This window comes from Aptenodytes patagonicus, chromosome 1 (genome assembly GCF_965638725.1).
Source record: "Aptenodytes patagonicus chromosome 1, bAptPat1.pri.cur, whole genome shotgun sequence".
Lineage (NCBI taxonomy): Eukaryota > Metazoa > Chordata > Aves > Sphenisciformes > Spheniscidae > Aptenodytes > Aptenodytes patagonicus.
Genome location: NC_134949.1, coordinates 99,650,731 through 99,794,909, shown reverse-complemented (window position 1 = coordinate 99,794,909; position 144,179 = coordinate 99,650,731). Strand labels below are relative to the sequence as shown.

Genomic DNA, 144,179 nt, shown 5'->3' with positions numbered 1-144,179 from the left:
CTGATTTTATGATTCTCAGAAGGCCTTACCACATGTATGTGTATATGTTCATACATACACAATACCTTTGATGTATACTGTTTGTGAAAAATGCAGTTGGTATAATGGGTCCTGAACATGCCTCTAAATACTACTGTAATGCAAGCAGCAACAGCGAGCTTGCTAAAAACCCTACTCTCAACCCTTTGCGAAGACCTGAGCAAAGCCTATTTACACCTAACAACACAATTCAGAGACATGGCTCTCGCCGGCATTTTCATGTCAGTGTCCCCTGTCCATTTATATCTGAGAAACAGGATTTTCCTGATGACAGCCTACAAATTCACCGGTCCATTAGAATCACCAGGAATTGAACTTTGTTCTTTTCAGTTTTCCCTACCCCTCTCCTTGTCAGAAATCTCATTTGCCAGCTGCGCAGCCTTGCTGCGCTGGCTCGCCCCACCACTATCTCGCCTATCTTTTCCTCAGTACAGCTCCTCACAAAAGTGCAATTTGCAGGTGGCGAAAAATAATTCTCATCTCAGAAAACTACCTTAGAGTTCTGGCAAAAATTCATGCAAAAGGTGTGATGTATAATAAGAACTTAGAAGAGCCGATGCTGTTCATAATTTCTGATGGTAAAACCAGTGCAACCCTTTGTCTAGTGGGGTGAGGAAAAATGTTGTGTGCGGCCCAATTAAGTTCTCTCATGTCAGATATTGTAACGCCCTGTTCTAATATCTTCACAGTAGTGGCTTATTTTAATTTTTCCTTCATTTTCATTTTCTTTTGTCTCATTGACTCTCTGACTCTCCTGCCCTTATCTGTTTTACTCCTACAAAGAAAGGTATCACTGAATTCTTGCAAAACAACTCACATTGACTCTACAGTGCCGGATGGCACATGACTGAGTCTTTGCTTTTGTACTGGAGACTCTCTGCTGTTTTCTGTCACCTGAGGAGACAGAAATTTGGTCCTAGTTTCCAAGTAAACTGCAGATGAAAGAGACTGCCTGCTTTGTTGTGCTATAACCTTAGGCTAGAGCTTTAAAATATATATGATTTTAGTCATTAAAAAAACTGTGGCTTTTTTTCTGTCATTTATGTTCCCTATACTTTGTGCCTCATTAGAAACATGAGAGGAATACAGGCACTCCAACATCGTGGAAATGCCAGTCAGCAGCCAGTACATTTTGAGTGTTAAAATGCACACAGTAAAATGGTAACTGAATGTAAAGAACAGTTTTTCTCTTAGCTTCTATTATTTTCTGCATTTAAAGTATAGTAGTCAGAACAAAATCAGACTTTTAAATAGATGAAAGGAAGCTGAATGGTAAAGCTGGCCATGAATTTCATAAATTACTGCCACTTAATAGCTGTAGCCCACTGTAGTTCTTCACAAGAAAATACACATCAGCCATGTCACTACCCAGGGAACAATCATTCTCCAAGACTCATCTTGTTGCTGCTTCTTATTGGCAGAGGATAACTGGTTAAGCTGCCCTGTTTCTACTGGGAAAAGCTAAATCCCCTACTCTCCAAAGGCAGGCAGGCAGCCCCTGGTCTGTGCGGCCACACGGGGAGTGAGGGGGCATTTCCAGCTCTGAACTAAGTGCTGTTCACTCGGGAAACAGTTGCTGCCCTTCTCAGGGCACAGCAGAGGGGGGACATACCTTTGATCATCGGATACAAAGGTAACATTGACTGGTTTTCCTCTCTCTCAACTCCGATATGTTACTTTCCTCATTTTAAGCATCTGAAAGCAAGAGAAGATAGATGATTTTTTTCCCCAGAAGAGAAGTCTGTAAGCACTTGTGCGTGTGTGAACTGCTTCTCTTACCTCTTTTCATGAAAGGAGATGGCCAGCAATTAGAAGGCAGGCAGCACTTTGGGAATAATTTTGCGATTCTCTCTGTTTTGGCATTTCAGAAGATTCTGCTCAGTTAAATTCCCACAAACAGCAGATGAATGTCCTTTCAAGTATACCTCTGGATCAGACTCGGCATCAATCATGCCTGTGAATAAGTGGTGCTTTCTACTTTGCAGGTAGAAAGTAACCTACTATGCAGACTTTCAAGGTTAACAGAGCTCTTCTGGGACCCTGAGATTTTACCACAGAAGGCTAAGCTCCTCTGCTACATAGCGTGTTACAGGCTGAGAAGGAGGATAACCTTCCCTGGTGTTTCTGGGGTGGTCATTTTTCAACCCCTACTCAAGATGTTGGTGGGGCGAGCTGGCACACCAACCCCATAAGAGCTCCATCGTTTTCACAACTCCGTATCATTGCCAATACAGAGAAAACTCCAGCCACCTTCTCCTTTTAAATCTCTCTTGCTCCTTGCCAGCCCCATCTCCTGCAGCATGAACACCTTTCTATCCTGTGAGCCAAGTGATTTTACAGCTGGCAGGAGCAATGCTCCAGGTGGGAATGGTGCTGCACTGAACAGGCTGCACTGCTTAGCCATGGTGCGTGCATGCATGTTTGCAAAAAGCTTGACTTCAGTGTCTAACTTGTATCACCACTTTGCACCTACTAGACCTGTACTTCAAAGTGTTCTCACAGGCTACTCATTTGTATCCTACATTTAACTACATATAGCTCCTAAGCAATAACCAACATATGGGGGTTTTTGGGGTGCAATTTTCTTTTTTTAAGTAGACATTACCCCAGCTGTTCCCAATAGTTAAACCTGTCTGATTAAAATGTCATGCTCTGGTATGTGATGTTCATGTTCACCCCCTGGGATCCATCCACAAAGCCAATCAATACACCGTGCAGAACACAGATTACAAGAGGTGCCACCCAGCCACCTTTGTGCATGCAGTTGCTCTCTCTCTCGCTCGCTGGCAGCTTTCCCAGGAGCGCTGCAGGCAGCAGACACAGCACAATGGAGAGCAAAAGTAGCTTATTGGCAGAGATGCACACTGTCACACAAATTGCAGACAGCTGCCCTAACACATCCTGACAAGGAAGCTCTGATTGGGCTTGACATCTACATGATATACAACTCTCCAACTTGCATACAGGTCCTAGGGGAGTCCATCGGAGACCTGTTCCCCAGGAGAGACATGAGTTAACATGCCAGCACTGCTGCTCCCTTGTTAATGTAAACAGCAGCAACTTGCCTTAAAGAGGAAAGCACAAAGTGACCTTCACCGCCTGGCAGTCAGCGGTCTTAAATCCAGCAATAAGCACAACACAATACCTTACAAGTCTCAGAATGGTTTTTAAAAAGAGCTGGAATGTAATAGCTGCCTCCCCCACGATATCTCAATTCAGCCTGCGACTTCGGCTGTTACATGTCTCCTCGCTAAACCTTCTGCGAGAATTGCTCCAGCTGCTTGATGCCTGAGGGCCGTGTCAGCTGCACAGGCTGCACAGGAGGGCCCCAGAGGCACACGCACGGTATGAAATAACACCGCACGATAGGGCACACAGCAGCGCGCCTTGAACATCCGTGTGTCCGCTACCCAGCTGAGTGCATTCGCTTCCCTGAGGTTGCCAAGTGCTACTTAGCCAAGCGGCTCAGCAAACCGTTACTCCTGTTAGAGACCAGCCAAGTTCAACACAAGGGAGCTAACCCTGAAGATCAAGCAGAAAGATGCTGGTGGCTTCAGCGAGGCAAGGATTGTCACAGAGCAGGTGGCACTTGTAGGAGTAAATGCCTGGCTGATACAGCCTGCCAGCGTGTCGAGCTGCTCACCAGGCATGTTCGCAAAGGAGTGAAGCAATCCTGGAAGAATACACTCCCAGCAAACTTTCAGACAGTGATTCACTTTTCTGAAATCAAAAGGCTTTATTAAAGGAAGTGCTTGAATTTCAGTTATCTGCTTATTAAAAGCACTTTGAGCAGGGGTGAGTGGTTTCAGGAGGTTTCAGGTGGTTGCAGCACCCAAACGTGTTCTGGACCTTGGCATTGCTTCCCTCCCCTCTTCTGAGAACAAGCATTTCCTCTGTAAAGGTTGCCTCTAACCTATCAGCTGGTTTTGATCTTTGTCTCCTAGCACTCATGATGTAAGAAAACATATTTGCAGGTTGTGACATTTCTTCTCCAAACAGCCAACTGCTGACCCATCCCTGCTCCTCCACAATTTTGTTGGATGAGACTGGGTTTCTCAGAATGACACAGATCAGCTTTATCCACTGATATCAGCCTTCTCCTCAAGCAACAGATTAAGAATTTTTTATAAGCTGTAAATCAACAGTGCACAACATGTGACAGTGCCAGATATTGTAATATTTCTCCAAACTGCTCTCCCATCTCGGAGACTGTTTCTGAGTTGGCTGGTGATGAGTGTCACATTAGGGACCTCGACCACTGCAGCGGGCTGCAAAGCTCTGCTCTGGCCACATCTCCTCAGAGGAGCCTGGCCTCTGTCCACCACAGAAAAATACAGCATCCCCACCCTGTGACCAAGCTGACAGAACAGCTTCCTGCGGTGAACTACCTTAATCATGCTTCTCAAGTTCAGCTTGACAGCTGGTAACGCATGCAGGCACATTTCACATTCACCTTCCACTTAGCACCATGAAAAAACTTGTCCTCGTTTCAGTTGAGATAGAGTTAATTTTCTTCCTAGTAGCTGGTGCAGTGCTGTGTGTTGGATTTAGGATGAGAACAATGTTGATAACGCACCGATGTTTTAGTTGTTGCTAAGCAGCGCTCACACTAGTCAAGGACTTTTCAGCTTCCCATGCTCTACCGACTGAGAAGGCTGGAGGTGCACAAGAAGCTGGGAGGGGGCACAGCCAGGACAGCTGACCCAAACTGGCCACAGGGACATTCCATACCATGTGACATCTATTTTTCTATTATTCTATTTAAATTAATAAACTGGGGAAAGCTGGCCAGGGGGGCTGCTGCTCAGGGACTGGCTGGGCATCGGTCTGTGGGTGGTGAGCAATTGCATTGTGCATCACTTGCTTTGTATATTCTTCTTCTTCTTAGGATTTTATTCTATTTAAATTATTAAACTGTTTTTATCTCAACCCACGAGTTTTCTCACTTTTACTCTTCCACTTCTCTCCCCCATCCCACCGGGGGGGGGAGGGGGGTAGGAGTGAGTGAGCGGCTGTGTGGTGCTCAGTTGCCGACTGAGGTTAAACCACAACAAACCTGAAGTTTGATACAGACTACAGGTACCATCAGCACAAGCCATCAGCTGGACAGCATTTTTATTCCAAGTTACCCAACACACAGCACCCTAGAAAAAGTCTCTGGTTTAGGTCTAATAACTTATACAGAAAAGCATTTCAGCCAAGTACCTGATTGGGTTTTTGCTTAGTTTAATTTTGGTTTTTGGATGAATGGAGGGAAAAGGGGATAGACAGGCACGTGTAAAAGGAGCATTAGGAAGCTGTCAGCTTCTCTTCACTACCATTCATGTGAGACACAAGGTAAAATCTTATGCTGAAGTGTAATATAGCAAACCAAGATCACAGATCAAGCTGTATAAAGTAATCTATTTTTGCTCTTCTGCTGCTTCTCAAGTGACAGTCACCGAATAAAGAAAATCTCTGGGAGCTCTGTGAGCAAGTGCACTAAACATACAATTATGTTTCATTTTATTTCCAGTCCCATCGCATCCATGCCGTTGTTTTCAAGGCTTCTCATCACAATGGGACCAAGCGTCTTCAGGTATGTGCTAATATGTTATCATTGGCTCCCTGCTAAATAAATCATGCATAGGAAGGCAGCTTTTGAGTCAGATGCAGTGTTAACAGTCATTCAACTTCAGAACAGGAAATTTCATTAGCTAAAACATATGTCAAGGTAAAGCTCAGGTTGAAAAAAATATGTTATTTTCATGGTCACTTGGCCAGGTCTGCAGTACATTTTTAAGTAAAAGGCAGGGGACCTCTCAATCTTCACAATCTTGTTGTTTATCAATCACCAGAAAGAATAAATATGTGATCCAAAAAGCACTTATTCAGCCTTAACCCTGTAGTTTGCCATAATTAAACTTTTGTAAAGCATCCTGAAGAACCACCCAGGGAATTTGAGATACATACTTTGAAAGAAGGAACTCCCTGTAGCCTTATTAGATGTTTCAAAACCCCATTTTCAATTGAGTACACTTAAGTGGGATTTTATCCAGCTGAAAGAGTAAATTTAAATTGGCTACTGAAGACTTACTTCCTTAGACTGGTTTCATGACTCCTTTATACCATCTACAGTATACATTTGCAAGTTGCGGTAATGGAGGTTTCAGAAGAGCATCTAAAATGCTGCGTGAGATTGAATTTTTTGTCAGGCAGGTTAGACTTTTGAAGTTCTCCGCTATACTATGAACCACCCAGATAAACCGTGGTGGAGAACCAGATCATTCTTTCCCCCCCCCCGCCTCCAAAATGTGCAAACGCAAACACCAAACATCCCCTTGCTCCCTAACAAAAGACAAACTGGAAGAAAAACCCCGACTGCCTTTACCCCTGTGGAAATGGAGAAGAGCCCAGTTATGTTCCGCCTGGGGAGCTGCCTCTCGACTGCGTGGCTGGGAAGCTGTGCATCTCCGTTGCACACCTGGCTCTGCCCCTGACCTTCTGGGTGGCCTGGGACACACACCTCTCACTCAAGTTTTCAAAACAGTGTAGGACTCGAAGTTCCTTACTAGAGAAGCCACTTTTGATCAGTTGTCAAAGAGTCCCTGTTTCGGCATGTGTAAAACAAGAGTTCACATTGCTGCTGGGCTGATAAGCCCTGTCAGGCTAAACTCTTTAAAGAGCCTGAGGTACTTGCTGCAATAAAGGCTGCTATATAACACAAGACAGAAAAAGCCCCACTCCACCATGAACTGCCTTTTCAGGGCCAACATGCTGCACTTGAGAAGCCCAGCTGCCACCTACCACTGCTGGCACGCAGTGCTAAGCCTGTACTTTCACCTGTGCCTGGACTTGCCTTTTGCTAGGCAATACAGGGAAAGTTGCAATATCAGGCTGACGCTGAAAGGTTACGGAGTTGTCATTGCTCCAAATCAACTCTTGCCCCATCTGCTTCCCTAGCATCTGTTCCCGTAGCAGTTCCTGACTCCCCCCCAGTGAAGGAAATTGATCTGCTGCATGCTGTCAGTACTGAAAGGATAGGAAAGAAGGAAGCAAAATTGGCGCTGTACCAAGCTCGTAAGTATTGTGCAGGCCATGTTGAACAAATCTGTTCTGCACAGGGCGCAAATCACTGGCAATGATGAAATTTTTGCCTGCCTCCGAGATCCCTGTGGAAGTGCCAAGCATGATTCTCACTTCTCTGGTTCCTGGACAGTGTAGCAATGATACGTGACTAAGTTGGGAGGAATAGTCATCTACTCTCATTTGAGAATAGAGTTATACGTGACTTACTAAAGAGCTTGAGGCATTCTGATAAGGTCTAATACCCTAACTACCTTAGCAGATGCCATAAGTATGTCTGTAGGGAAAAAGAGCAGAAATGTCGGGATGTACATGAACAGCAATGAAGGGCAGGGTGGGAAATGTAGGAAGAAACAACTAATTTTTTTAGGAATGGAAATGAAGGAAATAGGGAAGAATTTGAAATATAAAATTAAAAAACTTGATTGTAGTCAGGAGCCAGATCATGTTTTTCAAAGGTAGGTGAACTTACAAACACAGACATGGATTAATAGTGTCAAGATTGCATGATGAGAATGACAAGAAAGCACAGAACACAAGGTCCCACGCCTCCCCATTTTGCTCACCAAAGCAAATATAATGGCCTGACACTCGCTAAGAAACTCTAGTGAGTGGGATCCTAGCAATGCCCTTGTAAAATGAGGGGAACAACTGAGATATTCAGAGAAGTAGGCAGCAGCAGCAGACAGAGTTCAAACGTCTGAACAAAGCCCTCTTTCTTACAAGTCTGCTGAAGATCTGGACCTGTAATTCCCCAAATTGTCATTAAATAATTTAGTCTTTCCTTTCAATCCTGAACCAGGAGTCCAGGCACAGCACTTAGTTAGTGTCTCAATTATCATTTAAATGTTTGCTCATCAAGTTCAATAAAGATCAGGCAGCTGTGTCATCAATGATCTCCCAAGGGGTGACTTATTTGAAGGTTAGCAATTCAAGCAGAGGGTTCTAAAAAAGCAGTTAATCAGTATAAATACTTTTGGCTGCAGACGCTGCCCCTGCGAGCAAGTGGCCAATTCATTTGATATTAATGGAGTAGGATGTATTTCGCACATCACTACAACAGACTGGTCCTAAGCTGCAGTCACCAGCTTCAGAGAGCTCATATCCCTCTAAAAATATTTTCTATCAAGCAAGTCACAATTGTACTGTAGAAAATCAGCAAGTGCTTCACTAAAATAACCTAACTACATCAGCTGCTGAAATAAAGTGGTAGAAAGGTGTGCAGTTGCAATTTCAAATAAGTGTTCTAGTGGCTAGAAATCTGCTTTTCAAAAGAAACAGTCTTAGATTTGCCTGATCTCCTTTCAACCAGTCATCAGCCTATTTCATGAAACATTTGTTTCTGATCACTGGAAGGGAAGGAGACAAGACAGAAATGAAAAATCCCCAAACTTATCACACCTTTTTAAACAAAGCTGCATCACCTTTGCTTCTATCTCTAGGCTGCCTACAAAGCCTGCTGCTTGCAGAAATGTAAGAATTTTCCTTCAGCTTAGGCATTTGCAGGGGCTTTGGAGATGAAGAGAGCAGAGTTCAGATCTTGGATGTCACAAGCAAGATACGTAAGGAATTCTTCCCACAAAGCAGACACATTATTTGTAAACCAAGAAAGTGCTGGAAGAACAATGCCAAGGTATTCTAAAAAGTTGCCTAGAACTGAAATCTGTAACCCTTATCTGCTCTCTACATCCCCCAACAGACACCTGTACAATAGTGAGACTTTGACAAGCAAACATAGGTAAGCTTTCCAGGACATTTTTCCGTGTGAGGAGGGGAAAAGAGGACCAAAATAGTCAATCAGTCCCTAAGACTGAATTGTTGGAGGTCGGAGGCAAAGGCAGGACACAGCACAGGGCCAACAATGACAGAAAGCTGTGTAGACCGAATACACCCACCTGATCCCAATGCAGGATACATACCACGCTGCAGAAGAAATCAATAACCCCAAAGCTCACTGTCAGGACATCCTAGCAGGAAATGCCTTGATAGCCCCAGTCTCTCAGTGTGATGCAGAGTCTCTGAGCAGACATACAACTGCAGAACTGAAGGGAAGGGATGCTCTGCTGTTTGAAGCCACTATTTTTCTCTACAGCATCCCATCTCCAGCCACCGCCAATGTATAGTGTTTCAGAGGAAGATCTACATTGGGGAATTAGCTCCTGAAGGTAAGCATTTGAAATCCTGAGCCTGGGAGACCTGATCCTTACCTTAACAGAGTGATTCAATAGGTGAAAGCATACCAAAGGGCAATAGATAAAAGCCTGCTTCACCTGGAGCCATGAAGTAAAGGAACCTTCAGCCACTGGATTTTGTTGCACTCTGACATCAGACCTCTCACCTTCTTCCAATGATGGCGCTGAATGACTTGTCAAGTCTCACTGGGAAGATTTTCATGCCACCCTAAATTATCTGGAGCTCTGTTGGGCTATCCCGTACAACTGAAACACTGAACCACAGGCTGGATAGATAGCTGGCCAAAAAGTCTTCAGGTGTTTTAGAAGGTGGAATCATGTTCCTTGGTGTTTCTCTTTTTCTAAGTCCTGCTAACCTCTAGTTGCCACAGGCATTCCCTGAGAGCTCCAGCTAGGGCAGGACTCCCCAAGCTCCTTCTGTCTTCTTCTAGCCTACTGCTTTTCAAGGTGGAGTATCAGTTGTTAAGCAGACCCTTGCTCTCAGTTTTCACATGCACATATCACCTTGCTTTTGGCTAAATCAAGAGGCACATCACCAAAACACAGTCGTACAAGTAGACAATCTTGATTAGTGCCTCAGTAACCTCATTTTTAATGTTTGCTTCTCAGTCTATCATTTGCAAGTTATATATTGCCTCAGATTTCAAATCATTGGCAAAATGTCAGAAATATTCAGCAATGCTGAATCAGGAAAATATCCATTGCTACAAACTCACAAATGTCCTCCCATTGACAAGTACATTGAGGTATGCCAGTAAGAAGACCAGTTCTGAATTTATCTATTTTCTGGTAACACCTTATATGATCTAAGTAGGTTATTTTTGTTTTGGAGTTTTTGTTCAAAGACAAAAATCAGATGTTATATGGCATTTATGGCCAAATGTCTCGGAGAAACCCAAGTGTTGTGGGTTAACCCCAGTTGGCAACTAAGCACCACGCAGCTGCTCGCTCACCCTCTCCCCCCAGCGGGATGAGGGAGAGAATCAGAAGAGCAGAAGTAAAAAAACTCAGGGGTTGAGATAATAACAGTTTAATAATTGAAATTAATAATAATAATGGAAAGTAAAACAATGGGGGGGGGGGGGAGAGAGAGTAACCCAGCGAAAGAAAAAAAAAAAAAGGGTGATGCAACTGCTCACCACCTGCTGACCGATGCCCAGCCAGTCCCTGAGCAGTGATCACTGGCCCCCCAGCCAACTCCGCCCAGTTTCTGTACTGAGCATGACGTCACAGGGTATGGAATGCCCCTGTGGCCAGTTTGGGTCAGCTGTCCCGGCTGTGCCCCCTCCCAGCTTCTTGTGCACCTCCTTGCCGGCAGAGTATGGGAAGCTGAAAAGTCCTTGACTTAGTATAAACACTGCTCAGCAACAACTAAAACATCGGTGTGTTATCAACATTATTCTCATGCTAAATCCAAAACACAGCACTATGCCAGCTACTAGGAAGAAAATTAACTCTATCCCAGCTGAAACCAGGCCACCAAGTGAACCATATCAGTTCAATTTCTCTTGTTCATCAGATATGCAATCCTACAAAGCAACAATATTAATTCCACCAAGGCCATCAATGCGTGCAGATTTGCTATGATAGTTTTAGTCCAAGCATTTGTGGACAGAGTTCTAAATTAACTGTTTCATTAAACTGTTCAGCTGCCAAACTAGCCAATCTACAGTTCCCACTCACCATTTTAAATTCATTTACTATCACAAGCTTTACCTGCTACAGGCAGAGATTTGTTTAGCTGTCTGCAACCAGCTAAATTTATTGCAAGCTTCTGTTGTAGGTTTTTTCATCAGACTTTTGCCAATTACAAAAGAGGCTTAAAAATCAGCAGTTGAACTCAGGACTAACATGGCAACGATTACACTCTGTGCTAATGAAATTGAGCTAAAACAGCTTGGCACCAACTGTAGCAATGATATGAAATAGGGCTACACAAATAATTGATTTTTCAGCTTGGCTGCTAACTTAAGAAAAAATATTTTTTTTTGCCCTAATTAGAATGATTATTGTTTTGTCTTTTTAAAAAAAAAAATGAAGACAAACAGGTTAGTCTTGTTTGCACTGTAATTAACTGCTCTGTTTCCATGTAGATGATTTTAAGCCATACAATGCAATTAAAGTGCCATGAGCATTATTCACCCAAGAAAGGAAAGGGAAGAGACTGATGTCTGATGCCCTTTCTCCCCTCTCCAGTCAGGTTTTAGAGGACTCAGTGGAAAACATGGGAGCCCTTTTGCTGCATGCTGAAAAGGATATGAATTGAGGTGTCTCCTTGACAAGGGAGGCATAGCTAGAGCTGTCACTCAGTCCCCGCAGATCATTACAGCACCCTGATTCATCAGCACTACCTCCTCCTTCCCCAAGGCTCTGAGCTGGGAAGGGACCATTTTGCTACCCCAGCGCTTTGTTGCATCATCTGCTCTAATTTCTAGGACACTCGGTTAGGGATCAATAACCTCTGAACTGGATGAAGGACTGTGAGGTGACAGGCTATGGCACATCTCCAGCTCAGGCAATTATTACCAGCTGGCATAGGTGTGTACGGGGGAGGAGAGGAAGCTTTTCCAAGGTGAAAAGCAGCACACCAAGGCTTTCAACAACTTCTCACAGAACAGCCTGGATCTCTAACTCTTTTTCTGTGTGTGTTTGTCCAGTGATTTAAGAGTCATGAATCCACAAGTCAGTTCCCAAACATTTCAGGTCAAGGTTATCATTGAATCATAGCCGTTGCGAAATGCCTTGTCTCACTTTTCATGCAGCATTTTTCTTTCCTACTGTTGTTTGTATTGTTGCCTGAACATTGCAAGCAAGCCTTACAATACAGGAACAGTTTAACTTTCCCACCTTTCAGTGCATAGAAATAATTCTGCCTCCCCTCATCCCCATGCTTAGTGCATTAACATACAGCTCGTTCAAGACTGACAGCTTCCCATTTTTAGGCAGGGAGTACTGCAGAGGTGGTGGAAATGTACAGTGCTGTACTTAGGAGGGAAGGAATACAGGCAGTACAAGCTAACCCCTGCTAGACAAATATTCTGGCATCACAATCCTTAACGTTGTCTTAGATGGCATTTGAAAATGAAATAAAATAATTGTGGGAAGAAAACAGGGTGGAATGTTCTTCCCATCTTCCCTGTGTTACCTCTTACACTTCCAACCTACCCCTTGAAAAGTGTCCTTACCTAAGCAGAAATGTCACAAAGAAACTTCCAGAAGCCAAAATCAATCTGCAGGTTATGGCAGAGCCAAAAGAGTGCCCTGTTTGGGTGCAGCCTGGCTTTTGTGCCTTATCAAAGGGTCCATTCACAGGGTCCTCTCATCCGCTTTTGTTTTGCATCTGGGTGATTAGGCCTGTTACCCCCACATAATGATGCAGGAGTAGGTATGTAAACTATCCGCCACCTCTTTAGCAACAGAACAGGCTTATCTCTGCTGTATTTGCTCTAAGGGCAACAGTTTCAGCGGTAGCCATGAGCTATTTCCATCTCATCCTGGCATCAACTGGCATTTTTATCATCACAGTTCAGGGTTCAAGCCTTTAAAGTATTTTTAAGAAGGAAGATAAGAAATAGCGCAACATCCACATCTGCAATTCTATAATTCAACTGCTCTATGAATATGTGTGTTTAGGCGTTGAACCCAGCATCAGGGAGACTTAATTCCTATGAAGACCTTTAACACACGGTACTGACATTTTGTGATAACAGACACTAAACTCCCAAAGGAGAAGGCAAAGTGCAGACATGCCAACCCACCTGTTAATTCAAAACTGCTTTTGAACAGAAGCCTGACTGCCACAAAAATCTAACCCTAAATCAAGAAGAAAATATTTATCTTGATTAGACACTTACATGTATTAAGGGTGAATACTAGTCTCTGGTTTAATGCATCCTCCCTGTCATTATTGTTCTGTACTACTGAAATTACTTTGGTCCTTTATCTTTTACATGTGTATACCTTACCAGTGAATAGCTCTGCCATCAGCACATTTCCTTCAGTAAAGCTCAAAATATTTGATTAAACTAGATTGGTTTCAACGTTCTCATTTTATGTGTAAGGAAACAGAGGCAGAAGGAAGCGATTACCTCAAGATCTCTCAGCAAATCAGCAAACTTGAAAGAGGGCTCTGGGTCACTCAGCTCTACCCCAGCACTAACCAGGAGGCCAACCCAGCGCTGCCTCAGACCCAGGGCTGGATGGAGACAGCTCTTGCCTGACTGCCCGCCCTGGGGCATCTGCTGGGCAGGGGCCACCCCACAGGTGACAGTGGAGTCCTTTTCCCAGGCTACCACCAGCCTCATCTAACAGCAACAGCCCACAGCTGAAAAAGCCAAATATTAGTCTTTGGAAGCAATATCTTTTAAAGGGTAGAGAGAACAGATGTCCATGTGTTACAGTTCTAACATAAATATCAAGCCCATTGCTTCTGTTGCCAGGCGTTCGGATTGTGACTTTAGTTTTCCCACAAAGGGAGTGCATAAGCAAAGCACAGATGGGAAAGTATTAGTTAAACCACAAAGAAGAGTTATTGCTTTTTTCCTGCAAAAAGAAACAGAATTTCTAGAAAACACAAATGTAGTTACAAGCTAACTGAAGAGTATTTTTAATTCAAATGGAGTGGTGGATCAAATTTTAATTATGATTTTAAAGGATGCGAAGTCAAGGCAGCAATCCTTCTGGCTTCTGCAAGGATAATTACTTTTTTCTTTTTTAAATCAATATATACTTTTACATTCATTAAATATGAGGTAATTCCTTGAATAAGGGCTGAACCTGTTCCCACTTTTCTAGAAATATTTAGTACATTGCAGAATCACTCTAGTGAAATCTAAAATCTAAGTTTGGTTTGGTTTTTTTTTTAGAATCATAGAATCATAGAATCATTGAGGTTGGAAAAGACCTCTAAGATCATCGAGTCCAACCATCGACCCAACACCACCATGTCCACTAAACCATGTCCCTAAGCGCCTCATCTACATGTCTTTTAAATACCTCCAGGGATGGGGACTCCACCACTTCCCTGGGCAGCCTGTTCCAATGTTTCACCACTCTTTTAGTAAAGAAATTTTTCCTTACATCCAATCTAAACCTCCCCTGGCGCAACTTGAGGCCATTTCCTCTCGTCCTATCACTAGTTACTTCGGAGAAAAGACCAACACCCACCTCGCTACAACCTCCTTCCGGGTAGTTGTAGAGAGCGATGAGGTCTCCCCTCAGCCTCCTTTTCTCCAGGCTGAACAACCCCAGTTCCCTCAGCTGCTCCTCATAAGACTTGTTCTCCAGACCCCTCACCAGCCTCGTTGCCCTTCTCTGGACACGCTCCAGCACCTCAACGTCCTTCTTGTAGTGAGGGGCCCAAAACTGAACACAGTATTCGAGGTGCGGCCTCACCAGGGCCGAGTACAGGGGCACGATCACTTCCCTGCTCCTGCTGGCCACACGATTTCTGATCCAGGCCAGGATGCCATTGGCCTTCTTGGCCGCCTGGGCACACTGCCGGCTCATGTTCAGCCGGCTGTCGACCAACACCCCCAGGTCCTTCTCTGCTGGGCAGCTTTCCAGCCACTCTTCCCCAAGCCTGTAGCGCTGCATGGGGTTGTTGTGGCCGAAGTGCAGGACCCGGCACTTGGCCTTGTTGAACCTCATACAGTTGGCCTGGGCCCATCCATCCAGCCTGTCCAGGTCCCTCTGCAGAGCCTTCCTACCCTCGAGCAGATCAACGCTCCCACCCGGCTTGGTGTCGTCTGCAAACTTACTGAGGGTGCACTCAATCCCCTCATCCAGATCATCAATAAAGATATTAAACAAGACCGGCCCCAAAACTGAGCCCTGGGGAACACCGCTCGTGACCGGCTGCCAACTGGATGTAACTCCATTCACCACAACTCTCTGGGCCCGGCCATCCAGCCAGTTTTTGACCCAGCGCAGAGTCCACCTGTCTAAGCCGTGAGCCGCCAGCTTCTCTAGGAGAATGCTGTGGGAGACAGTGTCAAAGGCCTTGCTGAAGTCCAGGTAGACCACATCCACAGCCTTTCCCTCATCCACTAGGCGGGTCACCTGGTCATAGAAGGAGATCAGGCTGGTCAAGCAGGACCTGCCTTTCATGAATCCGTGCTGGCTAGGCCGGATCCCCTGGTTGTCCCGCTCATGCCTTGTGAGCGCCCTCAAGATGAACCGCTCCATAATCTTCCCCGGCACCGAGGTCAGGCTGACAGGCCTGTAGTTCCCCGGATCCTCTTTCCGGCCCTTCTTGTGGATGGGCGTCACATTGGCAAGCCTCCAGTCTTCCGGGACCTCCCCCGTTAACCAGGACTGCTGATAAATGATGGAGAGCGGCTTGGCGAGCACCTCCGCCAGCTCCCTCAGCACTCTCGGGTGGATCCCATCCGGCCCCATAGACTTGTGAGTGTCCAGGTGGCATAGCAGGTCATTGACTGCTTCCTCCTGGATTACGGGGGGTTCATCCTGCTCGCCGTCCCCGTCTTCCAGCTCGGGGGGCCGAGTACCCTGAGGATAACTGGTCTGCCTGTTAAAGACTGAGGCAAAGAAGGCATTGAGTACCTCAGCCTTTTCCTCATCCTCAGTGACAATGTTCCCCCTTGCATCCAATAAAGGATGGAGATTCTCCTTGGCTCTCTTCTTGTCATTAATATATTTGTAAAAACTTTTTTTGTTGTCTTTAACGACAGCGGCCAGATTGCGTTCTAGCTGGGCTTTTGCCTTTCTCATTTCTTCTCTGCATGACCTAACAAGATCCCTGTACTCTTCTTGAGTTGCCTGCCCCTTCTTCCACAAGCGGTAAACTCTCCTTTTTTTCCTGAGTCCCAGCAAGAGCTCCCCGTTCAGCCAGGCCGGTCGTCTTCCCCGCCCATTCTTCTTACAGCGTACAGGGACAGCCTGCTCCTGCGCCTTTAAGACTTCCTTCTTGAAGATCGTCCAGCCTTCCTGGACCCCTTTGCCCTTCAGGACCGTCTCCCACGGGACTCTCTCAACCAGCGTCCTGAACAGGCCAAAGTCCGCCCTCCGGAAGTCCATGGTTGTGGTTTTGCTGCCCCCCCTCCTTACTTCACCAAGAAGCGAGAATTCTATCATTTCATGGTCGCTAAGCCCAAGACGGCCTCCGACCACCACATCTCCCACCAGTCCTTCTCTGTTTGTAAACAGCAGGTCGAGCGAGGCACCTCCCCTAGTAGGCTCACTTACCAGCTGTGTCAGGAAGTTGTCTTCCACACACTCCAGGAACCTCCTAGATTCCAAGAGAGAACAACTATTTTCCAAAAGCTCTCAAGAGCGAAAGTAGGATTTTTCCAGGTACTTTTTTAAAGTGATTTTTTTTTTTTTTTTTTTTACCTGAGAGTAAGTTCCCTGGAATGCTTAGTCTTCTAGGTGATCTATGCACTGTTAGAAGTCTTCTCAAAATATATATGGTCACATATAGAAAAATTAAAGTTGCACCCCACAGTGCTAGCGAGAATAAAGATCTCCTCTAGTCTGAAGAAAAAAATAGATGGTCATATGCAAAGGTCAAACTATAGGGAACACAAAGGGTTAAACACTAAAGGGGAAAAAAAGTAAAAACATGGGGCAAGCAGCAATACAGCAAAAAAGAAACAGCTTTAATTAATTTAACCAAGACACCTATTTCCTACATGCTACCAACTCATTTGCCGCCCCCAGGCCTTCAAGTTCTGCTTCTCGTATAAGGATAAAGTGTAGTTTACAGTTTGTTACCCTATGGACTTTACCTCAACAGGGCAAGAAATTCCCAGCAAAACAAAGGAAATTTGTAGCTGCAAGACTGCAGCCTCAAAGAACAAGTGGAATCAGCAAGCCCAGCAACCAAATAAAAGGTTAGAAGTGCAACTAGCAAAAAAAAAAAAAGTCTCTTTTAAAACAAATAGGACCTAAAACCCCAAAAAATAGCCTCAGCAGTTACATCAGAACGTGTAAGAAGTTTGTCAAGATTTGTCACCAAAAGGCAACGAGTACAAATGGAAATATAGGAGATTGCACGTGAACAGAAGAAATAAAATTGCTTTACTGTGAGGGTGGTCAAACACTGGAGCATGTTGCCCAGAGAAGCTGTGGAGTCTCCATCCTTGGAGTCACAGTCCTGGACAACCTGCTCTAGCTGACCCTGCTTGAGCAGGGAAGTGGACTAAATGGTCTCCAGAGGACCCTTCCAACCTCAACCTTTCTCTGTGTGATTTTGTGTAATGGGCAAAATCATATCCACGTGGCAGCACTGTTGCAGGCTGCCTGCCTTAGTCCAGTGACTGGTCCAAACAGTGGAAATCTACAGCTTTCAAAGCTCATTTGAACTGCAGTGACTCCCTCTTCATCCCTTGAAAAAGCAGCAAAAGAAAGTAACCTTTTACTCTCAGATTGTTTAGTAAGGTCCTACACTGACAGCCAAAACCCTCAATTTCTTCTCAGAGAGGGAATCAAGCAGATTTGTAGCACTACCCCTTCCCAAGTCTGGGGCAATAAGCTGACAAGTCATCAATGTGACGGTTTACTTCACTAGTCACTCAAAATTCTTTGTCTACTCTGTGAGATTGCTCAGGAGCAGGTTTACTATCACAAAACATGACAACGTTAAAGACTTTTCACATCACTCCTTAAAAACTTAGCTAGGGTTAAAACAGATCACAGGAGTCTAAGTAGTAATTACTGTCTTTTTCTGCTGATTTGAGCTAGTTTTGGACCACTAACCGACTTGTCATGTTTTCCTTCCATAAGAACTAAACAAAATAAAATAGAGTGAAAGGAATCACTCTAAACGTGAAGATAGATCCTGTAAACTATGTTTATCTGAATGTCAAAGATCAGCCACTAGCAGCACATTTTATATCTAGATTTCCTTCAAAAACTGCCCTCTATCTAAACATGTCCCTGATTACCTAGAGAAATCAACTGATAAGATTGACTGTCTCAGTGGGGAAAAAAAATAATGAAAAGAAAACAAAGTGTACCTCTTCTAATGATAAAATATCAAAGCCTACAAATACACACAAGGTGCCTCTTGTCAGATGTCCAAGAGAGAAATTTTTGTTCCATTAAAACCTTGCTTCTTTATCTGAATAACGGTTTGATGAGTGCAATTTCAAAATATATATTAATGTTCTTATTGCAAGTTTATTTCTAAACATATGAATCGCCAGCAGAAAGGCAGCCCAAGAGGTTTTAAGGATAGGAGCTGAAGCAACTGTAGCAATGGCAGCCCATTGTGTACTTGCGAATGGGAGCAGTAAAAAAATCAAAGCCTTTGTTTTCTGCTTCGTGGCTTGATTGACTTGGCAATTACAGAGGCCATTGCTTTGATCTGCTGCAAACTTTCTCCCATAGCATAAAGTCTTATTCTTTAAGGAGTTATGTTCCTGATCAGATTTTTGTTTCAATAAGTACCCCTTTTCATCAAGGGATGCTTGACATGTAGTAGAGTGGGGTAGAAGCAAAGAAAGAGAAATTACATAGAAGCAAATTACACGTGTCCAAGAGCAAATTGGCAGTATTTGTTCAGGTGGAAGAAAATCATACTAAACACTTACTGTGTTCCAGAACATCAAGGAATGATACATTATCATGTTTTATCAAGGTATTGCATCCTTTTTGAATCAAAACCATTGACATTCCACTGTTCACAAACTCAACAGCCAAATGAAGGCTTTAGTGGCCAGCTTGGATTGAAAAGCCTGTGACTCATTTCCACTAACTTCCTCTGTACGCAGTCCAGTCTCGCCATTCCCTTGAACCACTATAGCTCCTTTTAAGATACAACTTCCGTATAAATCTTGGAGGTCATATATTCAAATGACTGTGCTGCAAGTAAAAAAAGATATACAGAGGCTTTAGCAGCCCAGGCATTGAGAAGGAGTGTAGAAATATATTTTTATTCCACTCGTATCAGTAAGAAAAAAAGAATTTGCTACAAAAATACTCCAACATTCTGCAACTGTCTACAAAGGAACACACATTTATTAACCAATCCTACTCCTTCACAGCCAAAATGAGTGCCAAAGGCTGATTATCTTGTCGACAAATGAAACAATGGCAGCACCAGGCATAGATAACTTTCATCTTGCCTTGTGGTCCAAGTTGAAGCAATTAGACACCAATGCTTTCTAATAGTACCTCCAACCTCTATATACTGCTCTTGCATGCTCTGACAGCTTGGGATAGGCAGAGTTGAATTTTTGCCTCATTGAGTGAATAAGGAAGGTTTTAATTTCTATGAATGGGATGCAAACTCTTGTTTTAAAGAACAGAATTTAAATTCTGCTCCCGGGAAGAAGAAAAATTAGATGATTCCTGACAATACTTCTCCCATTCCACCGAAGAGGGAGGAAAGCCGCTTCTCACTTCCAAGAGACAGAAATTACCTTGAGCAGTTCACCGGCCAGACCGGGGACCGCTGCGTCCAGATTAACCGCTGGCTTTATCCGTTCGGACATACTCTTCAGGGGCCGGGGCCGGGGCGCCGGGGCTGCGGGGCGCTGCCGGCGCTGTCCGAGGTGCTGCGCGCCCGTCCCGGCCGCCGGCAGCCGCAGCACCCCTGGGGCTGCGTCAGGGGCAAGAGCATATCCACGTGGCAGCAGAACACTAATCTTGCTGCAAAAGCCAGTGAAATAAGTGTACGTAGTGGACCCTTATGCTCCTCCGCTCTGTATTCAGTCTGCTTCGTTAACCATCACACAAGGTAAGCAAGAAGGCCAGGAGGGGAAAACGATCTTGATCCTTGCGTAGAACAAAACCACAACACGCAAGTGTCCCAAGCCAGTACCTGCTGACTCAAAGGCCATGACAGGCAATCCATGCCCGAGAAGGCTGAAGACTGGTGGAGACGCAAGTACGAGTAAGGAACTCCTGAGAGCTCAATGGCCCAGTGACTCGCTGACCTGCAGCTCCAGTCTCTATTGCTCAGTTACATTCACGTCCAGCTGCAACGCAGGCAGCCCTGCTGCAGCAGCAGTTGTCTGGCACAGTAGCATCTGTCTTTGGAACACACACTCTCCCTGTACTTTTTTTATTCATAACCACGTCCTGGAGTTGGCTTCTCGAAATCATTTGCAATTTAGACAGCATCAGGGAAAAAGCAGAGGAAGAGCTAGCCTCAGAAAAAAGAAAGACAACATACTAGGTAGCTATGGGTCACATTTACCACTAGAAGGCTTATCCTCTTTTAACTCTTCCTAACATAAGGTAGGGTCAATCCTGTCAGGTCCCAGAGGCACTGACAAGCATTAATTTCTGTGACCTGCCTTTCCTCCCTACCCCGGCTCCGCTCCTTCCCCCAGCACCCCACTCTTTTCAGGCCCAGGGACACAATTCTGGCTTGGCCAGGACCCCAGACCTGCCCCAAGCAGTGCCATGTGGATGCCCGTGCCTGGCCCTGGGCCCTGCTGCCCTGACCAGGCTCCCTGGGCATCACCTTGGGGCCACTGAAGGACCCCACCACTGCCCGCAGCTCAGGGCCCCCTCACACTGGGGCAGCCCTGCTCCTGCTGCACCCTCAGAGCAAGGCCACTGCTGCTTTCTGTGCCTTCCACCAGGTCACTGCATCAGGAGCAGACCATCAGTGGAGATGGAGACAGCTACTGTTAGACTTCAGGAAGCCCGTTTCACTGTCTGGAGCATCACACCTTAATGGAGATAACTTACCCATCTAGCTGAAATGGACCTATGCCTAGCTATGGAAAAATAATTTTTCCTCTGCCGTCACATGAGCCACAATTGATATCACTGTCAGCACATGGCTTTGTTCTGCTTCCAAAATATTCCCAACCACCTGTCATTTCACACTCTTCTGCCTTCATCTTCCTCATCCTCCCTATTATTTCTTTTGCATCTGACACCTTGTCTTCTTCCTCTATAAAGAAGTACAGCCAAATTGCATAAGCCTACTGCATAAATCCCAACTGCAAACACCCCAAGATGCCTGTCATGACGTCTTGTTTCTGGTATTCCTCTTCCTCACCACCCCCCATCTGCCCCCAACCCTCTGATGTTCTCTAGATTTCTAAGTCTTCAGACAAGAGCTATCTTACTATCATTTTTACCCTGCTGTAATGCCAAAGGACAACTACCTTGCCGGGTTATTAATGGCAATTATTACAATAACAAATTCAAGAAGAAATATTTCATAACTAAATTAAACATCTAAAGAGCAAGTACAAGTGATGAATGCCTAAGAGCTGTCAAATCTCTGCAATTAGTACTCTATTCAGAGCTAAAGGAAGAGCCTCTGAAGCAGCACTGAATTCTAGACTTTTTTTTTTTTTATTATAATTTTTCATTGTGGAATTGGAGAGAGGAAATATCACACAAGAGTGACTGACTCCAAGGCTTCTGTGTGCATCCATTACCCAAAATCTGAAACTTAAAAAAACTTCTTGCAAGATTTACTGACCACAGTAGAAAACAACAGTGAGTTTTCATTTCCATTTTGGTCAATTTGTGGGTAAAATCAAAGCAATAAAAACACACAAATCTGCTGCAATCAAACCTACTTTATTTTTCCCATCTTCTGTTCCCTTTGCCATGTTTGAAGCAAGAACAAAAGGCTTTCAACCAAGGCTTCGGCATGCATGCCCAACCATGAAAGACAAATACTTCTTTCATCAGCAACATATTGATGAGTAGACAAAACTATTATTATATTTCCCCTCCTGAGATGGACTTAAAGCAGCATATTCATCAGAACTACATACAACCTCTAAACTGGCCAGGAAGTGGGATCAAAACAAGAAGCAGACATGACTCTCCATCTTATGACAAGACATTTTGTTCAAAGCCACATTTTTTTCTTCCTCCTTAGAGGACTTTGTAAAAACATGTTTCAGAGGTTAGTCTTTGTTGAAGGTGCAGCAAGACAAGTAAACTGAGTAACAAGAAAGCTCCATGGGCAAAGTCGTTCCTACTCAGCAACCTTTACTCCCCTGCTTCACGGTTAAGGCTGTGGAGCTGCACCAGATGGGATGGAAATTTCCCCCCCGAGATTAGAGACATTTGTTCATTGGATGTTTGTGCCAGCACAGAGGAAGCTGTGCCAAGGGAAGACACCATAAGTATTTGATTCTAGCTGCAGTGTTTGTCTTGAGTACGGACTGCATTTCTTTACCCTCCTGTAAGTGCTGTTTTGGCAGCACTGTGAGGGTTTGCAAATTAGACAAATACTTCCTGTTAAAGATTGTCTTAATTTTCACTCCCATCTTTCTGAGCTGGAATCTCAAGCAGTGAAAGAGGAGGAGCTGGGAGCCCAGCTTTTAAATGTCATCCTTGTTACTGACCTTTCTATATAGAAGATAGAATTATAGAATATCTCAAGCTGGAAGGGACCCATAAGGATCACCGAGTCCAACTACATTCAGTATCTCCATTTGATAGATTCAAATCAATCAGCTGATACTTGCACTGGTATACATAGAGTTAAGCACATAGTAAAATAAACTATCTAAATGATTTTCAGTCTGCAGGGAACTCCTCTGGCTAGCCAGTGTTGGCTGGAGTTGGGAAATCCACATGCCAGGAAGAAACTAAACAAGTGTATTTAATTAAGAACAATCCTAAAAGCATAGCTTTTATAATTAAGGTATTATAAAGGAAACCCAAATCCTTCAGAGATATCAGAAATACTTAAAACTCCAGTGTTGTTTGTCTGCCAGTCAACTCTCAATAGAAATTTTTCCTGTCGGACAGGTTTAAAGGCTCGGGCTCCAGACAAATTGATTGCTCATAAAAAGAATATCAGTTACATCAGGACTTTTTGCTGTACGCTGAGCTTTGACAGGCTGGAGAATGATGTGCCCCCCACAGAGCCAAACCACGCGTAAGCACAAAGCCCATATGGCTGAGTTGCACTGTTCTTTCTCACACGCTACAAGCAAAACCTCCTTTCTCTCATCTCTCTCAACGGATAATTTCTGAGCTCAAATTTGCTAAGATATTTAAACTATAATCCATCCCTAAACAGAAAGAAACCCTGTAAAACCTGCCATCTCCAGCCTTACTAGAAGTTCCTTCCACTCAAACAGCAAATTGATACCTGGACTCAAAAGACATCTTTCAGGTCACATCTTTTTAAGGAAAACATGGCCTTCTGCAAAAATTGTTATATTCCGTCTCACTCTTTTCACCTGGTTATTATCCAGGCTGTAGGCTTGTTAGCATGAGGACTTCCTACAGACTTTTCTAGCCTGCTAAAACTCCCAGTATGCATTATGGCCTTCACATATTAGAGCTGCATAATACTATTACTAACAGAACATGGAAGGGTAATTTACTGACAAATGACTGTAATTGAACACACACAATCTACTAACAATGTTCTAACAGAAAAATACATTATATATAACACAGAAATATCATATCAAAGTTTAAGAAGGGTAAGCAAGGCAGAGTTAACAACACCTATTAATTATAGCTATTCCAGACAGACTCCTTCCTTGCTCATTTTTTAACTTTCATTAAGGTAGACTCCACAGCTGTGCCACTGCGTGCCACTTTTGCTGAGGCTTTCCTGTCTTTATCATTAGCAAGCTTTACTCAAGTCCACCCTGAATCTCCTGTGTTGCAATATATGCTGCCACTTATCCACCAAGGACATGAAGAAAAAAATATATATATACCTTTATATGGCAATATCCTTTTACATATTTAAAGACTACTATTACATTCCCTGTCAGTCTATTCTTCGAGGTGCTTGTGGGTGACCACAAGTTTTCCAGACCTTGTCCTCTCATTTCCTCCTCAAGGCTCCCTCCGACTGATCCTTCTCTTTCTGAAAGTGTGATGCTCAAATCTGGATATGGTATTCTTGTTGCAGAGTAAGCGGAGAGATGAGCTAACATCAAACATCTTTATAGATAATACTTCTGGCTACACTATTAAGTATTGCACCTTTGCTGTAATTAGTGCAAGTGAAGACACAACAGATCTGCGTAACCTGAAATCAGATCTCACACTATAAAGAGGTAGATCAAAAAGCTCTTATCCTCACACTTTAAAAGGACTCAGTATTTCAACAAGCTGATTCATTAATGCTATCTCTGTGTTGGAGAGAGATGACTTCCAACAGCGAAGACTTCCCAAATTTTGTTCCCACTGGTTGTCACACTGTTGGGATGGAGTTATAAGATGTACATCCGATTTTTTAATACTGTGTTCAGCAACTATTTTGAAAGGAAATCCATGTCTTCAAGCATATCTCCAATTTAACACATCCCCAGAGGTCTCCGAGAATCATGACTTTTGCTTATTTGGCATCTTTATCTTCAGAAAATGAAGTGGGAAACAGGAGCAGCCACAGAGCTGCTAAGCAAAGCAGATTCCATTACAACAACACAACAGTAATTGCTGGAGGAGCAGCAATTGAACTGCGGATAACCAAGCTACCCATGTATCACAGACCAGAAGGAATTAAACACAAAAAACAAAGAGCAGAACAGATACCTCACGCGAGGTCTTTTGCTGAGAAGCTGGATCGCATGAGGTATGATGGTACCCTCTCAGCAAAAGACCAGGAGGTTTAAAAATATCAAAGCTACTTCTATAAAGAACAATGAAGGCATTTCTTTTAATTTATTCACCCCCCACCCCCCTTAGTTACAGCTTCCTCTGTCTTCTTGCAGGGTTTGCTACTGAACTCAAACAGATGACACAGCTTCACAGTGATTACACTAGCACAGCGTGCCAGTTTCCCTCTGTCCCCTCACTGATGTGCCTGGTAACTGTCATCTGCTGGAATTTAAAGCCAAGAGTCATCCAACATAGTGGAATGCACTTCATTTCATGTCTTCCAAAACATCATTAGAACATAATCAGTCATAATTTCCAAATAAATTGCTGATACCTCCAAGGCTGAAGACTTAATGCTATACTTTATGCCTAACCACCTCCCTCTAAAATAGACTCTCTCCAAGAAACTGTCTGCGGAAGGAATATATACCTATGTTAGACCAGCCTCCAAGTATTACCAAGTTCGTTTATTCCTGTTACATTTTCCTTTGTATTTTTCATAGGTGTTTCTCCATCTCGTTAAACCCCTTCCCCTTGCTCAAATTCACTAGACAGATTATCATGACCCAAAGCTTTAAGATATAAAGCTCAAAATCATTATGAGAATACGGACTGACTTTTCACTATGGAGCAGAGGCATGTTTTTTGTTTCTTGGTTTTTACGTTTGTTTCAATCATTTATCTCGTCTAGGTACAGAAGAATTGTTCACTGTCTACCTATAAATTCTAACAAATCTGTGAATAATTCATGCAGTGGAGGAGACCAAATTACCACCTACCTGCACCTGTGGATCCCAAGGGATTAATAATCATTTATAAGGTCCCTTTTCTCTTAAACTGCATTCCTGTAGCACCAAATAACGCACTCGATCAGCACGGCTGTCAACTTCGGAAAGCAAAACAGATGCATCACTGGAAGGCAAAAGTTCTTTTCTAGATTAAAGAAAATTCATGAGGTGGCCACTCTGTAGATCACCTCACCCCAGACTTTGGGGTCGGCACTTCATTTCACTTACCTCACAGCTTCAACATGAGAGTCTATCTCTGCATTAGGGGAAAAAAAAAAAATACTCAAACCCAAAAAAAATACAACCTCCCATGTCATGGAGCTCAGTATAAGGTAAAAGCAAATCAGTATTTTCTGTGTTGTTTCCAGCTGGTGAAGTGGGTCTGTCTGACCCTGTTCCACACGTGCTGAACAAAGATTTTTGCTGTGCAGTACAAGGAAGTGCTGGCTCCTGCTGCTAGATCAGATCAATTCCCTCGTGCTTCAGGTAAACAACTGCTTTGTAGGCAAAGAGGAAAATTTTATATCCTAGCAGCCCTCCTGCTCCAAGAACAGAGCCTGAAGTGTTGTTTCCATTGTGTCTGTGGAGCTCAGGTCACTCTGGCATGCAGGGTGCTGGGGGCTGCATGATGCAGAACTCTATCACAACACAAGGGTCTTGGGGGCTGCATGATGCAGAGCTCTAGCACAGCACAAGGGTCTTTGCCGGGTTTTTGTACTAATTACAGTTATTCAGTTATTATTAACACTGGCACAGGTTGCCCAGAGAGGTGGTGGATGCCCCATCCCTGGAAACATTCAAGGTCAGGTTGGACGGGACTCTGAGCAACCTGATCTAGTTGAAGAAGTCCCTGCCCACGGCAGGGGGGGTGGACTAGATGACCTTGAGAGGTCCCTTCCAACCCAAACTATTCTATGATTCCCATATGCCCCAGCAACGCAAATGTTGTATTTGATCCTGAGTTGCTCCCTTTTGCAGGCTCAGCGTTCAGAAGCACACCAGGATGCCCCCACCCCTCCTGGGGGGACACTGACATCCACCATCCTGGGGGAAGTGACGCTCCTGTGGTCTCCCTGCCCTGCCCGAAGCTCGGGGGCTGCCACTGCAGCCAGGAGGGGCTCTTGGCCCTGCTCCCACCGGCTCCCCAGAGAGACAGACCCAGCTCAGTACTTGGAGTTGCTGCACCAGTCCCTCCGCCCACATCTCATCCTTCCTCTGTGCTAAGGGTTCCTGGCTCAAGATGATACCATGGGGAAGGCCCAGGGACACTACCTGCAGCACAGTGGCATGGGATTTATCTCACCTCAGCCTGCCACACGTCCCTGAAACCAAGCTGCTGCCCATCGCAGGACAGCTGAACGCTGCCCTCCAAGTCACTCCCAGCTGCACACGTTGCTTGTCCAAGAGTAGCAGTCGGGTCTTTTACATCCTGCCCGATGTGCTGCTCAAGAAGAGACCACCGATGTCCTGAGCACAAGCCTCTGAGGCCAGCACCAAGGTGAGGTCTGAAGCAATGCTCATGAAGAACATGATCTAAACTTGTTCCCTCCACACTGGCATGCTGTGGAAGAGCCACAGGAGTTTTCTGTACTACTTCCAACCTCATTTCTCTTCTTTTTTGGCAACTAGGTCAGAGCTTGCTGTTATGCCTCTAGTTTTGCTAACCTTTACTGCAAGCTTGAAGCTGTGAACACTACTGCACTGCTGTGTGGTTCCTATCGCTGGTAACATGGACAATATTTTCCCGGGGTGAACACAGAAAATGCAGACTGGGCAAATAAAATAATTTTTTTTCCCCCTTAAATTTGTTTCAAAAGAAACTGAAATTATTATACACACAGAAAAGCTTTTTTCCTTCATGTTTCCATGAGGAAGGGAAAAAAAAAAAATCTTAATTTTAGTTTAACACTTTTTAAAACTGCTAAGATTTTGAGAGACAATATGAAATTTAACTTAACTACAAGCAGCAAGAAAGTGTCCATGTGTTTATGTAAGTTACAGTCCCAAATTTACCTTTTTCACTTACCAGCAAATACATTCTCATTAGTCCCCAGGTTATTTATGTTTAATTGTTTACTTTTGCCCCGTTCAAGGGGTTTTTTTGTTGTTGTTGGGTTTTTTTAGGTTTATATTCTATGGATGAAACAGTCCTCAAATTCAAGATCATATATTGAGAATATAAGGAATAATTAGTTTCCAAATGTTTGCAAGGTAAACAAGCAACCTTTCACCTCCTTTGGCCTTAAGTAACAATCATCAGTTTCCATTAAGTATCTCAGAGAAAGCCAGTAAAGCTATATAGCATAAAACTAGCTTCTCTGAGAAGCCTAAGGCATTATATTACATTCAAGTAACACAACAGGCTTTGATTGCTGCTTAGGAATTGTCACAATACATAGCTATAAATTGTTTGACATAATTGTTTACTCAGTAATTTCAGGTGTCAGCACCAGATAAAGACAGATGTGTATGACCTAAATCGTCCTAAAATATCACAGCTACTGGAAGCTGTTTACAACAGTGCTTTCATGAGAAAGATGCATGGTCTGGAGTTGGAGTACTTCTCAAGGAGGTAAGAAACAACACGGACTGTGCTGGATTGAGTCTCCTTCACATCTCCTTACTGTCTTATTACAGTGTTGTACCTAATCTGTCAGTTGGCTTTGATTAAATTTGTAGCTGGCTCTAGTTGATGCCAACTTCATGGCAATTTCCCAATTCCATCACATTGTTGTAATTACCCAGCTGGAAAAATCTTACCAAGAATATACTGGGAACATTAAAGAATCAGACCTTTAGTGCTTCCCCTCCCTGCAAATGGTATGAAGCAAATAAACTGTGAACTAAACTAAGAGCAGAAATTGGCATGAATTATGCAAGCTATCTCAACTGAACATTTTTTTCCCCTCATCATATCCCTGCTTTACCTAATGCAGGAAAATTCTTTCAGACAGCTGTTATTTTTTTTGGCTTCTTCTGTACATCACCAGGAACACCTCCCACTGGGTTTCTCAGGAGATTGCTAAAATAACATAGTAATACAGTGCAAGTATTCTATCATTAGTCATCGGGATGAAGATCTTTCTGGCTTTGTCTATTCCTCTCTGTGACTTCTTTCAGTGCATCAGCACAGTCCTTTGTTGTTCTCTGCGAACACGCTCATCATTCTTCAATCCGTGTAGTACCTATGTGACAAGTTATTACACTCAAAGTCTTATTATGGGCAAAAGGAGAAATGCTTCATTTGGGAAGCCAAGAATTTATTGTTAGGCTAATTAAAATCTTAACAGCCTAACTAAAATACAATAAACTTAATACGGTGCAGTTACAATGATACTAACCTTTGGAGTCCAAATTATCTAAACAATACAACGCACAGCTCAGTAATACAGTCAAAGATTGCTATACAAAAGTGTTCTCTGGTGTTGTGCTGTCCCTTACCCCACCCCTATGGCTCTCAAGTGTGACAGTAAGTCATCCTCAAGAATCAGCTGGGGGGGAGGACAGGGGACCGAGGTTGCAACAAGTTGTTAGCATCCCCAGTCCTTTGCTAGGAGGAGCATCATGTTTACGATGGGGTTTCTTCCTCCCCTTACTGAGGAGAATGTTGTCAACGGTTTCTTTCCTTCTCCCTCCAGGGCCCACATCTGAGTATTTTTATACATTTTCTAACACAATTTTACACTTTAATCTTTCTTCACTGATATGCAATTTGATATTACAACCAGATTTGCTATGGGTAAGAAACTCTCTCTCTACATAAGTCTGATACCTGTTCCTTTTCTCTGCTACCACTAAAACTGGTCTTGTCCAGCTCTGCAGCTCTTTAACTGAGCATGGTTGTCAATAGCCCTAAGGCCTCCAGTATCATCCTTTGCCCCTTCCATTATCACCCCATGCCTCTACTCCTCTATACCACATCCTGTGACCTCTTTGGTGGCCTCTACTGTCATACCACGCCTACATTACCCACACTACGTTACACTATAGCCATAAATGTTTCATTCTAATAACTACTTGTTACAATTACCTATATAAAATTATGGTAATTTCACATGCTTATACAAAACGAAGCAAGAGCAAAAGAAATTAGGCACTAGCTTCCTCATCATTAAACTAAATTGTTATTGCAGCTAAACAAACAAAACCAAAGCTCTAGGCTAGCTAAGACAAATTCAGGCAAAGTCTAATAAGAATCAGTCCCAAGGCCTTACAAAGTGGTTAAGCTTACAAAGTAAGTGGGTTACAGGGTAATAATGACCAAGAGTCCTCACTCTTCCCAAAGCATCAAAACTCAGGTCTCAGTGTCCTCAAGTTTTGTGCACAGTTGCAGCCATTGAAAAGCAGCACGCACCTCTCTGTGTTCCTTCCAGCCCCATAAGGCCAATTACATCCCTTCACAGGCAAAGCAGATGCTTGGGAGGTAATTAAAAGATGATTTAGGAAAAAAATCCAACCACCCCAGATCCAGCTAAACACGGATGCGAATGCACCAGGTTCCTTAATTAGCAGCATTTGCTCCAGAGAATCATTGAGTTTTTGTTTCTACAAACGTAGATCAGATTTTGAAAGTGATGGTGATCGTGAGTTTAGCAGCTGGAAATGGGGAAATTGTACAACTCCTCAAAAGTAGGTCTTCTAGAAACACCAAGTACAAGTCAGTCAGATGTATGCCATTCCTGGCTGTGCACCTATTACACTTGTTAGTCGGCCAATTACGTTGTTGGGGGTTTTTTTCTGCTGATGACTGGGTTCAAGATCTTGAAAGTTTATCTATGCATTTATCATTTGCGTTCATTATGACAAGGTTTCATCACCTCATTGCAGCCTCACTTTACACAACTCTGCAGCCACATTTCAGTCAAAATTGTCAACAGTTCTGTTGAAATACACCATGAAAAACTAAACTGCAGTTTTAGTAGAGCACAAAACAAGCCTATGCCTCTTTTCAAGCATCACCTCAATGTCTATCTCCAAGTATGAGTAGGAGGGGAAACTGCTGGTCCACTTTCCTCTCCCAAATACAATGCTTTATCAGATATCTGGAAAGTACTTGCAGATTCTTCTCTTTTGTCTAGACTAACTGGCTTTCACAGAGACTAAATATAGTGGATTTTAATCTACTAGGCTGTGAAAAAGTAAGTCAAATCCTGACAGCATAAAGCAAATGAAATAGGGTTGGGTTTTTTCCAAGTATAATGTAGATTAGAGAAGCAGATGTTACCACCTTCTGGCAGAGAAAAAATGCCACATTTTCAGGGAAAACAGCCCCTTAATACATACTGAAGAGCCTGCACAGTGGAATACTTGGTGCAATCCAGAAAAGTCCAATTTGTGAAAGCAAGTAATTGCCTACAGCTATCTTTTGAGACCTCCAAGGAAAGAAGAAAACCATTGAAGAACATGCCCTTCTATGCCCAGCAGGGTCTGCAGTGCTACATCCTCATTATGCCAAGCACCACACAGAGTGCAGCTTGTAGAAGACTGAAGATTGTAAGGAGATCCTCTACTGTTACATACATTCACATAACCAGAACAGTTGCCCTGCTTTGAGCTAAACCTATTCACCTTAATCTAAATTCTACTTGAATGAAGTTATGTTCATTCAAGCTTCTGTGTCTGACACAACCCAGCTCCATTTTCACAGAATTGTTGAGGTGGGAAGGAGTCTCTAGAGATCACCTAGTCCAACCCCTGCTCAAGCAGGGTCAGCTAAAGCAGGTTGCAAAGGACTCTGTCCAGCCAGGCTTTGAATATCTCCAAGAATGGTGACTCCACAACCTCTCTGAGCAGCCTGTGCAAGTGCTCAGCCACCCACACAGTAAAAAAGTGTTTTCTTATGAAATTGGATGGAGTTTTCTGTGTTTCATTTTGTGCCCACTACCTCTTGTCCTGCCACAGGCACCGCTGAGAAATTTGGCTTTGTCTTCTTTACTCCCCTCATCAGATGCAGGAAAGTGTGTCCTCATTTCTGTGACACTTGCAGTGATCCTCTATGTCCAGAATATTTGTAAATGTCCCATCAGGCCAATGGCACACCATGGCTGGATTAGCAAGTATGCTGTGCTACAACTGACATTCATTGATTGTCCTTGAGAAGTTCTGTATAATTTACTTTCCTCCAAAGAGTAGCAGGGAGCAGTTGGAAAACTATTCAAACACAACTAACTGGCTAAGCCTCCCTTACTCCTAACACACTATTCCCATAGTCTTCTGTATAAACTACTGTTTCCAGTGAGCCTGAGCACACCTGGCTGCCTGCATGTTTGGTCTACGTGCAATAATGTAGCCTCTAGATCCAGAAGCCGAGAGCATGTCTTGAAGTTTCCAATGGCAATTGAAAATACCTTGAACCTCGACCTAGGAGCCCCCAAGGGCTTGCATTTCAGCCAATAAATTCCCTGGCTGGTATGGCCTTATGCCTACACTATGCTTATTTCCTGCGCTTCAGGCTCAGATACACCACCAGGCTGACAACATCCATTGCTGACAAAGGACAAAAAGCAGGATTACTCACATTTGAACATGCACTTCCATCACTTCTTCAACCTTAAGAGCCCTTGAGTACTTGCCAAGTTAATTTGCTTTTCATTTTTATACAAGTCTGCTGATTCAGAGGTGGAGGAGGAAAGTAATGAGGGAAACACACATGTTGCATTACTAAAGAAGAGATCTTAGTGTAAACAGCCCAGCTGGAAAAAGCAAACAGAAACCTTATGAAACAGTTTGATCTCAAGTTTCCAGTTGAACTGTGTGGACACTCCCACACACAGACAATACTCACCCTCCAGGACTGCTTGCAACCAAGCTGTATCCACCACATGCTATGAGGTCCTCAGTCCATGCTGCATGACCCATGTGCATGATACTCAATAGCAGACTTTTTTTTCAGTTTATCTGAGAGAAAAAACTGTGCTTTCTCTGCATACTGGTTGTGCTGAGTCAGAGACAAGCAATGTGGAGCATTTTAGAGTGGCTTCCTGCTAATGAGCTAACATTTCCAAAGTGGGGTCAGGCAGATGCAGCCATAAAAGTACTGTAATTCCAATTCATTGGCCCCTAGTGGAAATGAAGCAATGAATAAGACAGCTGCTTAACAGTGATCCAAGAAGAAAATTATGATTAACTTTTGTCTTATTACCTTAACATCTTCCTGTTTTCTTTATACAAGGTGATATGTGTGCTGAATGTAACATTCAAAGAAAGTTTTAGTACTATTTTTTCTTCCTTCTATCTACAAAACTAAACATCATCTACATCAAACAAATATGTTTCTGACTTACTGATGCATGTGGCTATCCAATGAGCATGTTTTCTCTCCCTTCAGAGGAGCTCTGGTGTCAAAATTATCACACTTTCCACCCACAAGTCCTTTGAACCTTTAACTTCATACGACATCCAAAATAATTCCTCCATGGTCTAAAACAATTTCATAAAAGTTGTCATCATGCCTCATCTCCCTCATATAACCCAGTGGTTTGAAAAACATGCTATGAAATAGCTACAATAAACCATCGACCCACTTGGCATGTAACCAGCGGGCTGAGCAAGGAAACCTCGTATTGCTTTAGTGCCTAAGGTCCTGCTTCATCTGCTGTTCACAGTAACATGTAGCATTTTTTCAATACATCAGTCATCATCTATACTGGGGCCACAAGTTCTTCAGAGAACCTGCACTACCTTTCAGGATTGGGAACCTCCAAGCACCAGCCAGCTAGCTGTACTCCACGATATCCTCCAGAGCGCTCACATTCACATAACTGAGTCATGCTCCTGTGCAGCAGTCAGTGCACAGAGACACACTCTTGCCAGAGATAGGCTCACTTCACACTTCTGATTCATCTGGGATCCTGCCCAAATTCTTCAGCTGCTATAGCTGAGGAAAGAAAGGCTTGGAAATACCACTCTCAAGCAGTAGAAATGGAGGCACAAATCCAGGCAAGTCCCATTCTCTAAACAAACCTTAAAGGGATGCAACTCTTCCTTCTAGAGCTAGAAGAGTCATTGTTCTATCAAACACTTATCTTGGAATATTTCCTTAAAGCAGAGGGGCTGCTCTGAGCCAGGCTGCACAAAACCCGGGCCTACACTAGATAACCTGAGCTAACACATGCTCACAGCAAAGTTTTTCCACAGCCATGTATTTCTCTTGCAACTATATAAGCAAAAGTGTGAAGCTACTGTTTGGCAACATTTTTACTTGCCAATAGAGTTTCAAATATAGACTCTGCAAAATATGACAATCTTCCTCTTAAAAGTTTTTAATATTTTCTCTCCTGCACTTCTCATGTACTTTTTAAAGCCCTAGATTTAGTTGGAAACTAACCTTCTGCATTATTTTATTGTCCTTTACAAAGCTGTTGGATATAGACACCCCCTTCAAGAACTTGAAATGGAAGTATTTACATGGCTGCATGCCTTGTGAAATTCACTACATCTGTAGGGCACTCAGGGTATACCTGATTCTTCCCCCTTCCCCCCCCCCCCCCATTATAACACACAACTATCAGCAGAGTAGCTTGTACAAGGAATAAAGCTCTCCTTGAGAGCTCAAGGCATGACTCCAGAACAGAGCTGTAAAACATCTGACATCTTTTGTAGATAAGGAACTAGAGGGGACTCCTAATGCATCAAACCAACCAGATGTAATAAATTGTAGAAGGTGCAAAGGCAGGTGAATCCAATAAAGAATACCTTACAATTTAAGCAGTTGTGATTTTTTAAGTTATTATTTTAAAAAACAGGGTACAAAAAGCCCAGAAAAAAAAAATTCACACCTTGAGGGTTGGTAAATCACCGAACCAACCAGAAGCAGATCTTCTCTTGAAAAGAAATAAGAATTCCTGACAATGAGGTTTCTCTTCACTATTCATTTACCACTTAGAACATTGTCTCTATTGCAATGATGCTGAGGCTTGACAGGCAATAACATCCAAAGGAACTCTGCAATTAACTTTAAGGGCCATTTTTTCACTCTGAGTTTCAAGAAAAAGGTTTCCATATGAAGTCCTTAGCTTTTCTGTAACACATAAAAGAACTGGTACCAAAGGCATCATCTGGATCCACACAACCCTGTCACTTAAAATATCAGTAGATAAAGCAAAGTGAATAGATACAGCACTTTTACATATATTGATTCCCCTAATGTTTGGTCAAGTTGGCAAATAGTGGTTTTGTTAGAGGAAGCTGTGCATTTCCATGTTCCAGCTTCTTGCACCCACAAGTACGCCACTAACACCACTTACACTCCTTCCAGACCCCGCCTCCTCCCCGTATTTACCAGCTGGCCCAGCAGCTCAGCTGCTCCTCCTCTCTTAACCAACTTACATTTGGATTTTGTTGTTTCTTCCAGGCTTCTTGCTTGAATTTTTGCAGCTGGCACTTCTTTCTTCCTCTATAGCTAGATGCTATCAGGTGGTGTGCAACAGATCCATCAGCAGCCTCCATCAGCCGTTGTAGGTCACAGTCAGATAAGACCTCTGTATACCTGGGCCTCGTCCCTCTGCCACTCTAGAGAGCTGCTGTCTAGATGCAGCACCCCTTTTGAACATCTAAACCACGCCAAAGCTAATGAGTCCTCCTACAAACTGCTTATGGCTCTACACCAGATACCGTGATACATGCTCTGAGGTTGAAAAGTCTCAGGGAAGAGCCTTCATGCCCCCTTCTACTAGTGGAAAAAATGAAATAGAAAAGGGGAAGGGGAAGATGATGACTGATTTTTAAGAGTCCAATCTGACCTTCTGCAGCAAAAATAAAACTTCACATGCAATAAATACCCCGGCAGTAGTGTGCATTGCACAGGTAAAAGAAGTTTCCGAGTTATTTGTCAGATCAATCACCGCAAGAGGCAACAACAGGGTTTTACTGACATTTTCATATTGCAAACAATTTTTACTATATTCCCCCATGTATTCCAACAGCTGTGCTAGCAATGCCCTTGGTGATAAACTTCAGATTCTCCAATTTCTTTGTATCTGCTATGTTTAGATTTGTTGTTCAAACCTCTTGATCTGACTATTGGCATGACTCATCAATTGTTGGCAGATTATTATAACTAATCAGCATCTTACAATTAGAGACAATGGCTTCTGAATAAAATTAGTTGACTGGAATCCTTTTTGAGCCAGTCAGCAGTAGCCATTAGAAAAAAGCTTTACCGTTTCTAATTTTGTGTTATTGATCCAAAAATGCTACAGATAAAACACTGCTGGAAAACTTCCTGGAGATTATGTCAATACACACTGAGTATTAATATAATCATTTTTAAGAAGCCAGACACAATGATTCATCCCTTTTAACATGTGCCTGGACTTTGGAAGTACCTGTTATGGTTTCCATATCATTATTTACACTAACTGAAAAGCTTACCTTTCTCCCAAAAAATTAATTCTAAGGTTTAACAGGAAAATTTATCCTGGCCTGAGCAACAGTTCTCCGAGTAGTTTCTTTAAGTGTCCATATCTATTTGACTTTGCAACCACAAAGGCAACTACATGGATAAACTCTGAGATCTGCGTTTTTGGCAAGTTCCCCAGTGCTGTAATTCGTTCTTGATGTAGCTTCACAACAGAGATCAGTCACACAGCCTATGGACTTTGCTGTCTTGGGCGCCTGTGACCAACATAGCCTGTGAGGAGATTGGAGTGACACACTACACCAGTGGAAGCTGTGGCATTTGGGGAGAGGCAGCAGCCTCCAGCTTCGGGCATGCTCTGAACTCAGGTTATCCGGGAGCTCTGCCTTCATTCAAAGGGAACGCACTGCTCATCAGCTGCTGAGGGGCATTTTGCCTCTGAGAGGCAATCTTTCAGTTTCCAGTGTCGTTTACGAGCATGTTTCACCTATAATTTGGCAAAGCAAAATATTATCTGGCACACCAAAAAGGTTGCTAACTCCAGGTAGAAGCTATTTTAAGATGCTTTTATGCCAGTATAATTTTTCCTCATTTCCATTTCTACCAGGGAATAATTTTTAGCTCAATGAAAAGAAAAATACATCACCCTGCTATCTTTCCAGAATAAGATTATTGAAATGGGAATTAAACCAGTATCTATAAAAAAAAAAAATCTTTGTTTGCAAGCCCAGCATACCAAACAGTACGTTCAGAGTGCCAGTGAAGTTTAATTGATGGCATCACCTTTCCCAACAAGGCAGGAAACCTTCAAAAAAACCATAGGAAGTCTGAAATATCTCATCTTTCAACAGTTCACATTTGACAGTGTTGATTATTAATGCCCTCCTTTTAATTCCTATTCACATACCAGAATTTGCTGTTAGCCAGCTTACATGGTATTAACTTCACCTACAAGTGTTCCTGGCACTCTCTGATACCATGACAACCCAGGGCTATCTACAGTCTCCACATCAATGTGGGTTGTCAGTCTGCAGATCGCCCTCCCCAAACCAGTGGCCCTAGACACCGAGTTTTAAATGCCTGCAATGATCAGCCACGCTTAAATGACAGTGCAGAAGCAACAAGAACATGAACATTAAGCCTGTTGCTTCCCAACCCCCCCCCCCCCCCCCCCAAACCACGTCATTTAAGCTCTTTTTTTCACTCTAGTCTTGATGGTACTACAGAACTCAGCAGCAGGGTGATGAAAAAAGGTACAGCCCAATCCTGGACCTACCCTGCTGCAAAACACCCGAGTACAGAGTATGCCACACTACTCATTAGATCATCAGGACATCTTCCTGGGCGTTTCACACTGCGATGCCACTCCTGTGAGAGGCTGAGCATCTTTCCTATTTTGGGAGACTCACTGTCCTCGGGGACTTACCTATACATTAGGGAAAATTTATCCCTCCTTCCCACAAGCTGACTTAGGAAAAGGAAACAGAACGGACATGGTTGACATGCAGGGTAAATATATCGCATTAGTCTTAACAAATGGCAGATTCTGGAACGGGCGCTTGGGCTGTCAAGATAGTGTTTAAATGAAGAAAGAAAAATAAGGCCAGCAAGGCAGTAAGCAGACCTATATCAAGTCATAAACAAGCAGAAAACTAGAAAGCAGGTTCAGACTTTGGACCAAAAATCCTTGTAACAACCTCACAGTAATAAAGCACCAGACAGCAGGATTCACAACAGCAGCATCAATTTTATCCTGAAAAGCTTTCCTGTCACTCGGTTACTACCAGTACCAGCCAAACCCCAAGCCATGATTGCAAGTATGATATCAGGGTGAGTTTTCATGTGTCATGCTTGATGTTTCATAGATATTCTTTTACTGGCATTTCCATGTAACCATCATAACCAGTTTACAAGAATACTGACACACATGAACTTAGCAATGCCTCAGTCTTTTGCAGGATCCAACACTTGTAAAATTGCTATTTCCGTTCTAAGCCTAAGTCCATCCCTCTTCCGCACCATGTTTTCCACTTGCTTTACTTACTGGTTCCAAATCTAAGAGGCCAAAGGTGGTGGGAGGGAGGAAGACCACCTCTTCCGAAACATCCTCTTTCCAAGGAAGAGAAAGCTGCTTGGATATGGACAGTCCAAGCAGTTGCTCAGACTAAACAAAGACAGCTTCCTTGATGAATACATGACAGCACAGGATTTTAAACGAGCAAGTAAGTGCTGGAAGTGAATAAATAATTCAATAGGAGAGATAGCAAGTGTGCCACTCAGCTAAGATTTATTTTATTATTATCAAACAAAAAGGCTCAGTGGAGATTATGGGAAAACTTTTTGGAGGACAGCTATGCTGGCAGCCAATGATTTGTGCAGGGACTGTATTGGTTAACTTGTATTTCAGTGCTGTGACAAAAAGCAGCTGTTTACATGCACAGCTGCATGTTCTAAAATGTTGCACTGTTGCCATGAGCACCACCCATGGGGTCCACCATGTCCTGTACAACAGCAATCACATACTGGGTTCCCTTGAGTTCAGAGGAGATCGTTCTGCTAAGCTTTGGGAGAGATAATAACTGTTACAAACTCAAGCCTAAACAAATCATGTTAATAGATTTGTTTCCTTGGTAGGGAAGGAGATTTTAAATCAAACTCATACAGGTAGCAGGCTTATGTTCAAACCCAACATCTACGCAGCAGAATACATCATATCTGGTGACAGTATTGTCCTCTAAAGAGCTTTTCTGTAATTTTCAGTGAGCTTTTAACAGCTTCTTCATGGAGAATAAATCTCAGCCACCAACACATGCTTAGATTTTCTGCCCCAGCCCACTGTGAGGAAATGAACCAGGACTTCTGAAAGGGTTCAGAACTGCCCACAGAAACTTCCTTCATCTCCCCATTTCGTCATCTTGTTTCCACCTGTCTGTGTATTGTGCAGTCTCTTCTGATGGCACTCAGTACAAGGCCATGCATTTCCTGGCCAGATTCTCCTCTTGGGTATGGCAACACAAATACAAACAAACTATTATATCAATGAAGTTTGTTCACTGTGAGAAGTGGATCCACTGTTAGCCCTCTAAAGAATTCCCAAAGTATGGAGTATTTTCAAATTCTAGCAGAAATAGAGATTAATTCCTGAAAGCCTAGATTAACTCTGTAGACATGTATCCCTCAAGCCCGTACTCCATCTCCTTCTTTCAGTAATCACTGGTCTCCCTAGAAGAAAGATTTTGAGGGCCGGTCATTCCAATGGGGGGTAATTAATCTGTGTCTGGTCTTTGTCAAGAAGCAGCAATGAAGTCTCTGCATTTATCCTATTGAAATGATTCTACTAAGCATATCTTTTGATTTTCAGGTGAATAGAAGGTGTTAAGTTTCAATGGTTAGCGATTTCAGACTGAACATGCCTAATCCAGCCAAACAGGAGGCTACTGCCAAAGGGGTGGTCTGTCTCTCTCACTATACCCACTCCTACCTAAATATTCCCACTGTTTCCCATCGACTGGATTGAGCAGTCAGGTGGCTGCAGTGCAAATCTTTGATCCAGATGAAAAATAACATCCCCCAAAAGTAAACACAATCAGATTGGAGTTGACTCATCTGTCAGTATCTGACAGCGAGATAAGATGAACCATTGCATTCGATGCACAGTGGAAGGAAGCAGCTGGGAGACTGGTACAGCCTCTTTCAAAAATCAGCAGCTATACAGTTAAGTTAAAACTACGGTTTTATATTGTGCTAAGTCACCAAATTGAGAGGAAGGGGGAGAGGTTTACAGCTTGTTGTGGCAAGGGATTGAGGTCTGGCAGTAGGATTAGTAAAACTATAACCTGATGAAGTTTGCTTGGTTTTTTGCTGGGACAGGGAAAGCGGTAGGGAGGATGCAGGTAGGGAGCAGCAGGATGAAAGAATCTATAATGAGCTGGTTACCTACAGGGAGAGATGAGCCTGTTAGGTGTATTCTCCAATGTTTTTACTTCATGTAAACAGCTTAGACCAAAATTATAGCTAAGTCCTGAGTATTCCCATGGAGTTGATAACAATTGCACTTGACATATGAGAAGTTCTATATTAGGAAAACGAGCATTTTTTAAAATGAAAGAATAGCAACTTCTGTATCCCGCAGTCAAATGAGATGAGGGTATCTAGTCATAAATATGCAGAATTTGGAAACAGGATAGGTGTATTAATGGGTGAGCATCAGACCTCAGAAACCACCACTTCATCACAGAGACAAAGACCTCAGTGCTTCAGATTCAAACTTATTCACACACCACCTGAGTATCTTTCTCCTCTCTATTGAAGAAGCTTTTTTGCTTTTCTCACCTCTTTCCGTGGAAAAGTTAACTATACTTGAATTAAAGATGAGACTTGACTATGAAAGTTATGCCAAGAACCAAAATAAATCCTCTGTTAATGGTGGGGTGTGTGGGGGGGTGTGTGTGTGTGAATCTTTACCTTAACATCTTTATGACTCCCATCTGTTCCTGTGAAGAATTTTTTTCTGCTAATACCTACAAGCCCAGGACTCTCTTCAGGTCTTCCTGCCTGCTGGTACAAATCTACTCTGTGCCGAGAACAACAATCTTTGAAGAGCATATACAATGCAAGGCCAGATCTAAAGCATGCTAGAGGACTTTCAGTTCCCATGGAAGATTTTTGTGAGCCTGCTAGCTGCCCGGACTGCTCTGAGACACAGGACAGGAGAGGGAAGGTCTCCAGGAGATCTCTCTGGTGTGCAGCAAGATGGTGATGAACTTGTTTTAACCTCAGGAAGTCACAGTAGTACAAACCTCTCAGTCTTGTTGGGCAAGACAATAGCAGTGACTGCTGCCTACCCTTGTTTCTGTATTACCACGTGGCACTGCATGACTTTTTTTGGGGCGAGGTTGTGTTCAGCATTTCTATTGCTGTTCTCTATAAAGAGCTCACCTAGGGCAGCTAATTCCTAGCTTTGAATTCAACAGAGCTATTCTGGCAGCACAAAGGCTATATCAGCCTCTAGGTACATGTTTTCCAGCGCCACTCTGGTTGGAACTCTGTTTTATTTATTTCATGGTCAACAGAAACACTCGACCCTACCAATTCAGTTTAGCACAGGTGCAACTTCAGTTTCCTCATTTCCTTGTACCTATTCATTCTCATTTCTATGCTAATTTGACTTTTCACTGTTCTTTAACCACAAGCAGCAGCCTCTTGCAGATTTCTTGTGCTGTTATTTACTCATCTGCATTCAAGTGTTGTCTGTGACCAAAATACCCTCAAAGTGTTTCAATGACTCCACTAGTTTTTCAGTTGTTCCCAAGCACCATCCTTCCCGGTGTTGTACCAGGAATGGATACTCTAATATCCGAGCTCATTGCTACAGAAGATAAGGAACAGGAATCCTGTGTAAATGAACTCCCTTTGGCAGGGTTCCCTTCAGCATTGCTTCAACAACTGGGCAAAAAACCCAGAAAACTATGAGAAAGAGGCATCCGCTGTTCTTTTTTTCAATGTCAAAGCAATTTATTAGAAGTAAGATGACCTACAAATAGGAAGGTCTGCTGCTCTGCAAATGCAGCTCTCCTCACATGCCCCCTCCTTAGCTCTACTTCACTACAAATCCACTAGTTTTTCAAGCACTGGCATGATGAACAGTCTTGACAAAGCAGCATTTGCCTCACCAGTTTGAACTGCTGGTTAATTCAGTCTAGTAACTTCACCGCAGCAACAGCCAAGTCTTCCCACTGCAGATACGTGCAGAAGCACAATGCATTTGCCACCTGAAGTCAGTCAGTCTGCGGGCACCCAGTCTTGGGCTCATGACTGCAGCCTAGCAGTGTCCACACATAGCACGACTTGCCCTCCCTATTGAATATACTTCCCAAAATCAATAGTCTAATCAAGGCACCTGCTAGAGATGTTAGTCAGAAGGACATCCTCCTCCCTAAGATCCAAGTTCTGCCCACAGCACCCTTCTCTGTGTGCTCATAGCAAACACCACCCCACAGCACCCAGCTTCCCTTCCTCGTCCACCCTGCTGCACCCCTCCTTGCCCAGCCAGGCAGCCCCCCACTTGCGGAAGGAGGGCAGGATACACAGCCAAGCCCCCTCATTAGTGCACTGCTTTCCTCCTTAGAGCCAGAGAGCTGAGACAGGTCAGCACTGTTTGTAACAGCACACGCAGCTGGAAACCAGACAGATCTCATTAGGCATTTACAAATCCGCCTTTAGAATTGAAAATGAAGCTCAAACACTGAAGCGGCTGCAGAAATGCATCTTTCACCAGTCTGGGTAAATTCTCAATTTACCCAGCACTTGGAAGAGCCTTACAAGCATCCTGCTCAACATGCCATGGCACTGTGAAGGATTTCTTGTGGGCCTTCTTAGTTTAAATTTTCTTTATTTTTCAGTAATGGCTCTGGATGCTTGTTTTCCAGATTCTTTCATGCTGCTGATCCAGGCTCCACTGTAACTACAGATTGACATTTCTTACTGAGGTGCAGGAGTAGAGGTGCAGGGGATATAACCAGGCCTGGACAAGCACGACATGTTCCACTTTAGATTTATATCCAGAAAGGACACATCCCTACTTCCTTCTAAAAAAGCCCAGGTCTTTGCTTCAAAGGCATTTCTGAACATCAAGTAAGAAATGCTCTCTGTCCTTTTCTGCACTGACTGATGAGCTTACATGCTCCGAGAGCTGCACAGAGTACACCGAAAGGGCATCCCAACTCCCTTCTGAAGTACGAGCCATACACTGTTTGCAGCATCCCCCCTTTTCCTCTTCCCTCAGCCACCACTGAGCAAGGCAGGCTGCCTCCCATGCTTAACTGCTTTCTTTAACAACTAAAAATTTCTTTTCAAATTGCACACAACTTGATCTTTTACCTCTTTTTACAGCCTTTTGAGATTTTTCCTGTGCCCTTGATATGGGGCTGATCAGTGTCTTCATGCTAGCATGATTTAAAGTCCTTAGAATTCACACTTTGTATCCAGTTCCCCAAAGAAATTTAACTTTATGCATTTTGTGAACTAGCTATTTTTCAGCACTTCCAGTAAAGTAACACTTCTATTTAAACATGTTACATTCTGCTCCTTAATAATGCACTTCAGCAAGCAGCTTAAGACAGGACGACAGGACTAAGGATTTTCCTAGCCAAGACCACATAGGGTAAACAAGAAAAAAAAAAAGAGGAAAAAGAGTTACATAGAAATCCCATGCCAATCAGCAAGTCCCTTTCATTAGAGTATCATGTTTAGACCAATAATAAAATGGCAAACAACAGAAAAAAAGAAAAAATTACATATATTCAGTTGACCCATTTGTGACCCAAGCACGTGCACGTTTCTGGACCTAAAAGGACCTTTTCTCCACTTTCCTATGCCCACATCTGTACAAAAGGCAGAAACCAGATGTGTCTGTTCACTCATAACTAGCTGAGCATCCACGTCCTTAGTTACGCATCCATCGCTGCCTAAACTTCCATTTGTCATAGTTGATCAGCCAGCACTACATTATACTGAAGGAATTACTGGTTCCCTGAAAATGGCTATTTGAATTTAATGGTAACTGTTCTATATCCGTATTGCAGTCAGATTTCTACAATTAATTAGTTCATTGTCTGCCCTTGATGATTACGTGGCACTTCTCCATGGCAACATTGATTTGTGGAGTTTAGTTTCATAAAGAGAAGAAACCCACAAACCCTCAGATTTCAACATAGCTGGCAACACCAGCAGTGAGAGCGCTCAGGCTGCAAATCCTATGAGACAGTAGCTGTTTGTGTAACTTCTGCGACTGGCAGGTTTAGCATTGACCAGTGCTTAGCTGGCCCTCTGCTATGGGGCTCGCAGCTGATTAGTCATGTGTTGACTCATTATTTCACATGTGCTAGAAAACCAGCCAAAAGTAATGGCACAGGCTTTACAATTTTTCAGGGTCCATCCTCATCTAAACAGATCTGAGCTACTGGGGAGGTGCCATTTATTTCTCAGCATGTTACTGCAGGATTTGTTTTAAGTTTTCCCCATTGCCTGGCTTGATCATGCCTCTAACACCTACTACTTTGTAGTAATAATAAGAAATAGCAGCTAGGCTTTAGACTGTTTTCCATGTTAGAAGATCCTAAGATATTCTGTACATTTGGTGAAGCACATTCAAGACAGCTAATAACTTGCCCAGCAATGAAATACTGACACCTCTGAGTTGCAGAGCAATACATGCTTAGCAGCAGACAAAGCAGCCACAAAGCATTAAATTGACATGGCAAAATCAGGCAGAATTACCATGACTATACCTGGGCTGGAAAGAGTTATTGATGTTAAAAAACTGTAAGCTGCCAGTATTTTCTCATTCTTCAATGAGTTAGGGACCTATTGCTATTTTGTAAGATGACACAAAACCCCAGGAGAGTTAACAAGCAAAATGAGAATACTCACCAGGGAGTCCAAAAAACCAATCCCAAATCCTCACCTTCAAGCAAATTTCGCCTCCATTGTACAGGGGTGCTTCAACATGGGGATTAGAAATGCCTACTCAAGTCTGTTCTAGCCTGTCTCTCAACATCCCCCACTGAAGTTTTTCTCTTTTGAAAAATTAACCAGAGCAGGGACAGAAGCCTTGCTTTCTACCCACCAGATAGCTTAACGAGGGCGGTGAATTCTCTCTCTTGTCTAGCAAACACCTCATTATTCATATAAAACAACACATCTCCACCAGGCGAAACCTTCCCATTTCAGAGTGGTCCTTGGCCTTGTGCCTTCTTTCCCGCCCCTGGCAGGGGAAGCCACAGAAACCCTACAGACCCTTGCAGCGCAGGTTAACCCCTGGCTCTTCACTGGATGTACCTCTACTGTGCAAAATGCCAGTGTGTGTGTGTGAGCTCATTTGGTCCCCCTGTGCACTGGTAGCAGTGGAGCTGTCTAAATGGGTTACAATAAAGCAATAGGGTTTCAGTTTCTGCTGCACGCTGTTGAAGTAAAGTCTCATCCAAAGTTACCACTGCTGTTACAACTACCAGCTTCCCATCCCTCTTGCTGGTGAACACAAAGTATCTGTTTCGGATGCAGAAATCATCAGACTTTAAAAGCAGCACAAATCATTAACTACCCTCCAGCCAGCAGGGCCTTCTGCACAGGCCACAGAAGAACATCGGGTGGGAGCAAACAGGCAATTACATTTTTGGCAATGCCTGACTTATTAAGGTGCTCTGTTCAATAGCAGCTTACCAGCCAGCAACACGAGCAATGCCCAAAGAGTTCACCGTACTAATTGGTAGGATTTCAAGTGCATTAGAAGTCTGCTTTACGGGACTTCCTGGCCACTCTGATGGAATTAATTTCATCCTAATGCCTCAATGTTCATATTGTGTATCCTCCTCCTACAAAAATAGCATTTCAAATAATTAAAGCCAGGTTAATTACTCTGCCAGCCACTGGGAACACTTACAATTCCACCACATGTGGCAAAGGAACCACATGCGGCTAAGGAACCCCATGCTGTTTCCCCCATGTCCGGATGGAAAAAGAAAAACCCTCTTCTACATTTCAATAAATAACACTACTAACTAAAACCTGGATGTTGTGTGTGAGATTCGATGGGGTGTTTGGTATGAGATTTGAAAGCCTAAGTAACAAGCGTTCACAACAAAGCAGGACAGAGGAAGGCTCAGGAACCGTTTGTCTCTCAGGCGGTTGCATCCAGTAGTCTGGCATTACCAACAGAGTGCTCAACTTTTTTAATGCAGCCCAGTGAAGGGCAGGGAAGAAATACAGCTGCTGTGTACAGATGCACTAAGAGGAGATAACAATGACTCCAGAAAGAAAAAATTCAAACTGAGGACAATTCATCTCAAGAGTAAATAGTATGGATTTACCAAATACACCTGTAAGCTGGAAACCAGGAAGTCCCTAGGCAACAGAGCTATCAGGTGTTTAACTAGTCTTTCACAAAACAACAGCTTTACAGATGAAGCGATGCCGGTCTGCAAAAGTGAGCATAAGAGCAACTAGATGTGACAGCAGGGAAGCTTACTTTCACAGCCTGAGATATCCTTGTAGTCTTACATTTAAGTTCTTAAGTGCTCCATATGTCCCAGCAGATTTCACTGGGACATTTTTCACATACCCACCTCCCCCAGTCACCAACAACTCAGAGTTCAAGCGTTTGTCAAAACAGGGAAATGGTTCGCCTTCTACCCGTCGTCTAAAACGGGAAGATGGAAGCATTTCACCTCTCTGGGAAGCATGATCACTACTTACATACATTTTCTACAGATAAAATATCTAGGAGTACACAAAAAATTCAAAGTTGCAGTAAGAACTTTAAGTCTTGAGAGGTACCTAGTGTAAGATCTCTTAAACCTAAAGCAACAAGTAGCCTGTGTTCTCTGATTTCATTTATAGCTTGGGTAATTCAGCTGCCATGCTTTAATTTGCTGCTGTCAATTCAGACAGCATTTTTCCCCGGGCTCATAAACGTTACCTAAGTGAGTTTCCAACAGAAGTCTGCTTGGACATTAGGATGTTTAACTAGCAATATAAAACTAATCCTTGTCCCTCTTTCACCGTTCATCACATCATTTACAAGCTTGTTTGCACTGTCAGTTTCAGACAGCCTTAGTAAAGTCTGGGAACAGCCATCTTCCATTGCTAGCATTACAAATGTGATGAAAGTGTCTACTTTAGACTGAGCCACTAACCCGAAGTAGCAAACAGCACTTTTGAACTTTCTCTTTCCTTGCTGGTCAAGACAGCAGAAGATCAAATCTTGTGTTTTCAGAAACTGCAGAGTGGATCAACAGCTAAGAAAAGAATGAAAAGCACAGTTTAAAATTATACAGTTCTGAAGTGGACCGTGCCTCCCCCTTGACTTAATTATTTCTGAAGCCAAATAATTCACTTTTTGTTACCAAACCCCACCATGCTGCTTTCCGGGGTTGTTTTCAGGGCGTGAGGCACGGGGGTGCGTGTATATAGCACTTGCTTTCGTACATCAATCTTTATCCTGAGAAATAGCAAGCCATGTTCTTTTTCACTCATAACCCTGGACCTTCAACATGACTTCCTTCTCCATAAACCCCAAATCTGGGTGCTCCGGTGACTCCGAGAGCAAAATCCACCTGCGTCTTAACCTAAAACAGATTACATTCAAGTTCTGCCAACAGGGAAGGGTGCTTGCAGGACAGCAGAGAGAGTTCACTGTGCCAGTCTGCTTTGCCTTTCAAATACCTCTCCCTTCCAGATCTGAACACAACAATAATCAAGCAGATTCCAGTATAGCAGTGTGAAAGATCATTTTATCATACAAGGAGTTTTATATGCCTACCAAGTTAGGGACAGCTTCCTGAAAACTGGGAAAAATTGCATAAAATCTTAGTTACAAATTACTTACCCAATAAAAACCTGTGATAAAGGCAAAAGACCAGTTAGATTAATAAATCAATTATCTTTACTAGACATTACCTGTTATGAAGCTACAAGTTACAATAAGCACGCTACGTGATGACTCGCTAAAGTGATTCTGTCCTTAAAACAGAATTTAAGAAACCGGAGCAATAAAGTGTGACTGCATCATTGCTCCTTCTTCTACCCACAAACAGTTACTTGGTTTTTGGGTTTTTGTGTGCTTTTGGTTTTGTTTTTTGTTTTTTTTTTTTTCAAATGTTTGAGCTGGAGCTGGTCTCTGGACATGATTAAGCAGTATTAAAGGCACTATTAAGAGACTGAGCTCATCTTAAGCTGCACCTACTACAAACGTCTGGTTTGCAGATAACCTTTGATTCATTACCATGGCAGCAAAGACTGAACCATGACCCTGCAGTGTGACAAGTAAACCACAAACCCACAGTGTGACCAAACGCACAAAGCAAATTTTCACCTTTTAAAAGTCAACATTTTTATCAAGGTCAAAGTTTAGTGACCACTACCCATTGTAACTATAGGTACAGTACACATGTATTAAAGTATACAGTGGGATGCAGTCCCTGAGTTACAGAAGCTTAACTTGATCCGTATGTTAAAAAACACGGGAACTGAGAAAGCATAGAGCAAGTGTTGGCCTCTGCCAAAAGTATCTGGGGCCCCTGGTGAATAACAACTTGGACATGAATCAGCAGTGTGCCCTTGCAGCAACGAAGGCCAGCTGCCTACTGGGCCATATTAGTAAGAGTGTAGTCAGCAGGTCAAAGGAAATGATTACTTCCCCCTCTCTGGACTTGTGAAGCCCCATGTGGAGTACTCTGTCTAGTCTTGACCCTCCCAATACAAGACAGCAGTTGCCAAGTCTCTTGCAGGGACTAAGGGTGACAAAAAACTTCGGGCTTCCAAAATGAAGCAAGCATACAGTTGAAGCTAAAGTAGGACACTTTTTTCGGAAAACCTTCTTCCCATTGGTAAATTCAGTCCATCAGTTCAGTCTCCAGAGGCTGTTCTGGCACCATATGTAATTCTATTGAGAAGAGCATCCTATCGTTTTTTCCTGTGTTCACCAAGATGATCTTCAGTCTTTTTTAAGCAATTCCTTGAGTATTCAGGAATTTTTAGTCACTTGGGACAGCAGGCAACTGCAAAAGTAGTAGTCCTTTAATTACATTCGCACCCCATATGGTTAGCATCAAAGGCACAGGAGTAGAGTCAGGACTGACAGCCCATCTCAGTGTTTAGCAGGGACTTGTGGGATGAACAGTATGCGTTCAGTACAGCACACACTGGTGACATACTACCCAAAACCACCTGCTATCTTATCAACTTCATACAGAGACACTTATTGAGCCGTCTCACAGCTACTATACCTGTGACAGACTACACCACACAGATGAGCATGTTTCAATGCACAGAGTCTGTTGCAATACCATTTTCAAGCTGCTGAAGGTGTCCCATCCTGATGCAAAAGGCTCGTTTTCTATCCTCGGTTCACCCTTACATCCTAAGATGTGCTCACACAAACAAATGGAGAGAAGCGGCATTATCAGCAAATGTATAACTAAAGAGATCTATTCTCTGGCTAGACCTATTACTTTCATTATCAGCAAAAAATCCACTGAAAAATTCAGAAAAATTTCTGACTTACTAGGAAATATCACAGCTGAATACATTTCTGAGACACAGCTATTAAAGGCAAAAACATGAGTGAGGGAGGATACTGATGAACACAAACTTGAAGCAGTACAGAAATAAAACTGAAACTTATTTCCCTTCCAGGACATTTTTTTGTAATCTTGTAATCTGATATGCAGAATTTGTGCAAGACCCTGAGATGCAACTAGGCTTCACTTCACAATAAAACCATGCCTCTTCAGATTTCACGAAGGCTAAAAGGAAGCCTAAGTTCTCTTGAAAAAGTTTAACATTAGCTCAAATTAGAACTTCCTCTGTGTTTTTTCAAAGGTTTGCAATTTGGCAAGCTAAAGGGTGTTTCAGTTTGGTCTAAGCAACTTCACAGTACATGCAGTGTGTTCCCTCAAATAGGAAAAAGCAGGGGAAAGCTATGCTCAAAGAGGCAAAATTCACTTGAAAGGGTGCAGCAGTATTGCATCATGGTCGTCATATAATTTTATATTCCTCTCTATCTTATAACTGACCGCACAAATGGAAAACTACTCAAGTAGTATGCCGGGCAATCACAGACCTAACGAGGGCAGCACTATTGAGCACATACCTGGCAATAACTGTCAGCTTTCTTTTGTAACTCTCTGTACAGGCCTACAGGGAAAGATACCATAACTTTGTCCTGATATTTATTGTTTTATTTGAAGGTAAATAAAACATATTATAGTTATCACAATTAGCCCCATGTGTTCACTTAACATATTTTGTGAACAAAAAGTATTTCAATAACAGCAAAGCAATTCACAGAGGGAAACACACAAAAAGCTACCTTTGACAATTTTTGTCTAAATAAAAAGACTAAAGTTTGGGGACTAGGTACGCGAAATCCAAACAGCAGGGCAAACAGATCACCTGTATTAATATACCAACTACTCAGAGTTAAATACATTTAACACTTAGGTTGAATTCCATCTTTTATCTCTTGACTAGCTGACTTCAAATGGTGACTTTCTGGAACTCCAGCCTTACAGAAGAGCTGGCCTTGCTGGCCTGTGAGTCTGTATAAATATCCAGAACTTTTCATTCATCTGCCTTTACAAAACAAGCATGTGCTTATGCTGGTATTAGAGTCCAACATGCATGAAAAAAATATCCGAGAGGCCATATTTCCTGTTACTTTATTTATGGGAACATTCAGTATTGAAGACAGTTATTTGACAGCTTTCAAAGGATTCAAGAACATTTCTAATGAAGAGAGCCAGATCATATTTTAATTATTTCCTGATACTAAGCAGGGTGAGATACCAGCTTTTTAGTAGAACTGAAGCTAACCTGAGAGTGAGTGAGTGCTATCCAGACGCACAGGAGTCCTCAAGCACTATTCTCTTCAGCCTCCCTTCTTTAGTGCTCCAGTAAAGCACAGTGGGACTTCAGTGACAGCCTTTAAAATGGGCTTTTGACGCTTGTGTGGAAGCACATACCAGCTTCCTACTTGGTCAGTTTTGGGTTTGTGGTTTTTTTTTTTTCCCTTCTTTTCTTTTCAGTTTGCACCAAATATCGCAGTATCTTCAGAAAATATTAGGTATGCCAGTAAGTCTAAATTGACTGTCATTCCAAACAAATACACTTGTTAAATGCACAGACATATAGAAAATAAAAAGCTCAGTAAAAAGACTTCAGACTCAAAGTCACAAAGGGAAGGGGAGGGGTTATTAAAAAGCCCTAAATAGAGCTTTTGTTTAGGACTTGTTCATTACATCAGTCAAGCATGGACGACAACGTCTGATCTTTGAAAATAAAATTTCCATCTCCAAGGAAAGAAAACAATGCTTAGTTAAACTCAGAGGAGCAGCAAGCCTATCTTTGTAAGAGGAAGTAGTAAATAAGTTTCAGAGAAAATATTAAAAATATTTAGATTTCCTAGAGGATTCCAAAATTCCAGTTATAAAAGCCAGCAAATATTTTGTGTTGGAGTGTGCTATTACTGATACAATTAAACTTGCAAGAAATGCAAAGATGGAGTTTGTGACAGGGAATGGATGATTTCCTGATCTACTTCAACCAACATGCACAAAGAGGCAGATAATCTTGTCATATGCAAATTGTGTGTAGGAAGCTTAGAAGAATTCTTTCACTTATTTCCCTGCATCTTTTGAAAAAGATTTATTACTGTGTGGTATAAATGGATACTATGAACTATTTTTATTTGGATTAGCAGCAACTTGGCCAACTGGAGTTAGGGTGACTTCAAGGTATGTAATTTAAAAAAGTGTCCTCCCACTTTTTGCAAAGTTTGTCATATCTATACCTGGGCACATAATGGCAATTGCCCAGCTTCCCAGACTCTTGTCTAAAATATTCAGAGTAACGCAGTGAGCTTCCACATAAATTGCATTAACTAAGTATAGCACTTAATGCGGTCACTTCAGATTCAAGTTTACTTGCATATCACCTAGGTGGGTTTTCTCCTCTTTATTGAAAGTCTTCTCAGGGATGGGAAGACATGAATTGTGTGTATTCAAATCAAGATGTTGTCTGACTATTAACATTATGCTGTGAACTGTAACAAAACATCAACAGCAGAAAAAAAACCACTAATACCTTTATGACTCCGTGTGGTTTCATAAGGAAGCTCTTCTTCTAATGCAAGTCAGGACTATTTCAGATGGTACTTGTCTAATGGTGCTGGAGTAGGTCCAAAGCAGCTCCAGACACTTTCAGGGCATCCATTAGCCTGCTAGTACATAATCATACTCTGGTCTACCATAGTTTCTTTAAATCAACATCTCAGAAGTGCACCAACATCGGTTCCTTTAACTCTAGAACATTAGCATTTAAAAAAAAAAATGCCCAAAACACTGCTAAAAGTGTTGGTGGAGGGGGATGGGGGGAGGGAAGGGGCAAGGGGACGGGCAGAGAAAAGTCTAAAATCAAATTTGGTACCAACTACAATTGCTGAGCTGAAGAGAACCTGAACTGCAGCAGAAGCCCTTCTGCTGAAGTTACTAGGCAGCCTAGCAGAGGGGGGACAGTTCAGTAAGAGAGCTAAAAGTCAAAGGTGCAGTGAGCATCTAACACATCTATTCATCTCCACCTGTGTCTCTCCACTCCCACGGCTTTGTCTTTAGACACAAAAGGCTGATGACTTTTTCAAACAAAGGCTTGCAAAGTTCTGAATCCTCTTCAGACAAGACCGTTTATATTCTTGCAAGCGAAAGACTTCTCTGAAACCTGAAGCCTCTATCACAAGAGGACCCAATATCACTATTGGCTATGGTTATTCATAGAATCATTGAGGTTGGAAAAGACCTCTAAGATCGAGTCCAACCGCCGACCCAACACCACCATGTCCACTAAACCATGTCCCTAAGCGCCTCATCTACACATCTTTTAAATACCTCCAGGCATGGTGACTCAACCACTTCCCTGGGCAGCCTGTTCCAATGTTTCACCACTCTTTCAGTAAAGAAATTTTTCCTTACATCCAATCTAAACCTCCCCTGGCGCAACTTGAGGCCGTTTCCTCTCGTCCTATTGCCCGTTACTTGGGAGGAGAGACCGACACCCACCTCGCTACAACCTCCTTCCGGGTAGTTGTAGAGAGCGATGAGGTCTCCCCTCAGCCTCCTTTTCTCCAGGCTAAACAACCCCAGCTCCCTCAGCCGCTCCTCATAAGACTTGTTCTCCAGACCCCTCACCAGCCTCGTTGCCCTTCTCTGGACACGCTCCAGCACCTCAACGTCCTTCTTGTAGTGAGGGGCCCAAAACTGAACACAGTATTCGAGGTGCGGCCTCACCAGTGCCGAGTACAGGGGCACCATCACTTTCCTATTTCCCCAACTTCAGTTGCAGTTTAAGTTGTTTTCTACTTTAAGCTGCCACTTTGTGTTCTGGGATCTTGACAGCAGTTTCTTCCCCTGCTCGCCTGCCCTGTCCCCCCCCCCCCCCGGTCTTTTTCAAGAGAACTAATTTTCTTAGTTAATTCAAAATTACTGAGTTATTTCCCAACACAGTAACCCAACTACTTACTGTATAATCAATGCTTTTAGATACAAGTATCCACTAGGCATTTTAATTTCACATAGATATCCATGGGGTCAATTACACTTGCTGTGCAAATCACGCACTCGAGCCTGAACAGTGACCCTAGAAATTCAATTATCTTCGGCTTTCTAGATAAAGCTTTTGATGGACTAGGGGACAGCTATGCAGCTATTTAATCTGTATACAGATCCAATCTTAAACAGATGGTGAAACTTGGATGCGATTTCGTAGTAACACATTTGAAAGTGACAATTCTCAATCTCTCACTTTGTCTCAAAACTGTGGCTTTTGGATACCCTACTATACCCTACAACATTCAGCTAAGTAGCATGAACACCCAAACTAACCAGATTCTTCCTGCTAGTAGGACACGTCAGAAACTGAGGAGCTTTCTAGACAATTGTCACCTTTGGTTTATTTAAAATTGTTTCAGAAAACTGAAAAGTCAGTATTCTCTGCCAAAGCAGTGACTATTTTTTTTGTTGACTGGTAACACTACTTTATTATGCTAGAGGCATAAAGCTCATTTCTACCATCAGGAGGCCAAGATATTTTGTCATGAAATCCCACTACTGAACATGCTACCTGACTAGCTATCCTGCCTCAAGAAAGCAACAGGCAAGTAGTCTAAATGATACCACCTTCTCGTATAAGCAGAAGACTGTTTCCTCCAAGCTATTGCAGTCCATTCCGTATTTGCCTTTTTTCTTGCTTGTCATCTATCACCTGAAAGTAAGGTATTTAACCATTTGCAATGCTGCATCTTGTTCATTTTTCCAGCTATAAAGAGAATAGCTGATGTCGAAGAGTTTCCCATTTTCCACTTTGAAAATTTCTCATAGTTAAATACCTACTTACATACATACATATACATTATATATACACCACATCCCTCATGCTGTTATAGAACATGAAAGAGGAGGAAAAAAAATATGCAACATTGAATCTCAACCATTTCCATATAGAGTTGAAAATTAGTTAACACTGTCCTGAGAAGCCAGGCAGAAGGATAAGAGACAAATATGGTTCAACATAGAACCTGTTCTCCATCTTAGAAATGCATGAGATATTTTCTCCTTAATAAAGCCCTAGCCAGGTATATTAGTGGGAAATATTTAGCCAAGAATATAAAGAGAAAGGAAGTGTTAGGGGAGAGACTATTGCCTCTCCCTGCTGGAAAAAATGAGATATGAGATGACTGGGCAAAGAAGCATGCTACGGATGCAGAAGGAGAAAAGGTGTAGGGAAGGGATTGGAGACAGACAAGCTGCAGAATTAACAGAAACAAAGTAGGGGTTTTTAAGGTGTCCGAGACCTTTTCAATTTGACTTACTTTAATAACCCTGAATGAAGCTGAATGAAACACACTTGAATCTGTAAAGCTCCCTTTTAAAGAACAGAAATGAGGCAGATCCACATTGCAGAGGGCAGGCAGAACTTGCAGGTTCCGGTTTACGTAAAGGCTAGTCAATCCAGTGTACAAATCAGAGGACACCAGGGGCTTTGCTGGCTAATCAAATGAACAATCCGGCAGTAAGATTCTGGGAAGTCATCTTTCTCTCCAGACACAAGCCTTGATAACGGCCACGCCAACTGTGGAAAATCAGAGACCGCTCAACTGTGTTGTATGTAGATACATCTGCGCCACATGGCTTAAGGCATCAAGTCCAGCCAGGAAGAATTCCTGATCTCCAAGGCAGGGGGAAGTGTAAAAGCAGATGTCTTGACATTTTAGTTAAAGGTAGTGGGACTTTCAGGACCCAGATTTTTAGTAGCCAGTTTTAAAAGTGCTTGAAGAGCCAACACAAAACACATCCAAACACATGAGACTTTTTGCCTTACCCGATAATTGTTATCTGTTACTAATCCAGGGCTTCCAGCAATATTCCTGGCCACAGGAAACGGATCCAGCTGACAGTGACACATTAAGTCAAGTCACAAGCATTAGTAACAAAGCGCTGTACCCAGAAACAGCGCAAGTCTTCCTCAGACAACCTTAAGCCTTTTGTCCATTTGCTTAGCCTACCTGGATGAACCAATCTACAAATGATGCTATCCCAGTCAATCTGGATTTTAAAGCTACCTGGATCAATACAAAGGCATTTTATTTGCCATAGCAATTTCTCTCTTTCCTCTCAATTCACGTTAAAGAAGGAAAGAACTTTGTTAGTTGTGGGATTAAACTCAGGCAGCTTCAGTTTTTATGCTTAATAGAAGCAGTCACATCAGTAGCTGAAGTCTGGTCTTGAAAGAGTCAAATTTAGTCACAGAAGACAGAAATCCAACTGCTCTATGTTTTCATCTACTATACTTGACAAGGAGTTCAGCTTTTGTCACAAATAGTACCTAAAAGTAATTATTCCAAAATTACTACAGCAGTTCAGAAAACTTATGTAGATCTGTAGACTCTTTCTTATGAGTACAATATACTATGGTGACGGGAGAGAGCACACTTAATCTTTTAATAGCTGTCAGTCTCTCCCCTGACAAGCCAGCAGGCAACCGGTAGGACTGAAGCACCTTTTGTTGGTACACTGCTGTATTGCACATGACCTAATACTGCATGTAGCCATAAATCAGCAAGAAAAACTTCACTTTCTGAAGTTTGTTATGAGATGAATTGTGTAAAAAAAAAACCACTGGCCCCAAAATATTTTGCTGTCAACTAAGGCGCTGTTCAAGCACAGAATATCTCAAGTCATACAGAGAACTATAAGAAACTTCTTAATAGGACAGGCACGATGAAGTGTCAGGAAGATCGAAACTGCAGACACACCATACCTAGAGACAGGACCTAATGCAGCAAGACCACTAGGAGCAAGATTTCAGGGATCCAAGACAGTAATAAACAAATAAAATTGAACAACAGAAAAAGGACAAGTAAAAAAAAAAAAAAAAAGACAGCTGAATTCTTTATAGTATCTCTTAACACTTTGCTTACAAGCCTTAAGTGATACAGCCAGATTGTTATTCCACATCGATGCAAAAATGAAGTTACTTTCCAGATCGAAGTCATATGGCACTGGACTGGAACCAGAGGCAAAAGTGGCAGACAAGGATTTAGCCAAAGACATCTGAATTATCAAGTTACAGTAAGAGCAGTAAGAGTATCTGATATACTGTCAAAAGCATCATAAAAACTCAGAACCCACTAAAGTAAGATTTTACTAGAACAGGAACAAATTCAGGTGCAGTGCAATGGCAAATACTTAGATTTCTTACTCTGGCAATCAGAATTAAAAAAGTTATTTCCTGTAAATCTGTGTTAGATTAGAATTCTAATTTATCCCAGTGGAATAGTACATTTCAAGTTGGAATACAGTAAATCTGTGGCTAAACTCGGTCAAATTAAAGTGACTTTTTAATATATTTAGCATACTTTATGCATTCTGTGTGTAGCCCTGCACAATAAACTCAAATTCGTCTAAGCTGGTGAGCAAGCTGGAGCCTACTTTGTCTCCAACTTGGTCTCAAAATAGTGAGCTAAATTCCAATTGTACAGTCTTGATTACTAGTCACACAAAGGGTAGAAGAATCACAGCTTGACTTGTAGGCTCCTAAGTAGAGTTTATTTTCTACTGGCAACTGAAGGATCTAGATTTAGATACAGCATAAAATCAACTCACGTAAGATCGCAAAAGACGACTAGGAAAAGCCGTATTGAGGCGTTGTCAGTGCAGATTAAAATGCCTAACACATCTCTACTTGGGTTTCACATTGTTTGAATAATTATTACTAAGATTCACAATCTATTTTTTGTGCATTTTCATTCAGTATCATTCAGCTAAAGGTATTAAGCTGATTACCAAGAACAATGCCATGTTTTTCAATAAATACAGAAACATCAAATCTTTACTTTCTGTCAGAAAGGAACTCTGAGGTTTATTAGAACTTTGAACCAGTACTTTGACAGGTAGGCTCCTTTACAAGTCCAGTTTTTGGCTAAGGATCAAATCATAGGCCTCTACTTTTCAAAGCAGCTGGTGATACTAGAAGCAGAGCGCTGAACAGCAATAACCTAAAAATTGCTTAAACTTCAAGTGCCAAAGTTCTTACAGAAAGCACTTTCCACAATTAGGTCCTTTCACGGACTGGTTTCTTAGCGAAGTCACTCATTCCTGCCCAGCAATTTTTCACTGCTTACAAATATTTTCAAAATAGATTATCTCAGTTACACAGCAAGACAAAAAAAGAGAAAAAAAAAAAGGTGGTAGGTGTTAATGCCACTGAATTTTCTAAGCCATCTACCTCCACAGGGGAATAAACCAAAAATTTTATTATGTGTTATCCTGCTGAGATTCAACCACTCTTCAGCTTTTGCTTTTTACTAGCTGTCACCACCTTAACAGTTTACCATAACTTTTACATATCTTTTTAACACTTCATTAGAACATAACTATCTTTAACCACCTTCATAACAACTGGCCAGGTCATTTACATCTTTCCACACCAAGCAGGTTCTTCTAAGTTTCCCCAGTATTCCAGAGATCTACACCACCAGTTGCATAAAACCAGGTAACATAGCTTTGAAACGCCACTAAAAATGCAGGCTAGCTTGTGTAATTTCAAACAAGATTTTGATGATATTGGTAAGATGGGTTACATGTGTAAGCAGCAGTGAAGCATTAGCTTTGCTATTGGGAAGAAACACGTTTCCAAAAGCCAAACCCGGTCTTCCAATACCCTGGACATGTACCACCAGTGGACAAAAAACCCCAGGCCACCTCCCACTAAGGCAACTGAAAGCAGTTAAGAACTACCAAGGCCATTTTGGTTTTTTTTGCCCGGAGCTTTAGCTCTCCCAGTCAGTAATCTCTGAAGTGACCTAAGTTGTCAAAACAATTTCATCTGCTCTGTTACTACCTGTTGCTACCGCACTCGCATGCAGAGCCTGCAAACACCACAGTGGTTCAGATTGATGCCACAGACCTGAAGTTACTCTAAGAAGTTACCGTGCATATTTTAAGCACTTATCTATACAACAATACAGCATTCTGCACTCAAATTTGTATCGCTCAGAGAAGGAAATAGCAGTAACACTGCCAGAAAGCAGCTAAAGAACTCCGAAGGTGAAAACTTTCGCTCCACTCTTCATGAATTATCACACCTTTTTTTTGGGCTTTCCTTGAGCTGGATACCCAATACGTTAGATCATTTTGTGACCTAACAGCAGTGGTCCTTTAATAATCTCATTAAGTGTTTCCCTTCATTTTAGTTAGTACATTTTCTTAGTTTTCCTTTGTATTACATCTACAAACATTTTGGATGTACGCCAAACATTAAATCTTGTATTTTCTATAATTAGACTAGCTTGTAGAATTTAAAGATACTTGGCCAGAGGACAATTTACATTTATCAAAGCTAGAGATGTGAATTACTACCCTTCCCCCCCATTCCTACCTCCCTCAACAGTGATTCTGGGTGTTCAGTTTACCTAAGAGCTGCATTTCCACAAAGTACTATATGCCCCCTGTTAAATAAAACAAATGTTGAAAGGATATCTCATTTCAGCAGCCAACACCACAGATATTCAAAAGTGGCACTGTTAGGAAAAACCCACATGCTCTGCTTATACAACCAGAGAGGAAGAAACATTATCAACAAGAAAGTGGATGCGTTTTCCATACCTTAAGCAATCTTCAATCTAAACAACACATGAAAAGTTTCTATTTTGAATGTTTTTATTCAAATCAAAATACAAATACAAACATTTGAAAATGTACAAAAATAAAAAAAGACATTTCCTACATGTTAAAAAAGCAGATCAAACTTACTTCTATATGTGCAATCCTTTCTGTGGGAAATCCTAATCAGCAGACATTTTTCTGTTCTCTTCAGAGCATTCTATGTCAAATCCCCGCCCCCAGAATCCAGACACACTTAAGACTGCAAGCAACATTTCAAAAAAACCTAACACACTAAATGTCCCTGAACAGATTACAAAGAAACCATTTCTCACCGGTAATAAACATGATAATATATTTCCCTAATGACTTTAGGGCAAACTACATGCTGACGGGTAGGTTGCAATTCAAGCTCTCTCTAGTTTGTTAATACATAAACTTGGGCAACACAGTTGGACTACATTTTTCTTTTTTAAGCTATTTTTACAAATTCAAAAAAGCGATTATAGCTTTGTTGATAGCATTCTTCCTTCCTCCCTCCTTCCCCTAAAGTTTCAACTCTTCAAACAAAAATGTTTCTGCAAATAAGAATAAAAAGCAGTAGAAGAGGTCTGAACCCAAAATAATTGGTTTTTACATCATCTGCCAACATAATAGGAACCGAAATGATCACCTGCTCAGTATCACATTGTACTAGTGAATGTAATGGAAGCATTATCGCAATAACACTGTTTTGAACCACCCTATAATGTATATCCAAATATTTTTTGTATGAAGTTCTCAGTGATATTGATCAAATTACCTCAAGCAATATAGTTTATCTCAATGTTCTGTCACTTTATTTGCTTTAACATTTGGCCAAGACACTTTTCTTTTCATGTTCTGGCAGTAGATGTTTTTTGGAGCTGCAGTAATGTAAGGATAGGTGAGGCAATGCTTGTGGAAAGAGGTAGCTACTTAAACTGACATTATTGGAAAACGTATTTTTGGGGCACACAAACAAGCCCTTCTTTTAGGTCTCAAATACAGCAGGAGGCTTTAAAGTTTTAAACAATTGCTCAATTTACATGAATGTGCTCGGTCCCTAACAGAAAAGCAAGTTGACAGTGGTTCAAAGAAAGCTCCCGAGAAACAGGTTCTCTCCAACCTTTCTTTGCCATTCCTTCAGCTGCCAACTTCATCCACATTGTGTAACAGAAAGTTGCTCAACAAGAGAACAGTCAATGTCTGCCTGTGCAGTGTCCAGAACATGGGCACCTAAGCCATAATCTTCTAGCTGCTACCTGTAACAAACTAGAAATATTTGCCTATCCCTATTGTGGATAGGGAACTCTAACTTTTACTATGATGGAGATGAACGCAGGTTGAATACAGGTTTTATAACGGCATCCTGCCTGCAGCACACTTAACTATACTAGCTTTCAATTCTATTGCTTCTACAACTATGACTCTTCCCTCTGAAAAATCCAATCATCTGCAGAGACAACACTAATATCACAGAAGTAATGTTTGAGCCTGTATCAAAAGCTAGTTCAGTACAACACAGCCATTCTTCTCAACATTTTGTCTTAAGGTCATCTGACTGAAAAATCATTATTCTGTACTTATGTGTACAGAACGGACACAAGTTGTTTAAGTTTCTCCAGCAAATTTTAGTGTCTTATTTCCTGCTGTCTTGAAATATTTCAAGATTGTCCTGTGAGCTCATTTCAGCACTAATACATTATATATAATTTTTTTTTTTACTTGCTAATTTTTTTTTTTTTACTCCAAAGGAAAACTTATTTTTCTAAAAAGATCCTGAGCACATTTTTCAAACCTTGCCCCACATTCAAATTTTCATGTGGAATCCTATTAGCACTGGTAACATCAGGACATTGTCCAGTTACTTCACACTACTGGTTAAGATTAAAGGACAGTGCTGAAAACTACTTGAAGTCTACTGAAGCTTTCCTTTTCTTGCTAAGACGTAAGAACAACATAGGCAGTTTTCTTGCGAACTGAGAAGAAACCAAAGAACGTGAAATGTATTTATTACCAAGCAACACAAACTCTGCAACACTTAACATGGGAGTCATACTTGGAAAAAATGGCTAAATAGCAATTTGTAGGTAAGATACAGCTACACATAAAGACACTTTCAGGAAGTTTCGTCTGCCTAGTCATCTACTTCCTGCAACTAAGTTTCATATAGACCTACTGTGAAACTACAACCAGCAAGTACAGCAACTGAGAGCCAGGATCAATACAAAACAAAAAGTTTCCGATGTAAGGAAATTGCTTTACTTTTAACGAGGTGGGAAGACACACAACACACATTATGAAACAGCAAGTCAGTATTTGAGAGGTAGTCTAGTTGCTCATTTGACAGAGAGGTAGACCTAGTTGAGAAATCAATAGCTAAGGCCAGTCAAAATGATAATTATCCCAAGTTTTCTAAGATGCAAAAAAATGACTCTCAGCCTGAGACTGCTTATGTCACCAGGGATTCAGTTGTTTCGCTCATACTTACTCACTTCTACATAGGTAAGGTTATTGTAAAATAGCCATTCAGAGAGGGAATGCTCCCAGAAATAACCAGGGAAACAGCTTAAGTACATTTTGGCACATGCCAACCAATTCACCTAATCTATATGTCTTATGACTACGAAGATTAATAAAGCTAAATGGCTCTCCTCTTTTGGCAGGTTGATATAACTACAAAAACAAATACATACCAAAGACTAGAAGCAAGTTAAGGCTCAAATTCCATAGGGTTTACCTATATAAAATTCTCCATGCAATTTCTTCCCACAGGAAAAAAGACTGATTATTTTAGAGGTGAAAGCCAATGAGACATATTGGTCATACAGTCAACAGATATTAAAACCCTCGTATCTTAGAAGTTAAGACACCTGGGTACAGAATCATACATAATGCTCCCTTGGATTGATGTAGACTCTTCCAGGTCCTGAGTTTTGCGGGTATCTGCTGCTCCAATTTTTGTAGTATGTTTGCTGATAAACAGGATACATATGCTGAAGACCTTCTTGTTCCTGTGGCTCTTCAGCCTCGCAAGTAAGTTGCCTTCCATTCACAGCTTTCTAAACGCACACAAGAAGTAATCAGTTTCATAGTTCATGTACAGAACCTGCAATTCCTATTCTTGTTAAAGCTTTAAGCAAAATAAAAGGTGCATGATCTCTAAAACAGTCCTATGAATCAAGAAACATGAAGTTAAAAATTCTAATCACTAACAGACATATGAGAGAACTGTTAGTAACTACTCAGAGTTAACCTCAAACTTTTGTTTCAAAGGAAGTTAGATTTTAAGGCTGAATATTTCTAAAACGCAAAACAAACTATGAAGAAGTATGTCAGCACTCCTGTGCTTTGTTATTTTATTCAGCTAGAACTTCAAAGCTCTAGTGTTTATGTATTTAAATTAGTCAGCAAAACTACCTAGGAAATACAGGATATTAAAACGATATTGACTCTTTCCATTTCATGGATAGAAAACCCACACATCCAACCGTTAGACTAGGATGGACAAATACTTTGCTCTTCATGAAAAACATCCTTATAAGCTAATTTCAAGGAACAAGATGAAATTGAAGCTTCAATCAGGAATTCAAGCCATCTTATTATTTACCATGTGCTGCAAGTTTCCAGCATCTTTCTCTCTGTACTGGTTTTGCAAAGCAAAATGTTCTTTCTGAAAAAAGAAAAAGTTGCAGTGGAAACAAGTCAAAATTCAATGCTGCAGAACAGGTTTGGTTTATAACAAAAATGCTAGTCATCACAAAATACACTCTGCCTTGTGAAGTGTCTTAACTGACTACCATTTAGAATACTTCTTACAAGCTAATCTCTGGTGGAGAAAAAGATGCTATTGTCAATTTAGGAAGTGTTATTTACACATACTAATTTTGACTTTTTTTATTTAAGCATAAGCACGTTTGAGAAAGATTAAAAAGTTTTTTTATTTTAACATGACATTGATTTTAGATAAGCCACAGGTTAAAACCAAAGTAAAATCCAAAATCAGTTATACGGTATAGAGTTTTCACAAGCATCATATAGATAAATGCCGAGTCTGATACTGCACAAAAGTATTTAACTGAAAATGAATTTAATTGTACAGTACTGAGAGTAGAAGGGAGTACATGTTTCTGTTTCTTAATTTGATAAAATTAATCAAAGTACTTCCTACTGAAAAATTAAAAACTTCTAATGAGACTACCCAGAACAAAAGAAAGTGCTTTTCAGTGAAATTAAACTCATTATTTAGGACTTGTCTACAAAAGCTTGTTTTGCTGACCGATTTTTCCAACTGACAGTCCACACTGCCTATACATTTTACTATCAACTTTTTCTGTGAGGCCTAAACCCTGTTTTTCACAGTATGTATCTCCAAAATATTATTTCAGAGGTCTAGCAAGGCCTGATAGCTAGATGTACATCAGGAACTAATTAGCATTCTATTCACAGGACAAGACCTAATAGTAAGCAAAATCCCCCCAAACATGTATCGCATGAACACCCTAAAAACTCAGTGTCAACTGTAGGTCTGCTCCTACTGTTCAGCATGGCTTGCTAATAAAAACATAGCCATATACAGCAATAAGTTCTTCTGCAACTCAAATAGGAGTCCATTGCTTGGTTCATTATGCCCTTTAGTCCTTTGGAACATAGGCTATGCTAGAATAGGGAAAAAAAACCCCAACTTACCATCTGGCTGGGTCCTGCTACCCAATTCCCTCTCCTACTTATAAAAACAGTCTTAGAAAGTCACTTTATTCTGCAGTTATTTGCCCTTTGTTAGTTCCCAAAGAACAGTCCCACCACCAAGATCAATATAATTTTACAGACTGCTTAACACTAAGTTTCAAAACTCATTAGCACCACATAGCTATTACAGTAACAAAAAAGCCTTAAAGCCGACAGCAATCTAGTGATCAAAGCGTTTTGAGAAGTGTCTCTATCACTAACTCTTCAGTCAGGTCTCCCAGAAACTCCATAATAAAACCAGAGGTTCTCAGGTAGCAGATGGTCATTGCTCTCTGCCCTACCCATACCTCTAACACTTCCTAACAACACTGTTCCCGTACGTACTGGGGCTCTGTGACAGCTTTATGATCTAATGCATTGAGCCTGAACACACACAGCAAACACCAACGTTCCCAACAGTGTGACTATGCTTTGGCCTGACAGAAGTGCCCTCAATTTGAGAGAACAAATGCACATCAATAAAGTTGCAAGTACATAAATGATGTACAAACCACAGACCTCCTGTCCATTAGAATATATATGGGTTAGAGAGTGAAGAAACCTAACTTCTAGATAGAAAATAGTACCTTAGAAAGCTTCTCTATCTTGTCAACTATATTACTTCTGAAACAGTTGGTCAATATTAGCATTCCTGACATTGTAAGGAGGCCATAGTTGTGGCTTACTTAGTATATGCTTTACATATTAATGGCAACCAAAACCATATTCAAGTACACAAATGCTTCATAACCAGCTAGGCTGAAATCATCTAGCTTTAAGAAATAATAACCAGACAGAAGTCTTGCTCATTGTACACACCTGAAGAAAAATGAGCTACGTGCAGCTTATCTATACTTAACAACGTATGGTTAACATGCACATATAGAGGAAGTAACATTTATTGGTAGATTCTGTTGTTAGAAAACCAGCACTACTGGCATATAAATCAGCACACTTACTGTGCTCTTGGAAGTAAGCTAGAAAAATATAGCAGAAAGGAACTTCTGCCAGAGCTCACCCAGACACTTCATTGAAGTAGAATCACCCATACTGTATTGCCTGAACAGTGTTTGGAGATACTAGTCAAAAGCAGCTTGGACCGCAAATAATTTTCCCAGGCAGCCTAATATCTTCTCTGTTCTTCTATTAGCAAGTTTTTGTAATACCTACCGCAAAAATCTCATTTCCACAAATAAGTTTTTTTGTTTGGTTCAGTTTTGGGGTTTTGTTTGCCTTTTTTTTGTGTCTTAGCCAAAGGAGAGCAAGTAAATTTCTGTTCTTCATAATGATCCTTCACTTAGTAAGACCATCGTGTCCTTCAATATTTCTTTCAGAATGGCCAATTGTTTCCTTCAGTCATTACTCACGTACCAATCATGATAAACATTGTTACAGTGCCCTACATACCTTCCGATATTCTCAGTGCTTAATGTGGAAATTTGGTCCAATCTCAAAAAGCGGACCACTGCTACATTCAGCAGCTGCTGGAAGACAGGAATAGATATTTATCTGAGTAATTCACCACACTGATCTGATGAGAGACAAGAGGCACCTAGATTTTGCTCAGATCTCTCCCCAGCAGGATCTTGGGACTTTTACTGCTTGATTCATGATTCACTAGCAGCATTTCTTAACTAAGAAGTTGTTTCCCCCCCAACTTAAAGTTTACTCTGTAAAGCTCAAGACCTCCAATCCATTCTCCTCCCTCAGTCATCTTCTTTCTAAACAAAGAATCAACCCTCTACCAACCTCTGGGATTGTTTTGGAGAAGATAGCAAGACTTCTGGAAAGCAAGTAATTCCTTTGTATGTTGTGTGAAGAAGGTAAGTAAAAGGAGTTTTCTTCATAGTAACACAACTAAGTAAATCTAGGTCAAGTATAGGGAACCTTCAATGACTAGGTATCAGATTTATTTGGAAAACAGACAACTCTGCAGCTTAATACTGCTTGTTTTAGCTCCAGGCTGTCACTAGCCAATTTCACAGCTTTACCAGTGCTTCGCCATCAGCAACCTCAAGGTGACCAAGTAGGCAAAAAGCTGAAACAACATTACAGCAGCTGAAGTCAACAGGCTCAGGTATAGCCAAAGGGAACAAACCTGTACCTTGAGGTTATGTAGCCACTGGTCTAAGAGATATCAGAGTGATGACTTGAAAAGTGAAGCTTTATTGACAAGCAAAACACAGTCTGAACAGTTGCAAGATTATATAACAAAATGGAAGACAGAGTGGATGAACATATGGTACCTGTAATTGTCTCCAAAAAGAGAGGGCAATTGTACTGCATTAAGAGCACCAGCATGAAGAAAAATCACTGATCAAGGCTAGCAAAGAACCATCACATCAAGAAGAGTTCATTTCTATAACAGGGCTCATATCAGAATAGAATACAAACAGGCTACATTGTGTACAGTTCATTAAAAAAACCTACTCAGACCAAGAATAGTTGGATATAACTTTCTTCACTACTTAAGTCGAACAGGTCATCATTTTCAGCACCTGCCTGCACACATGAAGTTGCTGATATTTCCAAGCAATTAATAGTTACAGCACTAATCAGCTTATATACACATCTTGAACATGCAAACAAGTTAGAATTTGGACTAAGCAGAAGAGCCCAGGCCTGGAACTGATTTTCCTCTAAACAAACAACTAAAGCACTAAACAAGAGCAAAGCACTGTATCCTCAAGAGGACAGGCAATACAAGAACCTTCCAAACAGACCAAACAGCTAAACTAAAACTCAATTAGCTTATTTACACAATCATTAATTAAAACACAACTTGTAATGTTGTGTATGTTTATAGACTTACCTCTAATTTGATTATATCTGGGAGACAAAGTAATACCATTTCAGGAAGAAATGCTTCCTTGCCCCTTTTCTGGGCTCCATCTCATATATACACCACACACATTAAAAAGCACACTTGCACACATATTTTCAAATCCAAAGGAACTCAGTTATTTGTTAGGCATCTATGGTTTTAAACTATCTAAAGTGGTGGAGAGTATCTAAATGTTGCACTTTTTTTTTGCCTTTTAACCTTAGTTTTAAAAAAGAAAACACTATACTGCAACTATACATTTGCACCTCTGCAAATGAAGGTATTTTTTTCCAAGGAAGATTTAGTACAACTGAAAAACACTTGCTCATGAGTAGAAAGCCTTCCTACAACTGAGCCAGCTCACTGTCAGAGGGGCCAGTTTTGATCCCAATCACTTTCTCTGTTTTTTAAACCTTTTTTGGGAAGTAACACTTCACTAAAAATAGTGTAAACTCAGTATTTTTAGTTGCACTACTGCCTAATGGCACTATGGGGAGAAAACAGGAGAACAACTATAACTAGCTGTCCATTCTAGACCTTCAGACAAATGAGACATTACAGACTAGGAATTTTTTTCCCCCTCCTGTTCAGTAGCAAAAAAGTTTGATTAATAGTTTAAAGTCTCATGCAAGACAAACATAAATAAGTTTTTTTCCTGAATATTAGATGCAAAGTCTGAAAACCCTTACTGGTTAAATCTTCAATGTAAACAGTGGTCTGCATGTATTGAACTAATACTATAGTAGATGACGATACATTTATGAAATTATCAAGAGCCAATACAATACTCGCAATCATTTCAGAAATAACACTCTGATTTCTGTTCGCTTTGAGTTTAATAAGGTGTTTCTTATACTGTCCAGTTCAAAAGCTGACATTTAATATACGAATATGTGTTATCCCTATGGATTTTCCATGTAACAAAAAATTCCTATTCATGCTGAGTGGAAACAAACCCTCACAGAGACACCACAGAATGAATCAACAGGTACGTGGAAAAAGATCAATCATTTGCCCCGTACCACCATTCAGCTCACTTATCCCTTCATACCTCAAGTGGTTTTCAGAGCTATGGAACCATACCGGTGATACATTGATATTCCATTTCAGACATATTGGCATAAATGTTGGATAATAATTCTGTTTCTAAAAAATCAGTTTAACTTTCAACAATAATTCTACATGAGCAGTAGTTTACTTAAAAATGTTAATATAACACCACAATTTTTGGATTAGGCAGAGCTATACAATATATTGATTATAATGTCAGCTACTTAATGCAGAAGATTCAAAACCTCCCTTCCTTTCAAAAATTCTTTTTGGTCACCATTATGATGGAATAACTTTGTTAGTGAAACAGGCTATTTCCAAACATGCAGTTAATCACCAACTGCCTGAGTTATAGAATGGCCATTTTTAATCATACCAAGCAATGCTACCTGAGAATTATGATTTAGGATACAGCTTACACTATGGTGTCTTCACTCCTAATTAAGTTCTTCCCTCTATGCCACACTTAGCTAATAGTATAGGGGCACAATAGGCTACAACAACAGCTATTGCACAATTGCATATTTGCTTCTGTTTTGTAGTTCCTGCTTCTCCCAACAGCCCCGCAGCGGTAGCAACAAAGTAGCTAAGTTGCTGGTCTTACAGCAGAAACCCCACCACCACCCAACAAGTGTTCATACAGGTAGGTAACATTTGCAGTGGTCATACACCCATGTTCTTATGTTCAAAAATGTTTTTGAAAAGAACCCAATCTCAGTAACATTTCATTCTTCTCTCCTCCTTCCCCTTAACATTTCACTTTTCCACATTTGTTTAGTTCAAGTTTTGAAGCAATTTTGAGTTATTTTTTAACATGACCTGCAAATGCAATGTGAAATGAGTTATAAAATCATCTAGTATTTTCTGCTTTCTCCACTCCTCCAGCAGTTCTTTTCCACCATCTTCACAGGCCTATTGTTCCAACTTTTGTTTGTCATGTTTTCTGTCTTGTAATTCCATTTGAAAGTTCCCCCCACCCCCCTTGATGTCATACTGCTTTTGCTTCTCAAGTCCTAGAATACAATCTGCAGACCAAGTCTGAGAATATGTGATTTACCACTTACCAGAAGGAGACATTGTTCTTTCATACCTGAGTTAAGAGCATGAATTCACTACACAAGAAGGTGAAACACACATGGGAAACAAGAACCTCTTCATCACCAAAGGCTAATGTTCTGAGAGCAAAAAAGTCTGCCTGCTCAAGAATTTCTACCAACAGTGGATTTAGACATGATTTAGACAAACACAGGAAACCAGAACAGGACATTCCAGTGAGTTCATTTATTCAATTAAAACTAGAGACAAAGGAAATCATCTCACATAGCATGAAAACACACCACCTTTGCTAGAGAAAGGACTTGTACCTTTTACTGCCATGGAGCAAGGGATAGCACCAAAATCATCAGGTTCCGTCAAAGAAAACTGGTGCTGAGCTACAGCGTTTCAATGCAAGAGAACACAGTGTATCTGGGGTTTTGTGCTTTGATACTTGCAATAGTTTGCATTGTCTTACCTTTACATTTAGCAGAATTTCATAAAAGCACTGAGTTTTACTCTAAATACGCTCCTTCTCACACAGTCCTTTAAAAGCCTAAACCAATTATCTCACCAACTTCTTCATCTCACATTTTCTCATCCTTACCAATTTAGAAATCCCATTACAAAAGCAACAACTAATAAAAAGCTTGTGCCTCATTCTAGTCCCTATCTGGTTAATGTTTTTTTTTTTTCCATTGTAAGATCCTTTATCAATATAGATGAGTTTATCTATATAGCACATTTTGTGCTTCCTTCCATTCAATCTTGTTTGCGTAAACAGCTCTTCAATCTAAGGCAAATTATAACAATGCTTCCTTTTTCATCAAGGAAGAGACATTCCCACCTGTATTAAGATCATTAGGAAAAGAACTAGAAGAGTGCAAGAGAGCCACAATCTATAAATGCATCAATATTATGCTAGGTTTAAGGGTAGTGTGGGTGATCTTTTCAAATTTGATCCAGAAATACCGTCATTCAGTAAATGGTGTTACATGCTTTTAACTGTGCTAATACAATCTCACCATCTTCTTTCCTGTTTTGAATAGGAATACAAATATTACCATTAAAGAGCTTTAGCATTTGACAGGGTTGCTTGGCTAAATACGTCAGGTATTCTTACAAGCTGCAAGTCTAAAGTCAGTCTTCTCATGGCTAGAATTACCTACTGGGCCTTATTTCCCTTCTCCACTTATTTCTGTTGCTATGAAAAAGCCCTATTAATTTCTGAGTATTTCAAGAACTCTGAACACTCATGCATTGCATTATATAAAACAATATTTTTTCTTCTTTCTTTCAGAAGCACCTGTCAAGCTAGACATAACTTCAGTTCTTTCACAGTGTCAAAGACTGTCCATCTCAGCCATGTTTCTAGGCAACCAAAGAAGTTTTGCTTCTCAGTGACATATTCTTTGAAATATAGTGAAACTAACTCTAATGATTCAAAGGATTGCCTGAATTAGTGCCCCCTCTCACACTCCTTATATAAATATTATGCAACAGGGGAATTCCTCTTTAAACCACTGGAATTCTTCCCTTGCTCAACCTCCTCTTGATTCACCTCAAAACTTAGTTGCCACACAGAGATCCCTCTCTCACCAAGGACAAAACCTTCAGGCTGCTCACTGCTCTTTCACATTACATGCAAAAAAAAAAAAATAGTTCTGAGTAACAGAATAGTATTTCCATGACAGTGATTATTAAAAAAAACACCCAGACAAAAGCAATAGCTTTGTTGTTAAAATAGTTGATAAAGATGAACCTACAGTCTTCACAGTAAATGAAACTATTTACACTGCCATTTTTTCTTTGTTCCACTTAATATTCCTACGTTTTGGACTTCTGCCTCACTCTTTTAGGGCCATACATGAACCAGTTCTTCTCAATTCTTAAGTGATTCACATGGATACATAAATTGGTATCTGCAAATACCAGTGTAGAGAAATTATAATGAGTACTCAGCTACATAGTACTTTTTACATACATGTAGCTTATTATTCAACATTAGCACGTAAACGCTAATGTATACTTAAAGTATACTTAAAGCTTCCAAGTCTGAAGGAGTAACTATGAAAGACATTGACTATCCAGTATTATCAAATGTCTACAACATCCCCCTTCATTTTAATACCAACACCCATCTACTCAGATATGGGTAAAATGTAGTTAAAAATTGACTACTGGGACACAAACAGGAGAATTTCAGCTTATTCAGTTGCATCTGGAATACTTCAGAAGATCCAAAAAAAGCTACTGGAACAATAACCATACAGATGATTGAAAAATTTGCACATTACTTATAACAACTTACCAGAATCAGCTTAAATCGAATCAATCCACTTTCAATCCTCAGTTATTGTGAGTATGCAGAAGACACCACTTAAGTTCATTCTCCTTTAACTTTACTTTGCACCTTCATGCAGCCTAACATTTCCACTCAGATTTAATTTGATCATCTATTGCTGTTGACAATGCAGCGACACTTCACCTGCAGTTCTTTTCAGTGTAACCAGAAACTTACATCTGAGCTATCTAGAGAGGGGCTCACCAGCATGCTTCTCATTTATGACTAGACAATGCAGTTCAAACAGCATTTGGAACATAAATTACGTGGCTAGTACAGACTTTTAGTCAAACGGGACAAGACATAGTGACAGGCTGCTATCTTGCTTCTTTTACCTCTTAACAGCTATTCAGGCATTGGCTTATTACACCAAAACAATGTGACCAAGCACTCCTTGGCTAAAGCTAGTATTTTGACACTTACTTCTATTAGATAAAGCAGAAGCTCTTGTCTCAAGCATAACAGAGTACATGTTGATTATAGGTAGTATCAGCTAGGAAGACTCAGCCTCCAGCTCTTTTCAGTTGTGGAGTTCCATAGAAGAGAAAAAGAACAGGTACACTAACAATGTTATGCCAACATCCATTATTTTTAAATAAAGCATAATTAACATCTAGCCTGAAAAATAACTAAATCTCTCTCCTCCCTTTCCGAAAGGAACTTAAAACTGGGAAATGTATTCAATTCAGCCTGTGTAGGGTCTTTTCTCTCTTCACAAAATATATTTAGATAAAACATTTTATGTTCAGAGACTACAGTCAGCTTCAGCTTTTCTTAGTTCTTAAGTATTCACTAACAGAAGCCACAGTAAGCAAAACCAAGAAAGAATTCAAAGACAGCAGACAGTGCAGAAGAGGAAAAGAATAAGGTATACTTAAAGCATAGGAAAGTATTAGCAGAAGCACAATTCATCAATACTCAACAAATGCAATACTGTAGTGACAGAAGAAAAAAGCTACTACATAGTTCACACAAGATGCCCAACCTGAGCACAGAAAATTGTTTCTTTTGTGTCATCTTAGGTGTTATACCTCCTTCAAGATCAGAAGACAAAAACCTACTATACTTTTTGCCAACTACATGTTTTATACCTTCATAATTTTATAATCATCAGGCTGCTACTAAACGTAGCAATGGATCTCAGAAAAGTTTCTTACTTCATTCAGCAACAATATTACAAATATTACGCTGAATAATACTTGCTAATACACAATATTATTTTCATGCATTACTCTCATGAGAAAGAGGAAAGCTTTTATCAACAACTCATATTTGGTGAGCTTTAGTAACCAGCAATCACATGAAAAAAATCTAGAAGATTTTCAGCATTACTAAGAACTCCATCAAGATCCATCTTGAAGGCGGGTGAAGATTTTGTTTCCTAGGGCATGCCTCTATCAGAAAAAAAGGCTTCTACAGGTCCTTAAAGCTGCAAAGGTACACCAGAGTTTTGGAAAAACACTATTTGTTATAAACAAATAATTACCTGAATTACCTCAGTCCTATAATTCAGCCCATTGGTGGTTAGAATCACATTATTTATACGAAGTACTGAAGATGGAACAAAAATCCCATTAAGAGCAATTACAATCTAATTCTCACTAATACTGGTAAGTTTTCTTCACTGTAAGCAGAAATCTAAAAATCAGACTGACTGATTTAATATATACCAAGAAAAAAGTATCATACTTTAGGGGCTACAGTCAGGATCTATAGTTTTCATGAATAGACCAGTTTATTATATGAAGTATAATAATCAATGCTGTTAACTGAAGCTGTCTCCCATGAACAGGTCCCTTCTGCGCTGCCTAGTGCAAAAGAAGCTTTCTGAATTCACCTGGAGTTTCACAAGCAGCCCCATCCAGTGCAAAGCCTTGCTGTGGCTAAGAAGGGTAGTCTCCTATCCTTCCTTGCTCCCCACTTATTTTAACTGTCTTATTTGCTAGAATTAGCTTTCCACTGTCTCACCTCTATGATCCTGTTATATCAGAGTACACCCACACAAACAAAATGCTGGTAAGGAACTTTATTGCCTATTGCTGTCTTGTTTGGACAGCATTACTTTAGATCACATGAAGCTACCCCTGAAAGCATACGAAAAATTCAAGTACTTGTCACAGAATTAGTACACAGCCTTTTGTTGCTGATAAATTCAAGAAAAAAAGATAAAATTAGAAGTTACATAATTGCAAGCATTTAAAAGCGATTTAGTGATCTTCACTGGGAATCAAAACCATACTTTGGGCTTTGGCATGGCTAATTTACCAAATTCCAATATATCCCCACCACTCAAACCTTAACAGCTGAAAGGAATGGCAGTTGTTACTAGCAAGGAAGATTATGATGCTGATGTCACTTGTTAAGTTTGCCAAGTATATTTGTTCCCCTGTATGAAGACTGCTTTATAAAGCTCTGCATATTCAGAATTTCAACTATAGCTTTTTCTACTTCAAGAGGAACAGTCTGTCAAACACTATTAGAGATACAAAAAGGATCTATCTACCAGTTTCCTGACCTTTAAGGATGACTTTAAAACCAAGGACATAAGATTCAGGTATCACATATGTAGGGAAACCTCTTGGTTGTAAGCCAACAATCAAAAGACTCCATACACTAACCAGGAAAGCAAAATCAGACTAAATTAACGTAATAAAGGAAAGTTAACACTTTTCCTACCTCAATTTAAGATGTATATAACCACTTACTCACCTGAAGCATAGCTTCTTTCTGTGTTACAGAGAATGCTCTCTCCTCACAGGAGGATGGTTTGTGAGTGGGTGGAAGATCAATCCTGTAGTAAAGAAAGAATGAAATATGACATGCCATGTTTGTGAAGTCCAATTGAATGGTCAGTTAGATACTATTTATTTTAGCTGCCAAATCACCCAACACTCAACATTCAGGGACACACACCTTTCAGTCAGCAATAACATATATGGAATACGGTAATGTTAACACATCCACCACTGGCAATAATTCAGTCACACACTTTTTGTAGAAAAGCACCGCCTGTAAATTGTTACTTGTCCTACAAGGTGTTAAGTAGACTGAACTCCCCCCCACACACTCCAACTAAGTAGGATTAGGGACTAATGGTATCTATCATCATTTCTAGGTTATGAGATATAGCTTGAGCAACATTTACTACTACAGCCTTTCTTGGAAAAGCCTTTGAGAAAGCCTTACAATCATTACATGCAAGACTTCTCTATCGTAACTTTCTCAGTGAAAGCAAATGGTTATAAAAAGAATTAAAATGTTTAAGACTATTCACATAAATATGCTTCAGCTACAGAATTTAAGAGAAACAAACAAGAAAACAGTATTTCTAACCACGTTAGAAATTACTCAGTTGTAGCTCAAGAGATTCAAATGTGGAAACATTTTATGCTAAATGCTACAAGTTATTTTATTCTACTCCTCATTAAGTACATACAGACATGACAGACATTTTCGTTTCTCATTCAGCTTAAGTGCTAACTGTATATGGCATGTGTGGAAAGACTTGTATTTACAGATATTCAAAGCCATCGTCACTTTTTATGCATGTTCCAAACAGGGTCTAGACATCATCCACTTTAACTGACAAAATCTCTTCAGACTTTGTTTGCTTGTTTATGTTTCACTGTATTGGATGCTTAAGTAGTAAACCACATGTCTGCACCAGAGACTTGAAGGAACAACCAACATTCCAGAAACCACATTAAGTCAGTCATTTCTAAGTACACATCTGTGGGTGCTTGCTTCATTTTACACACATATCAGGATAAATCTTAGTGGACCTTCGCTTCTGCAAAGCATGGTCAATTTGCTTTCATGTTACACCTACAGTTGATAAACTAGTATTCTGTGGCATCAGTCAAGATGGACCTCTCCCCTGTCCTCCAGTTCAATCGATGAGCAATTTTCTTTCAAAAACACTTCTGAAGAGATAAAGAATTATATTACGTCTGAAGTCATTCTTAGCTTCCTCATTTCTTTTTCAGAAATGCAAGTGACTTTACAATTGTCTACCCTGAAAATACAGCCCAAAATTATGACATTTAACAGCTAAGGAAACTTAGACATTTAAACTCCTGTATAGAACAAACGCTTTCTGCGTATTGCTTTCAATTAAAAAAAAAAAAAATCCAACACATACTCACACTTTGTCAAGATAGGATGGCCTTTTTTTCCTTGGGGTCAGCAGCACTGTCACAAAGATGGTAATGATAAAAAGAGCAAGGACTGCTCCTATCACAGCCCCTGCTACAGCAACAGAAGATGTCTGCTTAAATGGCACATCTGCAATGTGATAGCATAGATTACACCTTTAAGAAGTCCACATACTTTCAATACTCAGATAAGCTATTTCAGCATTGTTCCGAGAAATGTTTCTTCCTTCCATGACCAAACAGAAAGTTTCGTCCTGCACTAGCACTCTTGCAGTCTTGGCTCCAGTCACCCAATTAAAAAACTAATTGAATTAAGAGAGCTCATGAATCATTAATATAATCTCAAAAATTTCATTGACTACCTCTAATTAATACTAGCTGCATGCTTTTATTTTTGATTTCAAGGCAAGATGAAGTTACAGAACACATGCTTTGCACTTACATGAGCAAACGAGGTGTTAATTCAAAAAGCTAGATAACTATGGCTTTATTGGCAATCTTTCTTTAAAGCCACTGAAGTCTGCAGAAAGGAAAAAGGGAAACTTAAAATCAGGGGAAAAAAAGATATACTACTAGGAGCAAAGAACATGCAAGCTCACTAATACTTCGCTTACGCTTATCAAAGCAACCCCTAAGACCATCTATCATATCTAGGACTTCACACTTCAAGCTATGAGAAACAGTAATTTTTATAAATAAATTTTAACAAGGGGGAAGAAAAAGTTTTTTTTTTTTAAAAAAAGCATTTTTCTTTTCATCTCAGCATTGCCAAATGTGATGTTTAACAACTCTCATACTGAATTAACACACTTGTCAGTCTTTAAAGGTCACACATTTCACTATGCTAGGAATTCAGTAAATTTAAAATCTCATAAAACTGTGAAACCTGCTAGCATACTTTAATTCAATATCATCAATCTCGGTGTTTCAAACTTGCACCAAAAGGCTTATAAAGAAGTTGCACAATTGGAATAATTCACATTAGCTTCACTAAAACTTTTACCTGTAAAATATATGTAGCATACAGAAATAATGCTCTGATCTACATTGGTTACTGGATCAGAAAGGTAACAGCAAAGGAGTTTAAAAATTAACACAGCTCTATACTGGTAGCATATTTCTAATACAGTTTACTTCAGCTATATTCCTTCAGAAATAATCATATGCTGCATTTCTCCAAACATCACACAACCATCCCTTATTTAATCTCTTACCAGAGGAAATTTTAGGAGCCTCTTCAGCTATATATTCTATTCACAGGTCAAAAAAACAAAACCATGCAGTATGTTTTATTAATTACTCATAATTCTAATGCTGTTCTGCCTGCATGTCGGAAAGCTGGACAAAGTCATCATCTTCTCATCCCTCATTTTGAGGGCCAAAAAAGCAAACAAGCAAAACAAACCACCTTATTTCCAATCTGGTAAAGGGATTCCTGTCCTCTTACTGCATATGAAAGACCTGACAGCAATACTCTCCTGGGATCACTCACGCAGGTGTGTTTAAGTAGCTTGAACAAAACTGAAATAAGCATTTTTAGGACTTTCTTGAAGTTAAGGGATAAAGTCATAGATTGACAACTTGCAGGAAGCTAATTCACTCCGGAATCAATGTCACATACCACCTTCAGTGATCAATTGTTCTATTTTGCAAAACAGCTTTCTTGGCGTAAGCTCCATTTGTCTGTCAGATACCAGTCTATATACATAAGAACCACAATTCCCATTTTCTCCTGAATAATGGGCACATGAATCAGTGGAAGGCTCACTTAACCACTGCATCTTATTGGCTTAAGTTTAGTTTACACTGGGTGCCCTCTTGATTAAGTGAGAAAGTTGCAGGTAACTAATACACAGTTAGGTCCAGAATTCATGAAGATGCTTTGGTCTTCTGATTATTACTTCACCAGAAGAGTTTCCTGACCATTTCACACTGTACTAACTTTACAGTGCCTTTTTTTCCTGGTAAATCCTGCTATAATGTTGAAACATCATAAAGTGTTACACTTTCAATGAAAGTTCAGGCATTGAATCTCATTTTGGGCGAAATGATAATAGCCATCCATTTACCTCTGAACACCAGGAAAAATAGTGATATCCCAGCAACATACAGGAACTGAACTGAAGTGCAATTACCACAGAGCTCACTTAATTTGCTTTTTTGAATTGCTTTGGCAAAAAAGTAGGCACAAAAATTCTATCAGCCTAACCAGAGGAACGATCAGAAATCCAAACTACCATGCCAAGCTGAACAAGCCAGAGAGCACCAGAGATGCATGGTGCCAGCTGCACAGCATTTTAAACACCAGTTGGTCAGAAATAGATAGGAATTGATTCAGTCCAAGAAATATGGTTAAAGCAGAGCTACAACAACTGAAAACAAAAAAGTGAAAAAAAATTGTTTTTAATGAATGTGAGTCCTAGACAGTGTATCAGCTGTGCTTAAAGTGCAACTGTTTGTACAGCAACTATCCCTATTTATCATTCTCAAGGTTCATACTTTTAAAAATAGTTCCTAAAGAAACTTCTTTTATAAGCTTAGGGTCTCCAAGAGGAAATGCTAAAAAGCCCATCTTGAACAGCTTAAATACTTTAATTCCTTCTACCCAGCCTCTGGTTTTATTATGCTTTTTCATTTTCAATTTTAAGAAAATATCTGTCAAACATTTTTGAACACTACCTATGTTCCAGAATGTTAACAAAAAGTTTATTCACACAACAGCCATTTGTACTTACAATCAATTCTTTTTACAGCAGACATAATGTACAAAACATTGCAACACGCGTAAGCCCTATCCCTATTATCAACTTCAACTCCAAAACATTTCAACTTCTTAACCCATAGGAATTAAATATATATATATTTTTTTCTAAAAATCAAAACAAAAAAAAATCCACAGAGACAAAAGCAAGATATCCCATGTGGAGAACAGGTTTATGGTTATGTTTATTTCCAAGTAACACCATCTTTTAAAGATGATATATCAAGTATTTTTTTATTTGAAGAGAGGTATGATCTCTTTATTCCAGAAATAATTTGGATCAGAACCTTCTGCTAGAAATTTAACTCCTTTCCTTGTGTTTGCACTCAAACTACAGATACAGACAATATAATTTGCTATTGTTCTTGAGACTTTGGTCAATCATGTATCAGCACTCCATTAACCCAAACATGAACTTAAGTTGTTTAGGGATGCTTTTCCATTTGAATTTCAAATAAAGCTCTTGTCTTTAAAAAGATTAAGACATGCAGTCATATGCAATCACAGTGTATTGTCTACAACGCTCAATACAACTATTTTTGTGAAGCTCTAAATGCTGTAAGCTACCAAAGATCATGAGCATAGAAAAGAACTTCCAGCATGAATGCTCATGAAGCAGCCGTAATTATGCAGCCTATTTCATTTTAAAGGTAGCAGAGATTTTTCCCTTTTCAGGTTTCAAACACTAATAGCCTTATCAGCTTCATTTTTTTTGAGCTAAACACTTAAAAATGGCACTTCAAAGGATATACTACTTTAATTATGAATTTACCATTGTTCTGTAATTAATCTAAAGTTGTTTTATTCCTCCCTACATAATCAGGAGAATTAGGTGAACCTGCTCAAGACAAAGTAGAACTACTTCAGATGTCAAACGAGATGTCCTACATACAATGTCATTTTAAAGAACATGAACATGTTGTTAAATCAGTATCAATTATTTGCAGGGAAAACAAATCCACTGCGGTACAGAGACTGCACAATTTATCTAAACTCCTGTTTCATAGATTCTGTAGTTGCACCAGAGAGTGTTTTCACTATATGAAGTAGCAATGCAAGTGTCCAGTTCCCTACTAATAATCTGAAATTCTAGTTACCCCCTTCAAAGCAAGTATTGTAACTTATTCAGAAGCAGCGTAAAACCGCTGTTTTAACTTCTGGTCATAAAAATTCTAGCAAATGCTTTGACACCTCTTAGCACGCTTAATATTTATTGGCACCCGGGAAAATAAGCGAATTCACATTAGCCTCCAGCTTAGAAATCTATTGGTTTTCTTCCTCATTGTGTCCAATTCTCCAGCTTTCAAATTCAATGGTAAGACTCCCACAAAGCCTCAGAATCAGGTGTCTCAAATTGTACACTGTGTACTTGCAAAAAAGAGCCTTGTATTCATTAATGAGTTTTGACATCCTGCCAATTACAGGCCTAACAAAATATCTTACTGTCTGTATATATATATACACACACACACTAGCATAAGCTTTAGAAATGAATGACTCAAAAATAATTTTTCATCTTATTCAAAGACAAGCCTTTGACCTGTTTACAGTTACTCCTCAAAATCTTGTTCATAAGTTACTTTCAGTGCAATGACTTCTTTTAAGTACATAGTTATAAGAAGGCTCATTAAAATGCTAAGAGGTATTCATTTTTGTGCAGAAAAACCTAAAAATAAAGCTTTGATTCTGCTGTAACTCATTTTAATTGGTAAAGTATTTGCTATACAGAAGCATTAAGTTTACCGTGGATGGTATCTAGATTGGAGTAATTCACTTAATCTGCAAAGTAAATGCTCCAAAAGATTATATTTGATCATTGCCTTAGGTAAACTTCTTTTTAAATCAGAAAGCCAAGACAGCCACTTCTTATTCTTAAACAATTTTGAATGGCAGCTTTAATTTAGCCTTTTTTACCTCTGACATAGACCAATATAAGCACTCTGCATTAAAACTCAAATCTTAAACAGTAGTACAGCATTGGGGAAAAAAAGCAGCTCAAATACATTTTCCCCAGATTCAACATTTTCATTTGTCAAGTCACAATATAAAAACCTTCAAAAAAAAATCAGTTTCAAAAAGTTTATTCCTTCTCTTGTGTAAGTATAAACAATCTGAAAGTGATCAGCCAATGAAATGAACTGTAGGTACAGGTTTAGTTTTCAGTGGTTACTACACATACCACTCCCTCCGAGATATTACCGAGCCATCTATGTGAGAAACAAAGTCTTCTTCATTGTCATCGTAACATTCACCACCCATATACTTCATTCCCAATGTTCCACCTTCATAGTAATCCATTGGTCTTTCGTAACGTTCCTGGTACCTGTTAATATTGTCTATATTGTTCCACTCTGGTTTTTCAGGGTCTTCTAAATAATCTTTAGATATTAAGCTGTTCATTGGATGCTTTATTTCTTTTTTTATACTGTCAGGGTAAGAATCCACATCATCTGACTGAAGAACATCTATTTGAGACTCTTTTTGCATATCTGACGGTGGAATGTAGTTCTTAGCAAAGTAGTCACCACGGAACGTCCGTCTTCTCCTATAGCAGATAATTCCAACCAGAACACTGACAAGTATGAGGAAGAGAGCCCCACCCACCGCACTACCGATGACGGTACCCCAAGTGTCTTCCTGCATTGCTGGCAAGGTTGATGTTGGGAAATCTATTATTCTAGGTTCTGTTGCTAAACCTGTGATGCCATCAGTCGAAGGATGCCAGGGAACCGTGGGCAGTCGAGTGGTAGTAGTAGGAGGATCTAATGGAAAGAGCAAAGAAGTAGACAAGACACAGAAAAGGCACAGAATGTCAATGCAAGCTAAATCAGTTAAGGGTTTATAAAGAAAGCAAAGTTGATGGGTATGTTCTACAAGAATAGTTTTTCATTCTCAAGTTCATGGCACTACAAAAAGTCTTACACTTTCCACAGGCTTTGAACTAGCTTCATGTGGTTTTGAGCTATGCTGCAGCAGGATAGGAAGTATGGGGAGACAATAAAATAAAAATAATCTTTAAGTAGACATCTTGCCCTCCTCAAAGTAAGGAGATGCAGCTTTTCTGCTCGGATGTTCACTGTTCATAGTTCACTGTTGACCTCCCCCATGGAAGAATGCTGTCTGTTAGGAAAAACCCAAGCAGTCCTCTATCTTTCCAGCCAGCAGTTAGGAATACTGGATCAAATTAATTGATTATGCAACAGAGTCAATTATTCCACATTAAATTCCCACTTCAGAAATTTTTCAGGGCAGTGAGTATAAGAATGAAAAACTGAGTTGTGTGCTCAGTCAGCAGCACATGAACTACTGATTTTTAAGGTATTCTCTCCAAAAACATTTGTTGCATTAATACAACTTACTCAGCTTCACCTTGGGATTAGTGAAAGAAGTGTAGTTAAAAATGGCATGTATTAATCTCAAAATAACACTTATGTTGAGCAAGGAGCTTTCAGGATTTTCAAATAAAAAAACTGGAACATTTGAAGTAAAAATTATTTCTATGCATTCTTCCTAAAAGGAATTTGATCCCTCATGCACAAAGAAATTTCCATATTCATTCCTCAACATAAAATATCAACTGATTTCATGTCAGGTTATGCAAGTAAACAAGAGATTGCCAGATACCGAGCTTCTCCAGCACTCAGCTTTTCCCTTTGTTCTTTAGGTCTACTGGAGATGTATGCATCTGTATTGAAGACAAGGTTTCAAGTGATGGGCTGATGACGCTGAGAAAGCCTCCTGAGATTATCCCAGTCAATCGCAATGTTACATGCAACTCCAGTTTCTACTTCTGTGCCGCACTGAATAAAACCGGCTTTTTGCCTCGCCCAATGCAAGGTAATTTTAAAAATCAGTAAAGCAACAAACACTAAACATGTTATTATAGCTTGAATCTTTTAAGAGAGAATGTTACATGGACAGCCAAGTAGCTCATTGTCATGTTATTTAGTTAAATGCCCATAAGCAAGATTCATGGAAACACTACTACCATATTACAGAGGCACCCTAAATTTACCACCACAAAAAGTAAAATCGAACTGGAGATTTCTCAAGCTTCCAGTTATTTGACAAATCATAACTTTAAAGATTCATAAATATGACTTTTAATCTTACTACTCAGAGACGGCCATACAATTCTCTCATACTAGACAGAATCGCCACATTTGTCATTATCACTATAAATCATACTTCAGACTGCACCTCACTGCTGAACGCAACATTTTAAGCTTGACATAAGTCAAGTTTTACACAGATTTTCAAAGCACAGAATTATATTACTTGACTATGTAAAAGTGGTGATTTGTTAGGGAGCTATACGTAAATGAAATTAATTTGACAGAAGACAGGAAACTGAACAAGGAAGATGTACTATCAAAATGAACAACAGAAATTCAGATTATGATTTTAGTAAAAACTGATTTAAAGTGAGTTTAATAATTTAACAAAGAAGTAGAAATTAAGGAATCCAAGTTTACCAGGGTTCCCATGTCCCACAAATCCATAGGTCAAGAAGTTAAACTCAAACCCCTCTTCTTTGAAAATGTATTTGCCTTAGACACAAGATTTGTTAACTTAAAATACAATTTCAGACAGTACCAGCAATATCTTCTTCCAGGCTATATATGCCGTTTTTTTAACTGGCTTTGTAATTGTTCATTTATTTCCCTTATACTGAGGTCTTAAGTCTCATCTTCCACATCCACAATACAAAATACACATTCACAAGTATGTAGTATTTGCATCCTGGCAGGTTTAACCATCACATACATGAAATAAACACAGTGGCAGTTACACTTAATTATTAATATATTAAAATACCAGTATTTTACGAAAAGCTTTTCCTTCAAAACTTTTGTTTCATGCACCAGTTGTCAGGTTGTCCAGCTGCATTATCTACAAGCACTAGTTAACACATTAATCTTAAAATTAATTGCAAATGTAGTATCAATTCAGTGTTTGTTTATATGTATTCCTAGAATACACAACCGTGAATACTTCTACTGTCTATTTGTGTCAGTACCTTTTATTGTTGAAGAATGACAAAATTAAAATCGTTCCTCCTTGTTTATAAGGCCAGTTACAACTAAGAACACATGAAGTTAACTTTTAATGTCACCCAGAGCTTTCTGAACATAAAACTAAATTTATGTTTTTACTTCCTGTACCAAGCAAGTTTCCCAAATAGAAAACATTAAGACCAGGAATGCCAGAGTTCCTTACCTCTACTCCATAACATTTTGCTTGCAAATCATATCTCAAATGCTATCTCTAAATTAAGAAAATGCCACTCTTATCTGTTGGTTATGAAAGACTATATTCTTTCATACCAAGAAGCTGTTTAATTACAACATTTCACATCATCACCAATACCTGTTTGAGTTCTTAATGCTTTCCACAAAACATTAAGCACAACATTTTGATTTTAAGTTAATTGTTTCAAATGGCACTTTATTCAAAAGCACCAATTTCTACTGATTTTCTTCTTTAACATTTTACTTATGCCCCAATGTTTAACAGCTCTCATCTCTTTCACTGATGTAAGCTTGTGTTGTTGCACAAACCATAACAACATATCAAAGTATCCATGCAGGCCAGGGAGCTGAAAGCAGCATAAATTCTGAAAAATTTTGGTTTTAGGTTAAACGCGTCTTGATGTCTGTTTTTGTCTCTTACTATGTTCTGGGCCCTGTTCAAATCCTTATTACATATACCCTGTAGTAATGATGAGGACAAGTGAAGACCCACAAAAAATTTCTTCTACTATTACATAGCTACCACCCTCATTAAAATAGGAGATATAACTGAATAAAGCAAAAGCCTATTTTCTGGTATGAAAGAGTAAACCCATCAGCTTCCTCCATACATAAAAAGAAGTCAAGTTTTCCTAGTTTGTTTCAAAGCCTTTGATAGTTTTCTACCAAGAAAAGCAAGATTTGCTCTTTACTTCAAATGAAGCTCCAATACCTTCTCAAACAAAGCACCATGGCCCTTGTACATTATGCTTAGTTTTCCCTCTATTACTTATTTTCCAGATGTTTCCCATGAAAGTCAGTACCAACTTTCAACAGCTTCAGTCTGGTATTTTTACTTTTCCCTTAAATGACTATTCTTGATACAGTTTTCCCAGCTCTTGCAATACAAGCAACTTACCTTGGGCAGATGAGTTTCTACAATTAAGTTTAGTAGAGACATCCAGCTACATGGTATGTCTCATGTCCCCAAACACTACATCTCCCCCACTCAATCCCCCTGCAGTACATCCTTGTTCAAATGTCCAGGACCCATCTTTACTTCCATGGGAATTCAAAGAAAACAAGAAGCCAAGTGTCAGAAAGATGAATGGGCAAAGAGATGGATGGATCATCCTTAGAACCAGACCATTAGCGTCAAAATCTTAGGTTAAGTCCTGTCTTGGTATCAACAAGCACACCATTGTAAAAATCAACTAGAGAATGCAATATTTTTAAACTACAAACCATTTTGGATTTAGCCCACTATGAAGTATTTCAGGGGTAAGGTGACCAGCTCTATAATAAGGAAGAAGAAACTTCAATACTGGCACACGTCTCCTTCGGCTAAAATTTGTCACTTAAGCTTAAGCATTACAGAAACAGTTTTGGAAGGGAAAGTACCTTGGCTAGTTGTTGTGTATTAATACAGACAGTCAAAATCTGTCTACTTTCAAAAAACATGATAAAGTCTAGTTCTCCCCATTTAAAAAACAACACACAAACCCCACACAATTCAAGATCCATAGTTCAACTCACACACCCCTTTCTTTGCCTTCTGCTAGACAAGGACCTGCTATCAATTACTTATAGTCCAAAAGTGAGTTGGCTTTGCACCAGTTACAAGATCTCTCTCTTTGCAGTTCTCATTTTATGGAGTGAGAAGTGTCTACCTGTATACTTATTACATGTATGTTTGCACGGAGACGTATTTACCTCTGCTTCTTAACCTGCTGTTATTGCTAAATTTCCCTTAGATGCTAAGTACCTAAAAATTAAAGTTCTTGATAACTCTGTAGCTGGGCATTATAAAAACAGCCCTTTCTTTCAACTGCTGAAAAGCTTGCATTGCAACTCCCTTATAACAGCAGGTAAAGTAGCCTTTCCATGAAAGAAGGCTTTCTGAACATCTGAGGTTTCAAAATATTTTAATTTATCATTGTTTCTCCAGCCATTTCCACTCTAAAGTCAAGTAGTGGGTAACGACACTATGTGACCCTCTCCCCACAAGCATCTTGTGTGCACAGGTTCCACACTGGAGTTAAATATTTTCCTTAGGATTATCTTCAGTTTGTTCCCCGCCCCCCCATTTTGGCAGCATGATAGTTATGAAGATTGAGATCAGCCTGAAGCAACCAACAATTTCCTTCATCAGAGTCAACCACCCATTTTCAAAGTTCAGTGTACTTCTGCAGTTCCTAACTGGGATTTCCATGCACCGAGTAGAACATTTTGACATTTCTTTGGGACACAAGAGAAAAACTTATCATTAACATAACCTCAAGCTTGCAAGGAATATTCAGGAACAATGTTGAAAGTTCAAAGCATGCAAGTTAGCAGTTAGGATCTCCTGGGACCCCCTTTTCTATACAGCAGAAAAAAGCAGTTTATCAATATCCCTTCTAATACATACTTTGGAAAATACAAGAGCATCCATATTCACAATGCTCTCTCAGAAAAGAGGTCTATATATGAAGAAACAAAAGCAAAACCGATGATCAGCCTCTGCTATGTTAACCCTGACAATATCCACACCACAAGCAAGTGACTCTGTACTTACGAGTCACATCTTCCTAGAATTGCTAGGATTGCTGGCTAACAAAGGCTGGCTTTACTTTTAACAGGAAGTAGTCTTTTCCAAAGTCAGTCACTTGAAAAGATGACAGAGGAAGCAAATATGTTCTTATCTGAAGGTGAGTCTTGCAGGTCACCTCTCTCTTGCAAATGGAGAAAGGGTAAGCCTCAGTAAACAGTATGAAGATGAGGGAACACAGAGCCAAGAAAATAAAGTTCAATTCCTTGTGTAAAAAAACCTGAGTAAGTCTATAGTACAAGATGAAGTGTTTTACGTCTCAAGCTGACAGCTTGTTTTGGAAAACCTGTTGCTGTAGGACTAAGTCAGGAACTTCAACAACACTTGATCACTTCTGAACTCCATGAGGAGCATGACTTGCTTTTGCTGGACAACTATACAAACCAAAGTTTAACTTTACATCACTGAACAACAAGTAAGAAATAGTGAAGATATCTGTGCCTTAAAACCAATATTAAAAAAAGTCTCTAGCTTCAAACACCATTTTCGTATTTCCCTATCCACATAAAGATGTATCATCTCCTGTAACTAGAAGCTGGTGAATATCATTTAGTCCCTGTCAACTACTTCTCTTATGTTTCCCTATTCTACTTCAAGAGTATTAACATAAAGGTTAGGAGCACAACAGAATTTATTAAAAATACAGCTTTATTTTTTTAACAATGCATGTTAGGACCAAAAGCATTTTTTGCTCAGCTTACATTCCAATCCTACAACACATTTCAACTTAATAGTTATTTTTTCTAGCAGTTAAAAAGCTTTACAACCACCAGCATCATGACTGTTCAGAAACATTAACTTCATAAATCCTCTTTGACATCTTCATAATTAAAATTTGAAAGATGGTGTGATCATACAGCTTTGTCTGCTAGCTTCAAAGTTTCACTTTATGTTTTTGCCAAGTTTTATACAGTGGAAAATAACTAAGATAGAAAAATAAGCTAATTAAATGACTGCTCTACAGTACAGCAGTGCCATGTTCACCATTACTAGATAATATCTTCTCGGTTAAGTCAAATATTAAGGTGGTAAGCAGTTTAACTTAAGTTTACTACTTCAGTCTTACTTTCTGTACTCCCAACATCAGTCTCTGTTCCCTCTGTAGCGTAACCTCAATGATTATTATTTAAGATGGACATTTTTGCTATTTCATAGTCCCTTACCCTTCCTGAATCATTTTAAGGGCATTTCAGTTATTTAAAGAGCCAGTCACACTGAGAAGTTGCTCTTAGAATTACAATAAAACACGCTTAATATTAATTTCTGAAAACGATACAGGTGCTATACTTTATGATTGCCTCATCTCTCTCATTTTCATCAAGTTTCCTATATACTAAGTTAATACAGTGCTTTTAATCAGTTTGGTATAGTCTTCTCTAAAGTATCTAGAGCAGAGTGCTGGATACTTGTCTCAGCATTAAACTGACTTGTACGACTTGCCTGAGCATTCGTTGTAGTGATATGGCACCAGATTTATTCTAAGTTGCCTAAAAACCACCTGTATTTTCTTAGATGTTGGTCATGCTACACACTCCAAGATTAACATAGAGTTTTTAAAACCTGAAATTAATTTAATGTCAACTAAATTATTTGTTTTTACTGGTGCATATAACTTGTAGAACCACGACCCTGTATGATCTCTAGCTAGCTGAGGTTCAGTTTTGGCACTCCCTAAAAACAGGTAAGTTTTGCTATTTTCAATAAAGTTACTGCAGCAAAACAAAAGTTGCTGAACAAAGCTGAAAAGCAGCACACATGTAAACAGTATCCATCAGTCCACAGTGAAGACCAACTGCTGCAGCTTTCTCTCTGCAGTAAGCTAGTTTAAGTTATGTTGCATTTGTCATTGCCTAGAACATAAGCCATGACCACAGCTCAACTAGCATGTGTTTCTATTATGCTTTTTCAAAAACTTGATTCATTTTGGGAAACATCATACAAGATTTCATAGTTAGCCCACTTTATCTGTTAGTCACAAACATAATTTGAATGATAGCCTTATATTTTCATGCATGACAGTCATGGTAGAAAGCATGAATTCTACTTAACAGCAGATCGTATTCTTAGAACCAACAACTTGAAAAGTGGTGGACTTGAAAAAACTTCCCCCCTCCTTACAGTTAGAACAGGGATGAGAACAGAGCTATAAACCATATTGTTATTTTCTCAGTAAGTGTATTTGAATGTTACATTCCAGGAGAATATTTCATCCTATTTAATGATGATATTCTAATTTTTTTGACTTGATATTTCTTACAACGTGACAAGTCTTCGTAATTGCTTTGAGACTGTTACACAGCCATGAAGGAAACATTAGAACCAAGCATCCAAAAGTAACTTCTCAGAGAAGTGACTTTCATATTAGTTTGCAGCACTTAACAGTCTTTTAATAGCTAGAACTTTATATAATTTGTTTACAAATAATTCCACTGTCTCAAACTATTTAGAAGTTTCCAGTTAACTAGCCTGTTAACTAGCCAATTAATTAGAACTTACTACTTTTCCACAATGGCCTGCAGTGTAGTTACGTCAGTCTGACTGAAACACCATCTTAGTTCTAAAGATGCAGATAACTATCAAATATGAATTGTGACAGATGTGGCTTCAAACATCCTGTACCTTCAGTTTTACTTCATCCTCATCTCAACCCTTACGTGTTCATATTTAGTTTTAAGTTCTTACGAAGAAGTCATCTATGTTTGTATTCTGTAACTGGCCAACACGCACTCTGACACTTAATTCACATTGTGGAATAACCAATGTCAAGAACTTACTGACGAGCAGCAACACCATACAACAGAATGAAGTTTTTTTTATGTCTGTATAATTTTCCTTAAAAAATGGTAATATATTAGCACTTATTGATCAAGCTAGGTATTAGCTAATCCATTACGGAAATCTGGAGAGTTTTTTCACACTTGTAGAGCACTATTCACATATACCCTAAGTCATGCTATTCTTTCACAAAGGTGTCGTAGTAAAACATAAATTACATTGCATTAATAGATACAAGGATGTTTTCCAACAGCAGTGGTGCTAGACAGATACACAAATTTGCCATATTATACGAAGTAGAGCAGCAAGAGTTCTGCATGAGATACTTAACTTTATGATTACTGGATACCTGCATCCCGAGAAAAGGAGACAACGAGTAACTGGAGTACACCACACACATTCAGAACATAACCCTAACTTCCTTAAAGCAGAGCATCTTTGACTTTTCTAAATGTTGTTCCTCTCCCACTAAAATCTGTTTTTTCAATTTATTACAGACAAGGTAGTGTTTATTGCCGTCAATATGTCTTGCCAAAACGCAGGCTAACACTGGAAAGAAAACAAAGTTCACCTACCAAGAGGAAGTAATAGTCTCGGAAGCACTATGGGAACTACCTCAACCTTAAGAATTTCCACCGTATGTTGCTGTTACTGAAGAGTCAGTTTAATCCCAAGTTTTACTGTAGCTCTCAAATCCGTACTTTCCATAGCTTCTCACGCAATTAAAAGGTATAATATTTTATGCATCAACTGGCTCTTCAGTTTGCTATTTCAACCACTGACCAAAAAAAATTCGAAGTTAACATACTATCTTTGCTGAGAAGTAAGACTTACCTAATATGTAGATAGTCTTCTGATCACTTCTCTGACCAAGGGAATTAGTCACCTTACAGATATAAGTCCCAGTGTAGTTGTAAGTCAATGGGCTGCTGAACTGCAGAGTATTGTTGACAGACAGCAATCCTTCAGGCCATTGTCCATCCAACCTAGAACAAAACAGTTAAATTTTCAACTGTGAATCTTTAAGTCTAAATATAACTAGTTTAAAATAATATTTGCAGTAGTCTAGAAAGCGAACTTTTCACTGTGCTCTGACATTCTCAGTGGGCTTTCATTGGATATTCTCAGTGTCCACCTGAACATGTACTATTTTAATTTCTGTGCCAAGTTCTTTAAAAATCAAGTCTGCTGGCACTAGCAAGCTGTCTACAAATGACCACTACTACAACTAAAAAAAAAAGTTCTCAAATGAACTTGGAGGAGCAACCCAACTCAAGCTCTAAAAACTAACAGTCAACTAAGATGCAGTTACACTGCTGTCAGGATTATCTTCCTGTTCTTTTCCATCCAGTTGAGCTATCACAATAAATATTTCTATCAGTACATGTTTAACTTACAGGACATTTTGATTAGGATTTCTGAGCAGGAGTTCAAGGAGTTTCTTCCCTCTCAACCTGCCTTTTCTCATCCCCCATCACTTTTCCATCTAAATTACAGCACTGAAACTGAATTTGGTGCTTGGTGATACATTTGGGGAAATAACTGGTTAAAAAAAATTGTCTCCAATCAACTACTTTTCCAAATCTATCATTTCCCTGTAGCATTCTGCATGTGATTGCAGTAACAACTGTGTAAGCACAACACAGAAAGGGGAAAGGGCAGAGGCACTGGAACTATTTTAACAGAGCTGCCAACTGCCTGTTAAAAACCTGTGTAATTTCATGCCCATTGCATCCCATCTTCCTTTTAACTAAATATCTATTAACAGCTAAGCAGGACTAAGTAAATATTTAAACATGTGATCACCAGGTCTTGGTATCTTGGAAGCACTTAGCAAGTACAATTTTATAAGTAGTATCGAACAAAAGCGCCACCCCTGACACTTGAAAATAGGTACTCAAATAGAAAAGACCCCCACAGTTAAGAGTAAACATGATCTCCAACAAATGTAGGTTCAAGACAACATTCCCATTGTTTTGCTGACGCTGATTATTGCCCAGAATTGCTTCAGCCATATAAAGTTGATAAAAGTGATTAAGCATGTACTTCATAATTCATAGTACCAGAAGTATTTCAAAAACCATTATAAAATAGTCATTTGGTTTGAAAGCTCTATTCTAATAAAGTTCTCACACGGGCAACATTTTAAAATATTATTGACCATGAAAATATTAGTATCCTAGCAAATACAATGTCACCTTTGCTTCCAAGGGATAAAGATTTTTTGGTGTGGTAGTTCTAGAAGCTATTATAATTTGAAACCAGTAAGATAGCACACAATTTCAATACAGCTACTTTCCATTTCCTTAAACACTCAAGCCATCCTTCTTTTGCATAGAATTTCCCCTCCCCTCCCCCCCCCCCCAAAGTTCCTCATTCACCAGCATTACAGCTTCTTGGATGGGTTTTGCTGTTGTTCAAACAAAAAGGTACACTAGTTTCCAGAAAATTAAGCTTTTCTTGTAAAAGTTGGTTCAGTTTTAACCTCAAGAAGTTTAAAAGTGACCTCTGAAGCTTGAGTGCTTTAAAGTGTTGCGTATATTTCTCCTGGAATTGGAAATAGAGGTTGTATTGATTAGTTCTTGCATAAATCCCAAATTCAAATCAGAGAACTGAGAACCCAGTTCATCTGAAGAAACAAGTGGTACTTGTTGTTGAGAGCCTGGCATGCTTTTTTAAACATAGAAATTTTTTTGTGCTGAAATCTCTCATCACACTGAATTTGAGCAAAGCATGAGATGGAAATGGCAGCCTACTGTAGCACATAGGTAAAGCACGCATTTTACTAAGGCATACATTTTACTAAACTTACTTTAGTGTAGCCACGCCATTCTGACTAGAGTTAGCTGCAATACTGACTTAAGATTTCAATGGCTGCTTTTAGGATTGAGTCAGTTATAGTAATGTTTTGTTTTCCTGTGAAACTGCCATCAATCAATTCCAAACTTATCAATACCACATTTTCAAACCACATTATGACTACTGTTCCTATATGCTAAATTATATCTACTATTGAGAAGGTAGGGAAATGGATTACAGCTTCACATCAGTAAGTATTCCTGTGATTTTACCAACAGAAGCATTGTAACATAGCTACATACAAATTTACACTGTCCTTAGGAAAGAAAGTTACTTCCTTTGTTTCTACAGGCAACAAATCAATTTAAAATAGGTGGGTTTATTTAATTTTTTTCTTCTTCACAGGACAGATTTTGATCTATGCTTGCTTTTATTGTCTTCCCCTGTCTCTTGCCCAAAGTACATCCATGGCTGCAAAAGCAAAGCAGTAAGTTTCAGAGCAGGGCCCACCCAATCCATATATTCATGAAATGCAGCTGTTATGTAAGACTTTTTTTTTTTTAACTGGAGACATATGTTCAAGACCTAGTTTCCATCACTACGCAAAATACCGCATTTATCTGTCTTGGCAACTACTTGAGCACTTTTGAAAAACATGACAAATTCTATAATTCAGTAAGCGGTATCTGCCATCTCAACTATAATTTCCAGATTTTAAAATGCAGATACTGAAAAGTCTGTTCAAGTGTTTACAATCTACTTTAAGTAATAATAAAACAGAACTAATGAAACAATAGTTGGATCCCTACTAGATTTATTGGGCTTTGCTCTATATACTGCAACATACGCTGTTTAGTCTACTTTATTATGTAACTACAAAATATTTTATCCTGAGAGTAATGACAAACTGTTCAGGCTTGTAAATTTGCAAAATATCCACTCACCCATATTCATACATACACACATCTTGCATCTTCCTTTTAAAAGGCTGGGTAATACCATTACAACCCAATGCAAATCATATACTCCTTGTTTTCAAAACAGGTATTTACTGTAAACTAAGAGATTATATCATTTTAATCATGTGCCAAGCCCCTTTTTATAAATAGTTACCTGGTCCACATAAATTCCATAGGTAATGGATTTGCATCAGCATTACATCTGAGCTGAACGTTCTCTCTTCCAATGAACCAGTTTCCATCATAGCCAGTTACTGAAACTTCTGGGGCATCTGACAAAAAAAGATTTAACCTATCAACAATCACAATGTTTTCTTTAAACACAAACTGTGTGTAATGGTCAGCTCAGTGGAGCAGAAGGTGTTTTTTGGTTTTGTTTGTTTTTTAATTTAAAAACCAACAACCAACAAGAACAAAATACACAGAGAACACCAATACAGTTCCAAGCTGCAGCATAATATGCAGCAGTGGATTAGATTAGGAACAGTAAGTTGTTTTAATCGGTGCAACTGCCACACTGTGTTTTCAGCAAACATACAGCACTTTGCTAAAGTGAAAGGACTTCAGAAGAAAAGAATCAGTTTAATGTTTTTTGGAAGTGAGGAATGGTAATTTAGAGCTACATCTCGCTAACAAGGTACAGCAAAGGATCAGAAACAGCATTTTGAGAAGCCAGGTAATTAAGAAGTCATTAAAAAGTTCACAGATACCAGTTAAAAAGGTTAACAGTTATCCACTTGCATCATAATGTAGAATTATGTTGTTATAGCTCTAAAAAGCTAGGAGGCCACTTCAGATAAGCCAGAGAGACCTAGCTGAAATATTCAGAACCCAGAGAACAGAAGAACCAGTATGATTTGGTATAAGCTCCTACAGCAGAGATGGAGGAGTCATTGCAAAAGCTGTAAGCGTAAGGGAAAACTGAAGGAAGACTAGAGAACACAGACATAAAATATCTGCTTCTCGCTTGCTGCTGCGTTGCTTACTACACAATTTTGTTTGAAGTTCCGAAACATGCCTTAGCACTAATTTCAGATAAAAATAAGTTTAAGACCAACTTGGCCCCTCATTTCACTTTAAGTGCAGAACTTCATTCTCTTATTCACTGTTTGAGACAATAATGGGAACAAATAATCTTTACGTCCATTTCTGTATCAATGGCACTTCAACCCAGAACTTTATTTCAACATTGACAAAGTAAACCAGTACTAATCACTATTTTATGTCCAAATAAGTGATTCTTTACTAAAGAGAACAAAAACAAACCCACAAGAGATTCTAGTCAAAGCAAAATAGCAACATTGACTTTTTCCAGCCACTACATTTCTTCTAATTGAATTGACAGACTTCTGCGATTTCGGAACTTTAAAGCAGCACACAGCTGAGACAGCATACCAGAGGAAGAACTTGAAAATAGCTCGTTTTGGTCACGTATGCATTGTCTAACAAAAAACGGATCACATGCCTAAAACTTATTTGTTTTAACTGATTTTAGCTAAGCAGCATTGTAAGCCATCTCACTTTGTATTCATGTGTTTTAAAGCCACAAATTTGTTCAACAAGCCTGGTACAGGTTTGAATTACACAAGCAACCTGAAACTGAGTAACAAGTGTTAGTAACGTATATATTATGTTCTTGTTTCCTTTTGCAAATTAGAGTGGAAAAATCTTAGTAATTTGAAAATAACTTACTGACCCCCATAAGACCTACTTTCAGCTTGTCATCTCAAACATGAATCTTAATTAGGATTCTTTTTTAATACTGCTGAAGTTTAAGGCACTATAAATAGTTTATGGATCAACTGAGTTTGTTATTTTGTCTGTAATCTTTTCAATGTTAAATATAAACACAGATAATAAATGTTTACCCATGAGCCAATATCCAAAACAAATGGTAGAAACATAACGGTATTCTAGCTTTGTGACTAGATTTTTTTTTTTGTTAATAGAGACCCTAGGTTTCTACTCCTGCCTGACCTACCTCTTATCACATACTTTGCTATACAGTTTTAATTTCCCTTTTTTTCCTGAAGCAGTAAGTGCTTGTCTCCTTCCTGCAGAAGGCATACACCGATAAAGAGGGTGGTTAGAAGATATATACCAAGTAGTAACTACCTCACAGAATACTTACACTGTATGTCCAACACATGAGGGTATCTTAACTCTTTTTCCAAAGCAGGGTGCCTCACAATACAAGTTATACGTCTTCCTCTTGCAAATCGTGTAGGGACAATCATATACTGACTTACAACTGTCACCGTTTCATTTGGAAACAAAGTAGAGCTGGATTCCATTTCACCAAGACCTCCTTCCCAGTCAATCTCTGCAGCAGGTTTTCCAGTGGCTGCTGTACAAGTGGCTGCTATTGTCCGATTTGCACCATCTATTAGAGGATTTGGTCCTTTTGTTAAGCTCACAACAGGTTCAACTAGGTAGGGGGGAAAAAAAGTAAATTTAAACAAAAAAGACTCCACATTTTTGAAACTGTTGCTATGTAAAAGAGTTAGACAAGATCTAATCCATTTGCAAAAGCCCACGCTAATCAGATAACCTAGAAATAAGATCATGTCATATATCAGAGATAATAGGTCTACAAAGCTTTGGCCTGCTGATACTGCTAAACTTTAATGAGTGGACAAAGGTGAATGTTGCTCATTCACTACATTGAATGCATTGACAGGGAACCCAAAGTGGTTAGGTTCAAAACGCCAACTACAGCGCTCCAGTTGCTGTGTCTGACGACAAACAGCTTAAGGTATTAGGTTGAAACTATACCCTAATTTTTAAAAAAGGCTTGGATTCTGCTGCGCTTTCAAGCATTATACTTGAAGTATTAATCTATACTGTCAATTTGTGTCATTTCAAAGCTACTTAATTCAGTGTTTTAACACCCAACATTAAGAGTTTAAGCTTCTGCTGATCAGTACAACAATCAAATTGATTCCATGCTGAAAAGGACAGTTAACCTCTAGGAAAGTATTTATTATATATACATTATATACGATCTAATATGTACACAGAAATACACATAATTCTTACATAAAATTTGTGTATGTTTGATATGCAAATAAATTGTTTCCATATATGATTAAAATTCTGTCTATGTATAGATGGCCATCACCTATGGAAGTAAAAAATTTGAACTCAATACTACATCCAAGACTCAAGAAATCCGCAAGTGAAAGGATTGACCTCCTTGTAAACCTGTTGCTCACCCCAAAACTTTAGAGGCTTAGAGAACACACTTCCTTCTAAAAGGAAGTTGAGTTCCTGATGTACAAGTCTACTGTTGAGGACCATAGACTGAAAAGTTTTTAAAAAAATTATTTCTTATTTAAGAAGTCTCTGTCAGCCCTGTACAAGCCATCCACCAGTTGCAGCCTAAGTCAGAAATACCATTTGGTGCTTCAGATAGAAACCAAAGTTTTGCTTTCTAGGATGGCCCATTTCTACCATCAGTACTAGAAGATAACACGTTTCCCAGTAGCATACTAGCCTATTACATAATCCTTGTCTTTTGATCTAATGAGGCTATCAGAGTCCTCTGAAGTGAAGACATCACTACACACCATAACGCTTCAGAATCCACCTCAGTGGACCAGCTCTCACTAATCACAAAGCAGAGACAACTCTTGCAACTTCTGTGCCTTTCCATATCCTACAAGAAGTTTAGTTCACAGAATTTCTTTCCAAGAAGTTGAAGCTGACCCACATATCTTAAAATGAAATAGAGCAGAGTTCACAATACCTGGCAAGATACTTCTCCAGCTACCTACACTTTCAAGAGGTAACTGGGTAACAAATATTTTCAGCTTGAGTGAATTCACTGCAAGAATCAGTTTTTGATTTTTTCTGCTCAGTCTAACTCTGCTCAGTGTCTCAAGAAGGTGGTTTATTATTTGTTCAATTACACTAAAAGGAAAGGCAACTGCTAAATGGATAACCTTATAAAAATATGTTTTATGTTCTATACTTAAAGTATGTCAAGTGCTTAAAGAATATACCTCATTACCAAATTAAAGGTTGTTTGGGCTGATATTTAGAGTGGATTATTTTCTATTTTGTTTCTCTGAATGCCTACCCTCTGTGATTTATTAGTGACCCTACTGTAAATAAGCCAACAGCAGGGGTTTTCTGCCAAGTCCTATATTCATTCTTCTAGATCTGAAGCATCTCTAACAGAGCTTCTTTCAAAATTTGATTCCCTGCTCTCCAACGCTACCAACAACTAAAGCTTTTGCAATAAGCTTGGATATTTGAACTGATGTACATATGAAGCATTCTATCATCTGAAAAAAGCTTTTAAAACCTAGTATGGAGAACTTGACATTGTATAGCTTTGTTATTTGACCCATAGTTTGGTTTCCCTGATTTAACATAAACATTACCACCTTGTTCCCCCAAAAATCACTAGTAGTAACCTTTTCAATAGCTTCTATAGTATTACTGAAGTGCAGAAGTAAACACCCAAATTTACATTGTATCTTACAAGCATAAAGATACTAATTTTTGGTGTATCCTCCCCCCCGTCCCCCCCAAGATTTCCATCACAGTGAAATAAACTAAATTAGCAGCTATCATTAGCTTTTCATGCCAGAACTTAAAGACCCAAATCATTTCAGCTGGAAATAAAGTTTCATATATTCTATTCCTTTGAATTTTCCTCAAAAATAAATGAGTACACAACTCCAGAATTTTTCCTCTATCCCTTTGTGAAGGGATACATAAGTCAACAAGAAGTCTTAACTAAGGTAGCAGAGATCTCCAGACCCAAAGCAGACTACTCAGTATGCTGCTTCACTTACCGTGCTTTTAGAAAAAAGTCTTTGAAGTATTAAGTGATAATAGCCAGAGAACAGGATATAGACTGGTTTGAAAAGCCTAGTTTCTCCTAAGATTATCATTATTATGAAAAAAGGCATACTTTGCTTTCTCAAGTGATATCTGAAATTTGTGAGATTGGCCAGTTTCATTTCATTGTGTAATTTTTGGTTTTACGCTTGTCAGAAAGACACAAAGTTGAACTATTCAAAACTACTCAACTTCATAAAATATACTTATTACCAGTCCAATGTGTTTTGGTGCTTTAGGTTTTTTTATACTTCACAAATGGTTAGGCTTCTACTGTCACATCTTCCCATAAATCATGATTCTTGGACTAAACATCAACTACAAGGTAACCAAATAGCCACATACTAAAAAATGGAAAGCAACTGCTGTTATGATACTTATTTCTACAGTCTATCCTTCAGCAGTACTTTGTCCCAGCAACTGAACCAAAACCAGCAGAAACACAGCTACTCATTCTACAGCCTTTCTAGCTGTTTCACTCATGGATTAAGATAAATACCTTGTGAATGAATCCCTAATTACAAGGGGCCATTGGCATCTCACCTCTCACAATGGGAAACGATTTCACTGATTTTCAACTTGGAAAAAAGATTACCCAAAGTCTGGGGCTTGGAGGGGTTTTTTTGTGGGGGGTTTTGGCTGGCTTTTTTTTTTTTTTTCCAGTGTAACTTCTATATACAGACTCTTGTAGCAGTCCTCTTTTGTCCCACATGAATCATACCGAAGTATGCCCTACAGACTTTCATTGCTTACAGTGGTGATCATGGTAGGGTACACACGAAGGAGATTGGGAGAACATTAAGAGAAGCTGCTGCACCCATTCAGTAGGAACATTATGCTCTATTCAGGTCAAATGAAAAAGATGGTGGGGACAACACTTAGTTTGGGAAAGGAAGCCACCAACCCCACAAAGATCCAAAAGCAGAAGGGACCTGCTTCCACAACGTAAGAGTTCAAAGGCAATGGCGCTTTCCCCCATCCCCTTTAAATAATCGGAGTAGATAACCTCTGTCCACTCAGTCAGTGTATCAAAAGGTCAGTGTGCATGAATCATCTCATTCATATATCTTCAGAGAAGAATAGTCCCGCAGATCCAAAGCAGTATTACAGCATGAATTATATTTGAGTTATAAGAAATGGTGGCTGAAGTATGGAAGCTAGATAGGCAGCTGTTTAGGAAGTCTCAACTAATTTGCATATCTGTGCCAGCCCCTTTACTGATTCATGACCACTATCTAATTTAACCCTACTTACCCTAGCTTCACCTTACATTCACATGGACAATCAGAGATCTCTTGTTGCTTAAGTCCTTACACTTCTTTATCGAAAAACAACATAATAAAGCAGTCAGGAAAAAAAGTCTTAAATCCTATTCCATTAAGTTTCCAGGCCTCAAAGTTTCTTCCTGGTTTTAAGTACTTCATAAGCCTTTTTCAACTGCTAATGTTAGTTTTAAAACTAATTTTCTTCTGCCACTGTGCACAGGAGGTCTGGACAAAATTGGCATGATTACAACACAAACAGGCTTATTTCCACTTACCATTAAATTCACTAATTCCTTGGCAACAGCATGACACTGGGAATTGTCAGCCTCTTCATCACAACTGACATTTACTTGAATAAGTTCTTTCCAAAACAGTATTTCTACTTTTTATTTTCTCTCCCCTCAAAACCAGCAGCCTTGTATTTCTGTGTAACTTATCCTGCCCACTAATTAATTTGTTTTGTTTGTTTTGTTTGTTTTGTTTGTTTTGTTTGTTTTGTTTGTTTTGTTTGTTTTGTTTGTTTTGTTTGTTTTGTTTGTTTTGTTTGTTTTGTTTGTTTTGTTTGTTTTGTTTGTTTTGTTTGTTTTGTTTGTTTTGTTTGTTTTGTTTGTTTTGTTTTAAAGACCAGTCAGTTCACTCATTTGTTATCTACTTGATACTTATTCTTAGCCTGGAGTATTGTGTGGTGCTTAAAAGGAATGCGTACATCTCAGCAGCTAGCATGTTTCAAACACCATTACTTTATTAGAACTGTCTGAGAAGGATCCATTTTCCATACTGTCTGACATGCATGTTCCTTAAATTCCTTATTGTAAGAATTTCTACCTCAGTGTGTCTGGGATCTGTTCACGGTGACAGACCTACATCTACCTTTGCCCTTCTCATCTGTGCAGCTCATATTCTTCACTTGTAGCACTGGTAGAGCTAGCCTGCAGAAGAACACGATCTATTTTATCAATACCCATGCTGAGAAATCTAGCTTAGCGAGACAGTGGGAGTCAAACCAAACCCAGTATTTAAAATAGCCATGTACAGCGTTCAACCTAGTAACATAAAATTATGTTAGCTCTGCAAGCCACCCTGTCACACACCATCTCTTCTGCCTTCAAACACCATTTTGGCCAGTTTAGTCAGCATCTTGAGAAAGAAACAGCTTAACATACAGTTCTTTGCAATTTTTTGCCCTAGTTTAACAAGGCAAGTTTGAAAAAACAAAGTCTTAGACAAGATCAACACACCTGTTTGACCCAAAAAGCATTTTCACATTTTCACTGTCTTAACCTCTTCTTTTACAGTGCATTTCCTTAAGACAACATGAAGCACTAAGCAAAGCAAACTGGGAGTGAGCAAAGTCACCAAACGTGGTAAGTCTGTTAAGCTTAAGTAGCGTAAGACAGAGGTTCTAAATATGGTCTTAAGTGATCACTGTACTGTGGCAGAATACAGGACATTTTATCCTGTAGTTATTTTTTCCTCCATTTGTCTTCAGTGTCTCTGCCTTACAGTGTAGAAGCACCTACTAAATGATTAAGTTAATTATGTCCACTACACATAGGAAGGAAACATTTTTGCTAAGTAGGAACAGACAGGGACTAGGAAAAAAGGCAATGCTGCTTGGACTGGAAACAGTTTCAGCCACAGGACACGAATTCAGTGAGGTCAGTAGTCCCAAGCTCAGCTCAGTCTTCAGGCATGGAAGAGTTCCAACCAAAATTTAAAACCTGATGTGACTTAAAGTCAGCTTTATTCTGACTGCATTCTTCCACTGTTCTAAAAATCTCTCCCTTAATTGAGGAGAGAAAAGTTCCTCTTCATGTTCTCCATAAACCTAAAATTTGAAAGGCAAAATGCACACAACTACTAATGTGATTTGAAAAAAAAAATCGTAGAAGTAGGGATTGACTAGAAGATATGAAGGAGAACAATAAGAACCTCCCACTGTATGTTGATAAAGCATAATAGCTGAAACCTGAAGTCTAAAGATTGCTACAATAGCCACAGACATAGCCCCTTGTAGTACAGACAGAAGACAGGTGAAAGAGAGAGCCATAAGGCTACATGCTTTGTATATCACGTGGAACTTCTTTGGTCAAGTTACTTGTTTCAAATTGGATTAAGCCACTTGCTTTGATGTGTTTATTTTGCCCCACCTTGTGGCGAAGACCAGTTGACATACTGTGCTACAGCCATCTGATTGATCTCATAGTATTCTACTACATGGAAAGCAGAGATCAAAGACCAAGAAGATACTAAAAAGCTTTTTTTTTTTTTAAACACAAAAATAGTCATTGAGGACTCATTGAGTGTAGAAAATATCACTTGACTATTTGCAGCAGATACAGAAGTAACTTATTCTATTATAAGAAGGTATAATATTATAAGGAGATGGCAAGTCAATAGGTTTTCAAGTTTCAGGATAGAGTAATCATTTTACCTCATACTGCACTATCACCTAAGTCTACCTGTGATTCAGTACTAGCCCTTTATGACAGCAGTGCTGAACCCTCAACAAGACAGACAAAATTAGTTTGTGTGAAAACCTGAGTTTATATAAGCTTCACATTATGACTATCCACCACCAGTCAAGAGCTTAAATTGCCTCCTTCTTCCCACAACTCCCAGTATAGTCTAGGCAATTTTGCTTTACATTTATACTGTGCAAAGAACAGTTTACATCACCAACCCCAAGCAGCTACATCAACTTATCATATTAGCAACAAATTTATGAGGGAATTTAGGCAAGGTGGTAGCTAAAGCTGTGTTTGGCAGCTTCTCAGCACACACACACAGAGGTCCCCAGTATCAGCATTGCCAGGTTTAAGTTCTACAGCACTCTCCAAATGTTTAGATTAGCACAATGCCTAAATAGGAATTGCTTATTTATTTTAAATATCTGGACAATCAAAGAGTACGTTCTGAAGAAGCAAGACCCAAAAGACCTCAATAAAGTTAGTAAGAATACCAAGACACCTATTATGAAAGACTGGAGAATATATTTTTGGACTGTCACTGGGTTAAAAGGTAAAATACAACGCATTATTAAGTTTGCTGAATTTCACTAACAAGTTTGTGCTATTAATTTCACCTCCTTTCATAAAGAAGTTGACTTACCTAGTACTGTTACAGTTGTTGATGACTGTGTATTTCCAAGCGGGAATGTAACTGCCTTGCAAATATATTCTCCTGCATCAGAAAAGCTTACATTTTTTAAGATGATTGTTGCATCAGTAAGTGAGTAGTTTTTAAATGACACTCTTCCTTGGTATTCTCCTTGAACAGATATTCCATATTCGGGATGATGAACAGCAATAGTCTGTGAACTTTTACCATGTATCTTCTCCCAAGAAACTTGTGTTATTGTTTCATTTACATCGATTATGCATTTCAGTGCAACCTTCTTCCCCCAAACTGCTGTCACATGTGGATCAACAATTGGTCCAGCTAAGGCACCTAAAAACAAAGCAATCATTAGTTGGTACACAAGAAGGTTATGCCTCTAAGTCTTCACATTAAGCCTTCTTCAGCAAGTAGCTTGCCTTTTCAAAGAGAACTCCTACTTTCTTCTGAATAACTGTATTCTTGCTGATTCACAGCAATGTGGAAACATTACAAAAGCATGCTTTAAGCAGAAACATCAAAGCTAGGTATAGATCAACCATTCTTCAGAGAATACTATCACTAAGAAACCACTTCCTATAAAATTGACCTAATAATTATGTAACTGGTGTATCAATCTTTTGGGAATTTAACTAGATATGAGCATTGAGTGTATTCAGATTTACTGGGGAAAAAAAAAGGGTAATCAGACATGGTACTTCAGCAGTCTGATTACTGATTCAGACCATCAGGTAAAAAATTAAGTTAAATTACTGCACTTATGTCTACACTTTCAAAAGATAAGCCTCCTAATAAAGATAATTTAAGAAGAAATGCATAAGTGAAATTTCTACCACTTACCATACCAGTAACTACTCAAAAAGCAAAGCAACAATTAAAAAAAAAACCCAAAGAAAAAACAAAACCCCACAAACTACTCAATCTTAACAGTGACAATCAATTGAAGAATTTGATTTTAGCTTTGGTATCCTAGTTTCCAATAAAGATATGTACCATCATACATACGCAATCTTTCTGCTACACTGCAGTGCGGAGTCTTCACACTAAATCTTCCCTCTGTATTAACACAGTAAATATGCCAGAATAGGTATAGTCAGTGTTTGCTTAAGATTCAATGTGTTTCTGTTCAATACCTAAAATACTTTCCACAGCAGCAACTACATTCTGAGCTCAGCATTTTATACCACCTCCTTTCAAGAAAGGAAGTCCACCAGGACAAAGCAGTTCATTAAACCACAGGTTCACAATTTCTTTTGCCAAACAGATGCTCCAGTAACTTCAATCATTCATTCTCTTGGAGTAAACTAACATGATGAAAAAGAATCAAAGCCTTAGTCCACACTGCACTTATTTTTACTGTGCTGAAGTTTTAATGGAGCCATTTCAACTGCTCCGATTTTCTCTTCAGTTATCAAATCGGTACTCAAGCTGTTACTGAGAAAGTTCACCCATGCAACAGGATTCAAGTCTAAATTTTAGTAGCCCAATTTTCACAAGCATGAAGAGGTCATTCAACTTCAGACATTAACTGCCTTTTGAGTCAACAAGTTCCCACAAAAGAGAAATCACGTGTTCAGGAAAAAATTCTCTATATGCCTTTATGTATGAGTCCATTGTTGAAAGCTTTCCATTTCCCATCAATTGATTCTTCAGTGTTCAAACCATAACTAAGTCAATGAAGTCACCTAAACAAGTGATTTAAAGATTCAGCTATAGATTTCTTCAGTATAAAACTACTGACTAATACCAACGGTATGAAAACATTTAAGTTGCACAAATAAATCCAACTAAGCCAGAACTTTATACCAAGATTGTCAATATGCCAGTCACTAAGAGACACTGGTGAGGGGAAAAAAAAATAGCCAGAAAACTCAAAAAAATAAGTTTCATATAAAGAATATCCAACATGACTAATCCACGAGTAATGAAAGAACATTTTGTCTTGTCTCCTCATGCCTCTTGAACTAATACATATTGTTGAGACAGACATTGGAAAGAAGGCAACTATATGAACACTGAAATGTGCAGAATTCCGCCCAAACTTTGTCTCCACTTGCCATTGCTATATTTAAGCATAAGGTGGAGTGTTCCTTAAAAAGTATTTAACTACTGCTGTCTACCTTATTTATATATAAGGCTAACAAGTTACATTTCTGCAATGTATTTCAGAATGTACAGAACATACATATTCTGCAGTGTCATTTAAGTAAAGAAAAATCACACTTTTGTTCAGAAATCAGCAACTCGCAATATTTAAAGCTACTGAATCTTAACCTGTACTGAACCTTAACAGAATGATCAGCTGTATATAACTCCAACAAACTTAGTACAGAAAAGTCCTACAAGTAAACTTACACAAAAGCTGCTTGGACTTCTGGGAAGGTAACAAACTGAATTGGAAAGTCATCATAGTTAGTGGAACACACAAGCTGTTCTTTTTCCCTTTTTTTTTTTTTGACAACTCTACTTCCAATAATTCAAGGCTTTAGCTACATAAAGATGACCAGAATACATCTTAAACGTCAACAGTCAACTAACAGTTATCCCCTTTTTGAAGATGTGAAAGTAAAACATTTTTTTCCATCAAGGAATACTTCTAACGGCTCATTTGTCCCATGAGAACATTGTGTTCTCACATGACCTGTACGAATATTTTCAGAAGTCAAACTTTTTTTATTGCTGCTACTTTAAAGATTTACAGGCTGGACTGAGCAGGCCTCATATATATATATTTATATATATGCACAAACTTGCAGCTAGAGAGCATTAATCAGTTACATCTTATTATTCACTTATCTTCTCCAATAAAGGAAGTAGAGCCAATAGATCATTACACCAAATTTTACACCTTTATCTCATCTTCTGACACACGTTCAGACTCTAAAGACAAAAATCAACTGGTCTATGCTAATCATTTAACTTGAACTTACATATAGTTTATATAAGTATATATACTCCAAAGTGTTTAAAGTTTTTAAAATAGTTTAAAGCCCAAGTGAGAACAACTACATCTTTCATTTGCAATAGCATCTCTGGTTTTAATCTTCAGCCAGTTATTATTTAACTAACTTCTTTTGGTTGCTGAACAATCAAGCTAACAGTTCAAACTAGCAAGTTAATGACTATGCTGATATTCAGGGCTCTCCAAGACTCAGGACTCTAAGATAGGTATTTCCTTTGACATAAATACTTCCACTTGAGTGTCAATATTTTGCTCAAAGATTGTACTTGAATAACGAGTAACAGCTACATGTCTACTCCAAAATAAAGCTTTAGAGGCTTAGAACACATAAGATTCTGAAGAACAAGACACTTCAAGGCCACATTATTAATCTCTAACTGATCCAAGGTCCTGATGCATAGGACACATTTACTGCTTTAATAAAGCCTAGCTCTCCTCCTCTTGAAATCTAATACTGAAGTCTGACCTCCTTTGCTTGCACTTTCACAATACCGAAGTCCTTGCTTATCATTCTCAGCATCCCTTAAGGAAACAATTTGTATTCACGTACAAAATAGGATCTTGATTAGTAACTTCAAGGCAAAAACAGCATCATGAAGTTTTCTTTCATTTTTCTTTAGATTTGACAAAATTTTTGTGGATCTATTTTCCCTTTTCTTTTTGCTCACTTGGAAGACAGAAAAAAGAGCTTATGTCTTCCCTCTCATTTCCTCAATCATGTGTGTTCTGACAGGTCGTATGTGCCAGCATGTCTTTGAAACATGGAATGAGGTTCTCGCATAACCTGCTTAGTTGAAGACAGCATCAGATGACTTTTACTGGTGGGTTACAATAATTACTTGAGTATCATATTGTGATATAGCAACCTGACCCCTTTCATATCAAAGCTTTGAACCTAACCATATCATTCAGCCTGTACAAATGTTTTAGAAGTCCTTGTCTGTACTAGTCAGCCATACTTCCTCTTTCAATGAAAGAGTTTGTACTACTGTTCACATTGAACAGGCAACAGACAGGGGATTTACCTTGTTTTGATCAGCAAGAGCTTGTCCAGTACTGTTTCATATGCAGCCTGGTATTATTGCCATCTCCAGTACTTTTCGATGTTTCAGTTTTAACTAAGTCCCTACGCACTAACTGATGTTTTGATTACATAGTGATCCAATCCATGCTGGTAATACTTCACATCTAAGTCTATCACAAAACTACCTTGTGCCTAAAGTTGAGAAGTTAAGCAGGTGGATACTCTTCCTAGTTGATCTACTTGACACACCTATTTTCCAATCTATTTGCAAACATGCTAATAAGACTCTTAACCTATTTCACAGATAACACTGTTAGTCACATGCAGACACTGACAGTCCACATCTCAGCTTCTCAAACTGCAACAGTTCCTCTCTAATTTTACCAACTTAGAGGACTTTTAAGAAAAGTAGTCATTTACTATTCATGGCTCCACACTTACTTATTAATACCATGAGACTGCCCTACCTCAACTTAAAGTTTTAAGATAAAATAATTTCAAAGCTGAACAATGGATTATCTCATTTGAGAGTGCAGGGAGGGAAAGCATAAACTCCTTGTTCAAATATTTTTGGCAAAACACCTTCCAGAGGAACATGGTTTTGGTCCTTTTGAGTTCTGACACCCCCTGCTCCCTCCCCAAAGTGAGGTGCAGTATCTCTAGATTTTCCCACCCATCCTTCACATCACCACACAGACCAGATTCAAGGCCCAGTACTGCAAATGTATCTGTCCAAATTGTACAAGCTATTGTTTTATTTCAGATAACCACCAGATTTCATCATTTTTTCAAACAAAGTTTTTTTATCAGATTTATATTGTGTTCACTAGCTCTCCAGTTTCAGACCATTATAAGAATCTTGCTCAAAACAGCAAGGCACTTACCATTATCACTTAGCTTGTCAAAAAGCAGTTTGAAGCGTGAACACCACAAAAAACCCTAAAACTCACTTCTACCATTAAAACTAGGAGCTGTGATAACAGAAGCTGTTCACTAGTAATTCTTAACCAAACTTCCCTCACTAACTGAAAAAAGATACTGAGGAAATACAGGGTCTTGAAAATATAACCACCTCCTTAATGCAACAAAGTGCTTATGCTACAAAATGAGAGAGTAGTCTCCACACTTCCAGCCTTATTATTTGTTGTAATAAACAGCAGGTTTAGAGATTTTCTATATGGAACAGCCATGCACAAGTCTAATTACTAAAGCAATCCATTCTGTTACCTGCTATAGAATCGTGGCCTGCTTAAACAGCATACCACTAGCAAGACAGACAACATTGCTACTTCCTAGCCACTTATTTTGCACTAGCTGTCAAGTGTTTCCACAAGACAATAAAGCCAAACTGCAGAAGAGCAGAAAACCTGAAGAAGTTTTTCCCTACATCAGCAAGTTATTCAGCTCATGGGTGTATCTGGCCTTAGCACACACTAACACAGGGAACTAAGAAGAGTTCCAATCAAGAGTGGAGCAGAACAATAAGAACATCCCATTTTGGTGACGGCAAGTTGCTACGTCAGCAGAACTTCCCATGAAATACTCTTAAGGTCAGGCTAAGCATTATTGTTAGGTCAGTTTAATTTTAGCTGACATTAGAAAGCTTAGACCCCCTTCTTCCAGCCCTCCCTCTCTTGCATCAGCACTCATCAGGTAGCTAAGAGAGCAAACCTACAAAACACTCACTTTTCTTCCTGATCTAACCTTCTGAATTGGCTCATTCCCTGTTCAGTCCATCACAAGTGGCAATGCAACAGAGGCAACGAGAGCACAGCCGCACATTCTAGTGGCATTTTAAGATTTGTTTAGCTAGAGCATCAAATCACTTAAGGACACTACAGAAAACAAGCCTGAAACCTCAGCTTGAGGCTTTATAAAAATATATGTTTAAATTACTGGGAAGAAGTCAGTGTGTGTGTCTTTTGAGTACCAGAGCACAATCAAATTACTGTGTCAAAAAAAGATCGGAACCAAAGAATGGAAGAGATTCAAGATTAAGTACTACAAAATGCTTCAAAATGCTTCAACACTAGCTTCCAATTAGAATTCTTAAGCAAGTACTTAGGAAAAAAACTGCACTTTCAAAGAGATAGTATTATAACCTAGTGTCGTTCTCACCTAAGGATCTGCTTTATCACAATCGTAGCTTGAAGTGGAGTGCTAGTTTGCCAATGAAATTTTTGGGGGGAAGGGGGCTGGGAGCAGAAACAGGGCATGAAGATGGCTTCTATAAGCATTACATTTACTAGACTCAGCTCAAGTTCCCTTTTTTTGTATGGCATTCGCCTTTTAAAAAAGCAAACCAGAGGTATATTTCCATCTTAGAAGAGCAATTCTTAAAATCTTGTTCAGTGTTTATCACAACAGCATAACAGGCATGCAAAAGCCTACCAGAAGGCAAAAAACCTTGGTGAAATGAGGCATAGCAATTGAATAGTCTGAAGCTGAGGCTACTGAAATCCTCTTAGCCTTTCTGTGCATTTGCCAGCTATCTCAGGCTGCTTTTTCATTTTATTAGTGCTCAAGGGACTTAATCTTTTGAATCCAGAGGTCAGCTTTACCTGATACCAAAAGGAAACTAGGAACATTATGACAACAATTGTTCCAATAATGACATATTCCTAGATTTCTCCCATTGCATTTATGTATCACTACTGCGGCTCACGCACATTCATCACTTGGAAATGCATCCATTAACTTCTGAATGTTAACTTTTTATACCTACAAATGGACCAAAACTAGGTTCCAGTCTTAACTTTAACATGTAAGCAGCTCTCCTTTAGGTGACTATAGCCTACCTGCTTACAAAGGCTATAGTAAGGGCAACATCATTTCTAGTTGAAAATTGTAAAAAAAAAAAAGTTGCACAATTAAAATTTTTAAAGCAACCTAGAAGTTGAAGACACTGGCCACAAGAACTGGTTGAGTTTGAGAACGCATGAAAAGGTCAGTCTCTTCATTTCAGTACTCTCTCAAAAGTTAACTGTTGCTGAAGCAGGGGTTTTACTCAAAAGACCAAGCTCAAGACAAATTCTCAGTTAAGTGCTATCATAGGATGTTATGCAGAATTTTTAAGTACTTTGAACCTCCACCCACTGCTCCTAAGGGTAAAGCTGACTACATATCACACCATTCTACCAAGAGGCTCACATCACTCAACTTCTTCATTCCCCACAGCTGATGGAAGGGATAGTCAATTATCTTCCTCTAGTTGCTGAATCAACATGTGTATCTATCTGTCTACATATATAAATATCAAGGAATACTGATATTTGTGGGGAAGGCTACAACTACTATTCAGAAGATAGCATCCAGAGCCCACAGACAGAAGATTCATACTGCCTGTTAAAAGGCCAGATGATGTAATACTGGACAATGTTCTCATCCCAATACAAATGGGACAAGATGATAAAAGTATGCAAACCTCTATGGCACCACAATAAACACTTATAATAGTGTTTATAATAAATAATTACATTACAATAAACACCAGGGCTCAGTTTTGGGGCCGGTCTTGTTCAATATCTTTATCCATGATCTGGATGAGGGGATCGAGTGCTCCCTCAGCAAGTTTGCAGACGACACCAAGTTGGGCGGGAGCGTTGATCTGCTTGAGGGTAGGAAGGCTCTGCAGAGGGACCTGGACAGGCTGGATCGATGGGCCCAGACCAATTGTATGAGGTTCAACAAGGCCAAGTGCCGGGTCCTGCACTTCGGCCACAACAACCCCATGCAGTGCTACAGGCTTGGGGAAGAGAGGGTGGAAAGCTGCCTGTTGGAAAAGGACCTGGGGGTGCTGGCTGACAGCAGGCTGAATATGAGCCGGCAGTGTGCCCAGGCGGCCAAGAAGGCCAATGGCATCCTGGCCTGTATCAGAAATAGTGTGGCCAGCAGGAGTAGGGATGTGATTGTCCCCCTGTACTCGGCACTGGTGAGGCCGCACCTTGAATACTGTGTTCAGTTTTGGGCCCCTCACTACAAGAAGGACGTTGAGGTGCTGGAGCGTGTCCAGAGAAGGGCAACGAGGCTGGTGAGGGGTCTGGAGAACAAGTCTTATGAGGAGCGGCCAAGGGAACTGGGACTGTTTAGCCTGGAGAAAAGGAGGCTGAGGGGAGACCTCATCGCTCTCTACAACTCCCTGAAAGGAGGTTGTAGAGAGGTGGGTGTCGGTCTCTTCTCCCAAGTAACTAGCGACAGGACGAGAGGAAATGGCCTCAAGTTGCGCCAGGGGAGGTTTAGATTGGACATGAGGAAAAATGTCTTTACTGAAAGAGCGGTTAAACATTGGAAGAGGCTGCCCAGGGAAGTGGTTGAGTCCCCATCCCTGGAGGTATTTAAAAGACGAGTAGATGAGGCACTTAGGGACATGGTTTAGTGGGCATGGTGGTGTTGGGTTGACGGTTGGACTCGATGATCTTAGAGGTCTTTTCCAACCTCAATGACTCTATGATTTTATGATTATCAGCAGGATTGATGTTTTCATCACAGAAAGCAAGGAAACAGATTAGAAAGAGGTATTTTACTCCAGTGCAACACGAAGTCAAAGAAAAAAGTAGTTAAACTCGAAGTTTAGCATTAACACAGCTTGAGCCCAACCCATAGTCATGAGTTGGAGCTTCAAAAAAGCTCCACACCTCTGCACTTGAAGTCAGGCATGGCTGTGACCCACTGTTCTTATTTCACAATGCTATTAACTGGTGCTCCTGTTCTCATTTCACTACTTCCACACAGGGCAGAGACTGTGCCCCAGCATACTCTGCTTCCTACCATGCTGTACAGACCTTTAGTATCAAGCAGCAGGAAACTAAATATAATCTAAGATACGAGAGGAAAGTTTAAAAAAGGTTAGGCTCATGATTCAAATTGACTTGTGAAGGACACTCTTAGGAAGCCAATTTTATAAGGTTAAAGCTTAAAATTTAACTAGTCACCAAGAATGTTTACAAAGTCCCATGAACTTTAAAACTTCATCTGCAATTTCAACTTAAACCATATTAGCATCAGTGTCTGTTTTACACGCTCTTACATTATAATCTTCTATGTATGTTAACACATAGCAAATTAAGACATCCGTGTTTATCCTGATACTAAGCATTCAGATGTTTACAAGACATGCTGAACTAATAAGTGAGGCAAGCTATGAGGCAGCTGGAAGTTCTTTCGCAATGAACATTCCAACCTCTGTTTAACCAGATAAACCTCACAATCCCACCCCCTTTAAAAGGAAACAGCAAGACAATGAGCTACTCTTTTTCCAACAAATGGGTTAGGCTCAAAAGCAGGACTGGAGGAGAACATCTCATCCTTAGTCCCACTCCCTCAAAAAACTAGTAGTTAAAGTAAACAAGTAGTTCAAAAGTTATCCAGAAATATATACCACTTCCTCTCCCTAAGCACCACAAAATGGTTCACATTCCCATTTAAATAAATGTAAATCCCCAAGTACCAGAGCAATAGGTATAAATACACAAAAAGAAATAAAAAAAAAAGCAGTTATTCATGTAACTCAAACCTTGATCGGGAAGTTTGTTAGAGAGTTCCAAACTATTTCCAAAATCTTTTGAAACACAAAAGATGAGTCAATAGTTCTGACAAACGGACCTGGAGGAAAACATTAAAGTCCTCCCATATGGCATCCAGTTTAAACACATAACCAAAATATCTAACAAATATAGTGGGAGGTCAAAAGGAACATTGCACTTCTGTTCTTTATCTTGGTGGGGCTGCCAACTAACTGCATTAGATACAGGAAAAACAAGTGAAGTTATACGTAACAAATCTTTCCCAGTCAGCCTGAAAAACTTCCAAGTTCTAATGGGTCCAAATTAGAATAGTAGTCAGCAGGAACAAGTATAAGTAACAGATACAGGATGTTAAGTAACTAGTTAGAGAGCAAAGACTGTTCTGAAAGTCACAGCAAGGATTTGATGATCATGTTTCAAGAATTCAAAGTGCCACTCTAGAATATGCTAATCTAGAAGTAAGCTCTCTGCTCTAGCCAACAGTGAGGCTCCATCTGGAGTTGTTCAGCTTGAACATCATACTTCAGATACCAGCCACCTAGAGAGTCTGAAAGCAAACAAAGTGTGCTCAAAGGCCTAGAAAACATGACCTACATGGAAGGACTGGAAGAACTGATCGTTGTTCTCAGAGACGGCAACCCAATAAAGGTCCTGAAGTACTTACACCGCAAAAAGAGAATGCTTGCACTGCTGAGTATGCCTGTGGAGGTTAGGAAGGAGATAAACTGGAGCAACAAAAAGTCACCACAAAAACAAGCAACAACAAAACCCACTGAAATCAAGAAAACCTTTGATGCTACAGAAAGTTAATTCCTCAAATGAACACCTTGGCCAAAATGGTAAGCCTCCACAACCTTCAGAAAGGTTTGATGTTTAGTTATTAAAAAAAAAAACAAACACCCAAACTAACCTAAGCTGATCCTGCACTGGGATAGAGACATGATCTGTTGTTCAAGTATTTTGCTGGCCCAATTACTACAAGATTATTAACAGACATTTTTAGTAAAGTAATAGTCTGGTCTTCCTTCAAATTCTTGTTAGCTGATATGACACATATGCTGATGGACTCAATTACAAGCTCTCCTTTCAGAGGCTTATTTGCAAGAATCCATTCCATACACTTATACCACTTGCTCTCTCATGACCATTTGGTTCACCCGGACCTCACTACTCTGAGAAGGTCTCAGACTAAATTGCTTTTAGAAGTCCTCATTCCCAGTCCTCTTACTAGCAACCTGCTGATTCACATTTTCTCCACCTGTGTTTCAAGATTATCCTCACTTGCTTTGCAAATCAAGGAACTAACACAGTTATACACGAAGAAATTACCAAAAACAGAAAGAAGAAATTATCTCAGAAAGACATCTAGGATGGCCAATTAATTTCATTTTTAATGCTCAGTTAGTAGCACTTCAAAAAAATAATTATGAAACCAGAAGTTCTGTGTTCAAGAGCACCAGTGCTTTTAGCTAGCATATATTTACTTAAGACAGAGCACTTTCAACTACTTTTTTCCTCCTCAGGTCTACTGCATTTGGGGCTTAACTTGAACATTATATTCAACCTGTTCAATTAGATAGCTGCTTTCTCACCAAATGTTTTTCACCATTTGCTTCTTCTATTTGTATCCTTTCCAGTTACTCTTTTCAGTTAAGGTTTTCCTCTTCATCAGAGGGACAGCCAGCTCACAGCAGGTAATCAGTCTTCTCTACTACTTATTTCTTGTATTCTGATCCACAAGCAGATATTCAGCTTTTGTCATGTTTTTTTTAAAAGCTTTTAACTCTTCAAACCTATAAATATGAATCCACACGAAATCTCTATTAGCACCAGTCTGTCCTCAACTGAGTCACTGTGACATACTCAAATCACTCTTTAGAGACTAGTTTTCTCACTCTCAACCACAAATAAGACTTGGAGAAATAACAGACAGCCTTCAGCTTTGAGAAAAGTAACTCATTCTGAGTATGTTCATTAATAAGTTATGTTATAACCTGATGTTTAGACGTAAGTTTAGTGTTGCTTGCTTAAAATTTATTTTAAAAGCTCCATTTCTTCATTTATTTGCAGGGCTGTGAATGCAAGATGATGACAGGAATTCCACTCAGGAGATAGAGACTAGCACCTAATCACTTAGTTTTAGTCAGTTAGTGCTTCAGCTTTTCTGCCTTTTATAAATCAAGTACACAGAACTTCATTTGCCTTTAAGTCAGCCTCATCACCTACTACCAACTGCCTTTCACGATACAATTACATACATTACACAAAAATCACCACTTTCTGGACATCAATTCATTCTTTAAAGGTTTCAATTCTAGTATGCTCTTCAGAGCCAAGCCTAGAAGTTCCAAAATTGGCATTACTACGCCTGAAGTCCAAAGCAGATGCCAACATAAGAGGACATGCTTCAAAACAGTACACTACCTAGTTCATACCTTGTATGTGCAGCTGCCTTCACATGAGGCAAAGGTAGTCTTCTTTCCTCTTAAGAGTGTAAAACTGAAGACAACACAGCTTCCAGTCCACAGTCCGAACTTCAGAAATAAGCATGAGACATTCAAGCTGCTATAAATCACCATTATTCTACCACATTCAGAACTGTATGTGAGATGCTCAGCTGTGTCAGTGAAGGACAATCCAGTGGAGGCAAGGCTTACTGTAGAATTTTCCTTCAGGTGAGAGCAGCACTTAAGTCAAAGACACACCTGACTTGAGCAGGACTGCCTATACAATTGACTGCATGGATGCAAAGAAGGCATCAAAACATTGATATTTGACTACAAAATAAATGTGTCATCAGAACATTTCACATAAGTTACTGTAGACTGGGACGGGGGTGTTAATCACTGATGCCACCTCTGTAGCCTCACCTTTCAATAACTCTCAGATAAAATGCTTCAAAAAGGGAAGATACTTTGATTAAGATGGCAGTTCCAGATTGGGATTCCTTCCCTGCACTCCACATACACTTCCCCATCACCTGGAAACCTAACAGCATAGCTTGTCACAATAAGGATTTGTGCTCTCACCAAGGAAAAAATTACAAAAGTAGTCACATGCAGAAATATAGACAATAACGTGGGGGGCAGGGCGAGGGACCTGTTTGTCAGTGCAAACATTTACTCCTAATACTTTCAGCTGTCCCAAGCCTGATCTGACCTGTCAGCTTAACCCTCAGTTGATTTTTAAGTACTGACCCATCTCCTGTTGACTTCACAAGCTTTCTGCATCCACAGCATCCTCTGGCAAGGAGTGCCATCAACCCTGCCACCAGTTCTAAAAACACATTATTTGCTTGCAATTTGCCTTCTTTTACCTTCATCTGATGAGCACCTACTTCTTGCACTGTAAGAGTTAATCTGTATACACATTGTTGACATCACTCATGATTTCACAGATCCCAACATATTCCTCCCTCTCCTCCCCTTCTCCCAAGAAATCGCCTCTTTTCTCAACTAAGAATTGTTAGCCAGCTTCACTTAGAAGCCCACTTTCATATCTTTGACCCTTGCTGCCCACTTCTGAACCTACTTCAACCCTAAGACTTTTTTTTTTGTTTCTTGTTTGCTTTTAAGATCAAGGGTCCCAAACTGAACAATTTGAAGAACAGGCAAACAACCTATTTACACATTAGCACAGCTTGTTTTGTCCTTTTACTCCAACACTTTATTTGCCCTCCCCTCCTTTTAAAGTTAACTAATACAGAAAATCATCAGTTCACAGAACTGACCATCACATACTCAAGGCCTTGTTTCCAAGTATACAAATATATAATATTTATAATATATATGAAGTTTACTCCTCCCCTCCACAAAGGAGGCCTCATGGGCATCACTGAACATTTATCTACACTTCAGCTTGTTTCATTATTCAATCACTCAGTTTCATAAGGTCCTCCATAACTGTGTAATTAATCTTTTTCCCAACAAGTAGTTATGTTTAATTAGGGCATCTCATACTCCAGGAAATGCAATAGACAAGATCCTACTATCCTCCAGCACCACCCTAAACTATAGCTTCCACCATATGAATTCTCTCCAGAAAAATGTCCTAGCAGGACCGCAGTGACTGTTAACTGAAGGCTTGGTCAGAAAAATACCCTCTTACACTTTCTTCCAGACTCCAAACCTGTCCACTACTTACTTGGAAAAGTGATTTAATGCTACTTAATGCTACCACAATATCCACTTTTTCTTTTTGAGAACAAGAGGAAAATTGGGGGTGGAGGGTCAGGCACTAAATACCACAGAAGTCTGAAGAGTTACTGCCCATCGCTCCCGCTTCATTTCAAAATCTGGGAGTTATCAATGATAGCAGCGTAGTCTCTTCCACCTAGCCACAAACTTGCAAAAACATGAGTTGGTATTCCAGGAGATGCACACCAAGTCCAACAAACAACTTCCCTTCCAAGTTATATGGTTGTCGTTTCAGTACTACCATATAATAAACTTACCATTACACAGACTAACAGAAATACAAGGCAACTGCAATCAGAATCCAAAACTGCAAAGTGATCAGTGTAGGATTTTTGTCATTGCTGTTTGCTGTCTTTCATTATAAGGTAGAAAGCCACTATTCTGCTACACAGTGATAGATACATACACTGCCATAAGGGTAGTGCATCTTAATCATAAGGGTAACTGCAATGTGTATCTTGCTAGATTACCTAGAAAGTCTATCCCAGAGTGTAAGCTACTTGCAGGAAGACATTCTTCACTTAATCATTCTGACTTCATCTGTCAGACCCAGGCATTCAGAATGCTCAAGTCCCAGGAATCACTATTTATCAGTACCAGCTCATAGAGAAAATGCATTCACAGAAAGCCTGTGATGTCTCCAAAATGTTCAACAGGTCATCTCCGACACAGGTATGAGCTATATTCATCATTTCAAACCAGGACACCTATCAATTACCACAAACACAAGTGAACTCCTAGGTATAGGTTTCTTCATAATGCATTCCTCATTGGCAAAGGCAAATAAGCTCCAATATTGATTTAGAGAATAATGATTTCATGTAGGTAAGAGGCAAGGGACCTCTAGAGGCCACCTAGTCCTGCTCAAAGTAGGCCCAGTTATATCAGACTGCTTGGAGACTCATCCAGTCAAGTTTTGAATATCGCCACAGAATGAGATTGATTCCTCAACCACTTTGGGCACCTGCTCCAGTGTCTGATTTCCCTCGCAGAGAAGTATTTTTTCCTTACATTGACCGTGAATTTCCCACGCTCCAGCTTGTTCCTATTCCCTCATGTGCTGCACCTCTGAAGAAAGCCTTGCTCCACCTTCTTGACATGCTCCCATGAGGCAGCAATAAAGGTGCCTTCCCCTCAGCCTTCCCTTCTCCAGGGTGATCAAGCCCAGCTCTTGCAGCCTCTCCTCACACACCCTGTGCTCCAGCTCCCCACCAACCACGTGGCCCACCACTGGGCTTGCTCCAGTACCTCAGTCTCTCTCTGGTACTGGGGAGCCCCAAACTAGACACAGTGCTCCAGTGCCAAATAGAAGTGAAGGATCCCTTCCCTCAACCTGCTGTCATGCTTAACACAGCCCAGGATGAGGTCATCTTCCCTTGCTGCAAGGGCAAACTGCTTGATACATGCTCAATTTGTTGTTCACCAGACCCCACATCTGTGCCTGCCAAGCTGCCTTCCAGCCCACTGGACCACAGCCAATGCTGTTGCATAAGGTTATTCCAGTCTAGATGTGAGACTTCACACTTGCCATTGCTGAACTCCATGATGTTCCAGCCAGCCTGTTTCTCCAGAATGTTGAGGTCCCTCAAAGTAGCAGTCCTGCCTCCTAGTGTATCAACTGTATCCCAGTTTGGTATCATCCACAAACTTACTGAGTGCACTATACCCTGCCTTCAAAGACATGAAACGGTACTTACCCCAGCATCAGTTGACAATTAGCCACCAGTTGGACTCTGTACAACTGAATTCCACCCTTCAAGCCATTCCCAAACACCTATTTTTGTCCTTCATGTGCCTGGAGAAGGCCTAGAGAAGGATTTGCTCCATAATCTTTCCAGGGACTGAGGCAAGCCTGACCGGCCTGTAGTTTCCTGGATCCTCCTTTCTTGAAGATGGGTGTGATGTCTGCCTTTTTCCACTCATCAGGAACCTCCCCCAGTCACTACAACTTTTCAAAGGTGACAGAACATGACATCAGCCAACACACTCAGCACCCTCAGAAGCATCTTTTTTGGTCCATGGTCTGAGTATGTCCAATGGCTTAAGTACTCTCAAACTGTGTCTTTCTCTACTGTGGGTTATGCCACGTCCCACAGATTCTGCCAGTAGACTCAAGGAACTGTGAAGCCACAGGGCAGACATTACCAGTGAAAAATCAAAGCAAATGCAGGATATTGTACATCTCAGCTTTTTCCATGACCTTCCTCACTAGGTCCCCTGCCCCACTGAGCAGCGGGCACACATTTTCTTTAGTTTTTTCTTTTGCTGACAGTGTAGCTACAGCAGCCTTTCCTGTCACCCTTAACATCCCTTACTTGTTCCAGCTGCAGCTGAGCTTGATCTTTCACAGCTCTATACCCACACTCCCAGATACTATCTTTATGTTCCTCCTGCTTCAACCTTCTGTGGACTTCCTTTGTGCACTTGAGGCTTGGTGAGAAATTCCCTGTTCTTCCATGCTGACCTTCTACCAGACCTGTTGGACTTCCTGCACATTGCAGGGGACGTTTATTGTAGTTTGAAGAGGTTTCTCTTGAAGATCAGACAGCTGTCCTCAGCTCATTTGCCCACCAGAACAGTTTCCCCATGAGAACATTACAAGCATATCCCCAAATAAGGTGAAATCTTTTCTTCTACAGTCCGGGGTTGTAATTCTACTATGAGTCCTGACCACTTTTCTCAGTATTTCAAACTCCAGTCTCAAAGTTACTTCAGCCAATAGTGCCATTGACTGTTACATCTTCAACCAGTTCTTCTTTGTTTATGTGTAACAGATCAAGTAGAGAATCTTCCCTAGTCAGCCCATGATCACCTGCATCAACAAATTGTCTTTAACATACCCCAGATGTCTCCTGGATGGTTTGTGTCCAGCTGTATTGCTTTCAGCTGATGCCAGGGTGGCTGAAATCTGCCATGAACACTATAGCCCACAATCATGAGGCTTCTTCCAGGTGCCTAAAGAAGGCATCATCTACTTTTTCATCAGGCCAGCAGTAGCAGACACTTAACGGTGCCTCCTGTTTTGGTCTGTCCTCTTAACATTACGCATAAGCTTTTAACTGGCTTGTCACCTGCTCAACAGCAAAGCTCCATGTATTCTATCCACTCTTCTGTAGAGCACTACCTTTCTCACCTTCCCAGCTTGCCTTTCCCAAAAGGCATGAATCCAGCTAATTGCACTACTCCAGTCATGCAAGCCATCCCACCACATTGCCAGAATCCCAATGAGGTCATAAGTCTGCAGTTGTGCACAGTCCTCATTTGTGTTGCCTTCACAATGGGAGGGGAAAAAACCTCTCCCATCATGTCTCCTTCGGACACTTCATTATTGTTCCTCATGTCTTCTCTTCAGAAGAGAGAAAAATCTGGGGACATCCCAACATACCTGGTTTAAAGCCCTCCTCACAAATTAACAATGCTATTGGAAAAGAAACTCCCACCTTACTTTGTCAGATAGACACTGACTCCGGCACAGCAGTTCTTGTTCCTCAAGGTCAGAGAAGTCAAAGTCCTACCTTCAACAGCAGCCATTCACTCCTACCCGAGTCTTTCTCCCTCACTGGGATAGGCACCCAAGTTGTGGACTTGCACTCGTGTCCTTCACCTTTGCCCTCACAGTTCTTTAGTCATTCTTGATAATGCTCAGGGTTACCCTTGGCAGAATCATTGGTGACCATATGGATGTATGCAAAACATAGCAGTCAAAAGACCAGACTTAGTCTCTCCATAACATCCTGGATCCAATGGCCCTGAAAGGGAGAAAGATCTCAAAACATCAAATCAGGTCAGCAGATGAGGTGCCTCCAAACCTTACAGGAAACTCTCTCTGATAACTATCACCCTCATTCTCTTTCGAACAATACTAGGTCCTTCACACAAAACAGGAGACTATTAAGATGCACAGAACTAGGTGCAAACACATGATGAAACCACTAAGCAATATTAATGTCCTCCATCTGATAATTAAGAGTGCTAAGACTACAGTTTTAGATACTCCCCCAGCAGTACAAATACCAGCTAGTAGCTAATGAGTTAATAAGCTTTCTTAAATAGAAAAAAAAGCTGTTGCAACATCCCTCAGTTGACACCTTTTTGAAAGACAGTCAAGGTACCACTATGCTGATAGGCCTAGCAGATACTGCTGAATGCATGACCTATGGAATTAGCAAACCAAAATTTGATCCTGCATGTTACCAAAAGCAATAGCTGACTGAGGCATCTTCGTAAGCAAGTCTTTCTGCCATTAGTTCAAGTAGAATATTACATAAAGGTCCAGAAATTTAAAAAACTGTTTTTCTTTCTCAGTTTCATTTAAAGTAGGAAATATTTCAGTGCCTACCAAAGTTATAACCCTACACTGCAACTCAGGGAATCCTACAGCAGGTATCTTCAAGCCAGTAATATTGTATTAAAGTAGCTGGGCTAAGCTGTAACTGCTAAAGTCTTAGTGATTGTGAATTAATACCTGATCCTTCAGGCATCTCCCAGTATTTACACCAGTCAGCACAAGCAAGCTGCAATGGTCAGCTACAATCTACTTATTAACTGTAAGACTGCACAGTACACTTGTTGGAATGACAGTCAACTCAGCTGCCTATGAGAAGAAATAAAGATCTAAATCAAGAATTAGCATATTTCCATGCCTATATTTACAGGCATGTGCAGTACTACAGCAGTACTTAATTATTTCGTTATACAGTAACTTAATTTTCCACACCTATGTACTTTCTGTTCTTCCCATGCTACACTGCACTTCTCAGACTCCACTTCTCCATACATTATTAACAATAGCTTAAGTTTGCCTTAATCTATGGGCTCTGAGAAACAATTAACCATCAATTTCTGGATTTTACAATTACTGTTTAACTTCATGTTCAAACAGAAGGTCTAATAAAAAGTGGTCATGTTTAAGTTAAGTTTCCTAGAACTAAGCCATATTTTACCTACTCAAAAGTAGGGGTAGAGGGAGAAGGATTTCTGAACTGTTCAGTCAATAATGGCCAATAAAGTCAAAGTGAAGAGTACACAGATTGCTCTCCTTTGTCTTAGGCAAGTAAGTTCATTCAGTATAAACACAAGATAGTTTAACAAATCAACAAAAAAACCCAAACAACTTTTAACACATACTACCAGAAATGTTGGCTGGTGTTGACAAGCCAAAGTGATGGCCATTTAAAGGTGTGCCATATTGAAGAGCAGTGTCTATGAAATTCTTATTAAACTTAACCAAGAATGAAGTTTTAAGCACAAATAACATCTCCTGACTTAGGATAACTTAAAAAAAACCATTACATAGAGCATTTCAGCCATTTTGGGGGGAACAAGACCAACAGAAAAATACTGTTATATTAACATGTTTAATTGTTTTTAATAGGATATTACTTTTACATAATTTTTTGCTTTCATCTCTGTAAGTCAAGCAGAAATGGACATCGTGCCAACTTTAAATGGAGAAAGGAACATGGCACACTCAGAGAGACTGCCCGCTGCATTTGGTGTTGTGAATGTACACAGTCCTTACAGAAAGCTCAAGGATAAGCTAGCAAAAAATTCTGTACAAGTAAAAATTCTGAACTTCTTAAAAAAAAAAAAAGCACCCAGGTATCAGGATTTTGGGTTTTGTTTTTTGTGAAATTAATTTTCAGGAAGGACCTGAAATTCTGGTAAGCATACAGCAACAGTTGTGAGCATTCAGCATTCCCTGCCCCCACAACTGTACCTCCTACACTGAAATTAGAAAACCATTAAAAACTGGTCAGGAACACTGACGTGCGATGTCCTAGATGAAGGAACAAGACCTTCAATCCCTAGGAAAGCCCCTATTCCCTTAAGCAGGCCACTCCTCCATTTTTTATATGTTGTCTTCCCATGTACCACCTACTCTAGGAAGAACAGGTCTGGGGGAAGAGAAGGGAGGTTGTACTCTGCACTATATAAAGTAGAAAAGTCTCAACTTCAGGAAGACAGCTAAACATTAACTTCAGTTTCAATTACTTGTAGAGTTTGAATGTTAACTGCAAATATTTAACAACTGCAGCTATACTATGAAATATAGTATGCACCTCGAATACTGTGTTCAGGTTTGGGCCCCTCGCTACGAGAAAGACACTGAGGTGCTGGAGCGCAGCCAAAGGAGGGCAACGAAGCCGGTGAAGGGTCTAGAGCACACGCCTGCTGAGGAGGCAGCTGAGGGAACCAGGGTCGTTCAGTCTGGAGAAGAGGAGCCTGACGGGAGACCTTATCGCTCTCTACAACTACCCGGAAGGAGGTTGTAGCGAGGGGGGTGTCAGTCTCTTCTCCCAGGTAACGGGCGATGGGACGAGAGGAAACGGCCTCAGGTTGCGCCAGGGGAGCTTTAGATCGGCTCTCAGGGAAAAATTCTTCACCGAAAGGGTTGTCAAGCGCTGGAACAGGCCGCCCAGGGAAGTGGTGGAGTCACCGCCCCTGGAGGTCTTTAAAAGACATGCCGACGCGGCGCTTAGGGACATGGCTTAGCGGTGGACTTGGCAGAGCTAGGTTTACGGTTGGACTTGATGATCTTAAGGGTCTTTTCCCACCTAAAGGATTCTATGATAAAATGAGCCTATTTTGTCAGGAGCAGCAAATCATTAAATACTATGCCTAAATCTCAGCTGTCCATGACAAGATCTGATGAGTTACCAGTTACATTACAAAGTTATGCGGATGCCTGCTGCCCCCTGCATTGCTGACACTGCAGGCTTTTTTTTTTTTAGCTCTTAAGGCCACCCTCCACTGCAAGCCATTCCAGGAAGTTAACCCTTTTTGTCCAGAAACTGCATCAGGACAGTAAGCCTAGGTAACCAACAGCCAAGCATATTAATGCTGTGTAATAGCTGCTCTACTTCTGCCAAACTACACTTTCAGTGTTTGTCACACTGCCACTCAGCTTTGTGCTGTAAGGGACTGGTTTTACTGGCTACTTATGGAAGTAACAGAAGACATACAGGCAAGTCTTCCTTTAAGAGATTCTCTGAAAGTTATTACTTACATTAGGAGTTAACAATGGGATCCAATTTTAAAGTAAGCTTTTAGCAGTCAAATTCCTTTATAGGAAAATTTTGTTTCAGACTTTACTTGGGCATTTTAATCTTAATAGAAAAAGACTTCCAACCACTTCTACTTTTCTTCCAGGGATAGCAACTATAGCACACTAGCTCCTGCCTACCCATGCACAAAATGAGGCTCATTTAGACTGAAAGGGACTTCTGGAGGTTATCCAATCCGATCCCCAACTGAAAGCAGGGCCAACTTTGAAGTCGGATCAGGTTGCTCAGGGTCATACCATAGTCAGGTTCTGAATATTTTCAAGGACAGAGATTCCACAACCTGTTTCAGTGCTTCATTCTCCATGTGGGAAAACATATTGCTAACACATTATTAGAATTTCCCTTGTTGTAGCTTGTGTCTGTTGGGTCTTACCCTTTCCCTATGTGTATCTAAGGGGAGCCCACCTCCATTTTCTCTTTTACCTCCTATTAAACAGTCATAGCCAGCAATTAGGATCCCCCGCTTCAGACTTTTCTGAAAGCTGAACTCACTTCTCAGCCCCTCTTCATACATCATGTGCTGCTGACTCCTTATCTTAGTAGCCTTCCACAGACACCTCAGCATCTGCCTCATACTTGGGAGCACAAAACTGGGCACAGTACTCCAGATGCAGTCTCACAAGCTCCGAATAGTAGAGAATAATTGCTTCCTTCAATTGGCTGACCATGCCCAGTGTGCTCTTCATCTTTTACACCACAAAGGCACATACTGACCCACAAGGACCCCTAGTTCTTTCCTGTAAAGCTGCTTTCCACCAGTTAGCACCATATCTATGCTGCTGCATGGGGTCATTCCGCCCCAGAAAGACTTGGTATTTGCTTTTGTTTAATTTTGAGGTCTCTGCCAGCTATTTCTCCAACCCGCAGACATCCCACTCAATTAGCCCTAGTCTCCAGCATATCAATTGCCCCTCACAATCCGGTAGCTTCCACACATTTGCTGCAAGTGCATTACTGACCTGGAAGAGGCGTTGAAATGCAGACAAACTGCCCCTGCATTGATCCTTAAAGGCATGTCACCAGTAACAAGCCTCCAGATGGACCTCGTACAGCTGATCAGAACCTTCTGAGTCCAGCAGTACACACAATTTTTCTTGGTTGTCTTAGATATAGAATCATAGAATGATTTGGGTTGGAAGGGACCTTAAAGATCATCTAGTTCCAACCCCCTGCCATATAAGCTATGCACAGAGGCTTGAACTACCTCTGATATCACAAACTGCTGAAACACAGCTACGCAGAACTTGGTATACTTCTTCCTATACAGGATATCCTGGATAAATGGGTATATTGCACTTGCGCTACCGGAGGTAGACTATTTTATGCTACCTCAGCTCCCAACAACACATTGAAAATTTCAACAGGATGCATTTAAATCTCCTAAGAAGTGATTAATGGTATGGTCACAACCATCAAATTCTCATAGTTGATTTTTTTAGATCTATAGTGCCTCTTTAAATGTTAAAGTACCTTAATGAAGTCAAAACAACATTACTTCTGTTTCAAGAAAGTTTACCTTTTGAAGTCAAAAGTGCATTGAAGTGTTTAAAGCACAGAAGTAGCATCACTGGTGAAGGGCTGAGCAGTGGGGGTTTTTTATTATAATGCTAATATTATCAATGTTTACAAATATGTTCAAAAAGTGGAATTAAGCTTAACAGCTCTTGATCTTTGCTTCTCCGACCTCTAGTAATAATCTTTAGCAGAGCTGACTACTTAGTCAACTTTTTTTATATATATATATATATACACACACACTCATATTTTTATTGTGGCAAGGGCCAATGGGTGATATAGGAGAAGTTAAAGGAGGAATTTGGGGAAAAAAATTGCCCCAATTTAATGTAAGTCAGAAGTTTTGCCCCTTCAGTTACTCTGTTATTATGAAGAGGTTCCTTGCATTTGATGTAATTTAACTTATGCTTGACTAAACTTACTATTGTTCTACTAGGTTACGTACACTGAAAAGAAATTAAGTAAAGCTAGTTACCCAACTTGAACATAATCTCAACTTTTTAACATTCCATCTCCAGCATCCCTTCATCCAATAGGCTGTTCTTAAGTGTGCTTGTCCCAGCAATAATAAGTTTTCAGCTTAACCATATGCAGCATGGGTGGTATTGCAAGTCAAAAAGAAGCAACAGAAGTGGGCAAAGACTGCCCATTCAGAACAGGATTAAGAAAAATTTAAGTCAAACGCTAATTTGTAATTTTCTAACTCAAGGGCTAGTGAAAATAACAGATCCAAAAGTAACTAGTAAACTTATCAAGCTATCTCAGTTTGTTTCTTCTATTCATCTGTACACACAACAACTATGGAGACCTGTTTGACTAGCCTTTACTCACCTTTTAGCAAGTATGGTTTTTTTGGCACGAGATTGTCATTTCAATTACTTCAAATTCTGCATGCGCCACTGCATTACAGTGATAGCACTAGCACCTTTAAGTATTTAAAACAACAGTCACTTAAGGAAAACATTCGGTTCCGTTCAAGCTAATCCCAGGAAGATACTAGGGACAAGTTTAAAAACTATCATGTTATACCAGCCTTGACTAATAGAAAAGGAGAAAACAATGATCCCCTGTAAACAAAGGTGTCCTAAATGCCAGATAATGAAAGTCTGATGTGGGGTGGGGGGAAATCAGCAAGAGCCATCTACTGCTGCAGATAATCCTAGTACACCAGTCAACTCAAGACAGGCTACACTTGACTAGCCTTCATGTTGAGAATGCAGAAACATGCTATTTTAAGGTATTACAAAATTAAAATTGGTTTTACTTCTGTACACTACTTGAAAAACAACTGAAAAGAAGCAAAAATGTTGAACAGAAGAATGCAGTAGTGATTGATAGTCTGGAAGCTTGTAACTCTTCATTACCTGAACTAATAGTGACCTTCTTGATAACATGCTGATGTTAAACTTTACCTGCTCAGTCCCCCACACTTGGGAAAACACAGGTAAAAGGATAGAGGTCAGAGACTGAAGTTTCAAGACTTTGAAAGTTTTTCATTCTTGCTGCTAATTTCATTCTATTGGTAACTCACAGACAGAAAGACCAATTTTTGAGTTCACATTTGAAACGGTCACAAGTCTAAGAGTTAATTACCTGAAAAGAATGAGGAGAAAAAGAACTCTTGAAGGATTCATCTATTGGATAATAAAAAAAAAAATTTTGTTCGTTTGGTGTTTTTACTATGACTTGGAAGTTGTTGTGCTATTCCTTGAAGCTCTTCACCATGAGCCTGTGTACTAAATTGTGTAGTAAGCAACCACTGGCCTAGCTTTTCCAGAACCAAGGTAAATGTTGGCCATAAGCCCCCCTCAAGAGTCCTACTCATACGTACCTACACCTCATTTTAACCCACTATTTTACACCTTCACTGTCTTTTCACATCCAGGGGAGTAAGACAAGCTCTAACCTAACAGCTTTTTCATCTCTCCTCACTTTATAGACAAAAACACAGTAATCATTTTCCATGACATTGTCTTTAATGCATGTTTCACTGTTTAATTGTTTCTCACCTATTTCCTTGTATTTTATCCACATTCAGCTATTCCCATCTTTTCTTTCTTAGCTATTCTTGAGATTTCTTCCCACGTTTACATGATATTCTTTTCGAGGCAATCCATCTGCTTTCTAACCAGGACCCATTGACCTCTAACAAGAAAGCTTGATCAACCTCTCTCATGCCTAATCTAATAATTCAGCATCTTCTCCATCCTTTCAATAAAAATAATTACTGCATTTCAAATAGCTATGATCTCTGAGGCACTGAATGCAACTGTCCTTCAAATCAGTACTTTTCAAAAATCTTGTTTTAGATAGGCTAACCTTACCAAAAAAACCCGTACAAAACCCCACGTAGAACCATAGAATGATTTGGGTTAGAAGGTACCTTTAAAGATCATATACACCTCCTCCTCTTCAAACAAAAACAACAAAAACCAACAACACATGGAATAACAAAATAATAATAATTAAATAATTGCACCTATAGGTATTCTTCACATAGCTAAGAAAATCTGGCCATTCAGTTAGTATCCAATTATCAGGTCCCCAGGAAAATTCCTCACAGGAACTTCTGCATTCGTATCTATATACCAGTCAGTAGAGCAGTCATCAGGATAAAAAAAAAAAAAATGTTCAAATAATCCTGATTCAATACAACACATTAATTCAAGGCTGGAAACGAGGAGTCCAAGTACAAACACAAACAGTGCTAGAGCAAAGTAATCTGTCATCACACAGCTCATCTTTAAGAGGCAATGTACCAGGACTCCAGAGCAAGCAGGCAACACAAGCCATTTCAGCACTCACTTCTTTGCAGCCTTATCTAACTAGTCTGTAGCCATACGTTCTGATAAAGAACTCTGTTTCGACAAAGTTGCATTCAACCACAGGACAGCAGGTCAAGCTACCTCCACAGCAATAATCTGGTGTAACACAGGATGGAAAGTAATACTCTTCAAGTTTATTGCTCTTCAACAGATAACCGAATTAATACTAAAAAAGGACAACATTTACTAGCAATAAGTGTTGCTTACATTAGCAAGATTACCTTCTACCAGTTTGTACACCAGGTTTTGTATTTCTCTTACCCTTTAGAAACCAATTTTGTTTCTAAAAATTGAGATTTAGACTTTCGATTCTAGAGCTTCTGACTCAATCTTTGAGTTCCACAAACGCTACTCATTAGCCCCGCACACTGCTTATTGAAGCAACACACCCCCAATTCCTTTTCCCTTTTCACAGCAGATGCATTTACATCTGTGATTTTGCATACCTTAAAAGCTCTAGCTTTTAAGCACCACCACCACCAGCACCTGAAAGGTAATCAGCTGGTACAGATGCTCTGTAAAGGTAACATATTTTTGCTTCTCCTCCTACAGAACAGTCCTTTGTTTCCCAATACCATCCTGGGAGCAATACTACATAAAGGGGGTGGGAAAGAGAACAACCTAGATTTGACCATATTTCTAAATGGGATACTTTAGGGTATCTATCAGGCTCTGAGCAACCTGATCTAGTTGAAGATGTCCCTGCCCATGGCAGGGGGGTTGGACTAGATAACCTTTAGAGGTCCCTTCCAACCCAAACTATTCTATGATTCTACTTGACTCTGTAATCTTACAAGAAACGAATCCTGCCAGAGCCTTCTTTTGTTCAATATCAATCTTCATATTCCAGGACGTAAAATTAAGTTATTTAAGGAGGCGAGAAACACATTGTTTAAATCAAGGAACTGTTCAACCTTTATGTAGCACAAGTGGCTAAACAACCATCACAATTCTTTTATAATACTCAAAGCATTCAGATCTTAACAACTCAAATAACATTACACTTCACTTCCATATATATGGGAGTTCTTGCACACCAGAAGTTAAAATGTTAGTTGGCATCCTCGCTTTTCATTCATCCTAAAATTTATGATTACTGTAACCTGCTTTCACCCTGTCCACGCAAGTTTAATAACCACTTCTTTCAGAGCAACTCCAACTTGTACTATTTCCATGCAATGCTACAGATAAATTGAAACTGCCTTGTCTAAAATTTAAATAGCAGTCAAGAATTACAAGCCTATACAATATATTTTATTAAAATGTTTAGCATCTACATTTTGTTATTTTGTATTTATTTTACATGAGCACCAGAGTTTACCAGTGATCTTGAACCCGACAGACCTACCACAATGAAACAGAGCTAAGAACTGTTCCAAAACAGCACACCGCATATTATATTGAGTTATCCTGAAGTACGGGCTTGACAAACTTCCGGCTTAATTTTTTTGCTAATTATCAAACAATCCAGGTTTAACTCTGCTATTTGAAATTACTCTGTTATTTCTACCTGTTCAGTTGCTCTGTTTCTGCACACAGCAGTTTCACATGCTGCCCTACCTACTACATAGTTCACCAACATTTCATTCTCTCCAACTTTTCAGATACCTTCTATAGTATTCCTACTCCTTCTCTTACTATTGTTGTATTGGCTCACCTAATGCCTTTTCAAAAGTGCATTTCTCTCCATACCATTTTCAAAAAGTAAATGCATATTCAGACATGAATTTCTAAACTATCATTGCCTTTTACGTACAATGAGGAAAAAATACATTCTGTTGTCTTTTTGAACACTCTTCCACACTTTCCCATTTCCAAGGTAGTAACCTGGGTTGCTTCACCTCTTATTTTTGTCATGACTTAACCTGAAAATCATAAAAAGTCATAAAAGTCAAATAGACTGTTCTGGTCAACAGTTACTTGGGAATTTCCTTTTTTTTATTTGCACCTCCATTTTTGTATATAGTACACTGTATACTTGTATTTATCCACATCTTTATAATCCAACCCTTCCAGCTCCACTACAGTCTGGAGTTCTGTACTCCAGGCTGTTTTAAGGAAAAAAAAAAATCAATGGAAACTTAAAAACATATGCCCCACAAACACTTCTTTTTCTAGCCTTACTGAGAAGCTTAACATAATTCAACAATTCAACAATTCAAATTGAAAAAAAAATTATTTCCTCAACAAAGTCCCTGAAAAATGCATCTTGTACCTTTTTCCTTTCTATTCACCTCACTGCACAGTTTTGCTTAGTTTTTAATTCATGCTTACATTCCAAAAAACTTTGCAAAAAACTATCACTGTGTGCAAACTAATGAGGCACCAAAATTATGAGGAATTCATTACTTAGTACCACACAGGTCCTCATATACAGCATAGCTGAAAAATATTTGCCACAATGTATACTGTTATTTTATAGATTAAAGGTTATGATAACGTTTCTTACAGATGCCATACATCTCTCCTAGTTCAAAGCTACACTTAATTTGATCATATAAGTTTAGTACATACTTCATTGCATCACGCACTGTTCGACTGAGAAGTGGAAGAATTACTTGTACATGTAAGCTGAACCGGACAGTCTCGCTTTCCTAAAAATAGCGCTATTTATTAAAGCTATTTTTATTCAAAAATCCAAAAGTTGCTCTTATTTCAGATTCCATATATATTTTGTCTCTTCCTCCCCCCTTCAGTTTTTTTGTTTGAGTGTTGGGGTTTTCTTGGTAATATTTCTCTGAGGAATTATAGATCAAATAAATCATAATTTCCAGCTGTCAGCCAATATGACCGCATAAAAACTGATTTGATTTTGTACTGAAGTTTTTCTACTAGGGTTTTGGGGTTTTTTTGTGGTGCCATTTTCAATTCTTCCTTATGCTACCATTATCAGAATTGACCAACCAGCAGGAAGTATAGTGACCAAAAGTAGTCAGCAGTTTCAGGTTCAGTCAACATCTAATCATGCTCAAAATACATTTACGAGCACTCTTAAAAGCTACAGTCATTACATTATTTTTCCTTCACACTCACCTGTGACTGTTACAGTGATAAGGAAAACAATTGTGGGAAATTTCAGGGTCAAAAAAAGTAATCTAAAACCTAAGATATTGACGAAAACCCACTTCTTACCGCACAGTCCAAAAGTCACTAGTAGTTTCTTAAGTTTCCCCTTTTATCCATAGAGTACACTTCAAAACTTTGCACTTGAAAACCAACATTATTTCAACACAACGTTCCCACTTTTGGCAGATGTTCTGAAGCATTTTCAGTCAAGTTCACATACACCAAAAGGAATCTGGGAAGACTGACATCTGAATTACACTCATCAAGACTAAAATAGTAAGCCACCGCATGACACGGCACACGGATGCTCTTAACTTCATTGTTACTATCATCTTCACATTTACATGTAAAAATAGCCTGGCAAGGTTATGTCAAGTCTGCAACTTCACCTTTTTAATTGCAAAAGAGTGGAAATCACCCTGAACAAAGGGAGGGGGAAAAACTGCTAGTGCAAGAAGTTTGCCAGCCCTATGAAAACTAGGTCTTCAAGCCTTAAGGTTTTGAAGTGTGGCACCTTCTTAATATTGAAAAAGTCGATTTACCACAAATAAATGCAAATACTAATAAGTGTTTGTTATCAACTAAGAGCTCCAAAGTTTTATGCGTGGGAAATTAAACTGTTGGATGTATTTTAAAGAGAAAGAAAAATAGGTCTTCAACGCTTTTAAAAACATTCAGCCAAGTAGCTCTAGAGAACATGCAAGAAGGCAATAGATCGCTTCAGTTATTTCAACAGCAACTTAGTTTAATAGCTGATGATCTATTAAAAAAAAAATAAAAAAAGCCAACAACTTAGAGACTTAATCCTGTAGCCAGGACACAGAAAAATTTCCACATAAGCAATTCAACTTTTAGACTCACATATCGTTAATGTTCTCTAAAGAAGCATCCCAGTAACCTCTGGCTAAGGAGACAGTCACCTAGTCCCACAGAACTCTTGCACTGTAACAACTATTGCAGTTGTTTTTCAGCTTGACTAGAACCAAATCTGTCCTCCCAACAAAATTTATGTCCTCCCAACAAAATTTATGTGAGCACACTAGCTCCCAGTAAATTTAAACAGCAACAGGTTCACCATCAGAACGCGGAATGACGGTGAACTACTCTTCCTCCTCCAGAATAAACCCTATGTACATGAAGATCCACGCTTCTGTCTTTCCCATAGTTGCCTTTCTTTAGGGACAGCTAGAACATAGGCAATTTAACAGGGTTCTCTTTCAGCAAATGCATCTGTTTATGCTTAAATTAGTAATAATCATCTTTTCTGAAAGCTACATCATTGCCAGAGGGGGGAGACTATTACATGCAAGAGCACAATCTTAGAGCAGCAGTGCCTCAACTCCCTCCCCGAAAAAGCATTTCTCAGATACTATTCAACTGCTTTATGGTGGCATGGCTTGCAAGTTCCTCAGTATTTTTACCACATGAACCTCCAGAGACTACCTCCTCTAACTTGTTCCTCCTTCCTTCAAGAGGGAAAGGACACAGTGTATCCTATAATAAAATATCCTTGCCAACTATTCATTACTGCATTGGGAATACAACAGCAGGATGATGGTTTTCGATGTGCTCTTGCCCAAGTCCCTTTTTTCCTCATCTTCCACTGCTGTAAAAATGACACTACACACACTTCATTGCACGCAGTAAAAAAAAAAAAAATCCTGCTCTGATTTAGTTTCCAACTGCTACGTCGTTTGCTTGTTTTCCACAGGAAAAAGCACGGGGGAGGGTGGGGGGGTGGCGGTGCTGGTGTTTTCCTACGAGCCGTCACGTCAAGCCACATGGGGGCCCCGCGGCGCAGTGCCCCCAGCAGTACCTGCCCGAGATGAGGGTGATGCAGAGTACACAAATCCATTCTCACAAGAAGAGATAAGCGATCTAAAACCATAAGCCTACAGCAGCTAGCACCGATCTCGCCCGAAGAGGGGACAACGATGCAAGCCAACAGCAGCAGAAGCAAAGAGCGCGCTCTTTCTCTCCGAAGTGCACCCGGAGAACATGAAGACCCACCCGTCTGTCCCTACCGCTGGCTAGGGGCGAGGGGGGGAGCAGTCGCGAATTTCCGCAAACAAGCGAAAGCCCGCCGTTCAGGACGGGAATGACGGCGGATAACCTGCCGCCCGCCGGGGGAAGTCCCAGCCCCGCCACCGGACCAGCGGCGGATAAACTTCCCCGCTGCCCCGCCCCGGGCTGCGGCCACCCCAGCCGGGCGGCGCGGAGCCGACCGCCGAAGAAACTTCGCGGAGGCGCACGGCGGGGCGGCTCCCGACCCCGGCCCCCCGCGCTCGCAACGGTCCCCGCCGCGGCAAGTGAACCCAACGGCCCGCACAACGACACGGCCCGGCCCGCCCCGCCGCGGCCTCCCGGGACGCCCGGCACCCTCGAGGCGTGCGCGCGTCCCGGCGGCGGCGCTAGCGGGGGGGGGGGGGCTTCTCGGGGAGAAGGCGGAGGAAAGAGCCCGGGGGTCTCCCCGGCGCGGTGCAGGCTCCGGCTCCGACCCTCCCTCGCCCCCCTCCTCCCCAGTCGCTCCCGGGGGAAGCTTCCGCGATCCCGGCCACGTCCCACCCGCCTTCCCCGTCCGCAGGGCGGCCGGCAGGCAACCGCCCGCCACCCCGCCCCGCCGGGCGCGCACACAAAGTTTCCCCCAACTCGGCCGCGTCCCCCGGCGCTGCCGGAGCTCGGGTTTCTCTCCTCCTCCTCCTCCACCCGCCCCCTCGCCCTGCCCCGGCCGCCAACGGGAAAAAGTTTCACTTACTGCAGCAGAAGCGAGAGAAAACCAGCCCCAGCAGCCCCAGCCCCGGCCCGGGAGGCACCGCTGAGCGGAGCCGCCGCCGCTGCTGCTGCTGCTGCTGCCGCCGCCGCTGCCACCACCACCGCCAGCGGGGAGAGGCACCGCCGCCGGCCGCTGGAAAAAGTTCCCGGCGGGCGGGAGGAGCCGGCGAAGGGGGGAAACCAGCGGCAGCCTCCGCAGCGGCTTCGGCCCCTGCCATGCTCCGGGCTCGGCTCCCAGTCGCCGCCGCTACGACGCCCGCTCGCTCCCGCTCCCCGACCAGCCGCCGCCTCCCCGCACCGGGTGCGTGTGTCACTGAGCAGGGAGGCGCTGCGTGCCGCTCCCCGCCCTCCTCAGAGCGGGCCACACCACCCCGCCGCGGGGAGGGGGGGGGAGAGGGAGGCGTGTGCCGTGCGCATCTACCTCGACCCCCGCCCCCCTCCTTTTCCACTCGCCCCGGGGCAAGTCGCCTCGCCCCCCGCCTCTCCCGGCCCGCTCTGTGGACTCGCAGACGCGCCCGCGCACCCGGGGGGGGGGGGGGGGGGGGGGGGGGAGTCCCTTTGGCAGCGCGGGCAGCCGGTGGGAGGGGGTGCCACAATGTCCTCCCCCGGGGGGCTGTTGGTACGTCCCGCCCCGCCCCCTCCCCCCGCCCCGCCCGCCACCGCCCCGAGCGTGGTCGGGGGCGCCGCGCTCCCCGGCGGCCCGGCCTGACTCACCGCCCGCCCCCCGCTCCCGCCCTCTCCCCCTCGCGTCTCCTGCCTTCCCCGGCAGCCTCCCCGGCCTCCTCCGCCTCTCCCGGCCCGCTTCGCCCCTGCGGGGAAGGCAGGCTCCGCCACGCATCCTCCCAGCCGCTGTCCGGTGCACGCCGGCCGCGGGCCCCGCTGAGGCAGCGGGAAGCCGGCGGGAGAGGGGAGCCTGCGCGGCCGGGCCGGGCCGGGCAGCGGCTGCCCCGCGGCCTGGGGACCGGTCAGCAGCGCATGCCCCGGGCGGGGTCCTCCGGGGGACGGCGGGGGCTCGCCGGAGCGCGCTCCGCCAAGCGCCGGGCGCGGTCACGGGCGTTCCCGCTCGCCCGGCCGCCGCGGGGGGCGGTCAGGGCCGCTCCCGGGCTGCCCCGGAGGCGCGGGGGGCCGACCGGCGCGGCTCCCTCCTCGGCGGGACGGGCCGTTTCCTCCTCCACGGGGTCGCCCGCCCGCTGCGTGGCCGGGCGCAGCGGATCCTGCGCTGGGCCGTTGGGCCGCTGGCAGCGGGCGCTCGGCTTTGGCCCCGTGGTTTTACCAACAATAAACTTTCCCGCCGTTGTCCCCTCATCGCTTACGCTATCGTTGGCAAACCCCTCGTGAGAGGCACGTAATGTGCTGCCCGATCACCACCGAGGTGCCGGGCAGGGGCACCCATTTCCACCGACCTCGCAACGTGGCCTGTGTAGGCGTCGGGGGGCCTAAGGGGTGCATCGAGCGCACGAGTGGGAAAAGATGCGGACCCCATCCTAAGCCCGCAAGAGATGACTGTATCCGAAGGCAGGCTCTGGCAGAGCTAAGGGGTCTGAAACCATCTGGGAGCAGTGTGAGCCCTGTGCAGAAATCACCAAGGAATACCAAATATGGCCCTGTGCAGCCCTCGCAGAGGGGCCTGCAGGGGTCCGGGGGGCAGCAGGGAGGGTTTCTGTCACGCTAACGCCTGCAGGGATTCTTGGCTGTGGCACAGCACATAGCTTTGCTCTGGGTAAGGCTGTCATCAATGAGGGCAGAGCTGCTCCGGAGGGAGCGATGGTGCCCCAGCCACAGGCAGAGACCAATGCTATAAGTAAGGTGGCAGGGCAAGGTGGCCGCTCTCGAGGTGAAGAGGGGATTCGTGCCTTTGCCCCAGGTCCCTGGAGTCCAGCTAAGGGCTGTCTCGGAATTAGAGCAGGCTGTAACCAGGTCACAAAATTAAAGGTGACTTTTCTAGGAAATACAGTTTCTTTGCTGCATCTCAGCACTGATCTGAACGTCAGTGTTGTGGGCAGGTCGTCAATGGATGTATCCCCAAATCAGATTTTCGACAGCAAAATACAGAAGCTCGAAAGAATTGGGTTGAGAGTCTTGCTTCTTTACAGCCTAGGTGTGCTTTTTCATTTCAGATGCATTATCCTTGCAAAACTTCAAGGAAAATATTGAATAGCTGTATATACCATACCTGCTGCTGAGACATCTACTGGGAGCAGGTTCCATATAAGCCCCACATTTTCTGCAATACAGTGTAATATTTGATAATTTCCTTCAATGGTGGGCATGAACAGCAGTTTCTCTCAAAGCCACGCATGGCTAAGTTTATCAGATGCTCACAATAGTATGTTCATCCGGTCTTCAGCTACACCGAATGTTTGCCAATTAACTGGCCTCATTAATTTGTAACTGCGGAACAAAACAGAATTCAGGCAAAGAGTTACTAGAGGCAAACTGCTAGCCGTGATGGGCGTTTGACGTTCATCAACATTCTGCTATGCAAACCAACATAACTGAGAGGACTCTCAAAGTTTTGTGAAATCAAGGTAATTCCGTACGTCTAATCCTCAGCTAGTACAAAACTGTTCTCATGCCAATTTGCTCCGGAATGGGGACTCAGGATTGCTCAGGTGGTACACAGGATCTTGTCCAAAAGTGCGTAAACAGATTTGTACGACAGTTTGTTTAAAGGCAAAAAAGAGGTTTTCCCACTCTACCAATACTTCTGAAGCCTGGTTCTTTACTCTATTGTTAGACTCTTTGGCGTTTCGATTCCGTGGAAACCAATATATTCCACCATGCCAATAAACCTGGGTAAATATAATACTGAATTAATCATTAGAGCCCAATATTTATGCTAAGAGCCTTTTTACACAGGAAAGTTGATGAGCATAATTGTAACAGAATAATTTATGCTGGTATGGCTTTGCTGACGTAACATTCCGGGTAGATGTTTTAATTGGGTGTAATTATTCCATTTCCCTGTATAGATGAGTCCTATATAGATAAATCCCCTTTTACAGTTAACAGTCGAAGCAAATTTCATCTCATAATTACATTTACACCAAGTTTAAGGCGCTCTTAGGATGTGCAGGAAATATAATGGGGCCATAGTGTAATTGAGAGTGCAACCCTTAAAATCCCATTTGTGACAACTATAATCAAATTGTCATCTGCTATAATATTTTCATTTCTTCTCATTCCAAAACAACAAAAGGCATTAAGTCTGTTTAAAATAAAATGTTTTGAAGGTCTAGCACCAGCTTAGGTACATCGATTCATGCAGGCTAAGGAAGCAAATGCAGTTTGTCATATTTGAACAGAACTGTGCCCAGTCTGTAGGTAACATCTTCCAGTGCCAGATTCAGCACTGTTGTAATCAGGCATCCTGGGGACTTTGTGATACAAAAGGAAATTTGATTTCCTGATATCAAGGCTAAATTTGGCTCCCCAATGCTTAGAACATTCCTGAAGGCATGATGCCCCAAACAATTAATCTTGCATAATACTGAATAAATGCGTATAGGACACACTGGCTCAGTTCTGGTAAATCCGTTGTTACTGGCGTATTTTTTTCCATAAAAAGGTGGTTTTCCACAGTTGGCAGCAGTCCTGTTCAAAAGCATCTTTGAGCTGCAGAAATACAAAAGACTGTACTTTATTTCCAGTCCGTATTTCCCTCTCTGGCCATTGTCCACCCACCTGCCCTTCCCCCCCGCCATGAAAAAAAAAAGCCCTTACCCTTAATTTAGACCGGGGTGTTTGGCAGGCGTTTACTTCTCTGTTCTTAACCCTTTTGGTCATTTGAAAACAAAGTCCTGAACCAGTGTGAAATTAACTTATATGCATAACATTTGAAGTGACGGCACAAATTCCCGCTGGAATGAAGGGCTATTCACTGCAGTGGGAATCGGCAAATAGACTTGTAGCAGAACAATGTGCTTTTCTGAAAACTCTCGCTTCCATTCGAACGGATGGGACAGGGCCTCCCTGGCGACGCTTGCGCACCACCACCCATTATGACCCTTTAAAATAAAACCACACCAAACCAACCCCAAACAAAACCTGCCCTTTTTCCACGCGCTTCCAGCGGGCTGAGATATTTAGCCTGTTATCACACAGAGTTTCTGCGGTTTGCTGACAGGTGGTTGTGTTTCTGCATCGTTCCTCCAGCCAAAGTCAGAATAGTTGTGTCTCTGGCCGTGCCGCAGCAACACCGCAGCCAGAGTTACTATCTTCCGTGCTGTACGGAGAAAGGTGCCTGTCCAATTCCTTGCCTAGAAAGCCATGGAAAAGCATCTCTGTAGGCTGTGCGGCAGGCGTGATTGACAGCGGTTTTAGCAGGACCAAAGAACGTGGGCTGCATATTTATGTGCATGCGTCTCCTGGCCCAGCGGTGGACTCGGTGCTCTGATCGTCCATGATTGTGTTTGGGAAAGGCTCAGGCAGTTCCCCACAATGCACAGAGTTTGGCCTCTCGCTGGTAAATTATGCTTTTAATACTGTTGGATACACTGAGGAATTTTGGGGGGAAGGATGCTCCATAACCATGACTGTTATTAAGAAATGACTAAGATTAAGAATATGTTGTAAAGTTGGATTAGTCTCATGTTTCTCAGCTCTTTGCATACAGTATAATGCAAAATGATCTGGCTTGTCATCTCATAGAAAAATCTATCATAATATTTTGATTCAAATCATAAGCAAGCTTAGCCAAGAATAACATACATAAAGTCGCATGGTATATGATATTTTTAAAATCCATTTGCCCAGTACTTTGCTTATTAAAGATGACATACTTAAATCTTGTTTCAATCAAAGACTATCCCTTTAAGCAGAAATCTGAGTGACCGACTCCCTCTTCGTTGCAAAATACAATTAGAAAACTGTGGTTCTCTTGCACACAGAGTGGCTCTGCTCTCACATGTTTCTGCAAGAACCTTTACGTGTCTCAGAAAAGTCCCAAATTTCACAAAATAGTAATGGTTACTGACAACAATCACCCCCAACATTATGTTTCACACCCATGGTACATATCATCCAGTCTGCAATGCAACTGAGATTCCCGTTGTCTCAGCCAAGAGGTTTAAGACTCCCAGCCAACTAAGTAAATTCCTTATGCATTTCTGACAGACAAAAAATAATAGGTGAGGAAATGGTACGGTTTCCAGTTAGATCTCTCTGGTTGCCACTTACCTCATTGAGAAAGAGGACAGAAAACTTAAGGATTCCTCTCGGAAGAATATTTGCGAGTCAGACAATGCTTCCTCTGTTTTTTTTCTGCTCCGCTTCTCCTTGCTCTAGTCTCTTGCTCTCCTTCTGTATGCCTGTTTCCTTGCCTTTCTCTCTTTCTCAACTATTTAGGTATGCTTATATAGAATTGTGATATTATATACTAATAAATACAAAACACCCTTCGTTCATATGTATCTGTATGGACAAATGCACGGTTTGTGTATTTTGTTCTAAACCTACCACATTTCTTTCTAGGCACAAGCATTAGATACTTAAGATGAGCAAAAAGAGCACAGGAAGGCGAGAGAGAGAAAAGTGAAGGGAACGGGTGGAAAAGAGAGGAGAAAGAGAGAATGAGCGAGAGAGGGCTGTTACCACGACGTTTCAGAAGCAGGAGCGTAGTGGTACAGTTAGAAAGAGAGGAAGAAACCCAAAGGACCGTACCCTGATCTATAGTTGGGGTAGCAGAGGGAGGATGCCAAGTGTCGCTTCTCATGTCGCTCCCCCTGGGGCTGCTCCTTAGCCGTAACCATTAGCCAGAAGCCGAGGGTGCTGCCAGCCTGCTTGGGTGCCAATTGGACATCCCTATACTGTAGTCTCACTTCCCTGCCCTTGGCAGTGGTCTCTCAAGTGGCCAAAAAGACGCCCCCAGGCACACCTCCATGGTCTGGCTGATTTCCCCGCACAAGAGAGAGCCGCTGACCTGCCGCTTCATCCAGCCCCTGCGTGGTATAGTGGTGGGGGAGGGATAATTACCCAAGATAGTCCTGGTTCAGCTCTGTAAGAGGATTCTTGCTGTCCCGCTGGATGTTTCTCTCACAACTAAAGAAAACCGAAATTAATCTGCTTTTCTACAGGGTCAAAAAGAAGAAAGATGACTTCCCGACAAAAAATATTTATATCCCAATGAGGTCACAATTTTATAGTGCGTACCTATATTTTCATTGTTCCGATTCACTGACATGATCCCAGCCCCAGCAGGAGGTTAGTTCTTGATTCAAGGAAAAAGGAGTTTTAACATTTATTTTAATGGGAACCTTTATTCATTTTTAGTATCAGCACTGTTACACCAGCTTCACTTAGTTATGGGAGAAGAAGCAGGTTTAGAATTCCCTGGAGGAACTTGCTGTTTTTTCTTCTCGGACTCACTCTCTTCATCTTCTCAACTGCTCCTCCCTTAGTCTTTTCATTTTCCTTGAGAGTGCTTATTCTTATCCTTAGAAATGAGCACATCTTGGCGAGATTTTAACTACTATAAATGGTGTAATCTTACTGCTTTGCTTTTCTTCTTTTCCTCTGTGGATTGCTTTTTAAATGCAGCAGGTATTCCACAGTATGACAAGTGGAGTACACGAACCCAAAGGCTGTGCCTGCCTGTGTCCTAGGAATACAGCTTGGAGATGTAATATATGAAAGATGCATCAAGGTAAAATCACAAGGTAACTGCAGTAACATGCTGTATTGCTGCTGCTTACATCCATGTTTTGTACTGGAAACCGTATTAACTTCTGAGAATTCAAAAACCCACATAAGAAGATTGCAACATGCCATGGTTCACTAAGAAAAAATCACCTTATTATACGCATAGTTTTCTGCTCTCTGAAGCCCGTGTACATTGCAGTTTCTATTATGCCATTTTTGAATGTCTATAAAAATTAGTGTTGGCCTGAAACTAAACGAAGGTTTCAGTCTCTGAATGACTTTTGAGCACATTTTAAGTCACTTCCAGATCAAGTCTTTTAAAACTTTGAGTGTCAAAGAGAAATGCATATTAATTTTAGACAGCTATTTTTATGCTTTTACATATATAATTGAATTCAGAATTTGCCCTTCTACTTTCAGCCCGAAAAGAGTAGCCCAGAATGCACCTACATGGTTTTGATCCTTTGAAAAAAAAAAATTGTAAACTCAAGGAACCTTATTAAACTTTAAAAACAAGTCTCTGTGCACGAAGAGTGCTTCATTTCTATACAGCTTTTTAATAGATGCTGTTAGAAGCATACAGAAAATCTCCAAAGCTCTGCTTTAGCCTGAGCATTCATTGGTCTGTCCCAATGTGTGTCTTTTTACACGAAGAGAAGTACACTGGAAAGCGTTACTGAGGTTGAAGTCTTCATCTACATAAATACCTTGCACCACTTCAACTATTCCCATATACAAGAGAAAGCTGCATTTATAAAGAAACGAATACCTTTATTCCTGTAAGGAAAAAGAGCGCCTTTATTGATAATAACTACACCTAAATTGCAATTATGTAACTGTTTTACCTAGAAATCACCTCATGATCAAAATTGTTACATAACAAGGAAAAAATCTGTGTAGATTAAGGGCACATGAATAGTGGATTTTTTTTCCTTTGGTTGTCCAGCCAAAATATGGGAAAAATGTAATTTCAGTTGTGCCAAAAAAATATTGCTCAATTCTTTGGCTTTTATAAACATTTCTGACCCCTTCAAATTAGGTCAGTTTCTAAACAAAAGCATCATGTAAATGTCAAGTATCAATGTTTCATTTTGGAAATATTTACTGTTTCATTGTTTCAGTCCTCCAGAATGAGACATTCTGCCATTTGCTGGAAACTCTCCCAAATTCACAAATGTTTTCAGATTCTGCAAAAATGAGGTTTGGAGCAATATTATTTTTGTCAGGGCGTGGGGAGGGAGCAAGAGTGCACCTACACCTTATTTAACAGTTCACAAGGCCTGAGAATATTTTTCCCTTAATTTATAGTAATCCACTCAGAAAGGATTAAATAATCCAAAATAGGCCACCCTGCAACAGAAATACAGAAGTCCTCTTTTCAGCTTACACAAAATAAATCAGTTTAAAGGAATATTCTATGTGAGGTGTACAATACTGAAACACCTGACATTCTTCTAATGTCATCCTTTAGCAGACACAATCAAAGAAGCATACAGGCTTAACTGGTAAAACACACACGTGTAACTTTAAGTATGAGAAGAACCCCATTAAAAGAAAGAAAACTTGCTCTGAGTTGCATGTACATGTAAATACCTTGAGAAACAAAAGCTGTAAAACATATTTTTCCTGCCTGCAAACTCACACCGGCTAATGCCTCGTAAAATTAGTTGCATCCTCAATACTATCCTTCAACAGCAAGTTCCAAGGCTTAATTATATATTTAATTACCTATTTTTTGTCAGCTCATTTACATCCAAGTACATTCAACAGCATGTCATCTGGGATCAATTCTTCAACAGTGATTTTATTATAGTTTCTCTATAATGTTACTTTGGTATCTCCACCCTGTTCCCACCCCTGAGCATATGGTGTCTCTTTTTTCAATACATCTGAATTAGAGAAAAGTACCAGCATTAAATATGAATCTCTTGGCTTTTGATGGTTGCCAATGCTAGCGTTGTTTGCAAATGTTTTTGATATCAATTTCACTTCTGTACCACAAGTGCTTTGTTAACATCTGCCTTGCAGCAGATGATCATTTTTATTTACTGATTTATTCATGTATCTATATTTTGGTGTGAAAACATAGTCGTAACTCTTGGGCTTTAATCTGCGGAAGGAATAGAGCAGAATGAAATGCAGTCAGTCACGCTTTGCACTTGAAAGGAACAATGCCATTATTTCTTTGTTTTCTGCAGTAATCCCAGGTATAATAGGTAAAATGGCAAAAATAAACTGAGGTCTTTCTTTGTTGAATTCTCTCTCCCTCAGCCAAAGAGCCATGCTTTCTCTCACGTACGTCGTCTATCAAATGTTGCTTAAAGATCTTTTTGCACCAGCTGCTATCCTGTTTCACTTTTTGCTTCAGCTAAGCTCTCTAAACAATTTGATGAGCATGAAGAACGATGCCAAATCCTGTTTTTTGGATTTTTTTCCCAGAGTTACCCAGTCGTGAAGCACCGCGACAGTGGCTGTATTCACTTTTGGGGCAGTGAGAGCCATCAGCCCCATTATCGCGTGGTTCTGCAGGGCTAGATGCAAGTTTGTGGAACTGCATGATTTTTCTGTTAGTCTCTTCATTTGTTGCCTGTTTATGGTTATATGAACACAAAAATTTGCTAATATTTACAATTTGGTTGCCTAAATGACTTCACGTGGCTCAGGAAGGACAGCATCCAGTGCATGAGCTGCATTTTCAGAGAAGCCTCCACGTTCTTCCCACTATAGACTTCTGCCGTTAGCCTTGAGTGGGCTGGATATTTAACTTAATCGTTTCAAGCTGAAATAGCCATTTTATGTTAGTTTTAGAGGTTCTTTAATTTTATCGGTTATGTTCTGCTGCTACTTGCAATCAATTGAATGAAACTCACAATAAATAAAATAGGAAATACAGAGAAGTAACAGATAGTCCTGATCATCCTTAACCCCTGCCACCCCAAGTCTGACTCTTTTGAGCATTTCAGAAACTGGTGGTTTTCCATGAGCTGAATAATGGTGCAATGCTTTAGAAAGGTTTTACTAGCACGGGGTTTAAATAAACTGCATAAATAGTTGTGGTTATATGAGTAGCCTGGTGATTCTAACAGATCTTGTTGGGGAGGGGGGTGTTCAAGAATAAATGCCAACATAAAAATTAGCCCCCAAAACCATGTAGAATTTCAATGAGAAAGCAAGCACGTTTTCACCAGGACAGAAAATATTCACACTTCGATAGCAGAAAACGTATAACCAATCGTAATCAAATTTTCCATGGATCCTTGGCTGAGACTGATCTAAAATACTCAGTCCAAACCCTGACAGCCGTTTTTAGCTGCATTGCTTGTTGGTTGTATCACTTCAGTTTCCCTTGAGAAGCCTTCGTCAAGGTCGTAAGCTCTCGGAAAGACAGATTAATAAAAAAGCTTCTTTAAAATCAGAATGCCTTGTGTTCTTATTGATAATATTCTTCTTAATAATCTTAGAAATTAGGAAGGAAACGGGCTTACGTGAGACAATAATAAACAATTTCACTTGTAAGGATATGAACCCTGTGTAAGAACTGGGGTGTTGGCATTCTGGCAGGTTGTATGAGAAGAAAAGGTGATTTTGGTGCTGTTCGGTCAATAAACAGAAGACATTGTGCTCTGTCTTGTATGTGTGAAAAATAGTATAAATTATGTACTGCGCAACTCCTTTCCAGGAGGAAAAATGCTTTAGTCCTTAATTTCAGTGTATTATGAGCCGACATTTATTCCATTAAATATTTATAAGTCCCTGACCAGTAATACGTAAGTGTGTCTTTTAGGAGTTAAGGGCACAGAGGTAGAAGACAGGCAGTAATTTATGGTTTTCTAGTTATATGTTGCTAGAGGAACATTTCTTGTGTTCTAAGCAAAATAGAATTATGGTTGCAACCCAGTCATCATTCCAATATGTAGCATTTATCTACCTGTGTATGGATATATTTATCTAAATAGGTATATTAGATGCAACTTGTCTTATGAGTGACCTGATCCTGCAAAGACTTACACATACGCTGTATTTTATATGGCTGGTGTGACCAAAACAATGTCACTGACACATGTAGAGTTCAGTCTGTGTGTTAACCTTAGCAATATAGAAGCCCTGATCTGACTTGATTACAGTGAGTTGGGAAATGTCACCAAAACTATTTTTTTAATCAGAAAATGTAGGTGAATGTAAATCAGACTTTCTCAGAAGAGAGTATACACCATTTTCAAAAAGGCTGGAATTTCTGGTGTGAGTGAGAATCTCCAAGACTAAGAGATAGCTGAAACATGTAAAACCCAATTTACTGAATTGTTTACTACATTAGACATTTTCAGACAGGGAAGACAGCATGAGCACTGATAAAGAAAGAAGTCACTAAAGTACTGATGCGAGGCTATGCTATTAGAGACCCAAATGCAGAATCTAACTCAGGCAAGAGAGGAATGTCAACCTGGGACATGAAGGAATGTTTTACGTGAGGCTTGCTTTTAGATATAGCTATGGACCACTCACGACTCTTAAGTGTAGACAGCTTGGAAAATGCCTACTGGATTACTTTCATGAAACAGAAATACTGTTTCTTATTCAGCTGTTAGACTGTGTCTATTGTTCCTGCTCCATTTTACAGTGCATATTTCTACATCCTTTATTGTTATAACAGCAGGGATAGATAATTTTTTTTTCAATTACTGGAAAAGTCGCTGAAAGTACAGTTCTAAAGTGACCGAAATTGTTCACACCAATGAGTGTAATTTGGCAAATAATTACGACTGAAAAAATATGGAAGCAGTATAAAAAGACCTGAAATGTTTCATTTCAGAAACACCAACTGCTTATTTTGACATTTTTTTAATGAATCATTTTGGCTTTTCCTTTCAAACAACATTCTTCATTGGCAAGTGGTCTATATTTTTTAAAGACTAAATAATTAGATGTACATAATCTGAGAACAAAATGCAACATTTCAATGAAAAATACACAGAAGTCCATTTCAATTTCAATGTAACAGAAGATTTTTTTCCCCTTATTTTTTTATTGTAATTATTTAACTAAAAAGAATCATAATTTGCTCTGCTGTATTAGTAACGACTGTAGGTGTCAATAACCCAGTGTGTGCATATCAATTTAGATCCAGTTACACTTTGGAAGGAAAAAAAAACCATAACTGTGTGACGATGCAATTAATATGGTTTTTCGATGTTCACAGGTAACACAATGAAGTAAAGGTGGCTACACCATGTGTGAATGCATGACTGGCCTAACTAGGTCCTGAGAGCTGAAGTGTATTAGAGCAAGAAATGAGGCCAGGGCTCTGAAGAGGCCTGGCTTAATTCACTCCGTCCTTTGAAAGATGTACCAGGGTATGATGAGGCAACTTTGCAGGAAAAAACGGTCATGGTAAGGACCTCATCAAAAGCCCACAGAGTTCAT

At 40.5% G+C, this 144,179-nt stretch overlaps 1 protein-coding gene across 2 annotated transcripts; it reads right to left on the bottom strand.

Annotated features, from left to right (window-relative positions):
• Positions 1–60,683: 60,683 nt before the first annotated feature.
• Positions 60,684–132,390, bottom strand: NECTIN3 (nectin cell adhesion molecule 3). 2 transcript variants are annotated; one of them, XM_076350616.1, is made up of 9 exons: positions 132,103–132,390; positions 101,169–101,503; positions 94,069–94,369; positions 92,092–92,209; positions 89,014–89,165; positions 74,814–74,952; positions 73,378–73,459; positions 62,298–62,360; positions 60,684–61,749 (listed from the first exon to the last, which is right to left on the bottom strand). In XM_076350616.1, the coding sequence occupies exons 1-9, from the start codon at positions 132,335–132,337 to the stop codon at positions 61,573–61,575; spliced, it is 1,602 nt and encodes a 533-aa protein (XP_076206731.1). In that variant the 5' UTR covers positions 132,338–132,390; the 3' UTR covers positions 60,684–61,572. The 2 variants fall into 2 exon arrangements, with proteins under 2 accessions (XP_076206731.1, XP_076206723.1); XM_076350608.1 differs by lacking the exons at positions 60,684–61,749; positions 62,298–62,360; positions 73,378–73,459; positions 74,814–74,952 and adding an exon at positions 77,503–80,345.
• Between the last annotated feature and the right edge of the window lie 11,789 nt (positions 132,391–144,179).

What these genes read in the sequence shown, in the direction of transcription:
- NECTIN3 (XM_076350608.1), bottom strand. Translation starts at nt 132,337, where the DNA reads ATGGCAGGGGCCGAAGCCGCTGCGGAGGCTGCCGCTGGTTTCCCCCCT. An exon ending in TCATGTGTTGGACATACAGT is followed by an intron (nt 92,210 to 94,068) that starts GTAAGTATTCTG and finishes TTTTTTTGTCAG; the next exon opens with ATGCCCCAGAAGTTTCAGTA. An exon ending in ATGGAATTTATGTGGACCAG is followed by an intron (nt 89,166 to 92,091) that starts GTAACTATTTAT and finishes GTTTTGTTCTAG; the next exon opens with GTTGGATGGACAATGGCCTG.